General features: G+C 45.8%; 2 protein-coding genes across 3 annotated transcripts in view; one reads left to right on the top strand and one right to left on the bottom strand.

The window, feature by feature from the left end:
- Window positions 1–68,799: 68,799 nt before the first annotated feature.
- LOC120031925 (plexin-B2-like) lies at window positions 68,800–126,832 on the bottom strand. The gene is made up of 26 exons (XM_038977783.1): window positions 126,286–126,832; window positions 117,247–117,752; window positions 116,767–116,931; window positions 116,306–116,560; window positions 115,862–116,059; window positions 115,486–115,665; window positions 113,787–113,921; window positions 113,556–113,656; window positions 110,622–110,748; window positions 106,160–106,316; window positions 105,822–105,933; window positions 101,580–101,691; window positions 100,919–101,020; window positions 100,155–100,250; window positions 97,464–97,551; window positions 96,525–96,688; window positions 95,934–96,082; window positions 94,211–94,343; window positions 87,172–87,308; window positions 86,756–86,944; window positions 85,022–85,130; window positions 79,396–79,599; window positions 78,456–78,635; window positions 76,167–76,303; window positions 70,752–70,852; window positions 68,800–70,633 (listed from the first exon to the last, which is right to left on the bottom strand). The coding sequence occupies exons 2-26, from the start codon at window positions 117,748–117,750 to the stop codon at window positions 70,608–70,610; spliced, it is 3,861 nt and encodes a 1,286-aa protein (XP_038833711.1). The 5' UTR covers window positions 117,751–117,752; window positions 126,286–126,832; the 3' UTR covers window positions 68,800–70,607.
- An 11,944-nt stretch (window positions 126,833–138,776) lies between these two features.
- LOC120032290 (ATP-binding cassette sub-family C member 9-like) overlaps window positions 138,777–144,179 on the top strand; it is a 62,205-nt gene continuing 56,802 nt past the window's right edge. Inside the window, exons 1-2 of one of the 2 annotated variants that reach the window (XM_038978306.1) lie at window positions 138,777–138,904; window positions 140,040–140,214. In XM_038978306.1, the coding sequence (XP_038834234.1) occupies window positions 140,064–140,214 (151 nt within the window). In that variant the 5' untranslated portion in view covers window positions 138,777–138,904; window positions 140,040–140,063. The remainder of the gene's footprint in view (window positions 138,905–140,039; window positions 140,215–144,179) is intronic. The other variant, XM_038978305.1, reaches the window with a different exon arrangement.

The following is a 144,179-nucleotide window of genomic DNA, read 5'->3' as shown; positions in this document are numbered from 1 at the left end:
GTTTGTTTAGTAAGAGGATAAACAGTGTATCAACGGAGAACAAGATACAGATAGTATCATTATTAAATTATCACTATTTCTTTATGTAAGGAAAGCCTTTTAAAAATCAGCCCAGTAGATGTCCTGGCAAAACATTCACCTGGAAAATGTCTGATAGTTAACGGAGAAGAATAGAAACGTTCAGCAGGTACAGTAGTTAGCAGAGACTTCAACACTACAACAAATTAACAATTCAAAGATACGTTAAGGAAACGGACCAGGTCAACTACTGTAGACCTTGTAGAACAAGCTCCACCCTTCTCCAGGCATGTCATCTCCCTCTAGCCCCACCCCAAGAGGCATTAACATGTCATCTCCCTCTAGCCCCACCCCAAGAGACACATTAACAAACCGGGGTTTGTTGTTAACTGACTTGCCTAGTTTAAAAAGCTTACCGTAGCCCCACCCCAAGAGACATTAACAAACCGGGGTTTGTTGTTAACTGACTTGCCTAGTTTAAAAAGCTTACCGTAGCCCCACCCCAAGAGACATTATTCAGAGCCAGGAACAAACACGCCCACACAACTACAAGGTTTATTACACTTTATACTGGAATATAACCCAGAGAGGAACTGAAAGGAATGAGACAGGAAGTGGAGGACGTCGACTACAGCGATGATATTTATCTACATGGAGGAATCCTGTCAGTCCACTACACAGCTGCTGGGGGAGACGGCTCGAGCCAGCTGCTGCACGGAGACGGCTCGAGCCAGCTGCTGCACGGAGACGGCTCGAGCCAGCTGCTGCACGGAGACGGCTCGAGCCAGCTGGGGGGGGAGACGGCTCGAGCCAGCTGGGGGGGGAGACGGCTCGAGCCAGCTGGGGGGGGAGACGGCTCGAGCCAGCTGGGGGGGGAGACGGCTCGAGCCAGCTGGGGGGGGAGACGGCTCGAGCCAGCTGGGGGGGGAGACGGCTCGAGCCAGCTGGGGGGGGAGACGGCTCGAGCCAGCTGGGGGGGGAGACGGCTCGAGCCAGCTGGGGGGGGAGACGGCTCGAGCCAGCTGGGGGGGGAGACGGCTCGAGCCAGCTGGGGGGGAGACGGCTCGAGCCAGCTGGGGGGGGAGACGGCTCGAGCCAGCTGGGGGGGGAGACGGCTCGAGCCAGCTGGGGGGGGAGACGGCTCGAGCCAGCTGGGGGGGAGACGGCTCGAGCCAGCTGGGGGGGAGACAGCTCGAGCCAGCTGCTGCACGGAGACAGCTCGAGCCAGCTGCTGCACGGAGACAGCTCGAGCCAGCTGCGGGGAGACTGTCTGTCCCAAATAGAACCCTATTCAGTGCACTCTTTTTGAACCAGGGCCCAATTGGGACACAGGCAGTGAGAGTCAGTCTTAGGCGTGACCAATCAGGAGGCCAACACTGCTATACCAAGCTCCATAATAGACAGGCTTGGGAGGGAGACGGGGGATTGAGAGAGCTGGAGGGACTGAAGGAGACAGAGGGCCAGGGGAAAAAGGTGACCCAGTCAGTCACAGGTGTAGTCTAACAGGATACAGGACTGGAGCAGAGGAGCTCTGACACTCATTCATCTGACACACACAGTTAAACCCCCAGAGCCCCTGGCCAACCAATTAAATACAGTGAAGAGGGCCTCGTCTGACTTGCGACCCCCCCTCCTCCTCTGCAGCTCTAACTCCATACTGAGCAGGTCATTCACTGTTAAGGGCTTTTCCTCAGGAGAATAGGGACACACACGTCTGTATAATGTGTGTGGAAGCCGCCCAGACATGAGATTTCCCCACGGCGATCAAACACAATGTTGCAACACCACTGCAACCACACACACACACACACACACACACGTCACGGAAGTTAAGGAGACTTAATTACAGTAGAACTCCAAATGGATTCATGCATTATACAGAGAATAAACATCCGATTCAAATTCAGGGATTTTTATAGTTTCTTTTGAAGATTTCTGAAGCAGGGTTGGACACAATGAACTCACACAGCTGGTCTGTTTGTCATGTGTGGGTGGGTCCGGTGGTTGTGTGCACTCTTCCTATGTACTTCCATGTGTGTTCCTTTCTGTGAGTGGTGTTCCTATAAGAACAAACAGCTTCTCTTCATCACTTGTATACGTGTGTAAGTTTGTGTGTGTGTGTGTGTGTGTGCGCGCGCGCGTCAATGCCTGCTGTTCCGAGACCAACAGTTTGTTTTTCCCCTCGGTTGCCTCCTAGCGCGTGTGTGTGTGTGTGTGTGTGTGTGTCCGTCCTTCCGGACTGTGTGTCTTCCACCATGGCACATCCACACCATTAGGCAGAAATCAGGACACTGTGATAGATGCATGTGTTCACCGCGATAGGATGATTTAATGAACCGCGCGTGCATACACACACACACACACACACACACAGAACACAGAGACACAAGCCGAGGCCATCCATCCATCACCAGGCCAGTCCTCCATCCATCCATCACCAGGCCAGTCCTCCATCCATCCATCACCAGGCCAGTCCTCCATCCATCCATCACCAGGCCAGTCCTCCATCCATCCATCACCAGGCCAGTCCTCCATCCATCCATCACCAGGCCAGTCCTCCATCCATCCATCACCAGGCCAGTCCTCCATCCATCACCAGGCCAGTCCTCCATCCATCACCAGGCCAGTCCTCCATCCATCACCAGGCCAGTCCTCCATCCATCCATCACCAGGCCAGTCCTCAGCAGCCATTTAGAAAGGTCTCAGGCACAAAACAGACTAAGAGAACACAGCACACTGGCCAACACAGACTGGAACATTCCACTACCACTCTTCGTCTCTCTCCCCCTCTCAATCCTCAGACTAGTAAACTCCCTGTTGGCTTTTCAGACAGACAGTGAGTCAGAGAGATGTTGCTAATTTTGGCTATTGATTAACCCACTGGCTGAGCAGGAGGACAGTGATGAAAGAAAATCTCTCCCTTTAGTCTGTCTGCTCCTCTCGCTCGCTCTCCACCTCAGTCCCTACCCCTCCACCGTCAGCCCCTCCACCGTCAGCCCCTCCCCATCTCTCCTGTCCGTCTGAAGACAGACGGAGATGTGGAACCAGATAAAACAGAATTAAATTAAGCCAAGAGAGAGTTCTCAATGGCACTGCGCTGGTGGGAGCCATTGATTTCCAATGCCATAAGAAACCTCTTATGAGTTGTAACAGCTTGTTGGACAGAGACACGGAGATGCCTCTAACAGAGAGAAGAGAGAGATTATCTAGACAGAAGGTCGACATTGGATAGAATATAATACGTTACATCGAGGGGTTAAGAGTGTGGAGGTAGTATAGCGGGAGACTGAAAGAAAGCGAATGGAGCATTCTGGGAAACTCAGGTAGATTTCCTGCAAGTAATGAGGCAAATCTGGCAACCCCAGAAACTCAACTCAGGCCACAGACACTATAACAGCAGCCCTAGGAACAGTTGAGGGGTCTATTTAAGAGCAGCCCTAGGAACAGTTGAGGGGGTCTATTTAAGAGCAGCCCTAGGAACAGTTGAGGGGTCTATTTAAGAGCAGCCCTAGGAACAGTTGAGGGGACTATTTAAGAGCAAGCAGCCCTAGGAACAGTTGAGGGGTCTATTTAAGAGCAGCCCTAGGAACAGTTGAGAGGTCTATTTAAGAGCAGCCCTAGGAACAGTTGAGGGGTCTATTTAAGAGCAGCCCTAGGAACAGTTGAGGGGTCTATTTAAGAGCAAGCAGCCCTAGGAACAGTTGAGGGGTCTATTTAAGAGCAGCCCTAGGAACAGTTGAGGGGTCTATTTAAGAGCAGCCCTAGGAACAGTTGAGGGGACTATTTCTAGCCTGCTAAGTTCTACGGTTCCTGATGAAACACCAGAACTGAGACATTCAGCAGATTCCTGACAATGATACCCTTCACTAGAAGAGTCCAGTCAGATGGACTTCTACCATACAGGAGGAATAATCAGCTATGAAGAGAGCGAGAGCGTGAGACATTATTTCTCCCTGGATATAGTATTGCTTTAAAGTATTATTGTTATTCTCATTAATATTGTTGTTGTTGTTGCTGTTAAATGGTAATCCCATTTCCACTACTACTATTTCTGTTGGTCCCACCATTTTGTTATATGTATACTTTGACAATGTAATAAATTTAACTTGACCATGTCAATAAAGTCTATTGAATTGAGAGCCAGGGTGAAGAGATATGAATCTGTTCTGTATTAGAGCCCGCCTGTCATACCAGTGGTGTAAAGTACTGAAGTAAAAATACTTAAGTATTACTTAGTCGTTTTTTGGGGTGTCTGTCATTTACTATTTACATTTTTGACAACTTTTACTTCACTACATTCTTAAAGAAAATGTATTTTTTACCCCTTACATTTTCCCTGACACCTAAAAGTACTGGTTACATTTGGAATGCTTAACAGGACAGGGAAATTGTCTAATTCGCCCACTTATCAAGAGAACATCCCTGGTCATCCCTACTACCTCTGATCTGGCGGACTCACTAAACACACATGCTTCGTTTGTAAATTATGTCTGAGTGTTGAACTGTGACCCTGACTAGCCGTAAATACATTTTTTTTAAGAAAGAAAATTGTGTCTGGTTTGCTTAATATAAGACATTTGAAATGATTTACACTTTTACTTTTGATACATTTAAAACCAAATACGTTTACTCAAGTAGTATTTTACTGGGTGACTTCTGCTTGAGTCATTTTCTTTTAAGGTGTCTGTACTTCTACTCAAGTATGAAAATTGGGTACTTTATCCAACACGCAGTCATACCAGGGAACAGGAAGCCATGCATAGCAGACTTCCCAAGAGCACTGGGGCTTTCTCCTTTCCCTCCACTTCCTGGAAAGTAGGGGACTTTGGTCATACTTTAAATAACATGTCGATGTCTTTAAGCCCAGCAACAATGTGATCTAATCGTCCCACATTGAACCATACAAGGCACCTTTGTCAGCCCTGTGTCCATCGTGGAGTTGCTCTGACTGACCACATTATTTATAGTTCCAGCCCTGCATCATCACATAGGGGTGGTGTTGGGTAGACAAATCCAGCCCTGCATCATTACAGAGGGGTGGTGTTGGGTAGACAAATCCAGCCCTGCATCATTACAGAGGGGTGGTGTTGGGTAGACAAATCCAGCCCTGCATCATCACAGAGGGGTGGTGTTGGGTAGACAAATCCAGCCCTGCATCATCACAGAGGGGTGGTGTTGGGGAGACAAATCCAGCCCTGCATCATCACAGAGGGGTGGTGTTGGGTAGACAAATCCAGCCCTGCGTCATCACAGAGGGGTGTGTTGGGTAGACAAATCCAGCCCTGCATCATCACATAGGGGTGGTGTTGGGTAGACAAATCCAACCCTGCATCATCACAGAGGGGTGGTGTTGGGTCGTGCTACTGGGATGTAGACAAATCCAGCCCTGCATCATCACAGAGGGGTGGTGTTGGGGAGACAAATCCAGCACTGCATCATCACAGAGGGGTGGTATTGGGTCGTGCTACTGGGAAGTAGACAAATCCAGCCCTGCATCATTACAGAGGGGTGGTGTTGGGTCGTGCTACTGGGAAGTAGACAAATCCCTCCTGAGTCATTACACACAGAGAGACAGACAGAATATCTCCCTGTAGTTGAGTGGGTTGAGTTACTGACGTGATCTTCCTGTCTGGGTTGGCGCCCCCCCTTGGTTTGTGCTGTGGTGGAGACCTTTGTGGGCTATACTCGGCCTTGTCTCAGGATTGTAAGTTGGTGGTTGAGGATATCCCTCTAGTGGTGCGGGGGCTGTGCTTTGGCAAAGTGGGTGGGGTTATATCCTTCCTGTTTGGCCCTGTCCGGGGGTTTCTTCGGATGGGGCCACAGTGTCTCCTGACCGCTCCTGTCTCAGCCTCCAGTATTTATGCTGCAGTAGTTTATGTGTTGGGGGGCTAGGGTCAGTTGGTTATACCTGGAGTACTTCTCCTGTCTTATCCAGTGTCCTGTGTGAATTTAAGTATGCTCTCTCTAATTCTCTCGTTCTCTCTGAGAACCTGAGCCCTAGGACCATACGTCAGGACTACCGGGCATGCTGACACCTTGCTGTCCCCAGTCCGCCTGGCCTTGCTGCTATTCCAGTTTCAACTGTTCTGCCTGCGGTTACGAAACCCCTACCTGTCCCAGACCTGCTGTTTTCAACTCTTAATGATCGGCTATGAAAAGCCAACAGATTTATTCCTGATTTATTATTTGACCATGCTTGTCATTTATGAACATTTTGAAAATCTTGGCTCTCTCTAATTTTCTCCTTCTCTCTTTCTTTCTCTCGGAGGACCTGAGCCCTAGGACCATACGTCGGGACTACCGGCCGTGGTGACTCCTTGCTGTCCCCAGTCCGCCTGGCCTTGCTGCTATTCCAGTTTCAACTGTTCTGCCTGCGGTTACGAAACCCCTACCTGTCCCAGACCTGCTGTTTTCAACTCTTAATGATCGGCTATGAAAAGCCAACAGATTTATTCCTGATTTATTATTTGACCATGCTTGTCATTTATGAACATTTTGAAAATCTTGGCTCTCTCTAATTTTCTCCTTCTCTCTTTCTTTCTCTCGGAGGACCTGAGCCCTAGGACCATACGTCGGGACTACCGGCCGTGGTGACTCCTTGCTGTCCCCAGTCCGCCTGGCCTTGCTGCTATTCCAGTTTCAACTGTTCTGCCTGCGGTTATGGAACCCCTACCTGTCCCAGACCTGCTGTTTTCAACTCTTAATGATCGGCTATGAAAAGCCAACAGATTTATTCCTGATTATTATTTGACCATGCTTGTCATTTATGAACATTTTGAAAATCTTGGCTCTCTCTAATTTTCTCCTTCTCTCTTTCTTTCTCTCGGAGGACCTGGGCCCTAGGACCATGCGTCGGGACTGCCGCCCGTGGTGACTCCTTGCTGTCCCCAGTCCGCCTGGCCTTGCTGCTATTCCAGTTTCAGCTGTTCTGCCTGCGGTTATGGAACCGCCACCTGTCCCAGACCTGTTGTTTTTCAACTCTTAATGATCAGCTATGAAAAGCCAACTGAAAATTATTCATGATTATTATTTGACCATGCTTGTCACTTATGAACATTTTTGAACATCTTGGCATAGTTCTGTTATAATCTCCACCCGGCACAGCCAGAAGAGGACTGGCCACCCCTCATAGCCTGGTTCCTCTCTAGGTTTCTTCCTAGGTTTTGGCCTTTCTAGGGAGTTTTTCCTAGCCACCGTGCTTCTACACCTGCATTACTAGCTGTTTGGGGTTTTAGGCTGGGTTTCTGTACAGCACTTCGAGATATTAGCTGATGTACGAAGGGCTATATAAAATAAAATTGATTGATTGAATTGATAGTTCCCTGTGTTTGCTGACTCCAGGTGGGCGTTTCCCGCTGGACTCAGCAGTAGTCCAGTAGTCTACATTACAGTATCTCTGGGCTCAGAAGTAGTCCAGTAGTCTACATTACAGTATCTCTGGACTCAGCAGTAGTCTACATTACAGTATCTCTGGACTCAGCAGTAGTCTACATTACAGTATCTCTGGACTCAGCAGTAGTCTACATTACAGTATCTCTGGACTCAGCAGTAGTCTACATTACAGTATCTCTGGACTCAGCAGTAGTCTACATTACAGTATCTCTGGACTCAGCAGTAGTCTACATTACAGTATCTCTGGACTCAGCAGTAGTCTACATTACAGTATCTCTGGACTCAGCAGTAGTCTACATTACAGTATCTCTGGACTCAGCAGTAGTCTACATTACAGTATCTCTGGACTCAGCAGTAGTCTACATTACATTATCTCTGGACTCAGCAGTAGTCTACATTACAGTATCTCTGGACTCAGCAGTAGTCTACATTACAGTATCTCTGGGCTCAGCAGTAGTCTACATTACAGTATCTCTGGACTCAGCAGTAGTCCAGTAGTCTACATTACAGTATCTCTGGACTCAGCAGTAGTCTACATTACAGTATCTCTGGACTCAGCAGTAGTCCAGTAGTCTACATTACAGTATCTCTGGACTCAGCAGTAGTCTACATTACAGTATCTCTGGACTCAGCAGTAGTCTACATTACAGTATCTCTGGACTCAGCAGTAGTCTACATTACAGTATCTCTGGACTCAGCAGTAGTCTACATTACAGTATCTCTGGACTCAGCAGTAGTCTACATTACATTATCTCTGGACTCAGCAGTAGTCTACATTACAGTATCTCTGGACTCAGCAGTAGTCTACATTACAGTATCTCTGGGCTCAGCAGTAGTCTACATTACAGTATCTCTGGACTCAGCAGTAGTCCAGTAGTCTACATTACAGTATCTCTGGACTCTGCAGTAGTCTACATTACAGTATCTCTGGACTCAGCAGTAGTCCAGTAGTCTACATTACAGTATCTCTGGACTCAGCAGTAGTCTACATTACAGTATCTCTGGACTCAGCAGTAGTCTACATTACAGTATCTCTGGACTCAGCAGTAGTCTACATTACAGTATCTCTGGACTCAGCAGTAGTCTACATTACAGTATCTCTGGACTCAGCAGTAGTCTACATTACAGTATCTCTGGACTCAGCAGTAGTCTACATTACAGTATCTCTGGACTCAGCAGTAGTCTACATTACAGTATCTCTGGACTCAGCAGTAGTTGAGTGTCTACATTACAGTATCTCTGGACTCGGCAGTAGTCTACATTACAGTATCTCTGGACTCAGCAGTAGTCTACATTACATTATCTCTGGACTCAGCAGTAGTCTACATTACAGTATCTCTGGACTCAGCAGTAGTTAAGTGTCTACATTACAGTATCTCTGGACTCAGCAGTAGTCTACATTACAGTATCTCTGGGCTCAGCAGTAGTTGAGTGTCTACATTACAGTATCTCTGGACTCAGCAGTAGTCTACATTACATTATCTCTGGACTCAGCAGTAGTCTACATTACATTATCTCTGGACTCAGCAGTAGTCTACATTACAGTATCTCTGGGCTCAGCAGTAGTTGAGTGTCTACATTACAGTATCTCTGGACTCAGCAGTAGTTGAGTGTCTACATTACAGTATCTCTGGACTCAGCAGTAGTTAAGTGTCTACATTACAGTATCTCTGGACTCAGCAGTAGTCTACATTACAGTATCTCTGGACTCAGCAGTAGTTGAGTAGTCTACATTACAGTATCTCTGGACTCAGCAGTAGTTGAGCGTCTACATTACAGTATCTCTGGACTCAGCAGTAGTTGAGTGTCTACATTACAGTATCTCTGGACTCAGCAGTAGTCTACATTACAGTCTCTAAGCTCAGCAGTAGTTGAGTGTCTACATTACAGTATCTCTGGACTCAGCAGTAGTCTACATTACAGTATCTCTGGACTCAGCAGTAGTCTACATTAGAGTATCTCTGAGGAACTAATGTAACTCTGTTTCCACTCCTCCTGTCTCTTCTGTCTCTCCTCTACCTCTCCCGCTCTGTATCTCATCCCTTTCCACTCTCTTCCCTTTCCTCTCTTCTGTTCATTAAGCTATGCTAACTCAGTAATACAGGAATCTGTAACACAGACAGCCTGGGCCTGCCTCTCAGATATCAACACACACTAACCCTTCACATTGGCAACATCAGACAGCCTGGGCCTGCCTCTCAGATATCAACACACACTAACCCTTCCCATTGGCAACATCAGACAGCCTGAGCCTACCTCTCAGATATCAATACACACTAACCCTTCCCATTGGCAACATCAGACAGCCTGGGCCTGCCTCTCAGATATCAATACACACTAACCCTTCCCATTGGCAACATCAGACAGCCTGGGCCTGCCTCTCAGATATCAATACACACTAACCCTTCACATTGGCAACATCAGACAGCCTGGGCCTGCCTCTCAGATACCAATACACACTAACCCTTCCCATTGGCAACATCAGACAGCCTGGGCCTGCCTCTCAGATATCAACACACACTAACCCTTCCCATTGGCAACATCAGACAGCCTGGGCCTGCCTCTCAGATACCAATACACACTAACCTTTCCCATTGGCAACATCAGACAGCCTGGGCCTGCCTCTCAGATATCAACACACACTAACCCTTCCCATTGGCAACATCAGACAGCCTGGGCCTACCTCTCAGATATCAATACACACTAACCCTTCCCATTGGCAACATCAGACAGCCTGGGCCTGCCTCTCAGATATCAACACACACTAACCCTTCCCATTGGCAACATCAGACAGCCTGGGCCTGCCTCTCAGATATCAATACACACTAACCCTTCCCATTGGCAACATCAGACAGCCTGACTGGAGATGAATACAGTCTGGAGGTACAGGACTGAACACTGGGCGTTTCCATTCTACTGTGTAGTGATGCTGGAGCTAATGAGAGACTGTAGTGAAGGTAACTGGTTTTACACAACGACACAATCCTCCACGACACAGCCCTCCACGACACAGCCCTCCACGACACAAATACACAGCCCTCCACGACACAAATACACAGCCCTCCACGACACAAATACACAGCCCTCCACGACACAAATACACAGCCCTCCACGACACAAATACACAGCCCTCCACGACACAAATACACAGCCCTCCACGACACAATGACACAGGTCTACACACATATTCATTCCTTGTGAACACTTGTTGCATGGCAAAGTTCTGATTCCGATTCCACACACAAATGGAACACAATGGCTAATCTTTAACTTTTCATGGCATTGCGGAGTTGCATTGACACACACGTTTGACTAAACACACACATTCCTGAGAGGAGGCCTGTTCATAGTAGACACACATTATTATGGAGAAAACCCAGATAAGAGACGTGCTTGGCCACCACTGGCATCATGTGATTATGTGGGGGTAAGGCTATTGGCTCATACAGGGATATGGGGGAAGGGTTGTATCATACACTGGACACACAGTGGATTGGCAGTCTGACAACCTTGACAACAGATCACGTGTAAATGAGCTACTCAGGTACAACCAGGGATGAGAGTTTATCCTAGTCAGGTCACATGGTCAGGTGAAACTCCTAGTCCTAGTCATAACCAGTCTTAGTACTGACAACAGAAGGCCCTAGTCATAACCAGTCTTAGTACTGACAACAGAAGGTCCTAGTCATAACCAGAGTCTTAGTACTGACAACAGAAGGTCCTAGTCATAACCAGAGACTTAGTACTGACAACAGAAGGTCCTAGTCATAACCAGTCTTAGTACTGACAACAGAAGGTCCTAGTCATAACCAGTCTTAGTACTGACAACAGAAGGTCCTAGTCATAACCAGTCTTAGTACTGACAACAGAAGGTCCTAGTCATAACCAGTCTTAGTACTGACAACAGAAGGTCCTAGTCATAACCAGTCTTAGTACTGACAACAGAAGGTCCTAGTCATAACCAGAGTCTTAGTACTGACAGTGTCTGGAGTCAATATGGCCTCTCTTGTTAGATGACCTGGTCAGACTGGTGTACTGACACTATGTGGGAGTCTGGGTTAGTAAAGTGTTTGACCTGGTCTAAGCTTTATCATGTGACAAGTCTAACCTGGTAAGAGGTTGATAGGGGTCGTGAACCCAGCTCCTGCTGTGACAGATCCGCTCCAGGTCCCAAGATTAAGTGACTGAAGAGTCTGACTTGCATTGTGAGAAGCCACCATGTTGAAAGTGATCTGATGTTTCTGTCCAGTCAGACAGTCTAACAGCTACTGTGTGAAACATAAGGAAGATCAATTGCATACCCTGATTCCCCTCTCCTCATTTCCTTATCAAAACCCATTGGATGAGAAAGCCAGAGGTCCCTCCCTTCTGACCTTCTCCTCCAATGGGTTTTGAGGAGGTGGCGACACAGCTCACAAAAATCCAAAGTAGAAGAACAGAGAGTCAGCTGAAAACATACCAGATAACTCCCCTAGTCCAGAGGAGAGTCCCGCTCCCCTAGTCCAGAGGAGAGTCCCGCTCCCCTAGTCCAGAGGAGAGACCCGCTCCCCTAGTCCAGAGGAGAGACCCGCTCCCCTAGTCCAGAGGAGAGACCCGCTCCCCTAGTCCAGAGGAGAGACCCGCTCCCCTAGTCCAGAGGAGAGACCCGCTCCCCTAGTCCAGAGGAGAGACCCGCTCCCCTAGTCCAGAGGAGAGACCCACTCCCCTAGAGACCTACTGTACTCACACTGTTAGCCGTCAGCTCCTCTCACAGACCTAGACACAATAGCCAAGCCTTAGACTTGAGCTGTGGCTGTGTGTGAGGGGGTCAGAAACACAGCTCATTTCCATAATCAAGTTCAGGTGACTGATTCGATGATTTTGCCCTCTCCCCCTCTCATTGTTGAACTTATTAAAATCTTCACATTCCTGCTCGGGTCCACTGGCTGGCTGGCTAAAAACAAATGACTGAGTTATAGCCTGTTACAGTACAGAGCTCACAGACAGACAGGACTAGGACACAGCGCCTCTGTTGGGACCTGACAGAGAAACACTCCTCGGACACACTTGGCTGGTGATTAACAGCCAACTACTGTCCGTGGTCTTTCTCCTCCTCTGTCGTTCCCTCGTTCAGACACTGGTTTGTTTAGATGAACACCAATCCCTCGTTTCCACTGCCAGGCTCACTGACCCCAGAACTACCCGGCCGGTCCTTATAAGAGCCCTCAGCTGAGCCTGACCGCATATTTACACACACACTGAACATGGAACATCATGGTCACATGCTTGGACACACAAGCAGGAAGCCGGGTGGCAGTGTGGAACAGTGGAACCTAATCCTTCCTCACACATCATCAAGGAGAGAGAACCAGCACGTATCATCTCATTGTTACTGAGAGTAGAAGAGTTAGTCAGATAGCTTGAAGAGGAGGTTACTGTAGACCTGAGGAGGGCATGTATCATCTCATTGTTACTGAGAGTAGAAGAGTTAGTCAGATAGCTTGAAGAGGAGGTTACTGTAGACCTGAGGAGGGCATGTATCATCTCATTGTTACTGAGAGTAGAAGAGTTAGTCAGATAGCTTGAAGAGGAGGTTACTGTAGACCTGAGGAGGGCATGTATCATCTCATTGTTACTGAGAGTAGAAGAGTTAGTCATATAGCTTGATGAACGGTCTCTGTTGGGGAACGGGAAACTGTATCGCCCTGTAGAACCATAACATTCAGCTGGATTAACTGTCTCTGTTGGGGAATGGGAAACTGTATCGCCCTGTAAAACCATAACATTCAGCTAGCTTGATGAACGGTCTCTGTTGGGGAATGGGAAACTGTATCGCCCTGTAGAACCATAACATTCAGCTGGATTAACTGTCTCTGTTGTGGAATGGGAAACTGTACAGCCCTGTAAAACCATAACATTCAAGGACTACGTTTAACAATTTCACAGAACATTTTACAAAACCTATTGTGCTGTTGGTGGCGTCATTCTGTTACCAAACTGTGCATCTATACAGTGTTATTGTAAACCTCTCTCTCTCTCAGCCCTAGGACCATTTGGCCTGATGACTCCTTGCTGTCCCCAGTCCACCTGGTCGTGCTGCTGCTCCAGTTTCAACTGTTCTGCCTGCGGCTATGGAACCCTGACCTGTGCGCCGGACATGCTACCTGTCCCAGACCTGCTGTTTTCAACTCTCTAGAGACAGCAGGAGCCGTAGACATACTCTGAATGATCGGCTATGAAAAGCCAACTGACATTTACTCCTGAGGTGATGACCTGTTGCACCCTCGACACCCACTGTGATTATCATTATTTGACTCTGCTAGACATCTATGAACATTTGAACATCTTGGCCATGTTCTGTTATAATCTCCACCCGGCACAGCCAGAAGAGGACTGGCCTCCCCTCATAGCCTGGTTTCTTCCTAGGTTCCAGCCTTTCAGGGAATTCTTCCTAGCCACCGTGCATCTACAACACCATTGCTTGCTGTTTGGGGTTTTAGGCTGTGATTCTGTACAACACTTTGAGATATCAGCTGATGTACGAAGGGCTATATAAATACATTTGTTTGATTACATGAAGTTGTATGGTTTGTTAAACTTTTCAATCATTGGCTTTTGTTTAAGGCTAGGGGGCAGTATTCGGAAGTTTGGATGACTGAGGTGCCCAAAGTAAACTGCCTGTTACTCAGGCCCAAAAGCTAGGATATGCTAATGCATGGTAGTATTGGATAGAAAACACTCTAAAGTAAAATAAGGTCTGTGAGTATGACAGAACTGATTTGGCAGGCGAAACCCCGAGGACAATCCATCCAGGATTTTTTTATTTCTTTTTGAGGTCATTGAACTTTAATGCTTTTCTATGGGAAAGTCTAATAATTAGGACCCAGATTGCAGTTCATATGGCTTCCACTAGATGTCAACAGTCTTTAGAAATTGTCATGCTTGTTTTTTGAAAAATGAAGAATTATTCGTATTCTTTCGAAATATCGCTCAGAAGTACTCTAGTCTTTTGGCGCACGTGAATGAGTGCGTGCTCCTCGTTCTTTTTCTCCGGTATTGAACACATTTTATTCAGTCTAAAAATGTTATCGATTATTTGCATATTAGGGTACCTGAGGTTGGATTAGAAACATTGTTTGAATTGTTTGGACGAAGTTTACAGGTAACTTTTTAGATTCCTTTGAAGGCATGTTGGGCGAGTTGGAACAGGTGTATTTCTGAATCAAACACGCCAAATAAACTGACATTTTTGGGATATAAAGAAGGACTTTATCGAACAAAAACTACCATTCATTGTGTAACTGGGACCCTTTGGATTGCAAAAGGATGAAGATCTTCAAAAGGTAAGTGATTTATTTTATCGCTATTTTGAGTTTTGTGACACCTGTGCAGGTTATGAATTCATGTTAATGCAGGAAGTGGGTGAGGCGCTGTCCTCAGACGATCAAATGCTTACGCCGTAAAGCCCATTGTAAAATCGGACAAAGCGGTTCGATTACCAAGATTCTAAGCTAAAGAATGGTGTATAACACTTGTATTTTTATGAATGTTTAATATTACTACTTTTGTTTTTTGAATTTCGCGCTCTGCAATTTCACCGGATGTTGTCGAGGTGGGACGCTAGCGTCCCAATGATCCGCAAGAAGTTAACATACATCTTAAAGTGAAAAACCTGAGTTAACGTCACTGTTACCTTTGAATTGACCCTGATCAAATGAGTCAGTTAACCAGGTCCAGAGAGATCCCACAGACCGGCGTCGGTCCACGGACCTGAGACTGATTAACTCTACTCTAGAGTCTACATGTTTCAATTCCATTTCAGTTCAATCAATTCAGTTCATTTAAATCACACTTTCCAAATTCCAATTAATCCCCTAAATGAATTGCACTGACATGGAATTAACCCATGATCCTCTATTTAATGACAGTAGCCAGGCTCCAGCCAGCCAGAGGGCATGGGGCTGGCATTGGCCCTGCCCATAGACCTGTAATGCTATTGACATCCTGCCCAGTGTCCAGCCATCCACTATACAGGGGTACAAATGGCATGTGTATGTGCGTACTGGCACAGGCTGGCTGTGGTGCTGGCCATAGACTAAGTCCCTGGCACCAAACCCTGTGTCTGGGTGTCAGGTGGGGAATGTTTAATCCAGGTCAAATGCACATTAAAAACTCACAGCTGTAGCTGCATGGACACGGACACACACACTGTTCGGTTCTAAATAAAGAGTAAAAACTCACGGACGATCAGTAAAGCTCAAACCATGTTTATTCACCCAAAGGGTCAGACAGCTGAACAGACCAAGACATCTTCACACTGGTATTTAAGCCTTCCTCCTCTGCCCAGTCTCCTCCTTACACATCTGAACAGCCAATCCATCTCTGTTGCTAGGCAGAACTTTAGTGATATCTGTTCTTCCTCACATCATCTGACCTGAATTCAGCCCCAAATTCCTCCCTCTTCCCCACAGGATCCCTGACGTCTAACAATAACATATTCTGACAATGTAAACATTCTCCATTCCCCTGTCTCCCTCAGTGACATGAATAAGGATATTTCATATTTTCACGTTTTCACGTTTTGAAGTCAGAACCCATCAACACACAGACAATTCTCTTAACTACAGTACATGACCTTCATTTGACAAACATTATTTGAAAGAACAATCATGTGATGTGGACATGCGTGGATGACCACAACTGAAAAGGACATTGTCTATTTTAAAGTCACACATTAGTCATACTGTGTACTCAGGGGAAAAGCGTATTTTATACACAGACCGTGATCAGCCATACAGAAATGAGTTTACATAGACAGAAAAGCCCTGGATCACACAGAGAAGTTAACCACCATATTTGTAATTGATGCACCCTTCACTTATGGGGGTTTGAGTGGGTTCTGGGAAGATGAGATGTCAGTCAGTCACACACACCGCTGTGCAGCAATCAGGGACAATCATCACTTGACGAAGAGGACAGAGCCAACAAGACTCAGTCAGAAGACTCTTCAAATACAACCCAGAGAATGACAGCCCTCAGCATGGGGTCATGACAGAAACACAGTGTGTATGTGTGTGTGTGTGTGTGTGTGTCAGATAAATGTGTTCATTATTCCTGCTCAGAGGGGATGACAGAGACGGGTTGGATTATTGTCTGTCTGATGTCAGCAGATCTGGTTAAGGTAGGATGTGCTGCTTGCAAGCCTAACACTCTCTGTAATCTAGGGTAACAGGGACAAGCCTAACACTCTCTGTAATGTAGGGTAACAGGGACAAGCCTAACACTCTCTGTAATGTAGGGTAACAGGGACAAGTCTAACACTCTAATGTAGGGTAACAGGGGCAAGCCTAACACTCTCTGTAATGTAGGATAACAGGGACAAGCCTAACACTCTAATGTAGGGTAACAGGGACAAGCCTAACACTCTCTGTAATGTAGGGTAACAGGGACGAGCCTAACACTCTCTGTAATCTAGGGTAACAGGGACGAGCCTAACACTCTCTGTAATGTAGGGTAACAGGGACGAGCCTAACACTCTCTGTAATGTAAGGTAACAGGGGCGAGCCTAACACTCTCTGTAATGTAGGGTAACAGGGGCGAGCCTAACACTCTGTAATGTAGGGTAACAGGGACAAGCCTAACACTCTGTAATGTAGGGTAACAGGGACGAGCCTAACACTCTCTGTAATGTAGGGTAACAGGGGCGAGCCTAACACTCTGTAATGTAGGGTAACAGGGACAAGCCTAACACTCTGTAATGTAGGGTAACAGGGACGAGCCTAACACTCTCTGTAATCTAGGGTAACAGGGACAAGCCTAACACTCTCTGTAATGTAGGGTAACAGGGACAAGCCTAACACTCTCTGTAATGTAGGGTAACAGGGGCAAGCCTAACACTCTCTGTAATGTAGGGTAACAGGGACAAGCCTAACACTCTCTGTAATGTAGGGTAACAGGGACAAGCCTAACACTCTCTGTAATGTAGGGTAACAGGGACAAGCCTAACACTCTCTGTAATGTATGGTAACAGGGACAAGCCTAACACTCTCTGTAATGTAGGGTAACAGGGACAAGCCTAACACTCTCTGTAATGTAGGGTAACAGGGACAAGCCTAACACTCTCTGTAATGTAGGGTAACAGGGACAAGCCTAACTCTCTGTAATGTAGGGTAACAGGGACAAGCCTAACACTCTCTGTAATGTAGGGTAACAGGGACAAGCCTAACACTCTCTGTAATGTAGGGTAACAGGGACAAGCCTAACACTCTCTGTAATGTAGGGTAACAGGGACGAGCCTAACACTCTGTAATGTAGGGTAACAGGGGCGAGCCTAACACTCTCTAATGTAGGGTAACAGGGACGAGCCTAACACTCTCTGTAATCTAGGGTAACAGGGACGAGCCTAACACTCTCTGTAATGTAGGGTAACAGGGACAAGCCTAACACTCTCTGTAATGTAGGGTAACAGGGACAAGCCTAACACTCTCTGTAATGTAGGGTAACAGGGACAAGCCTAACACTAATGTAGGGTAACAGGGACAAGCCTAACACTCTCTGTAATGTAGGGTAACAGGGACAAGCCTAACACTCTCTGTAATGTAGGGTAACAGGGACAAGCCTAACACTCTCTGTAATGTAGGGTAACAGGGACAAGCCTAACACTCTCTGTAATGTAGGGTAACAGGGACAAGCCTAACACTCTCTGTAATGTAGGGTAACAGGGACAAGCCTAACACTCTCTGTAATGTAGGGTAACAGGGACAAGCCTAACACTCTCTGTAATGTAGGGTAACAGGGGACAAGCCTAACACTCTCTGTAATGTAGGGTAACAGGGCAAGCCTAACACTCTCTGTAATGTAGGGTAACAGGGACAAGCCTAACACTCTCTGTAATGTAGGGTAACAGGGACAAGCCTAACACTCTCTGTAATGTAGGGTAACAGGGACAAGCCTAACACTCTCTGTAATGTAGGGTAACAGGGACAAGCCTAACACTCTCTGTAATGTAGGGTAACAGGGACAAGCCTAACACTCTCTGTAATGTAGGGTAACAGGGACAAGCCTAACACTCTCTGTAATGTAGGGTAACAGGGACAAGCCTAACACTCTCTGTAATGTAGGGTAACAGGGGCAAGCCTAACACTCTCTGTAATGTAGGGTAACAGGGACAAGCCTAACACTCTCTGTAATGTAGGGTAACAGGGACAAGCCTAACACTCTCTGTAATGTAGGGTAACAGGGACAAGTCTAACACTCTCTGTAATGTAGGGTAACAGGGACAAGCCTAACACTCTCTGTAATGTAGGGTAACAGGGGCAAGCCTAACACTCTGTAATGTAGGGTAACAGGGGCAAGCCTAACACTCTCTGTAATTTAGGGTAACAGGGACAAGCCTAACACTCTCTGTAATGTAGGGTAACAGGGACAAGCCTAACACTCTCTGTAATGTAGGGTAACAGGGACGAGCCTAACACTCTCTGTAATGTAGGGTAACAGGGACAAGCCTAACACTCTCTGTAATGTAGGGTAACAGGGACAAGCCTAACACTCTGTAATGTAGGGTAACAGGGACAAGCCTAACTCTCTCTGTAATGTAGGGTAACAGGGACAAGCCTAACTCTCTCTGTAATGTAGGGTAACAGGGACAAGCCTAACTCTCTCTGTAATGTAGGGTAACAGGGACAAGCCTAACACTCTCTGTAATGTAGGGTAACAGGGACAAGCCTAACACTCTCTGTAATGTAGGGTAACAGGGACAAGCCTAACACTCTCTGTAATGTAGGGTAACAGGGACAAGCCTAACATACTGCTACTGAAGATCTGCTAGCACTAGTCTCTGGGTCATTCCATGTCATTTCAGCAAGCCATGTCAACCATCAGATTAGCATTTCTGAAAACATTATTTTGTTGAAATATAATTTGATCTTTGAGAAATTAAGATAATTGACTGCATCCAAATTGGCAATTTTAATTTATACAATTCATATAATCTTCAATAAATATAGTACCGAACATCTGATTTGGACCATAATTATTCCTAACAATGAGTAAAACATGAGGACTAAATGATCAATAGCCAACCAGACCCCCACACACCATGCCAATCCCAACCCGACAACAAGTATATAGTATCAGATCACAATGTCTGAATTTGTCAAAGTCCATTTATTTTTTATAATAAGCAAAAGCAACCCAAAGTCAAAGAAAATGTTGTGATCCATTTAATAAACACAAGAGACCAGCAACATGGATAAAAGGGTGTGGTGGCAGTAGCAGGAACAGCGGCATCTAGTGGGCAAAACTTGGTACTTTCACACTTTAATGGCTAATTTCTCTAAATGGGGAAAAAAAACAAAGATTTACTGGGAATAGGTTACAAAAGGTTGAAGAATCAATACTCAAACCAGCAGCTCCATACGAATTGTCAGACAGTGAACTGATACTATATACTGGTTGTTGGGGAGTGGGGGTCTTTGAGCGGCTATTGATCATTTTATTGGATTTCTCAGGTCTTAATCATTGTTAGGAAGAATTATGGTCCAAATCCGCTGTTAGGTACTATAGTTACTGAAGATGATATGAATCCTGTTTTTGTTTTGTTTTTATAAAATCACTAATTTGGGTGAACTCAATTAGAGATCAAATTACATTTCAACAAAATGTTTCTGTTCCTAACTACAGAAACGATTTCAGAACAATCTGAGATGGGTGTCGATAGTCTTGTGCTTTTTGAAGTGGAATGACTCCTCTCACACTAGGAGACCAATACAAGACCAGCACCACTCTAGCTAAGTACGGTTCAAATGAACATGCCCCCCTGAAGCTATTCATTAGAGCTTTCTTCTCCTCTAGAGGCATCTAACAGGACAAAACGGGAGGGAAAATGACACGTTAGGTGGTGAAATGCCACAGCACCACTCCCAGTCACTCACCACTCCCAGTCACTCAGCTGAAGAGCTCCTGAGGTAAATGAATGGAGGACTGGACGGTGTCGTGCTCACAGTCCCCCCCCCCCCCCGTCCATGAGAAAAGGCCAGGCTCGCAATTACTGGAGAAAGGCAGCCAATCTGAGGCCTCGCTGTGGACTGCATGGGATTGGGTACAAGGGCAAGGGGGTGGGGGGTTCTAGGGGCTAGAACCACAGAGTAGGGGTGTACCCTATGGGCCCTAGTCAAACGCAGTGCAATATATAGGGAATAGGGTGGCATTTGGAACAGCAGAGCAGAGAGTAGGTGTGTAGAGACTAGAGTGGATTGTTGAGAGCTACAGCCACTGTGATTATAATGATGTGTGTGGAGTGACTGGTGTCAGGTTCTCTCAGAGATACTAGTCCACAGCTTGGCATGTGGAGCCTGGTGTCAGGTTCTCTCAGAGATACTAGTCCACAGCTTGGCATGTGGAGCCTGGTGTCAGGTTCTCTCAGAGATACTAGTCCACAGCTTGGCATGTGGAGCCTGGTGTCAGGTTCTCTCAGAGATACTAGTCCACAGCTTGGCATGTGGAGCCTGGTGTCAGGTTCTCTCAGAGATACTAGTCCACAGCTTGGCATGTGGAGCCTGGTGCTCAATACCACGTTATGGGACAGACGGTACTGAGAGAGGAAGACTACGGTCACAGTATTCCATCAGTTTGAACAGCATATCCAGACAGATGTTCACTAGATGTGTGGCCTGTGATTAATACACTTCATCATTAGGTGAAGGACAGCCAAGCAGAAAACAGACCAGCAGGAACATGAGTCACCTCACTGACAGAGTCTTAATGACAGAGCAGTTAATTAACCCTCATTCCATCAGGCAACGTGCTGTCTCTCAGTGACACCACACACACCTTTCAGTGCCATGGCCCGTCGATAAAAACACCACGATGCCACAGCATAACTGACACCCTCAAGTTGCATAATTAATTCAAAGTCCTCATTGATTAGCAGCTTAGTCCATCCATCTAACAAACAGGGAGAGACGCAGATTCACACGCTGGTCTGCGACAAGCAATCCTTCACTCGTTTCCCAATTTTATGACAAACAAAATAGATTCCAATTAAGCACTAGGCCTTATCTGCCAATAGCACACACAGAGAGAGACAACAGAGAAAGAGAGAGCGACAGAGTAACAGGGAAGTATCCACTACTTTAATCTTCAGCCTCTAAGACTGTCACTCACTATTCTGCTTCTGCTAATTACCAACCAAAACAATCTTGGAACACCACAATATACACTCCCCGGACAGTTTATTAGGTACACCACCCCATTCACAAAAAATGATAGTTCCTACAGACTGTTTATGAAGCAGGCATACAGGCGTCGAGGCATTCAGTTACTGCTCGATTGAACGTTACATTGGGCAAAAACTAGTGACCTAAGCGTGGTAAGATCGTCGGCGCCAGGCGTGCCGGATCCAGTAGCTCAGAAACAGCTGCCCTTCTGAGCTTTTCACGCACGACGGTGTCTATGATTTACTGAGAATAGTGTGACCAACAAACCATCCAGTCAGCGGCAGTCCTGTGGGTGAAAACAGCTCGTTGATGAGAGAGGTCGAAGGAGAAGGGCTAGAATCACGCAACCAAACAGGCAGGCCAGACAGACACAGGCCAGACAGACACAGGCCAGACAGACAAATAACGTTGCAGTACAACAGTGGTGTGCAGAATGACATTTGGGAATGCACAACTCGTTGGTCCTCGTCCCGGCTGGGCTGTTGCAGCAGACGACCACACCAGGGTCCACTAACATCAGCTAAAAACAAGAAGAAGTGGCTCCTGTGGGCACAACATCAACACTGAACAATTGAGGAGTGGAAAACATTCCCCTGGACCGACGTATCCCGGTTCCTGTTGCATCATGCTGACGGCAGAGCCAGGATTTGGCGTAAACAGCAGGAGTCCATGGACCCATCCTGCCTGGTGTCAACGGTTCAGGCTGGTGGCGGTGGTGTACTGGTGTGGGGAATGTTTCCTGTCACATGTTAGGTACCTTGATACCAACTAAGCAACGGTTGAACGCCACATCGTATCTGAACATTGTTGCTGACCAAACCCAATAGAACATGTTTGGGATGAGATGGAACGGGCTGCTGGAGGCATGAATGTACCACCATCCAATCCGCTGCCACTGTGTGATGCCATCGCATCAGCATGGACCAACATTCCTCTGGAACACGCCACACCTTATAGAATCCATGCCCAGAAGAATTCAGTCAGTTCTGGAGGCAAACGGAGGTCGGACCTGGTACTAGTTGGATGTACCCAATAACCTGAGTGGATATTCAGTCAGGGACCAGATGGATGTACCTAATAACCTGAGTGTATATTCAGTCAGGGACCAGATGGATGTACCTAATAACCTGAGTGTATATTCAGTCAGGGACCAGATGGATGTACCTAATAACCTGAGTGTATATTCAGTCAGGGACCAGATGGATGTACCTAATAACCTGAGTGTATATTCAGTCAGGGACCAGATGGATGTACCTAATAACCTGAGTGTATATTCAGTCAGGGACCAGATGGATGTACCTAATAACCTGAGTGTATATTCAGTCAGGGACCAGATGGATGTACCTAATAACCTGAGTGTATATTCAGTCAGGGACCAGATGGATGTACCTAATAACCTGAGTGTATATTCAGTCAGGGACCAGATGGATGTACCTAATAACCTGAGTGTATATTCAGTCAGGGACCAGATGGATGTACCTAATAACCTGAGTGTATATTCAGTCAGGGACCAGATGGATGTACCTAATAACCTGAGTGTATATTCAGTCAGGGACCAGATGGATGTACCTAATAACCTGAGTGTATATTCAGTCAGGGACCAGATGGATGTACCTAATAACCTGAGTGTATATTCAGTCAGGGACCAGATGGATGTACCTAATAACCTGAGTGTATATTCAGTCAGGGACCAGATGGATGTACCTAATAACCTGAGTGTATATTCAGTCAGGGACCAGATGGATGTACCTAATAACCTGAGTGTATATTCAGTCAGGGACCAGATGGATGTACCTAATAACCTGAGTGTATATTCAGTCAGGGACCAGATGGATGTACCTAATAACCTGAGTGGATATTCAGTCAGGGACCAGATGGATGTACCTAATAACCTGAGTGTATATTCAGTCAGGGACCAGATGGATGTACCTAATAACCTGAGTGTATATTCAGTCAGGGACCAGATGGATGTACCTAATAACCTGAGTGTATATTCAGTCAGGGACCAGCCAGAGACAGTCAGTGTATCTTCCACAGTATAGTGATGATCAAATCTAACATGAAATGTCATTTCATTTTACTCTGCAACCTGTTGGCCACAGAGGAGAGGATCGGGAAAGGAGAGGAGGATTATGGGTAAATGTCAGATGAGGACAGTGCTTTAGAAAACACCAGCCGAGCAAGAGAAGAATCGACCCAACAGTCTGAAGATTCCAGGTGATGTCATAAGCTGTGCCCTGTTTTTGTGAGGATGGATGGATGGAGGGAGGAGAGGAGAGCGAGGACAGCGTGTTTAATGGAACCGACAGAGCACAGCTACCTCTGCAAATCACTCCTCCACCAGCCAGCAGGAACAGTCTGTCGCTCCTCTCCGATGACTACAGACAATGCACCCTCACATTCCTTTCCTCCTCCACTCAGGTAGGTCCACTCTCTCGTCTTTCCTCTCCTCCCTCTGATACAGGTCCACACTCTCTCTGATACAGGCCTGGGGCCCTCACTTACCGCCCTATTCTTCCTCTTTCCCAGATAAATCCAGAGGAACCTCCCAGTCAGAACAACTTAACCCCTCCGTCCCTTGAACAGCATTTCTATTCAGCCAGATGGAGTATAACTGGTAGACATAATGGGAGAGGTAGGAGGGGAAGCAAACCTTCCTCCTCGTCCTCTGTGTAACAGAGTTACAGTGGATTTGGTCTTGGATGAGATGAGACTGACAGAGGAGATGTGTTAACTAACATATGACTGTTGAGATGAGACTCCCAGAGGAGATGTGTTAACTAACATATGACTGTTGAGATGAGACTGCCAGAGGAGATGTGTTAACTAACATATGACTGTTGAGATGAGACTCCCAGAGGAGATCTGTTAACATATGACTGTTGAGATGAGACTGCCAGAGGAGATGTGTTAACTAACATATGACTGTTGAGATGAGACTCCCAGAGGAGATGTGTTAACTAACATATGACTGTTGAGATGAGACTCCCAGAGGAGATGTGTTAACTAACATATGACTGTTGAGATGAGACTACCAGAGGAGATGTGTTAACTAACATATGACTGTTGAGATGAGACTACCAGAGGAGATGTGTTAACTAACATATGACTGTTGAGATGAGACTACCAGAGGAGATGTGTTAACTAACATATGACTGTTGAGATGAGACTCCCAGAGGAGATGTGTTAACTAACATATGACTGTTGAGATGAGACTCCCAGAGGAGATGTGTTAACTAACATATGACTGTTGAGATGAGACTACCAGAGGAGATGTGTTAACTAACATATGACTGTTGAGATGAGACTACCAGAGGAGATGTGTTAACTAACATATGACTGTTGAGATGAGACTCCCAGAGGAGATGTGTTAACTAACATATGACTGTTGAGATGAGACTGCCAGAGGAGATCTGTTAACATATGACTGTTGAGATGAGACTGCCAGAGGAGATCTGTTAACATATGACTGTTGAGATGAGACTCCCAGAGGAGATGTGTTAACTAACATATGACTGTTGAGATGAGACTCCCAGAGGAGATGTGTTAACTAACATATGACTGTTGAGATGAGACTACCAGAGGAGATCTGTTAACTAACATATGACTGTTGAGATGAGACTGCCAGAGGAGATGTGTTAACTAACATATGACTGTTGAGATGAGACTGCCAGAGGAGATCTGTTAACATATGACTGTTGAGATGAGACTTCCAGAGGAGATGTGTTAACTAATATATGACTGTTGAGATGAGACTGCCAGAGGAGATCTGTTAACATATGACTGTTGAGATGAGACTCCCAGAGGAGATGTGTTAACTAACATATGACTGTTGAGATGAGACCTGTTAACTAACATATGACTGAGATGAGACTGCCAGAGGAGATGTGTTAACTAACATATGACTGTTGAGATGAGACTCCCAGAGGAGATGTGTTAACTAACATATGACTGTTGAGATGAGACTCCCAGAGGAGATGTGTTAACTAACATATGACTGTTGAGATGAGACCTGTTAACTAACATATGACTGTTGAGATGAGACTCCCAGAGGAGATGTGTTAACTAACATATGACTGTTGAGATGAGACTCCCAGAGGAGATGTGTTAACTAACATATGACTGTTGAGATGAGACCTGTTAACTAACATATGACTGTTGAGATGAGACTCCCAGAGGAGATGTGTTAACTAACATATGACTGTTGAGATGAGACTCCCAGAGGAGATGTGTTAACTAACATATGACTGTTGAGATGAGACTCCCAGAGGAGATGTGTTAACTAACATATGACTGTTGAGATGAGACTCCCAGAGGAGATGTGTTAACTAACATATGACTGTTGAGATGAGACTCCCAGAGGAGATGTGTTAACTAAGACATGACTGTTGAGATGAGACTACCAGAGGAGATGTGTTAACTAACATATGACTGTTGAGATGAGACTCCCAGAGGAGATGTGTTAACTAACATATGACTGTTGAGATGAGACTCCCAGAGGAGATGTGTTAACTAACATATGACTGTTGAGATGAGACCTGTTAACTAACATATGACTGAGATGAGACTGCCAGAGGAGATCTGTTAACTAACATATGACTGTTGAGATGAGACTCCCAGAGGAGATGTGTTAACTAACATATGACTGTTGAGATGAGACTCCCAGAGGAGATGTGTTAACTAACATATGACTGTTGAGATGAGACTACCAGAGGAGATGTGTTAACTAACATATGACTGTTGAGATGAGACTCCCAGAGGAGATGTGTTAACTAACATATGACTGTTGAGATGAGACTCCCAGAGGAGATGTGTTAACTAACATATGACTGTTGAGATGAGACTCCCAGAGGAGATGTGTTAACTAACATATGACTGTTGAGATGAGACTACCAGAGGAGATCTGTTAACTAACATATGACTGTTGAGATGAGACTGCCAGAGGAGATGTGTTAACTAACATATGACTGTTGAGATGAGACTTCCAGAGGAGATGTGTTAACTAATATATGACTGTTGAGATGAGACTGCCAGAGGAGATCTGTTAACATATGACTGTTGAGATGAGACTACCAGAGGAGATGTGTTAACTAACATATGACTGTTGAGATGAGACTCCCAGAGGAGATGTGTTAACTAACATATGACTGTTGAGATGAGACTGCCAGAGGAGATGTGTTAACTAACATATGACTGTTGAGATGAGACTCCCAGAGGAGATGTGTTAACTAACATATGACTGTTGAGATGAGACCTGTTAACTAACATATGACTGAGATGAGACTGCCAGAGGAGATCTGTTAACTAACATATGACTGTTGAGATGAGACTACCAGAGGAGATGTGTTAACTAACATATGACTGTTGAGATGAGACTACCAGAGGAGATGTGTTAACTAACATATGACTGTTGAGATGACTCCCAGAGGAGATGTGTTAACTAACATATGACTGTTGAGATGAGACTCCCAGAGGAGATGTGTTAACTAACATATGACTGTTGAGATGAGACTCCCAGAGGAGATGTGTTAACTAACATATGACTGTTGAGATGAGACTCCCAGAGGAGATGTGTTAACTAACATATGACTGAGATGAGACTGCCAGAGGAGATGTGTTAACTAACATATGACTGTTGAGATGAGACTCCCAGAGGAGATGTGTTAACTAACATATGACTGAGATGAGACTCCCAGAGGAGATGTGTTAACTAACATATGACTGTTGAGATGAGACTCCCAGAGGAGATGTGTTAACTAACATATGACTGTTGAGATGACTCCCAGAGGAGATGTGTTAACTAACATATGACTGTTGAGATGACTCCCAGAGGAGATGTGTTAACTAACATATGACTGTTGAGATGAGACTGCCAGAGGAGATGTGTTAACTAACATATGACTGTTGAGATGAGACTTCCAGAGGAGATCTGTTAACATATGACTGTTGAGATGAGACTCCCAGAGGAGATGTGTTAACTAACATATGACTGTTGAGATGAGACTCCCAGAGGAGATGTGTTAACTAACATATGACTGTTGAGATGACTCCCAGAGGAGATGTGTTAACTAACATATGACTGTTGAGATGAGACTCCCAGAGGAGATGTTAACTAACATATGACTGTTGAGATGAGACTCCCAGAGGAGATGTGTTAACTAACATATGACTGTTGAGATGACTCCCAGAGGAGATGTGTTAACTAACATATGACTGTTGAGATGAGACTCCCAGAGGAGATGTTAACTAACATATGACTGTTGAGATGAGACTCCCAGAGGAGATGTGTTAACTAACATATGACTGTTGAGATGAGACTCCCAGAGGAGATGTGTTAACTAACATATGACTGTTGAGATGAGACTCCCAGAGGAGATGTGTTAACTAACATATGACTGTTGAGATGAGACTGCCAGAGGAGATGTGTTAACTAACATATGACTGTTGAGATGAGACTCCCAGAGGAGATGTGTTAACTAACATATGACTGTTGAGATGAGACTGCCAGAGGAGATCTGTTAACATATGACTGTTGAGATGAGACTGCCAGAGGAGATGTGTTAACTAACATATGACTGTTGAGATGAGACTCCCAGAGGAGATCTGTTAACTAACATATGACTGTTGAGATGAGACTCCCAGAGGAGATGTGTTAACTAACATATGACTGTTGAGATGAGACTGCCAGAGGAGATGTTAACTAACATATGACTGTTGAGATGAGACTCCCAGAGGAGATGTGTTAACTAACATATGACTGTTGAGATGAGACTCCCAGAGGAGATGTGTTAACTAACATATGACTGTTGAGATGAGACTCCCAGAGGAGATGTGTTAACTAACATATGACTGTTGAGATGAGACTCCCAGAGGAGATGTGTTAACTAACATATGACTGTTGAGATGAGACTTCCAGAGGAGATGTTAACTAACATATGACTGTTGAGATGAGACTCCCAGAGGAGATGTGTTAACTAACATATGACTGTTGAGATGAGACTCCCAGAGGAGATGTGTTAACTAACATATGACTGTTGAGATGAGACTCCCAGAGGAGATGTGTTAACTAACATATGACTGTTGAGATGAGACTCCCAGAGGAGATGTGTTAACTAACATATGACTGTTGAGATGAGACTCCCAGAGGAGATGTGTTAACTAACATATGACTGTTGAGATGAGACTCCCAGAGGAGATGTGTTAACTAACATATGACTGTTGAGATGAGACTTCCAGAGGAGATGTTAACTAACATATGACTGTTGAGATGAGACTGCCAGAGGAGATCTGTTAACATATGACTGTTGAGATGAGACTGCCAGAGGAGATCTGTTAACATATGACTGTTGAGATGAGACTACCAGAGGAGATGTGTTAACTAACATATGACTGTTGAGATGAGACTCCCAGAGGAGATGTGTTAACTAACATATGACTGTTGAGATGAGACTCCCAGAGGAGATGTTAACTAACATATGACTGTTGAGATGAGACCTGTTAACTAACATATGACTGAGATGAGACTGCCAGAGGAGATCTGTTAACTAACATATGACTGTTGAGATGTAAATGAGAATGGATAACTGTAGACCGAGAGATGAATCACAGCTGTAGTGGAGTGTGAGGCTGCGTCCTTGGGAAGTGACCGTGAGCAGCACTGTCTGTGTGTGTGTGTGTGTGTGTGTGTGTGTGTGTGTGTGTGTGTGTGTGTGTGTATATATATATATATAAAGGGGGTCTGTACTCCTTAGTATCGTGGCTAGTAAATAAAACACCAAGCAGATTTAACTTCTTTAGGAAAACCGATCTAATGATTGAAAGAAACATTATGTTGTCATCCCGAACACACACACACCCCCACAGCTGAAACACACACACACCCCCACAGCTGAAACACACACACACCCCCACAGCTGAAACACACACACCCCCACAGCTGAAACACACACACCCCCACAGCTGAAAGACAGTGGCAGGCAGCAGGTCCTTGTTAGGAGGGACAGACAGGAGGGACAGACAGGAGGGACAGACAGGAGGGACAGCTGAGATTGGCTCCAACCATCACTCATCATGACCAGTATTACTTTATTGATCACCTGACAAATAGGGTTGTTATGGATGGCAGGCGCACGTGTGTGTGTGAGAGGGGAAGTGGATAGGCTATGTCAAAGTGAAATATTTACATAAACAAATAAGCAAGGCTGTCCAATGACAGGCCAACAACCTTCATAAACTCATTGCCCTCCGGCCCGCACACCTCAGTCCCCTCCCACGCACCTCAGTCCCCTCCCACGCACCTCAGTCCCCTCCCACGCACCTCAGTCCCCTCCCACGCACCTCAGACCCCTCCGTCCCCCGTCAGTCCACCTCCGTCCCCCGTCAGTCCACCTCCGTCCCCCGTCAGTCCACCTCCGTCCCCCGTCAGTCCACCTCCGTCCCCCGTCAGTCCACCTCCGTCCCCCGTCAGTCCACCTCCGTCCCCCGTCAGTCCACCTCCGTCCCCCGTCAGTCCACCTCCGTCCCCCGTCAGTCCACCTCCGTCCCCCGTCAGTCCACCTCCGTCAGTCCCCCTCCCTCACCCCTCTGTGCTGAACACACCTCAGCCCCTATCTCCCACTCCTTCCCACCCAGACAGACGGGGTGGTGGATGAGGAGTGACGGCTGGGCTGCTGGTCTTATCACAGTGGAATGATGCTGGTCGCTGTTCACAGTCTGATAAGACTAAATGGAACCGGGGTCATTTCAGCAGGCTGTGGTGAAATGACCAAACACTGACACAAGCCAGGGACGGAATGTACTGTAAGAGCGTGTGTGTGTGTGGGGGGGGGGGGGTATTTGTTCCAGCCTGGTAATATCCTGCCTCTGTTTGTCCGAGGTACGTACATCCCCAGGGCAGCAGTGTTAGCCTAAGCCACCTTCACCACAACCCACACAGAGGACATGCTGAGCTTCTGGTCATTGAAAATCAGTTCACCAAGCGTTCAGAGAGCTAGAACTATCCCTCTACCTGATTGACATACCACTTGTTTAATTCATTCATTTCTGGAGAGAGGCAGCATGTTTGTTGTCTTTAAGAGCAGAGAGGTGTGTGAGAGAGAGAGAGAGAGAGGGTTGGGAGAAAGAGAGAGAGAGAGAGAGAGAGAGAGAGAGAGAGGGTTGGGAGAAAGGGAGAGAGAGAGAGGGTTGGGAGAAAGGGAGAGAGAGAGAGGGTTGGGAGAAAGAGAGAGAGAGAGAGAGAGAGGGTGGGGAGAAAGAGAGAGAGAGAGAGAGAGAGAGAGAGAGGGTTGGGAGAAAGAGAGAGAGAGAGAGAGAGAGAGAGAGAGGGTTGGGAGAAAGAGAGAGAGAGAGAGAGAGAGAGAGAGAGGGTTGGGAGAAAGAGAGAGAGAGAGAGAGAGAGAGAGAGAGAGAGAGAGAGAGAGAGAGAGGGTTGGGAGAAAGAGAGAGAGAGAGAGAGAGAGAGAGAGAGAGAGGGTTGGGAGAAAGAGAGAGAGAGAGAGAGAGAGAGGGTTGGGAGGAGAAAGAGAGAGAGAGAGAAGAGAGAGAGAGGGTTGGGAGAAAGAGAGAGAGAGAGAGAGAGAGAGAGAGAGAGGGTTGGGAGAAAGAGAGAGAGAGAGAGAGAGAGAGAGAGGGGGGGGATGAGAGAGAGAGAGGAGAGAGAGAGAGAGAGAGAGAGAGAGAGAGAGAGAGGTTGGGAGAGAGAGAGAGAGAGAGAGAGAGAGAGAGAGAGAGAGGGTTGGGAGAAAGAGAGAGAGAGAGAGAGAGAGAGAGAGAGAGAGGGTTGGGAGAAAGAGAGAGAGAGAGAGAGAGAGAGAGAGAGAGAGGGTTGGGAGAAAGAGAGAGAGAGAGAGAGAGAGAGGGTGGGGAGAAAGAGAGAGAGAGAGAGAGAGAGAGAGAGGGTTGGGAGAAAGAGAGAGAGAGAGAGAGAGAGAGAGGGTTGGGAGAAAGAGAGAGAGAGAGAGAGAGAGAGGGTTGGGAGAAAGAGAGAGAGAGAGAGAGAGAGAGGGTTGGGAGAAAGAGAGAGAGAGAGAGAGAGAGAGAGGGTTGGGAGAAAGAGAGAGAGAGAGAGAGAGAGAGAGGGTTGGGAGAAAGAGAGAGAGAGAGAGAGAGAGAGGGTTGGGAGAAAGAGAGAGAGAGAGAGAGAGGGTTGGGAGAAAGAGAGAGAGAGAGAGAGAGAGAGAGGGTTGGGAGAAAGAGAGAGAGAGAGAGAGAGAGAGAGAGAGAGGGTTGGGAGAAAGAGAGAGAGAGAGAGAGAGAGAGAGAGAGGGATGGGAGAAAGAGAGAGAGAGAGAGAGAGAGAGAGAGAGGGTTGGGAGAAAGAGAGAGAGAGAGAGAGAGAGAGAGAGGGTTGGGAGAAAGAGAGAGAGAGAGAGAGAGAGAGAGAGAGGGTTGGGAGAAAGAGAGAGAGAGAGAGAGAGAGAGAGAGGGTTGGGAGAAAGAGAGAGAGAGAGAGAGAGAGAGAGAGAGAGAGAGAGAGGGTTGGGAGAAAGAGAGAGAGAGAGAGAGAGGGTTGGGAGAAAGAGAGAGAGAGAGAGAGAGGGTTGGGAGAAAGAGAGGAGAGAGAGAGAGAGAGAGAGAGGGTTGGGAGAGAGAGAGAGAGAGAGAGAGAGAGAGAGAGGGTTGGGAGAAAGAGAGAGAGAGAGAGAGAGAGGGTTGGGAGAAAGAGAGAGAGAGAGAGAGAGAGAGAGGGTTGGGAGAAAGAGAGAGAGAGAGAGAGAGAGAGAGAGGGTTGGGAGAAAGAGAGAGAGAGAGAGAGGGTTGGGAGAAAGAGAGAGAGAGAGAGAGAGAGAGAGGGTTGGGAGAAAGAGAGAGAGAGAGAGAGAGAGAGAGAGAGAGAGAGGGTTGGGAGAAAGAGAGAGAGAGAGAGAGAGAGAGAGAGAGAGAGAGAGGGTTGGGAGAAAGAGAGAGAGAGAGAGAGAGAGAGAGAGAGAGGGTTGGGAGAAAGAGAGAGAGAGAGAGAGAGAGAGGGAGGAGAAGAGAGAGAGAGAGAGAGAGGGTGGAGAAGAGAGAGAGAGAGAGAGAGAGAGAGGGTTGGGAGAAAGAGAGAGAGAGAGAGAGAGAGAGAGAGAGGGTTGGGAGAAAGAGAGAGAGAGAGAGAGAGAGAGAGAGAGGGTTGGGAGAAAGAGAGAGAGAGAGAGGGTTGGGAGAAAGGGAGAGAGAGGGTTGGGAGAAAGAAGGTTAGAGAGCAAGAGATTTAATTGAATAGAGATTGAAGTGTGAGTTTGGCTGAAAGCACAGAGTTTCCATTACTGTGGAAATAAACCAATTCCATGTGACTAACTGCCCTCATAATACATAATAGTGGCTGGAATTTACAATGAGGGCCGCGGGGCATCCACTACATACACACACTGCCATCGTCATGGAGAAAACAAATCGCTCCAATCATGGCAGGAAATAAAGGAGAAAAGAGGGGAACAAAAAAAGAGCGAGATGTGGAGAAAGAGAGAAATAAAGAGAGGGGTGGAGTAACATTCCTGACAACACACCTCCAGCTACACTGATCTCAGTTCACTGTAATGAGAGGAGAAAGGCAGCAGGCTCTGGGAGCAGGAAATACCAATCTGATCACAGAACAGTGTTGAGAGGAGAAAGGCAGCAGGCTCTGGGAGCAGGAAATACCAAACTGATCACAGAACAGTGTTGAGAGGAAAAAGGCAGCAGACTGGGAGCAGGAAATACCAAACTGATTATAGAACAGCACAGGGCTGGCTGCTGGAACAGTCTAGAAACAGACAGTAGAGCAGAGTGACTGTTCACACTACTCTGAGTAGGTAATGCTTAATCCATTGTTTATATATAGCTCCCTCACTGGCATGTATAATGGAGGTTTGGTAGGAATAATGATTAATGATTAATGGGCAGATCGCTACTTTATCTTAAAGCTGCAATATGTACCTTTTTAGGCAACCCAACCAAAATCCCATAGAAAAGTGTTTCATAGATCTGCCACTCTGAAAGAAAGTCTAAGAAGCTGTAGATCTATTCTATGTGCACTATTTCTATGCTAAGCATTTAAAAAATTCGATTTTTGTGTCTTTTACTTTCGGTTTTGTACACCAGCTTCAAACTGCTGAATTTTTTAAAAATTGGTTATGGAAAAATATTTCACAGCAGTTTAGATGGTACAATGTCTCGCTATACTATACTTGCTTGTTTTGTCCCAAACTGAAATTAGGCAAATTTTATTATACTTTTAGCAACCAGGAAATGGTGGAGCGATTTCTACATAATACAACTTTAATGCCTTATAAATAATATATAAGCAGATATGATAAAGCATTACCAACCAAGTGTTTGTTATCAGCTTTAGTACATAGTTCATTAATAAAGCAAGCCTAATTTCCCAGCGTCAGTGGACTAGCTAGAACCTCCTCCAGCACATAGCTGGAAAGAGAGCAGAGGGGGGAGGGAGGAGGTTTGAGAGGGGGAAGGGGGAGGGAGGAGGGTTGAGAGGGGGAGGGAGGAGGGTTGAGAGGGGGAAGGGGGAGGGAGGAGGTTTGAGAGGGGGAAGGGGGAGGGAGGAGGTTTGAGAGGGGGAAGGGGGAGGGAGGAGGGTTGAGAGGGGGAAGGGGGAGGGAGGAGGGTTGAGAGGGGGAAGGGGGAGGGAGGAGGGTTGAGAGGGGGAAGGGGGAGGGAGGAGGGTTGAGAGGGGGAAGGGGGAGGGAGGAGGGTTGAGAGGGGGAAGGGGGAGGGAGGAGGGTTGAGAGGGGGAAGGGGGAGGGAGGAGGTTTGAGAGGGGGAAGGGGGAGGGAGGAGGTTTGAGAGGGGGAAGGGGGAGGGAGGAGGGTTGAGAGGGGGAAGGGGGAGGGAGGAGGGTTGAGAGGGGGAAGGGGGAGGGAGGAGGGTTGAGAGGGGGAAGGGGGAGGGAGGAGGTTTGAGAGGGGGAAGGGGGAGGGAGGAGGTTTGAGAGGGGGAAGGGGGAGGGAGGAGGTTTGAGAGGGGGAAGGGGGAGGGAGGAGGGTTGAGAGGGGGAAGGGGGAGGGAGGAGGGTTGAGAGGGGGAAGGGAGGAGGGATGAGAGGGGGAAGGAGGAGGGATGAGAGGGGGAAGGAGGAGGGTTGAGAGGGGGAAGGGGGAGGGAGGAGGGTTGAGAGGGGGAAGGGGGAGGGAGGAGGGTTGAGAGGGGGAAGGGGGAGGGAGGAGGGTTGAGAGGGGGAAGGGGGAGGGAGGAGGGTTGAGAGGGGGAAGGGGGAGGGAGGAGGGTTGAGAGGGGGAAGGAGGAGGGGGAGGTTTGAGAGGGGGAAGGAGGAGGGAGGAGGGTTGAGAGGGGAAGGGGGAGGGAGGAGGGTTGAGAGGGGAAGGGGGAGGGAGGAGGGTTGAGAGGGGGAAGGGGGAAGGAGGAGGGTTGAGAGGGGGAAGGGGGAGGGAGGAGGGTTGAGAGGGGGAAGGGAGGAGGGTTGAGAGGGGGAAGGGAGGAGGGTTGAGAGGGGGAAGGGAGGAGGAAGGGAGGAGGGAGGAGGGTTGAGAGGGGGAAGGGGGAGGGAGGAGGGTTGAGAGGGGGAAGGGGGAGGGAGGAGGGTTGTGATCCAGTTTGGCTGAGTGTTTGCTGTAAACATGATAACTGTGGTGTAGGGTGTGTCAAGTCCAAGAGGACGCAGAGAGAGACACAGAGACAGAGAATAGAAGGAGAGAAACGCAGACAAAAAGACCAACCAAGAGAGTTTCTAGAACAAAGTTATTTAGTCTCTCCAGCTTCAACCACAGCCATTTTCCCTACCAGTCAGGCTCTGTAATTAAACTGCAGTAATGTTGTGATCATCTAAAGCGTAAACCAAGCCGGCATGTAAACAACCGTCTACCCATGCAAACTACACTGCCAATCCTGAAGCATGCATTCATAGATTAAAACGTGTGTGTGTGGTGCGGCGCCATCTCCTTGTGATTAGATTTACATTAACACACACACACACAGCAGTCTGTTAGTAGGAGTATGAAGAGCGTGGTAAGAGGCAGTCTGTTAGTAGGAGTATGAAGGGCGTGGTAAGAGGCAGTGTGTTAGTAGGAGTATGAAGAGCGTGGTAAGAGGCAGTCCGTTAGTAGGAGTATGAAGAGCGTGGTAAGAGGCAGTCCGTTAGTAGGAGTATGAAGAGCGTGGTAAGAGGCAGTCCGTTAGTAGGAGTATGAAGAGCGTGGTAAGAGGCAGTCCGTTAGTAGGAGTATGAAGAGCGTGGTAAGAGGCAGTCCGTTAGTAGGAGTATGAAGAGCGTGGTAAGAGGCAGTCCGTTAGTAGGAGTATGAAGAGCGTGGTAAGAGGCAGTCCGTTAGTAGGAGTATGAAGAGCGTGGTAAGAGGCAGTCCGTTAGTAGGAGTATGAAGAGCGTGGTAAGAGGCAGTCCGTTAGTAGGAGTATGAAGAGCGTGGTAAGAGGCAGTCCGTTAGTAGGAGTATGAAGAGCGTGGTAAGAGGCAGTCCGTTAGTAGGAGTATGAAGAGCGTGGTAAGAGGCAGTCCGTTAGTAGGAGTATGAAGAGCGTGGTAAGAGGCAGTCCGTTAGTAGGAGTATGAAGAGCGTGGTAAGAGGCAGTCCGTTAGTAGGAGTATGAAGAGCGTGGTAAGAGGCAGTCCGTTAGTAGGAGTATGAAGAGCGTGGTGAGAGGCAGTCCGTTAGTAGGAGTATGAAGAGCGTGGTGAGAGGCAGTCCGTTAGTAGGAGTATGAAGAGCGTGGTGAGAGGCAGTCCGTTAGTAGGAGTATGAAGAGCGTGGTGAGAGGCAGTCCGTTAGTAGGAGTATGAAGAGCGTGGTAAGAGGCAGTCCGTTAGTAGGAGTATGAAGAGCGTGGTGAGAGGCAGTCCGTTAGTAGGAGTATGAAGAGCGTGGTGAGAGGCAGTCCGTTAGTAGGAGTATGAAGAGCGTGGTGAGAGGCAGTCCGTTAGTAGGAGTATGAAGAGCGTGGTGAGAGGCAGTCCGTTAGTAGGAGTATGAAGAGCGTGGTGAGAGGCAGTCCGTTAGTAGGAGTATGAAGAGCGTGGTAAGAGGCAGTCTGTTAGTAGGAGTATGAAGAGCGTGGTGAGAGGCAGTGTGTTAGTAGGAGTATGAAGAGCGTGGTGAGAGGCAGTGTGTTAGTAGGAGTATGAAGAGCGTGGTAAGAGGCAGTGTGTTAGTAGGAGTATGAAGAGCGTGGTAAGAGGCAGTGTGTTAGTAGGAGTATGAAGAGCGTGGTAAGAGGCAGTCTGTTAGTAGGAGTATGAAGAGCGTGGTAAGAGGCAGTCTGTTAGTAGGAGTATGAAGAGCGTGGTAAGAGGCAGTCTGTTAGTAGGAGTATGAAGAGCGTGGTAAGAGGCAGTCTGTTAGTAGGAGTATGAAGAGCGTGGTAAGAGGCAGTCTGTTAGTAGGAGTATGAAGAGCGTGGTAAGAGGCAGTCTGTTAGTAGGAGTATGAAGAGCGTGGTAAGAGGCAGTCTGTTAGTAGGAGTATGAAGAGCGTGGTAAGAGGCAGTCTGTTAGTAGGAGTATGAAGAGCGTGGTAAGAGGCAGTCTGTTAGTAGGAGTATGAAGAGTGTGGTAAGAGGCAGTCTGTTAGTAGGAGTATGAAGAGCGTGGTAAGAGGCAGTCTGTTAGTAGGAGTATGAAGAGCGTGGTAAGAGGCAGTCTGTTAGTAGGAGTATGAAGAGCGTGGTAAGAGGCAGTCTGTTAGTAGGAGTATGAAGAGCGTGGTAAGAGGCAGTGTGTGAGGTCATACAGTTCCTTCAGAAAGTATTCACACCCTTTGACGTTTTCCACATTTTGTTGCGTTACAAGGTGTGATTAAAATTGATTTAATTGTAATTTCGCTCTCAACGATCTACACAAAATACTCTATTATATCAAAGTGGAAGAAACATTTGAACATTGGTGGGGGGGGGGGGATCATGACAAATAAAAATAAAAATATATCTTGATTACATCAATATTCAGCCCTGAGACAATACAAGTTATAAATCACCTTTGGCAGCAAATACAGCTGTGAGTCTTTCTGGGTAAGTCTAGAAGAGCTTTGCTCACCTGGATTGTACAATATTTACACATTATAATTTTTACAATGCTTCAAGCTCTGTCAAGTTGGTTGTTGATCCTTGCTAGACAGTCATTTTCAAGTCTTGCCATAGATTTTTCAAGACGATTTAAGTCAAAACTGTAACTAGGCCACTCACGAACATTCAATGTCGTCTTGGTAAGCAAATTCTGTGCATATTTGGCTTTGGGTTTTAGGTTATTGTCCTGCTGAAAGGCGAATTTGTATCTTAGTGTCTGATGGAAATCAAACAACCAGGTTTTCTAGGATGTTACCTTGCTTAGCTCTATTCCATTTATTTTCATCCTTAAACTCCCTAGTTCTTGCCAATGACAAGCATACCCATAACATGATACAGCCACTACCATGCTTGAAAATATGAAGAGTGGTACTCAGTGATGTGTTGTGTTTGTCCCAAATATAACGATTTGTATTTCAGGACAAAAAGTGAATTTCTTTACCACATTTTTTTTGGAGTATTACTTTAATGCCTTATTGCAAACAGGAAGCATGTTTTGGAATATTTTTATTCTGTACAGGCTTCCTTCTTTTCACTCTGTTAATTAGGTTAGTATTGTCAAATAACTGCAATGTTGTTCATCCATCCTCAGTTATCGCCTATCACAGCCATTAAACTCAAACTGTTTTAAAGTCACCATCAGCCTCATGGTGAATCCCTGAGTGGTTTCCTTCCTCTCTGGCAACTAAGTTAGGAAGGAAGCTTGTCTCTTTGTAGTGACTGGGTGTATTGATACACCACCCAAGGTGTAATTAATAACTTCGCCATGCTCAAAGCGATATTCAATGTCCGTTTAGTTTTTTTAACCCATCTACCAAAAGGTGCCCTTCTTTGCGAGGCATTGGTAAATCTCCCTGGTCTTTGTGGTTGAATCTGTGATTGAAATGCACTGTTCGCCTGAGGCAGTCATTCAAAAATCATGTTAAACTCTAATTTTGCACACATAGTGAGTCCATGCAACTTATGTGACCTGTTGAGCACATTTTGGCTCCTGAACTTATTTAGGCTTGCCATAACAAGTGGTTGAATACTTATTGACTCAAGACATTTCAGCTTTTCATTTGTAATTAATTTGTAAATATGACTAAAAAAAATTATTCCACTTTGATATTATGGGGTATTGTGTGTGTAGGCCAGTGACAAAATGTCAATGTAATCCATTTTAAATTCAGGCTGTAACATATAGAACAAGGGGGAGTTCTTCCTGAAGCCTCTGCAGCTAGACAGACATAGTTAAGAGAAGTGGCATGACATTTGGTTTTGTTTAAACTCAGCGTTCTGATTCAGAGGGCCCTCTGAACACTGGCTGGCTGGGCCGTTGTTAGGGAGTTCTGGGAAAGAGCTTTGGTTTGAGGAGAGGAGGCTGCCAATGTCATGCAGAGTGAAACCGGCGCTCGGCCAAACACAGGAACAGGAAACTAAGCACATGGACTGAGACGAGAGGGTCAGATATGCACACTGTGTGTAGCCTACAAACACACACAAATAGTTTACACACACACAGGGAGGAGTTGAATGCTGTGCCCTTCAATCAGGCCAGTGATTTCAGTAAACAGCAGCCCTGTAGGGTTTCTTTCCACATGAGGTCTGGATACAGACATGATTAATTATTACTGAGACTGTATGAGGCCCTGATGTAGAACACTCTGATATAGGTAGCATCCTAAATGGCAACCTATTCCCTATTTAATGCACTACTTTTGACAGGGGCCCATAGGGCTCTGGTCAACATTAGTGCACCATGTAGGGAATAGGGTACCATTTAGGATGCACACTATACCAGAGTGTCCTATACCAGAGTGTCCTATACCAGAGTGTCCTATACCAGGGCCTCACACAGCCTCCCACATGTTGGATGAGGTTTTAATGTAGACTGGTCTGAGAGCAGCCAGTAAAGTTTAGAAATACTCCATTAGCATGGATGAGACCCTAATGTAGATGGATGTATAAGTACAAACACATTAGATGAGTCAATATATGGACTGAACAGAGTACAGTGTGCGTGCTAGGGGATGGGCAGAGGTGTGTAACTGTTAATGGTGGTGGCTGATATTCTCTGCTCACAGGAATACAATCAGATGGAATGCTACCAACAGTGTGTGCATCTCTCCCATACCCATAGACTACCCCATTATCTACACCCCCTGGAACCTACCCATAGACTACTCCATTATCTACATCCCCGTGACCTACCCATAGACTACTCCATTATCTACACCCCCGTGACCTACCCATAGACTACTCCATTATCTACACCCCCGTGACCTACCCATGGACTACTCCATTATCTACACCCCCGTGACCTACCCATAAACTACTCCATTATCTACACCCCCGTGACCTACCCATAGACTACTCCATTATCTACACCCCCGTGACCTACCCATAAACTACTCCATTATCTACACCCCCGTGACCTACCCATAGACTACTCCATTATCTACACCCCCGTGACCTACCCATAGACTACTCCATTATCTACACCCCCGTGACCTACCCATAGACTACTCCATTATCTACACCCCCGTGACCTACCCATAGACTACTCCATTATCTACACCCCCTGGAACGTACCCATAGACTACTCCATTATCTACACCCCCTGGAACCTACCCATAGACTACTCCATTATCTACACCCCCGTGACCTACCCATAGACTACTCCATTATCTACACCCCCTGGAACCTACCCATAGACTACTCCATTATCTACACCCCCTGGAACCTACCCATAGACTACTCCATTATCTACACCCCCGTGACCTACCCATAGACTATTCCATTACCTACACCCCCTGGAACCTACCCATAGACTACTCCATTATCTACACCCCCTGGAACCTACCCATAGACTACTCCATTATCTACACCCCCTGGAACCTACCCATAGACTACTCCATTATCTACACCCCCGTGACCTACCCATGGACTACTCCATTATCTACACCCCCGTGACCTACCCATGGACTATTCCATTACCTACACCCCCTGGAACCTACCCATAGACTACTCCATTATCTACACCCCCGTGACCTACCCATGGACTATTCCATTACCTACACCCCCTGGAACCTACCCATAGACTACTCCATTATCTACACACCAGTGACCTACACAGACTACTCCATTATCTACACCCCCCTAGCACCTACCCATGGACTATTCCATCATCTAAACCCCCTTGGCACCTACCCGTGGACTAGTGCATCATCTACACCCCTCTGGTAACTACCCATGTACTATTCCATTATTTATACCCCCTCTGTAAACTACCCATGGACTATTCCATTTGCTACATATCACTGTGTTACCTACCTATGGGCAGCTACAATCTCTACATTGTTCTTACCTAGCCATGAACTTGTTATTTTTATCTAGTAGTGACATGACCTTTCACGCCTGCTGACCACTGACCCAAGCATCTCTTGTCCTGGGCAACGCAACACACACACACACACACACACGACTGTGTGAGAAAACACCACTGATGTGTGAAATAGAAACACCTTCTGGGTTACAGCTAGCTCCTCACTACACTATGTCTGCATCCCAAATGGCACGCTATTCCCTTTATAGAGCACTACTACCCATGAGGCCCAGGTCAAAAGTAGTACCTAACAAGGGAATAGGGTGGCATTTGAGACGCAACCTATGCTGCTGTGCTGTTGTGCGACACAGTGATATACTGCCAGTTAAATACCAGAGAGAGACAGACAGCGAGCGAGACAGACAGCGAGCGAGACAGACAGCGAGCGAGCGAGACAGACAGACAGCGAGCGAGACAGACAGACAGACAGCGAGACACAGACAGACAGACAGCGAGCGAGACAGACAGACAGCGAGCGAGACAGACAGACAGCGAGCGAGACAGACAGACAGCGAGCGAGACAGACAGACAGACAGACAGCGAGCGAGACAGACAGACAGCGAGCGAGACAGACAGACAGACAGACAGCGAGCGAGACAGACAGACAGAGACAGACAGCGAGCGAGACAGACAGAGACAGCGAGCGAGACAGACAGACAGAGACAGCGAGCGAGACAGACAGAGACAGCGAGCGAGACAGACAGAGACAGCGAGCGAGACAGACAGAGACAGCGAGCGAGACAGACAGAGACAGCGAGCGAGACAGACAGAGACAGCGAGCGAGACAGACAGAGACAGCGAGCGAGACAGACAGAGACAGCGAGCGAGACAGACAGACAGAGACAGCGAGCGAGACAGACAGACAGACAGCGAGCGAGACAGACAGACAGACAGACAGACAGACAGACAGACAGACAGACAGACACAGACAGCGAGCGAGACAGACAGACAGACAGCGAGACAGACAGACAGCGAGCCAGACAGACAGCGAGACAGACAGACAGACAGCGAGACAGACAGACAGACAGCGAGACAGACAGACAGACAGCGAGACAGACAGACAGACAGCGAGACAGACAGACAGACAGCGAGACAGACAGACAGACAGCGAGACAGACAGACAGCGAGCGAGACAGACAGACAGCGAGACAGACAGACAGACAGCGAGACAGACAGACAGACAGCGAGACAGACAGCGAGACAGACAGCGAGAGAGACAGACAGCGAGAGAGACAGACAGCGAGAGAGACAGACAGCGAGAGAGACAGACAGCGAGAGAGACAGACAGCGAGAGAGACAGACAGCGAGAGAGACAGACAGCGAGAGAGACAGACAGCGAGAGAGACAGACAGCGAGAGAGACAGACAGCGAGAGAGACAGACAGCGAGAGAGACAGACAGCGAGAGAGACAGACAGCGAGAGAGACAGACAGCGAGAGAGACAGACAGCGAGAGAGACAGACAGCGAGAGAGACAGACAGCGAGAGAGACAGACAGCGAGAGAGACAGACAGCGAGAGAGACAGACAGCGAGAGAGACAGACAGCGAGAGAGACAGACAGCGAGAGAGACAGACAGCGAGAGAGACAGACAGCGAGAGAGACAGACAGCGAGGTCTCAGCAGGTAACAGCTTTAAACAGCAGCAATCAGCATCCACCACCTTGGAGAGTGTTTGTCCCTCAGTCCAACATCAGCACATCGTATCCAACTAATCATCAAGATGATTCATATAAATGTGTTGTTAGTGCTGGGCTGGAACAAAGCCTGCACCTCTTGCAGCTCTCCAGGATTGGGTGTGAGTCTCTTCTAGAGCCTCAAAGCCTGTAAGCAAGCAGCAGAGACAGGCAAGAGGTACTCCCACAGCTGAACAGATGATCACAGCAGGTTTACAGTCTGTTAGGGGATGTCACAGACAGAATAGATAATGGCAGACACACACAGTGTGTAAAGAAGTCACTCAGCAAGTTGAGTTCACTTCATAAAAGCCAGCTACCACACCTACTGGCCTAGTCTACACTGTGTTAAAACAGGAGCTATGCTAGTCTAACAGACTTTAGGTCAATAGGAAACCCTGTTTAACAGGTAGAACAACTGGAGCTATGATAGCCTGTTTAACAGTTAGAACAACAGTAGCTAACTGTTAAACAGGCTATCATAGCTCCAGTTGTTCTAACTGTTAAACAGGCTATCATAGCTCCAGTTGATCTAACTGTTAAACAGGCTATCATAGCTCCAGTTGTTCTAACTGTTAAACAGGCTATCATAGCTCCAGTTGATCTAACTGTTAAACAGGCTATCATAGCTCCAGTTGATCTAACTGTTAAACAGGCTATCATAGCTCCAGTTGATCTAACTGTTAAACAGGCTATCATAGCTCCAGTTGATCTAACTGTTAAACAGGCTATCATAGCTCCAGTTGATCTAACTGTTAAACAGGCTATCATAGCTCCAGTTGATCTAACTGTTAAACAGGCTATCATAGCTCCAGTTGATCTAACTGTAATTAAACAGGCTATCATAGCTCCAGTTGATCTAACTGTTAAACAGGCTATCATAGCTCCAGTTGATCTAACTGTTAAACAGGCTATCATAGCTCCAGTTGATCTAACTGTTAAACAGGCTATCATAGCTCCAGTTGATCTAACTGTTAAACAGGCTATCATAGCTCCAGTTGATCTAACTGTTAAACAGGCTATCATAGCTCCAGTTGATCTAACTGTTAAACAGGCTATCATAGCTCCAGTTGATCTAACTGTTAAACAGGCTATCATAGCTCCAGTTGATCTAACTGTTAAACAGGCTATCATAGCTCCAGTTGATCTAACTGTTAAACAGGCTATCATAGCTCCAGTTGATCTACCTGTTAAACAGGCTATCATAGCTCCAGTTGATCTACCTGTTAAACAGGCTATCATAGCTCCAGTTGATCTACCTGTTAAACAGGCTATCATAGCTCCAGTTGATCTACCTGTTAAACAGGCTATCATAGCTCCAGTTGATCTAACTGTTAAACAGGCTATCATAGCTCCAGTTGATCTAACTGTTAAACAGGCTATCATAGCTCCAGTTGTTCTAACTGTTAAACAGGGTTTCCTATTGGCCTAAAGTCTGTTATTACAACTGGAGCTACGCTAGTCTCCTGTTAAACAGGTTTTCCTGGAGCTTTCACACACACAAACCTGCATGCCTACTTTATGATGAATGTTACACTAAAAACAGAAATGTTACCCTGTACCCTGTCTAACCGTGTGTTACCCTGTACCCTGTCTAACCGTGTGGTACCCTGTACCCTGTCTAACCGTGTGGTACCCTGTCTAACCGTGTGTTACCCTGTCTAACCGTGTGTTACCCTGTCTAACCGTGTGTTACCCTGTCTAACCGTGTGTTACCCTGTCTAACCGTGTGTTACCCTGTCTAACCGTGTGTTACCCTGTCTAACCGTGTGTTACCCTGTCTAACCGTGTGTTACCCTGTCTAACCGTGTGTTACCCTGCACCCTGTCTAACCGTGTGTTACCCTGCACCCTGTCTAACCGTGTGTTACCCTGCACCCTGTCTAACCGTGTGTTACCCTGCACCCTGTCTAACCGTGTGTTACCCTGTACCCTGTCTAACCGTGTGTTACCCTGTACCCTGTCTAACCGTGTGTTACCCTGTACCCTGTCTAACCGTGTGTTACCCTGTACCCTGTCTAACCGTGTGTTACCCTGTACCCTGTCTAACCGTGTGTTACCCTGTACCCTGTCTAACCGTGTGTTACCCTGTACCCTGTCTAACCGTGTGTTACCCTGTACCCTGTCTAACCGTGTGTTACCCTGTACCCTGTCTAACCGTGTGTTACCCTGTACCCTGTCTAACCGTGTGTTACCCTGTACCCTTTCTAACCGTGTGTTACCCTGTACCCTTTCTAACCGTGTGTTACCCTGTGCCCTTTCTAACCGTGTGTTACCCTGTGCCCTTTCTAAACGTGTGTTAAACTGTACTCTAACAGCTAAAGGCTATTGGCACGCAGCAGCAGGGACCTCGGCGTTACCACTACTTTAGTGCTCATAATTAAAACAAGCCCCGCGTGAGGAATGTTTGAGGATTAACGAGCGCATTACATGGTGTTCAGGGGGAGAGAGAGACAGATGAAATTCCAGCACCAACAGAATGCAGGAGGATTATAACAGTGGTGAGCTCTTGGTCAATATCACCAACACAGACAACACACAAAAGGTCCCCAGCAGGTAGGCTAAGCTGCTTTTGTCAGTCACTCCCTCTAAAACCTGGACACTGTGGTGAGCGGCTGACAAAGTAATAAACACACACACACACACACTTGGCGGCTGTCATATATCAGCCATCTGTCAGTGTGTGTGTGGTGTGTCTGTGTACCTGTATTTCTCCACTGCATATTTAAACACAAAGCAAAGCTTTGATTTTGTCTTTTGATTCTCCCCTCCCGGAGACTTGATCTAGCTCAGAGTATAAACAAACTCTTCCGCTCCTCCTTCACTCTGCGGGATGACAGAGTGTTGTTCTACCCTGCTCTTATCTTCCTGTTCATCACCAGCACCACCCAACCCTCTCTCTGCTGCTCCCTTCTACCAGCACCACCCAACCCTCTCTCTGCTGCTTCCTTCTACCAGCACCACCCAACCCTCTCTCTGCTGCTCCCTTCTACCAGGGCCAACCAATCGCCTCCCTTCTACCAGGGCCAACCAATCGCCTCCCTTCTACCAGGGCCAACCAATCGCCTCTCTTCTACCAGGGCCAACCAATCACCTCTCTTCTACCAGGGCCAACCAATCACCTCTCTTCTACCAGGGCCAACCAATCACCTCTCTTCTACCAGGGCCAACCAATCACCTCTCTTCTACCAGGGCCAACCAATCACCTCTCTTCTACCAGGGCCAACCAATCACCTCTCTTCTACCAGGGCCAACCAATCACCTCTCTTCTACCAGGGCCAACCAATCACCTCTCTTCTACCAGGGCCAACCAATCACCTCTCTTCTACCAGGGCCAACCAATCACCTCTCTTCTACCAGGGCCAACCAATCACCTCTCTTCTACCAGGGCCAACCAATCACCTCTCTTCTACCAGGGCCAACCAATCACCTCTCTTCTACCAGGGCCAACCAATCACCTCTCTTCTACCAGGGCCAACCAATCACCTCTCTTCTACCAGGGCCAACCAGCCACCTCTCTTCTACCAGGGCCAACCAGCCACCTCTCTTCTACCAGGGCCAACCAGCCACCTCTCTTCTACCAGGGCCAACCAATCACCTCTCTTCTACCAGGGCCAACCAGCCACCTCTCTTCTACCAGGGCCAACCAATCACCTCTCTTCTACCAGGGCTGGGGAACCAGAGCAGAACATGCAGCACAGCTTTGAAGATGTCAGATGGGAAGCACTTGACTAACATTACCAGAGTGTTAAATAGAAAACGTCCCAACCTCTGCTCTGCCTCTCATACTTCCAGACCACAGGGAGATTTAATACGCCATGTTTTCTGCTCCAAACATCCGGACAAACACAAATAAGCAGGGAAGGGAACCTTGAAAAACTTGCCGTGGACGTTAGCTAGTCAACACAACTCTGTGCATATTGATACAGAAGAGAAGGACCAGAGAACTCTACTCTCCATATGGATATAGAAGACAGAACAGAGAGGGGACCAGAGAACTCTACTCTCCATATGGATATAGAAGACAGAACAGACGGACCAGAGAACTCTACTCTCCATATGGATATAGAAGAGACGGACCAGAGAACTCTACTCTCCATATGGATATAGAAGACAGAACAGAGAGGGACCAGAGAACTCTACTCTCCATGTGGATATAGAAGACAGAGCAGACAGGGGACCAGAGAACTCTACTCTCCATATGGATATAGAAGACAGAACAGACGGACCAGAGAACTCTACTCTCCATATGGATATAGAAGAGACGGACCAGAGAACTCTACTCTCCATATGGATATAGAAGACAGAACAGAGAGGGACCAGAGAACTCTACTCTCCATGTGGATATAGAAGACAGAGCAGACAGGGGACCAGAGAACTCTACTCTCCATATGGATATAGAAGACAGGGGACCAGAGAACTCTACTCTCCATATGGATATAGAAGACAGAACAGAGAGGGACCAGAGAACTCTACTCTCCATATGGATATAGAAGACAGAACAGACAGGGGACCAGAGAACTCTACTCTCCATGTGGATATAGAAGACAGAGCAGACAGGGGACCAGAGAACTCTACTCTCCATATGGATATAGAAGACAGGGGACCAGAGAACTCTACTCTCCATATGGATATAGAAGACAGAAGACAGGGGACCAGAGAACTCTACTCTCCATATGGATATAGAAGACAGAACAGACAGGGGACCAGAGAACTCTACTCTCCATATGGATATACAAGACAGACAGGGGACCAGAGAACTCTACTCTCCATATGGATATAGAAGACAGAACAGACAGGGGACCAGAGAACTCTACTCTCCATATGGATATAGAAGACAGAACAGACAGGGGACCAGAGAACTCTACTCTCCATATGGATATAGAAGACAGAACAGACAGGGGACCAGAGAACTCTACTCTCCATATGGATATAGAAGACAGAACAGACAGGGGACCAGAGAACTCTACTCTCCATATGGATATAGAAGACAGAGCAGACAGGGGACCAGAGAACTCTACTCTCCATATGGATATAGAAGAGAACAGACAGGGGACCAGAGAACTCTACTCTCCATATGGATATAGAAGACAGGGGACCAGAGAACTCTACTCTCCATATGGATATAGAAGACAGAACAGACAGGGGACCAGAGAACTCTACTCTCCATATGGATATAGAAGACAGAACAGACAGGGGACCAGAGAACTCTACTCTCCATATGGATATAGAAGACAGAACAGACAGGGGACCAGAGAACTCTACTCTCCATATGGATATAGAAGACAGGGACCAGAGAACACCCGTCTCCAAGAAGTCCGCTGTCTGGAGAGGCCTACGACCTCCCGTCTCTAAAAGGTGTCTGCATACTAGGTCCAGTTTGCTCCTATCAGAACTCGGTGAAGTGAGCGTCTGTGCCTCGCGTACTCCCTTAAAAATACCTTCGCTTGAGAAACGCCTTAGCAAGTAGGCACATCCTCTAAAATAGTCCGAATGAATCAAAGAGAACAGGAAATCTGTCATTAATGTTGATGTTTTTGCCAAGTAGATCTTAGTCACACAATTGTACATCTAACAGATGTTTGGTGAATTATTTCTCAAGTGAAAAAATTTGCATAAAAACGAGTCATCTATCATTGAATAACAACACTTCATTGAAGAATCCCTACTATTGACCAATCACAGACGAAGGGCGTAGACTTCGGCTACTGAACGTCAGCTTGCTTCGAGAAAAAAAAGTGTGTGCAGGAACAGCCGAAAATCCTTGACCACCAAAAATGGACCCCTTAAGTCTTCTGTCTGGAGAGGCCTACAACACACTGTCTCTATATGTGTGTGTTGGGGGGGGGGGGTTGACACCAGCAGGCGAGAGAACCCCCAGTGTGCTGCAGCAGCTGTCCCCCTACAGGTGTGAGAGGGGGTGTGATCTCACCTCAGACGCAATGTTGACACACACCTACACAAACCCCAGGCCAGTGAGGTCACACCACCACCCCCTCAGGGGAGGTCCCAGTACGCGTGTGTGTCCAGTAACATAATTTATGTGAGGTCACTACACAGACAGGGCACCAATATACTGAGTCACTTCTCAAATCTGCCACCAAGCCATAGCGTGACATTGTGGTATGTGACAACATACCACAGCTTGGTCACCAAGGGAAAGAGTCCATACACAGACACACCACACAGGACAGTAGTGAACATGGAACAAGTCCACCGACCTCTAACCACAAACAGTGAGTCGCAGTGCAGTGACTGTAGCATGGCAACATAACTAACTGCCCCATATAAAAGGTGAAACATGAGACAAATAACACCAAGTAGCCTACTTCATGAATGTTTTTATTTAACTAGGCAAGTCAGTTAAGAACAAATTCTTATTTACAATGACAGCCTAACTCTAACCCGGACGACGCTGGGCCAATTATGCGCCGCCCTACGGTACTCACAATCACGGCCGGTTGTGATACAGCCTGGAATCGAACCAGGGTCTGTAATGATGCCTCTAGCACTGAGATGCAGTGCCCTAGACCGCTGCGCCACTCAGGAGCCCAAAACATATGAACATGTAAGGACAAGGGTAGCATTTACAGTAACCCTCCACACACTGAAAGAAGTCAATGAGTCACCATCAATTTACCGTCTTCCATGGCAGAGCTTAGACTGTCCTGGAATTTAGGAATTTCCAGGACTGACAGTAAATGTAGGACAGAAAATGGAAACTGAAATGTTCAGGTGGGGATATTCCCAAGTCTACTGGTAGAGAACTGAGGAACTAAATGATTCACCATACTGTCAATCTAATCGTATTCAGCACATGCTCCATATACAACTGGTGTCTCCTGACCGCTCCTGTCTCAGCCTCCAGTATTTATGCTGCAGTAGTTTGTGTCGGGGGGCTAGGGTCAGTTGGTTATATCTGGAGTACTTCTCCTGTCTTATCCAGTGTCCTGTGTGAATTTAAGTATGCTCTCTCTAATTCTCTCGTTCTCTCTTTCTTTCTCTCTCTCTGAGAACCTGAGCCCTAGGACCATACGGCAGGACTACCGGGCATGACGACTCCTTGCTGTCCCCAGTCCGCCTGGCCTTGCTGCTATTCCAGTTTCAACTGTTCTGCCTGCGGTTACGGAACCCCTACCTGTCCCAGACCTGCTGTTTTCAACTCTTAATGATCGGCTATGAAAAGCCAACAGATTTATTCCTGATTATTATTTGACCATGCTTGTCATTTATGAACATTTTGAAAATCTTGGCTCTCTCTAATTTTCTCCTTCTCTCTTTCTTTCTCTCGGAGGACCTGAGCCCTAGGACCATACGTCGGGACTACCGGGCGTGGTGACTCCTTGCTGTCCCCAGTCCGCCTGGCCTTGCTGCTATTCCAGTTTCAACTGTTCTGCCTGCGGTTATGGAACCGCCACCTGTCCCAGACCTGCTGTTTTCAACTCTTAATGATCGGCTATGAAAAGCCAACTGAAAATTATTCATGATTATTATTTGACCATGCTTGTCACTTATGAACATTTTTGAACATCTTGGCATAGTTCTGTTATAATCTCCACCCGGCACAGCCAGAAGAGGACTGGCCACCCCTCATAGCCTGGTTCCTCTCTAGGTTTCTTCCTAGGTTTTGGCCTTTCTAGGGAGTTTTTCCTAGCCACCGTGCTTCTACACCTGCATTACTAGCTGTTTGGGGTTTTAGGCTGGGTTTCTGTACAGCACTTCGAGATATTAGCTGATGTACGAAGGGCTATATAAAATAAACTTGATTGATTGATTGTGTAGACTTTACTGTGAAATGACTGCTGATGAGCCCTTCCCAACAATGCAGAGTTTAAAATAAGAAGATTGACAAATGAGTAACACAGGAGGAATAAACTCTACTTAGCAACAGCAGAACATGAAGCACCTGGTGTCATCCAGGAGGACTGACAGTAATAACGAATCTGCTGTCATCCAGGAGGACTGACAGTAACAAAAAATCTGCTGTCATCCAGGAGGATTGACAGTAATAAAGAATCTGGTGTCATCCAGGAGGACTGACAGAAATAAAAAATCTGGTGTTATCCAGGAGGACTGACAGTAATAACGAATCTGCTGTCATCCAGGAGGACTGACAGTAATAAACCATGATGCATCTGGTGTTACCCAGGATGCATCTGGTGTTACCCAGGAGGACTGACAGTATTAAACCATGATGCATCTGCTGTCATCCAGGAGGACTGACAGTAATAAAGAATCTGGTGTTACCCAGGAGGACTGACAGTAATAAAACATGATGCATCTGGTGTTACCCAGGAGGACTGACAGTAATAAAACATGATGCATCTGGTGTTACTCAGGAGGACGGACAGTAATAAAACATGATGCATCTGGTGTTACCCAGGAGGACTGACAGTAATAAACCATGATGCATCTGCTGTCATCCAGGAGGACTGACAGTAATAAACCATGATGCATCTGGTGTTACCCAGGAGGACTGACAGTAATAAACCATGATGCATCTGGTGTTACCCAGGAGGACTGACAGTAATAAACCATGATGCATCTGGTGTTACCCAGGAGGACTGACAGTAAGTACAGGACTTTATAGGAAATGGAAAGTGCAACAGTCAGGTGGGAGACTACGGACCTTCCCAGGTTGACTTGGTGAGCAAACAGACTGGAATGAACATGTTCAGTGGTCTGATGAGTCAAGTACAAACACATGCATGCAGACACGGCCCTGTGTTTCCACAGCAAACAACCTTTGGACTCTAGCTTCTGGAGCCCAAGTACAGATGAAACACACTGCCAGTCACTAATGGACAAAAAGCTGATGCTTCATTACACACACGGGATGTACAAGCGGCACTAAACAAACCTCTAAACATTTACCTTTCAGACCCCTACTGTTCAAGAATGACTAGACGCTGCCATGTGGGGAATCCTAAGTGGCTTATTTCATCTTCTTGATACCATGGCTTGTTTTGTGGTGTTTTGACAGATTTCATGTCAATCTAGCTAACCAACAACTTTAACAATGTATATGAGAGACAACAAGCGCTCATTCACCAAATGCATTTGTTTTCAATAAACACTGGAGCTGAAATATAGTTAACATGTTGTCAACAATCTAATCCAACCCGTCTGTTTTGCCCCATAGTTGTGCACTGGTCGGTTGTGTTGCTAAACAACCAACCCCTCTATAGGAATCTAAATCTGGGGTTGTTTTCATCGTGTTTCCTTCTCTCCCACACCTTCTTAAGCAGAAAGACACTGGTCTTTGTTCCACAAATAATCATTCTGAATTGTCTACCAAGCGGTGCTCTAAAGATGAGACATGACCCCAAATGAACCCTCGTGGAGAGCTATTAGTCTGCCTGAGCATTAGGAGCGATGACCATGTTCACGATTGACAGGGAGTTTCTGAAGAGGGAACGGTGTTGCAGTGATTTGAGCCCACAGGCAAGGAAAATCAACACACGACATGTTGTCCACTTTCAGTATGTGTGTGTGAGACTCAGATAATGATGCATGGACGTGGTGGAAGGAAACAGCACCTGGCTCTGTGTGGGTGTCCAGTAAGCAGATGGTTGTGTTTGGGGAGACCATCCAAGATTCCCCACACACACACACCAAAATCTGGCTCTTCAATAATGGAAATGGTCATTTAACGTTAATCCCGATGAAGGGGGTGAAACAAACTTATACAGTCTCTTATGACAGAGATGACTATGGGGGATGGAGGAGAGAGGAGGAGGGATGGAGGAGAGATGGAGAGAGGAGAGATGGAGGAGAGAGGAGGGATGGAGGAGTTGGGAGAGATGGAGGAGAGAGGAGGGATGGAGGAGAGAGGAGGGATGGAGGAGAGAGGAGGGATGGAGGAGAGAGGAGGGATGGAGGAGAGAGGGAGAGATAGAACACATACAATGTTGAGTCTCAACAAGGCAGGTCCAGTGACTACAGAAGGGGGGGGGGGGGGGGGGCTGTTCCGTTCTAGGGACAGAGGGTTACGGACAACGTGACAGTGCGCACACACACACACTTGGGTTTGAGCAGGAAACATGAATCAATAGCATCAGTGTATACTGTGTCCATGTTCTGCATGAAAGACAAACAAACAGGCCCATTACTCATGGTCAGTCTCAGACACACACACAGAGAGAGAGAGAGTCCCAGAGAGAGGAGGGGAAAATGCTCCCTCTGTTTTTGGCCCTCTCCTTTTGACCTTGAGGGGGTAGGGGCTCTTCCTGTTCTGGGTCTGAACCACTACAGCATGTGGTGACTGACTCTGCTTTCTCTACATGGGGTTCAAAGCCTATAAGCTGAACTGCATTCAGCATTAGATGGGATATGGGAATGAGATGGGACAGTGCTCTTACAAGTCACCTACTTGTTGGAATGGCTATACAAGTAGCCAATGTATGTCCATTGACAACGGCATGCAGGCTTCAATTGCAGCCTTTATTATACCTAAATGCATGTGTTCAGTTGACAGACGCAATGGTGGAAGTGATGCCTAGAACATTGGGAAATCCAGATCAGTCCAAACCAGGCACAGAGACCAGGTAACACATTAGCCTACAGCCAACACGGCTGAATACATACATGTTGCCTAGAGAATAGTTTCTCCTGAAGTCTGCTTGTAGGATGAGATGCTGTAGGTTGGTATTTTATTAGGATCCCCATTAGGTAGGCTATGGAGTAAAAGCCTTGTCGTTTCACAAATCTGTTGAGCACAACTCCTAAAGAGTGAAATGCAAATTGTTGGCCTGTTTTGAAGAGATCCCAAACACCGAGGTCAATGTTTGAAAATCATGCAGTCGTTTTCATGATAATATCCCACTGCAATACACATAGCAAACGCATCTAACGTTACTAAGCTACTTTCACCTACAAACCGTGCAACAGTAGCCTACTGTGTCATTGCCACGCAACATTGTAGCCGCGTGACTGGTTAACGAGGAACTCTGAGATTTGTTCCATTGATTAAGACCGGAACACACGCTAGATTTATTACAAAATTAACACTATAGACTTCTATGCTCTTTTCTTGACTCGCTCCTTAGCTATAATCCCGTTGTTATCCCAATGTCATAGAACCAGACCAACAATCTGTGTCGATTCCTTCACATCATTCTTAACTCAGCCGCTGAGAAGTTCAAATACACAGCCATGACCGGTCGCTTACCTCAGGAATTGGTAGTTGAACACGAACTCGCTGTCCTAATCGGTTCGTCTCCTCTCTTTTGACAACCAAACCCCAAACGAAGTCCTATTGTCTACGTTGTCACCGTCCGTAAAAAGTTCAGATCTTCCCCGGGAGAGAAAACATTGTGAGATGCCGAAGGGAGCGAGCGAGCAACGACGCTCTAAATCCCGGGAAATATGACACGGTTTGGAAGTTTGGCACTTTCCCCACGACAAGAGATTTTTCTTCACGCCCAAAAAACGTAAACACAGAATGAATTCAGATGTGTTTCAGATTCAAAGACGAACACACCTTTGGTTTAAGTCCGCCCTGATGAATTGGCAAGAAACTGCACGTTGAACTGTAACGCCCGCGGTACAGCAGCCAAGAAAAAGAGGGATGGAGTATCTTCTCTCACTCCTCCCCCTCTCTCTCTCCCAAGAAAATACACAGAGCCTGTACGTATCAGTTTACACACAAGACGGGGAGAGAGTCTACAAACTATCGTTGAAGCCGGAGAAAAACAACTGAGCCCTACACCCTCTTCTTTTCAGTGGCAGCGCCCAATAAAAAGAGGGATGGAGTATTTTCTCTCTCTCCTCCCCCACAATACAATAGACCGAGCCCGTACGGATCCATTTACTCACAAAACGGGGAGAGACTCTGCAAACTGTCGTGAAAGTCTGAAAAAAAATGTTAGCCCCCCACCCTCTTCTTTTCACCGGAGAGAAGAAATAACCACTGGAAGCCCCGCGAGCAGCTTTGTTCAAAGTTCGAAATGAAAGCGCAGCTGACTGTAGAATGCTGAACTATTCCAGAATAAACTGGAACATTGTAGGCTAGCGCTAGGCTACATTGTAATCTGTTCTAGTTTTATGTCAAATGAGATTATTATGCTATATGAAAATCCAACCTGGATGTAGGACCGACTGTCCCCATTTCTATCAGCTACATTTCTGAAAATGGTTTGAGGCCACGGTGGGGTCAAATCCTACTTGACCGTGCAGTCGCCTATAATGCACGGCTCGTGGAGACAATAGTTCCATTGTTTCCTATGTTTGGTTAGGGGGCAGTGTGGAGGTATTAGGTAAATAACATGCCTCGCAGGAATGTTACAGTAGGCCTAATGTCATTATTGCTTTATCAATTATAAGTGATGCAGGCTAATACACGATGCATATACATGCTTCAACACGCCCATAACATCTGTCACGATGTAATAGATCATTGTTTGTGTGTGTTTTCTACTCATTCATTCATTTGTACTCAGTTCTCAACTGGACCACACAGTTGTTGTGAAAATATCAAAGAAGTCATTGAAGTCAGCCAGTGTTTGGAGGGAAACAGATTAAGCCTGGCTATGCTAGACTAGGTCCAGTAAAAACCACCAGGCTGGACCAGGGCTGCTGGACACACTTAGGACAACATTGGGTCTGCGTCCCAAATGGCACCATGTTCCCTTTATAGTGCACTACTTTTCTCCAGTGCTCATAGGGCCTGGTCAAAAGCAGTGCACTGTAAAGGGAATAGGTTTGATTTGGGATGCACATAGGGTCTGAAAGGTCAACAATAAAGCCACCTGCTCCTTTTCAATGCCTGATGTCAGCCATTGGCTTTTGACCCCACTGTGACCTTTCTACATGCCAGGCTTTAATATCACTTGTGCATGTGTAATCCTCCATGTTGTTGTTTCTAGTCTATTGAGGTGTGTGTCAGCTCTTATTCATGTTCAGTGACCTTACTACACACAACTAAACCTAGCCTGTTCTCTCATTCCACTCAAGTGCCTCTTAGAGCCACGATAAGCCTGGCCAGCGACATTAATGCTTTTTACTGCCAGGTATTATGGTGGTGACTGACTGAATGGTGACTGGTGACTGACTGAATGGTGATGCTTCTGTATAAGGCTGCTCCTCTTACTCAACCACACCTTGACAACCGCAACCCTTTCCGTTCACACACAGCAGCGCTGGGGCTGTGGTGTGTGTATGAGTGTGTGTATGTGTACTGGGTGTCAGCGGTGAATGATTTATGAGTATGCAAATGAGGCTGTCAGAGGACAGTGTGGAGTCTGCCCTGAAGGCCTGTAGGGGACAGAAACACACACATACATATTCACACACACACACACACACACATACTGACATATCAAAGCAGAGAGTGACAGACAGAGGGAAAGAATGACTGAATGAAAAAACGGAGAGAGAGAGCGACAGAATGAGACACAGACAGAGGGAGAGAGAGAGAGCGACAGAATGAGACACAGGCAGAGGGAGAGAGAAAGAGTGACAGAATGAGACACAGGCAGAGGGAGAGAGAGAGAGCGACAGAATGAGACACAGGCAGAGGGAGAGAGAGAGCAACAGAATGAGACACAGACAGAGGGAGAGAGAGAGAGACAGAATGAGGCACAGAGGGAGAGAGAGAGTGACAGAATGAGGCACAGGCAGAGGGAGAGAGAAAGAGCGACAGAATGAGACACAGGCAGAGGGAGAGAGAGAGAGTAATGACAGAATGAGACACAGGCAGAGGGAGAAAAAGAGCAACAGAATGATACACAGGCAGAGGGAGAGAGAGTAATGACAGAATGAGACACATGCAGAGGGAGAGAGAGTAATGACAGAATGATACACAGGCAGAGGGAGAGAGAGTAATGACAGAATGATACACAGGCAGAGGGAGAGAGAGAGAGACAGAATGATACACAGGCAGAGGGAGAGAGAGTAATGACAGAATGATACACAGGCAGAGGGAGAGAGAGTAATGACAGAATGATACACAGGCAGAGGGAGAGAGAGTAATGACAGAATGATACACAGGCAGAGGGAGAGAGAGTAATGACAGAATGATACACAGGCAGAGGGAGAGAGAGAGAGACAGAATGATACACAGGCAGAGGGAGAGAGAGAGAGACAGAATGATACACAGGCAGAGGGAGAGAGAGTAATGACAGAATGATACACAGGCAGAGGGAGAGAGAGTAATGACAGAATGATACACAGGCAGAGGGAGAGAGAGTAATGACAGAATGATACACAGGCAGAGGGAGAGAGAGTAATGACAGAATGAGACACAGGCAGAGGGAGAGAGAGTAATGACAGGCAGAGGGAGAGAGAGTAATGACAGGCAGAGGGAGAGAGAGTAATGACAGAATGATACACAGGCAGAGGGAGAGAGAGTAATGACAGAATGATACACAGGCAGAGGGAGAGAGAGTAATGACAGAATGATACACAGGCAGAGGGAGAGAGAGTAATGACAGAATGATACACAGGCAGAGGGAGAGAGAGTAATGACAGCCCGACAGAAAATTAAATGAAATTGTGACTGACCATGGAACACTCCACTCCGCTATTTACAGTTATCTGTTGTGGTTCTCAGTAATGAACCAATTGTCTGCTCTCAATGGAACTGTCACAGAGTTGTTTACCAGAGCCATGACAAAGAACCGAGGGTGCCGCAGCAAAAACCATTAAGACAAAGAGGAATTGATGAGGGGAAGGAGGGAGAATGCTGAGGCTCGCACTGTCACAAATCTCAACATTAGTTTTTACTTGTTTTTCTGCAGTTTAACAAATAATGAATATTGATCATGTAATCATGGTATTTTCTTTGCAATCATGTGGAACTGCAAATTGAGTGATTATTCATAGAAAATTACTGTGACAATGACTTCTTCTCATCACAATAGAGGTGTACTAGACAGGTACTATAGGTGAACAGGCCTCCATTCACTAATGTTACAATGACAGTGCCCTCTACTGGTTGGAAATGGTGGTGCATCAAAACAACAACAGTCAAACGCTTGCTGAACAGTCGGAAAGACAAGCAAAATATTTTAGTTTTTTGCTAATCTAGACGCTTATTCTCAAAATTGTGTTTACAGTAATCTGGCTTCCAACCACTTTGTCTTCTTCACCCTCATAGATCTTGGAATGTGGAGCCCAGGCATGTTCATGAGAGACTGCTGGTGGAATAGGGAGAGGGGAGGACTGTCGGTGGAATAGGGAGAGGGGAGGACTGTCGATGGATGGGGAGAGGGGAGGACTGTCGATGGAATAGGGAGAGAGGAGGACTGTCGATAGAATAGGGAGAGGGGGAGGACTGTCGATGGAATAAGGAGAGGGGGAGGACTGTCGATGGAATAAGGAGAGGGGGAGGACTGTCGGTGGAATAGGGAGAGGGGAGGACTGTCGATAGAATAGGGAGAGGGGGAAGACTGTCGATAGAATAGGGAGAGGGGGAGGACTGTCGATAGAATAGGGAGAGGGGAGGACTGTCGATAGAATAGGGAGAGGGGGAGGACTGTCGGTGGAATAGGGAGAGGGGAGGACTGTCGGTGGAATAGGGAGAGGGGAGGACTGTCGGTGGAATAGGGAGAGGGAGAGGACTGTCGGTGGAATAGGGAGAGGGGGAGGACTGTCGGTGGAATAGGGAGAGGGGAGGACTGTCGGTGGAATAGGGAGAGGGGAGGACTGTCGGTGGAATAGGGAGAGGGGAGGACTGTCGATGGAATAGGGAGAGGGGAGGACTGTCGATGGAATAGGGAGAGGGGAGGACTGTCGATGGAATAGGGAGAGGGGAGGACTGTCGGTGGAATAGGGAGAGGGGAGGACTGTCGGTGGAATAGGGAGAGGGGAGGACTGTCAATGGAATAGGGAGAGGGGAGGACTGTCGATGGAATAGGGAGAGGGGAGGACTGTCGGTGGAATAGGGATAGGGGAGGACTGTCAATGGAATAAGGAGAGGGGGAGGACTGTCGATGGAATAGGGAGAGGGGGAGGACTGTCGATGGAATAGGGTGAGGGGAGGACTGTCGGTGGAATAGGGAGAGGGGAGGACTGTCGGTGGAATAGGGTGAGGGGAGGACTGTCGGTGGAATAGGGAGAGGGGAGGACTGTCGGTGGAATAGGGAGAGGGGAGGACTGTCGGTGGAATAGGGAGAGGGGAGGACTGTCGGTGGAATAGGGAGAGGGGAGGACTGTCGATGGAATAAGGAGAGGGGAGGACTGTCGATGGAATAGGGAGAGGGGAGGACTGTCGGTGGAATAGGGAGAGGGGGAGGACTGTCGGTGGAATAGGGAGAGGGGAGGACTGTCGGTGGAATAGGGAGAGGGGGAGGACTGTCTGTGGAATAGGGAGAGGGGAGGACTGTCGGTGGAATAGGGAGAGGGGAGGACTGTCGGTGGAATAGGGAGAGGGGAGGACTGTCGGTGGAATAGGGAGAGGGGAGGACTGTCGATGGAATAAGGAGAGGGGAGGACTGTCGATGGAATAGGGAGAGGGGAGGACTGTCGGTGGAATAGGGAGAGGGGAGGACTGTCGATGGAATAGGGAGAGGGGGAGGACTGTCGGTGGAATAGGGAGAGGGGAGGACTGTCGATGGAATAAGGAGAGGGGGAGGACTGTCGATGGAATAGGGAGAGGGGGAGGACTGTCGATGGAATAGGGAGAGGGGAGGACTGTCGATGGAATAGGGAGAGGGGGAGGACTGTCGATAGAATAGGGAGAGGGGAGGACTGTCGATGGAATAAGGAGAGGGGGAAGACTGTCGGTGGAATAGGGAGAGGGGGAGGACTGTCGATAGAATAGGGAGAGGGGGAGGACTGTCGATGGAATAGGGAGAGGTGGAATAAGTGGAGTGGAGATATTGAAAGTGAAAATGGGAGAAAAAATAGAGTTTATTTTAAACCCAAAGAGAGAGAGAGTCAGTCTGTGACGGGCCTCAGCTCAGTGGTTCTTGTCACTGTGATTTATTACAGTCAAATATCACAATACTGAGATTACGGAAAGAAAGTGTACGCACACACACACACTGTACAGACACAGACAAACACACACACACACATACACACACGCATACACACACTGTACATTCACAAACGAGAAACCGATCAAGAAGCAGGGAGAAACCAGAAACAGGGTTCTCAATCACTGAGGCTGAAAATTCAGCCAATCGTCAAATTGACCCTTAAACTGGCGACTTCCCAGTAAATAACATTGTCTTTAAAGAGCTCCATTCCACACTTATTTCCACTGCCTCACCCAGCAACAGAGATAGAGATTGTGACGGGTTCCCAAATGAAGACAAAGCATTTGTTCATTCTCAGAACTCTGGAGTTTAATCAGCGTGTCGGTACGGAACAGTCAATCAGGATCCGTCAACCCTTAAGAGCATTCCCATCAGTCACTGCTCTCTGAGGACAAGATATTCACACCACAGGGATATGACAGCCTTGAGGGGGTGTGTGTTTGTGTGTGTCAGATTCTGGAACCATCCCATTAGGTGTGTGATAATTCTGTTTAGGTAAACTAATTGTGAGGAGTTTCTTTGACCCACAACGCACCGCTTCAGTCACGCCACCTCATTTTCACTAAGCCACTGCATCTGTTTGTTGTAATGATTAAAGCTGAACACATTTTCTTAATCTCTTGAAATCATAATGTCCCTTAGAATCACTCCATTACTTCATTTTCTGGCTGGTTGGCATCCAATAAGAGGCTTTGCCGAGCAGAACAATCCAATAAAAAGTTATGAATGTTTAATCAGCGTTTATGCCGCCTTTCACATAACCTTCATGTGCCAAAAAAAGAACTAATTTTTCATCAAGACTAGCAATATTACTAACTTTCAGAATGACAAATGGGCTTCATCAAATACTTTCCAATGCATTAAAGTTCCCATTTGATATACAGTGCCAAAGATATCACATGTAATAACTTCAGATTTAACGCCCATTGCCTAGTATTGACGTACTGCTGAACTAAGAAAAGTTCAACTTTGTGTACTGTATGTGTGTGTGTTTGTGTGTGTGTAGGCTACTGTACATGTGTGTGTTTGTGTGTGTGTAGGCTACTGTACGTGTGTGTGTTTGTGTGTGTGTAGGCTACTGTACGTGTGTGTGTTTGTAGGCTACTGTGTGTGTGTGTGTTTGTGTGTGTGTAGGCTACTGTGTGTGTGTGTTTGTGTGTGTGTAGACTACTGTGTGTGTGTGTGTTTGTGTGTGTGTAGGCTACTGTGTGTGTGTGTGTGTGTGTGTGTGTGTGTGTGTGTGTGTGTGTGTGTGTGTGTGTGTGTGTGTGTGTGTGTGTGTGTGTGTGTGTGTGTGTGTTTGTGTGTGTGTGTGTGTTTGTGTGTGTGTAGGCTACTGTGCGTGTGTTGTGTGTGCGAGCGTGCGTGCATGTGTGTGTCCATAAGATGACTCAGTCTGTTTGCTCACCAAGCCAACAGGGGAAGGTCCCTAGTCCACCAAGCCAAACGGGGAAGGTCCCTAGTCCACCAAGCCAACCGGGGAAGGTCCCTAGTCCACCAAGCCAACCGGGGAAGGTCCCTAGTCCACCAAGCCAAACGGGGAACGTGTGTGTTTTCCCTCTTCCCTCTTCCCTCTTCCCTCTATCCCTCAGGATATTACTGAACAGGGTTCCCCAACTGGCTTCCCTCAGGATATTACTGAACAGGGTTCCCCAACTGGCTTCCCTCAGGATATTACTGAACAGGGTTCCCCAACTGGCTTCCCTCAGGATATTACTGAACAGGGTTCCCCAACTGGCTTCCCTCAGGATATTACTGAAGAAGGTTCCCCAACTGGCTTCCCTCAGGATATTACTGAACAGGGTTCCCCAACTGGCTTCCCTCAGGATATTACTGAACAGGGTTCCCCAACTGGCTTCCCTCAGGATATTACTGATCAGGGTTCCCCAACTGGCGTCCCTCAGGATATTACTGAACAGGGTTCCCCAACTGGCTTCCCTCAGGATATTACTGAACAGGGTTCCCCAACTGGCTTCCCTCAGGATATTACTGAACAGGGTTCCCCAACTGGCTTCCCTCAGGATATTACTGAACAGGGTTCCCCAACTGGCTTCCCTCAGGATATTACTGAACAGGGTTCCCCAACTGGCTTCCCTCAGGAGATTACTGAAGGACGTTCCCCAACTGGCTTCCCTCAGGATATTACTGAACAGGGTTCCCCAACTGGCTTCCCTCAGGATATTACTGAACAGGGTTCCCCAACTGGCTTCCCTCAGGATATTAATGCTATGGCTTGGTAGTTTGGCACTGACTCCATGTTCTTTTCCATTTGTGTGTGTGTTTGTGTGTGAGTGTGTGTGTCACTGTTAGAGTTGACCAGTAGGTGACAGTAAAAGCTTGTTTTAAAAGTTCTCACTCTAAATTAAAGGGACAATCAGTGTGTGGTTGCAGTAACTGTATGACTTGTGATTGTTTTTACAGTCCAGTATGTAACTCTCTTCATAGTGCAGTAAACCACACTTGACAACAGCAGCCCTCTTCCTGAGGACAGAGCTAGCCTGGATGCCATAGACATCACAGCAGGTTGGTGGCACCTTAATTGGGGAGAACGGGCTCGTGGTAATGACTGGAGTGGAATCAGTGGAATGGCATCATTATTATAAGCCGTCCTCCCCTCAGCAGGCTACTGTGGTAGACATGTCCTCATCAGGAGGGCCATGGTCCACTGTCCCAGCCGTCCTCCCCTCAGCAGGCTACTGTGGTAGACATGTCCTCATCAGGAGGGCCATGGTCCACTGTCTCAGCCGTCCTCCCCTCAGCAGGCTACTGTGGTAGACATGTCCTCATCAGGAGGGCCATGGTCCACTGTCCCAGCCGTCCTCCCCTCAGCAGGCTGCTGTGGTGGACATGTCCTCATCAGGAGGGCCATGGTCCACTGTCCCAGCCGTCCTCCCCTCAGCAGGCTGCTGTGGTAGACATGTCCTCATCAGGAGGGCCATGGTCCACTGTCCCAGCCGTCCTCCCCTCAGCAGGCTGCTGTGGTAGACATGTCCTCATCAGGAGGGCCATGGTCCACTGTCCCAACCGTCCTCCCCTCAGCAGGCTACTGTGGTAGACATGTCCTCATCAGGAGGGCCATGGTCCACTGTCCCAACCGTCCTCCCCTCAGCAGGCTACTGTGGTAGACATGTCCTCATCAGGAGGGCCATGGTCCACTGTCCCAGCCGTCCTCCCCACAGCAGGCTGCTGTGGTAGACATGTCCTCATCAGGAGGACCATGGTCCACTGTCCCAGCCGTCCTCCCCTCAGCAGGCTACTGTGGTAGACATGTCCTCATCAGGAGGGCCATGGTCCATTGTCCCAACCGTCCTCCCCTCAACAGGCTACTGTGGTCGACATGTCCTCATCAGGAGGGCCAGTTCCACATATGCCAGCTATAGCACATTGCATACAATTTGTTTCAAACGCCTTGCTCATCGGTGTCATCTAATATACACACATCCACACCTCCACATAGACTACACAGGCATGCCTGCACTAACTGGGAAACATCTTTAACCTCCAGGTGACCTTCTATTCTCTATAATAAATAGGAATCCACAGAAATACTATAGTAGTAGTAGTGGGTAGTGTTAAATAGAGCTGTGTTTGGATAACATCGGGTTAATGTGGCGTCTGTGTGTTTATGCAAGGACATCTGTGTGTTTATGTAAGGACATCTGTGAGATGATTTCTGAATGTCACTGCTGAAGTTACCACAGGGAGAGATGTGTGTGTGACTCCAGTCATATCATTGAAAGGTAAACAGACTCTCTCTGTTCCTCTGGGTCTGCTGTTGGAGCTGGACTAGGGAGATAATCTACTGGCCACACTGGAGGAGGGGGGAAGGGAGGAAGTGAGGAAGGAAGGGAGGAAGGAAGGAAGGAAGGGGGAGGGGAGGGAGGGATAAAGATATAGAGAGAGAAACAGAGGGAGAGAGAGAGGGCTCTCAGAGAGATAGAAAATGGAGAGAGAAGGGATAAGGATCTGGTGAAAAAAACATGAAAAATAAAGATAGAAAGAGAGATACCAGCTCTCTCCAAATCATGATAGCATGCATCCATGTTATAACAGACAGGATTATGGGGGGTGTACATTTGTTGTACGGTACGGGGGAGTGGAACACTGGAAGTAGAATGGTCCTGGGGTCTCACTTCCTGCTCTGGAGCACCACAGACGCCCCTACGGCCCCCAGCTCAACTTTCTCACGCTGGGAGCCAGAGAACACCAGAGAACACCACCACAGACCCTCCTCTTTCCCAGAGATCCCCCTCTGCCCCTATGCCATGCAGCATCACCATGGAAACCTGTAATGCACATCACTGTTTTCTGATTTCACACAGATATGGGCGAGACAAAGGTGAACTCAGGTGAACTAGAGTTTGATATGTGATCGTTCTAGATGTGTGTGTAGGTGGTACCTGCCATAACTTACCCTTAGCAGATGATTCATATCATGTCCTTCATACCACAACACTATCAGACAACAATGTTTATGCATCATCGCATTACTTAAGGATGATTTGTTTGTCTTTGGAGTGAGAGAGAGAAAAAGAGAGAGAGAGAGCGGGAGAGAAGGAGAGAAAGAGAGAGAGAAAGACAGAGAAATAGAGAGCGAGACAAAGAGAGAGTGAGAGAGAGAGAGCGAGAGAGAATCTGGGGCTCTGTTCCAGGGTCAGTTTATAAATCTGCATGTAATCTATGGGTCGACATGCACTGCATACGCCTTCCCCTAGATGTCAGCAAGCAGTGAGAATTGAAATGGAGTTGCTAGGTATATCTGAGGCAGTATAAAGGCTCTTGGAACGGGTGGTGCACTCTTTTCAACGTTCGTCATGGCGCAAAGCAGACCTCAGGATGGCATTCTGAAAAGCTCTCGTTATAGCCCTTAGATATATCCGGCTGTGATTTTATTCGATATAGGTGTTAAAAACATCACAATGTAGTTATTTTAAACCGAGTTATATCAGTTTATATCAGTATATTGCGATTTTCTGAATTTTATTTGTTCTGCCTTATGGTGAGTTGGACACGTCTTCGCCACATGGCTAATGTTTGCTGCTAATTCCTAAGTTGAAGACGACAATCTACAACCGAGCAACGATGATTCTGGACAAAGGACAACTTGCACAAGATTCTGATGGAAGCTCAGCAAATAGTAAGAACTATTTATGATGTTAATTCGTTGTTCTGTTGAAAAATGTGAAACTATTATTCCGCCATTAATTTCGGTGCGGTCTCGCTTTAACGCACGCTGTATGTCGTAGTAACGTTAATTTTAAAAATCTAACACAGCGGTTGCATTAAGAACTAATGTATCTTTCATTTGCTGTCCAACCTGTATTTTTTAGTCAAGTTTATGATTAGTTATTGATTAGATTAGGTGCCTCTCCCAAGATTTCTCCCGACATTTTGTTTGTTGTTTGGCTACTATTCATATTGTATAACCACGATTGGTGCCGCTAAATATGCACATTTTCGAACAAACCATATATGTATTGTGTAATTTGATGTTATAGGACTGTCATCTGAAGAAGTTTGAGAAGGTTAGTGAAAATTAATATCTTTTGCTGGTTTATTCGTTATCGCTACTGTTGGCTTGAATCAATGCTGTTGTGTGGTTGGCTATTGTAGTAAGCTAATATAATGCTATATTGTGTTTTCGCTGTAAAACACTTAAAAAATCTGAAATATTGGCTGGATTCACAAGATCTTTGTCTTTCATTTGCTGTACACTGTGTATTTTTCATAAATGTTTTATGATGAGTATTTAGGTAATTCACGTTGCTCTCTGTAGTTATTCTAGTTGCTTTGGTGAGAGTTGTGATGGTGGCTGCAATGTAAAACTATGATTTATACCTGAAATATGCACATTTTTCGAACAATACATATGCTATACAATAAATATATTATCAGACTATCATCTGATGAAGTTGTTTCTTGGTTAGTGACTATTTATGTCTTTATTTGGTCGAATTTGTGATAGCTACCTGTGCAGTAAAAAAAATGGTGGGAAAAAAAAGTTGGCTCTTTTGCTATCGTGGTTAGCTAATAGAAATACATATTGTGTCTTCCCTGTAAAACATTTTTAAAATCAGAAATGATGGCTGGATTCACAAGATGTGTATCTTTCATCTGGTGTCTTGGACTTGTGATTTCATGATATTTAGATGCTAGTATTTACTTGTGGCGCTATGCTAGGCTATGCTAGTCAGCTTTTTTACTGATGAGGGTGCTCCCGGATCCGGGATTGTGACCAAGTAGAAGTTAACTCTTTGTCTGGGGTTTAAAGAGGGATGCTACATCTAATCTGTCTGGGGGTTAAAGATTCCCTAAGATTCCCTAATACCCGACATTTCCCCGCTGTGAGCTTCATAGAAGTGAAAGTATGGCTTGGCCTCTGGCTGATGATATGTTCTCTGGGAGAGGGTGGGGCTTTACAGGAGTGCTGATTGGTCTGAGCTGTCTTGTTGTGTCTTGTTGTGGGAGCAATATTCCTTAATACACCAAGACCCATCCGAGGAGGCTAAAGAGGGTAATCTGACTTATAGTGTAGACAATGAGAATTTAATATTACCAAAGCATTTCAAACGGTCACTGAAACTGAGTAGTATGCTAAGCATGAGAGTAGAGTTAGGGGAGGATATCTCAGTTGAGTTCTATGTAGACCAACTGGGGTCCTTCACTCCTTGGCAGTCCAGAACTATGGGCCTTTTGGGAAGGTATTTGTGTAGATCTCCATGTAATGCGTGGAATCAGGTCATAGCACACACTGAGAGGGGTGGCTACGTAAACCCACATACCCAATACGGGAACAGATGGAGTATGGTAAAGGTGAGGGTTTTTGAATGCCATCCGGAGCAGGGGAAGTATTATATAAAGGTACGACTTACCATCAAGAATGTAAACACTGAGGATCTTGGGTTGTGGTATATTGGCTTTGACCAGGTTTTGACCGATACTATGGTGCAATTCGAGGTAGCAGAGGTAAGAGTCGGTGTGGATGCCAGGGCAAGTCAGAATCCAATCAGTCTCCCTAACAAAACTAATATTCCTTATATAGTCATGCAGGGACAAGGGCAGGTACGAATAGTCCAGACAAAAGACCTTAAGGAAGTGATTGAGTTGGAGACTGGGTTTGGGGATTCTAATCTATGGTTAGAATGGATTCAATATACGGCCAGATCAGTAGCTAAAGAAGAATGTTATGCCTGTGCCACAGCTTAACCTAAGTTGACTACCATCCCTTTTCCACTCAATGGAATTAATTCACCTAGGGTAATGGCCTGTATGGTACAGCTGTTTATGAAAGCAGGAATGCCAGATTATGACAGTTGTACTGATCTGCACTATTTGTATCCACATGAACCCCTTAAATCTAGGCTCCCTCCCTTCACAGTGACTGAAGGAAACTATTACTGTTTGGCCCGATACAACAGGAATGGGAAAGATGTAGGGGAAGTGAATACTTGCAACAGCACGGAGAATATTACAGCAGATGAGACCATGAGAGATCTGGCAGGCTGGTTGTGCTCTGGGGATTTCAGTAAGATAAGGAGGCCAAGGGCTGACATCTGGTGGTTGTGGGGGGGAATGACGTTATGGACGAGTTCAAAGCTAGAAATCAGATACTAGCAGGATTGGGATCAAGCATCTTCTGGTGATAACAGCTGCAACTAGGTGGATGGGATGTCAGAATAGAATAGCCTTGGATATGTTACTGATTGTAAAGGGTGGGGGAGGTGTATGAGGTTTTCATCCCCGATAACACAGCTCTAGACGGATCAGTGACCAAGGCCCTGGCAGAGAACTCTGGGGTAGATAATGCTCTTACAAATTGATTTGACAGTATGTTTGGGACATGGAAAATTGTCATAATCACTGTGTTGTGGGCCACTTTCACCTGTATGAGTGTTTTGGTTCTGTGTGAATGCTGTTTTATTCGTGCGTGAAAGGTCTCATTTCTAAGATTCTGGAGAAATCGATGACACAACAGATGGTGAAATACAGACTGATCCCAAGTTCTGACCAGTGGAATGAATGATGAATACATGTTCCCAGACAGAGGATGGATCCGGCTCCTTCACATACGCAGAGCCTATGTGGTATGAAACCATTTTTAAATGTTTAGGTCTCTTCTTGTTTTTATGTTTAGACTGTTTGTTTTAATGAAGATTATAACGAAAATTCTGACAAAAAGAGTTATGATTCTGATGTAGGCCTGGAACAGTCAATGTAAATACATATATTGTTTTTTTTGTGTGGTTGATTTTGAGTATAATGGATAAATCAAATGTAAATACATGTATTGTTTTGGTATATTCTTGTATAAAATTAATGTTTACATATAGTGTTTGATATAATGACCCTTATTTAGTCATTAAGGGTGGATTGTTAGGATATTTTATAAAGGTTTAATATAAATGATTAAATAATTCTACCCAGAAACTTAACCATTAGGATTATTTGTTAGGTAGCATGTAGGGGGGTAGAAAGGAATGTCTGTGTGTGTGCCTAAAGAAAACTAAATGGATCATTAACCTATGTTTGAACCGACTAAGCTATAACTCTGTGGAGATAAGGGAAGACAGCTCAAGCCCCTACAGGTTTTCCGTATCTGGGGGGGGGGACTGGAACTGTCAGCTAAGTGGTAATAAGCTGTGGTAAAAGGCTTCAGGAGATAATCCAGATTAGTGTGTATGTATGTGCGTTACAAATAGAAGGGATAAAAAGAACGGTTTTGTATATGCACGTCAGAGATCTCTCAAGAATAAACGCTATTGATTAATTTGGACACGGGTCTATGTCTATTTTATGCAAATAAGGATCTTACAAATTCTTAGAAACGGACAGAGTGTTTGCTTTGTATAATTAAATTGTTTAATGAACATATAGGAAACAAATTTCCTCATCAGGGTTAAGGAGGGATATTACATGTAATCTGTCTGGGGTTAAAGAGGGATACCATCGAATCTGTCTGGGGGTTAAAGAGAGAAACTACATTTAATCTGTCAGGGGGTTAAAGAGAGATACTACATCTAATCTGTCTGGGGGTTAAAGAGGGGTACTACATCTAATCTGTCTGGGGTTAAAGAGATACTACATCTAATCTGTCTGGGGGTTAAAGAGGGATACTACATCTAATCTGTCTAGGGGTTAAAGAGGGATGCTACATCTAATCTGTCTAGGGGTTAAAGAGGGATGCTACATCTAATCTGTCTGGGGGTTAAAGAGGGATACTACATCTAATCTGTCTGGGGGTTAAAGAGGGATGCTACATCTAATCTGTCTGGGGGTTAAAGAGGGATGCTACATCTAATCTGTCTGGGGGTTAAAGAGGGATACTACATCTAATCTGTCTGGGGGTTAAGGAGGGATACTACATCTAATCTGTCTGGGGGTTAAAGAGGGATACTACATCTAATCTGTCTGGGGGTTAAGGAGGAATACTACATCTAGTCTGTCTGGGGGTTAAAGAGGGATACTACATCTAATCTGTCTGGGTGTTAAGGAGGAATACTACATCTAATCTGTTTGGGGTTAAAGAGGGATAATACATCTAATCTGTCTGGGGGTTAAGGAGGAATACTACATCTAATCTGTTTGGGGTTAAAGAGGGATAATAAATCTAATCTGTCTGGGGGTTAAGGAGGGGTACTACATCTAATCTGCCTGGGGGTTTAAGAGGGATACTACATCTAATCTGTCTGGGGTTAAGGAGGGATACTACATCTAATCTGTCTGGGGTTAAAGAGAGGGATACTACATCTAATCTGTCTGGGGTTAAGGAGAGGGATACTACATCTAATCTGTCTGGGGTTAAAGAGAGATACTACATCTAATCTGTCTGGGGTTAAGGAGAGGGATACTACATCTAATCTGTCTGGGGTTAAAGAGAGATACTACATCTAATCTGTCTGGGGGTTAAAGAGGGATACTACATCTAATCTGTCTGGGGGTTAAGGAGGGATACTACATCTAATCTGTCTCGGGGTTAAGGAGGAATACTACATCTAATCTGTCTGGGGGTTAAAGAGGGATACTACATCTAATCTGTCTGGGGGTTAAAGAGGGATACTACATCTAATCTGTCTGGGTGTTAAGGAGGAATACTACATCTAATCTGTTTGGGGTTAAAGAGAGGGATACTACATCTAATCTGTCTGGGGGTTAAAGAGGGATACTACATCTAATCTGTCTGGGGGTTAAAGAGGGGTACTACATCTAATCTGTCTGGGGGTTAAAGAGGGATACTACATCTAATCTGTCTGGGGGTTAAAGAGGGATACTACATCTAATCTGTCTGGGGGTTAAAGAGGGATACTACATCTAATCTGTCTGGGGGTTAAAGAGGGATACTACATCTAATCTGTCTGGGGGTTAAAGAGGGATACTACATCTAATCTGTCTCGGGGTTAAGGAGGAATACTACATCTAATCTGTCTGGGGGTTAAAGAGAGATACTACATCTAATCTGTCTGGGGGTTAAAGAGAGATACTACATGTAATCTGTCTGGGGTTAAGGAGGAATACTACATCTAATCTGTCTGGGGGTTAAGGAGGGATACTACATGTAATCTGTCTGGGGGTTAAAGAGGGGTACTACATCTAATCTGTCTCGGGGTTAAAGAGGGCTACTACATCTAATCTTAGCAGTTGGCTCTTGGAGGATGACTCTTGGGGTTGTGAGATAAGACAACATTAAAATAGTTTCAGGTATCTGTTATTTTTTCTCAGCACAGTTTATCTCTGTCTGTCTGGCTACATTACAAATCAAAGCTGCATTGCATCCCTTCCTCTTTGTTTGTGTAATTCAACACACAATCAAATGTAATGTCTGTGTGCGTGCGTCTGTGTGTGTGTTCTTCATGCAGCATCGTGTCCACGCCATCCTGGAAGCTGACCTGGTGATCGTGATAAAGCGAGGGAACATCTTGGAGATCGACAAACCAGAGACCCTTCTGGAGAACGAAGACGGCATGTTCGCTTCCTTCGTCAGGGCTGACATGTAGGCTCACACACTGTCAGCAAGCACACCATCAGTCATTAACACATAGGAACATTCCACATTACCAGTGTGTGTGTAATGTTATAGTAGTGTATGTGGTGTGTGTGTGAACTACCTATACCGGAACATACCTGTGAGTTCCACCTTCCAGCGGTCTCGCACGCTCTCCTGCAGATTCTCCAACTTGATTTTTACTTTCTCATACTCTCTCTCTGCCCGCTGGCGCTTCCTCCTGTCATCAACATGTAGGAACAGTCCATTAGACTACTAACACACAGGAACAGTCCATTAGAGTGGGGTGGCAGGGTACCCTAGTGGTTAGAGCGTTGGACTAGTAACCGAAGGCTGCAAGTTCAAATCCCCGAGTTGACAAGGAACAAATCTGTCATTCTACCACTGAACAAGGCAGTTAACCCACTGTTCCTAGGCCATCATTGAAAATAAGAATTTGTTATTAACTGACTTGCCTAGTTAAATAAAGGTAAAATAAATAAATAAAATAAAAAGACTACTAACACATAGGAACAGTCCATTAGACTACTAACACACAGGAACAGTCCATTAGACTACTAACACACAGGAACAGTCCATTAGACTACTAACACACAGGGACAGTCCATTAGACTACTAACACACAGGAACAGTCCATTAGACTACTAACACACAGGAACAGTCCATTAGACTACTAACACACAGGAACAGTCCATTAGACTACTAACACATAGGAACAGTCCATTAGACTACTACATTTACATTTAAGTCATTTTAGCAGACGCTCTTATCCAGAGCGACTTACAAATTGGAAAGTTCATACATATTCATCCTGGTCCCCCCGTGGGAATTGAACCCACAACCCTGGCATTGCAAGCGCCATGCTCTACCAACTGAGCCACACGGGACCACACACAGGAACAGTCCATTAGACTACTAACACATAGGAACAGTCCATTAGACTACTAACACATAGGAACAGTCCATTAGACTACTAACACACAGGAACAGTCCATTAGACTACTAACACACAGGAACAGTCCATTAGACTACTAACACACAGGAACAGTCCATTAGACTACTAACACACAGGAACAGTCCATTAGACTACTAACACACAGGAACAGTCCATTAGACTACTAACACACAGGAACAGTCCATTAGACTACTAACACACAGGAACAGTCCATTGGACTACTAACACATAGGAACAGTCCATTAGACTACTAACACACAGGAACAGTCCATTAGACTACTAACACACAGGGACAGTCCATTAGACTACTAACACACAGGAGCAGTCCATTAGACTACTAACACATAGGAACAGGAGTGACATTTGTCACAGAGTAGGCCAGAAGGCTAAACTGGAAAACCTAACCTCTATCAAAATAAAAAGATGGCGGAGCCGCAAAAGTTCTTCTGTGCAAGGGTGTTTATTTATATAGTGATTCCGGAACAAAAACAACAGTACTGCCATCAAACATATACCATATGTGCCAGCTAAAAACAATGCTGCCCCATCCACAGCTCAATCCAAAATTCCTCTCCATGAACTGAAAGAGAGGCTCCTTTTGTAGGGGTAGCCCCTCCCCTCAGAACAATTAACATTAATTAATTAAGCAATTAACTATTCAAACCTACATTTTCCATTCAAATAAACATACTAAAGTATATACATTGCAACACGTTTTTTATGAAACAATATCCCAATATAACATTTACAAAATTACATCACTACTGACATAGTGTCTTTCAATATGTACATTTACATTAACGAGCCATTCGGGTCAGGCACTACAAAGTCAGCCCAATTCCCTTAGCTTGGGTCCTTACCCAGCATACCTGGAAAATACAGAGATGGAGAGAGAAAGGAACAGAACAAACAAACAAACAAACAAAGCACTCATCCATAACATCGATAAGTATAATAAATATTGCCTATATTAAATATGAACACTTGTTTATTTCTTTATACCATAACCGGTTACTGACGTAAGTGTGAAATGTATGTACTAAGATAGAGAAGTTAACTTGTGTGTCAACCCACATTGTTAACTTATCTGATAACGGAGCAGGGAGGAGTGATGAATGTGTGTGTGCGTTAAAGTACCAAATGCTGCCCGCGGCCAGTGACGGACTTCTACGTCACATTACCTTCCTCCTCTCCTGAAGCGACTAGGTTCGGGAGCCTTGATAGGTAGTCCGCCGTGACGTTTTCTTTTCCTGCCTTGTGACGGACACAGAACCTGAAGGGCTGGAGCTCCAGATACCACCTGGTCACACGAGAATTCCGGTCCTTCATGGTCTGGATCCAGGTCAGTGCTCTGTGGTCCGTGTGCAGGTCAAATTCCCTCCCAAGAAGGTAGTAACAGAGGCTATCTAGGGCCCACTTTATAGCCAGGCACTTCTTCTCGAATACCTTTTCCCTGGGCAACAGCTTCTGGCTCAGGTACAGCACAGGAAGCTCTTCTCCTGGCTCTCCTTGGGCCAGTACAGCTCCAATTCCCACAGCCGAAGCGTCCACCTGCACGAGAAACCTCTTCTGAAAATCAGGGGTCTGGAGAACAGGGAATGAGCACAGTCGTTTTTTCAGCATCATGAAGGCTTCCTCACACTCCTCAGTCCACTTCACAGGGTTGCTGGCCACCTTTGAAGTGAGGTTGGTCAGAGGGACAGCGATGGTTGAAAACTGCGGGATGAATCTCCGGTACAACCCTGCCAGACCTAGGAAGGACTTCACCTGTGTCTTGGTTCTGGGTTGAGGGCTGTTCTTGATGGACTCCACTTTGTCCACCTGAGGCCGAACTTCACCCATACCCAGCTGGTAACCCAGGTACTTTGTCTCCTGTTTCGCCCACTCACACTTCAGGAGGTTAACTTCTCTAGGGTAGGGGGCAGCATTCGGAATTTTGGATGAAATGCATGCCCAAATTAAACTGCCTGCATCTCGGGCCCAGAATATATTATATGCATATAACTGGTAGATTTGGATAGAAAACACTCTAAAGTTTCCAGAACTGTTAAAATAGTGTCTGTGAGTATAACAGAACTAATTTGTCAGGCAAAAACCTGAGAAAAATCCATTCAGGAAGTATTTATTTTGTTGGTTTTGTAGTTTTCTATTCAATGCCAATACAGTATCCATTGACTTAGGACTCAAAATGCAGTTTCTATGCCTTCCACTAGATGTCAACAGTATTCAGAAATTGTTTCAGGCTTGTATTCTGAAAAATGAAGAAGTAAGAGCAGTCTGAATGAGTGGACCCTGCAGTGTCACAGAGCTTTGTCCTGCGCAAGACCGAGACAGTGCGTTTCTTGTTTACCTTTTAAATTGACAACGTTATTGTCCGGTTGAACTTTTATCGATTATTTAGGCTAAAAACAACCTGAGGTATGCTTTCACCGTAAAGCATTTTTTAAATCTGACACCGTGGTTGGATTCACAAGCAGTTAATCTTTAAAGCTATGTAAAATATGTTTTGTTTTCTGAATTTTTATAATGAGTATTTCTGTATCTGAATTTGGCGCCCAGCAGTTTCACTGGCTGTTGAAGAGGTGGGACGCTACCGTCTCACGTGCCCAAGAGAGGTTAAGCGTGAGGTCTGCATCATGGATCTGCCCCAGGACTCTGCTAAGATGCTGTATGTGCTCCTCCCAGGAGTGGCTGTAGATCACCATGTCGTCCAAGTAAGCAGCACAGTAATCGTCACAGTCCTGGAGGACCTTGTCCATCAGCCTCTGGAAAGTTGCAGGGGCCCCATGAAGGCCAACCGGCATGACCTTGAACTGGAACAGGCCCATCGGTGTCCGGAACGCAGTGTAGGCCTTGGATTGTTCGTCCAGGGGCACCTGCCAGTACCCTTTGCAGAGATCCAATGTGGTGATGTAATGAGCTCTACCTATTCTCTCCAGCAAGTCGTCAATGCGGGGCATGGGGTAGGCATCAAACTGGGAGATGGCATTCACCTTACAGAAGTTCATGCAGACGCGCAAAGAGCCATCCTTCTTTGGTACAATGACAATAGGGCTGCTCCATTCACTTGAAGGATGGCTCGACAACATCCATTTCTATCATGGTGTGGCTCTTCCTTGAGGGCTACCACCAGCCTCTCAGGCACACGGTAAGGATGCTGGCGGACAGGGTTCTGGCCATGCTTCAAACGAATGACGTGTTCTAGGACTTCGGTTCTTCCTGGCCTCTGACTGAAGAGGTCCGGATACTTGCCAAACAGCTGCTTCAGCTCATCTTGCTCATTTTCTTCTAGGTGAGCCAGTATGACCTCTGCTCGTCCTTTCCATGCCTCTGTGACCCCATTCGACTCATCCTCTTCTTCTATTCTGCGGACCAGAAAGGACTTTCCCTTGGAGAGTTCCTCTTTCTCCTCCCAGGCCTTGAGGAGGTTCACATGGTAGGTTTGCTTCTCCTTACCCTTGTCCGGGTGCAGCACCTCGTAGGTCACCGGGCCCATCTTCCTCCCGATTAGGTACTGCCCTTGCCACTGCGCAAGGAGCTTGCTGGTAGACGAGGGAGGAAGGAGCAGGACTTTCTGTCCTGGCTCAAACTCTGTGGCGAGCGTGCTGGTCATACCCTCTCTTCTGGGCCTGCTGAAGGTTTGCCCTAGCTTCCTCTCGGTACCGCTCCAGCCTGTCTCGCATCTGGAGGACATACTGGACAATCCCCTGTCCTGAGGTAGCTACCAGGGAACCTTCCCAGCACTTCTTCAGCAGGTCCAGTGGTCCCTGCACTGGCCATCCATAGAGGAGTTCGAATGGCGAGAAACCTGTCGATGCCTGAGGCACCTCCCTGTAAGCAAAAAGCAGCAAGGGTAATGCCCAGCTGTCGGTGGAGTTGAACCATCAGTCGCGAGGTGAAGTTTGTCCCTTGGTCCGTCGGGATTCCTACACGAGAGAAGAGCTGAACAAGAGCACTGATTATTTTTGGAGTGGTTATGGAACGGAGTGGGAAGGCTTCTGGGAACCGGGTGGCATAGTCACAGATCACCAATATATACTTGTAACCTGCGCTACTCTTCTCCAAGGGTCCAACAATGTCCTTTGCAATTCTCTTGAATGGGGTAGAGATAACTGGCAGTGAACATAGAGGAGCCCGGTCAGACCTACGGACAGCACTGGTTTTCTGGCACGTGGGGCATGTTTTGTAGTTTGTTTGTACATCAGTATACATGGAGGGCCAAAAGAAACGGGAGCCTAGCCTAAGATAGGTCTTATGTTGCCCTAGATGACCTGCCCATGGAACTGTATGTGCAAGGTTGAGAACAAGTGGTCTACAGGTAGATGGCACCACCAACTTCCTGCTATCTGCCTCTGGCCCAAGGTAGAGTATGTGGTTGACTACCGTGTAAATCCCCCCACATGAAGATTGACTGTCCCCAGCTTGTCAAATAAACCTTTCAAGGTCGCTGGCGTCTTTTGAGATTATTTCATTGGTCCTAGAGTGTAAAGTCCAGACACCCATTTCACCGGGTGAACTAAAAACAACTCCCCCATCACAACTACATGAGTGGTGCTTGATGGGAAGTGTAGTTGTGTACCTGTAGCAGTAGACGGACACAGCTAGGAAGAGTAGCATAGGGACGATGATAGCTGGGATGATGATAGCCAAAGGAACCTCATACTTCCTCTCATAGTTCACTGAGCCCACCACCCACTCGCCATTACCAAACTTTATCTGTTAGGGAGGGGGAGAGAGAGAGAGAGAGAGAGAGAGAGATGGACAGAAAGAGAGATGGACAGAAAGAGAGAGAGAGAGATGGACAGAAAGAGAGAGAGAGAGAGAGATGGACAGAAAGAGAGAGAGAGAGAGAGATGGACAAAAAGAGAGAGAGAGAGAGAGATGGACAGAAAGAGAGAGAGAGAGAGAGAGAGAGAGAGAGAAAGAGAGAGATGGACAGAAAGAGAGAGAGAGAGATGGACAGAAAGAGAGAGAGAGAGATGGACAGAAAGAGAGAGAGAGAGATGGACAGAAAGAGAGAGAGAGAGATGGACAGAAAGAGAGAGAGAGAGATGGACAGAAAGAGAGAGAGAGAGATGGACAGAGAGAGAGAGATGGACAGAAAGAGAGAGAGAGATGGACAGAAAGAGAGAGAGAGAGATGGAAAGAGAGAGAGAGATGGACAGAGAGAGAGAGAGACAGATGGACAGAGAGAGAGAGACAGAGAGAGAGATGGACAGAAAGAGAGAGATGGACATAAAGAGAGAGATGGACAGAAAGAGAGAGATGGACAGAGAGAGAGAGAGAGAGAGAGAGAGAGAGATGGACAGAAAGAGAGAGATGGACAGAAAGAGAGAGATGGACAGAGAGAGAGAGATGGACAGAGAGAGAGAGAGAGAGATGGACAGAAAGAGAGAGATGGACAGAGAGAGAGAGAGAGATGGACAGAAAGAGAGAGATGGACATAAAGAGAGAGATGGACAGAAAGAGAGAGATGGACAGAAAGAGAGAGAGAGAGATGGACAGAAAGAGAGAGATGGACAGAAAGAGAGAGAGAGAGATGGACAGAAAGAGAGAGATGGACAGAAAGAGAGAGATGGACAGAGAGAGAGAGAGAGAGATGGACAGAAAGAGAGAGATGGACAGAAAGAGAGAGATGGACAGAGAGAGAGAGATGGACAGAGAGAGAGAGAGAGATGGACAGAAAGAGAGAGATGGACAGAGAGAGAGAGAGAGAGATGGACAGAAAGAGAGAGATGGACAGAAAGAGAGAGAGAGAGATGGACAGAAAGAGAGAGATGGACAGAAAGAGAGAGATGGACAGAAAGAGAGAGATGGACAGAAAGAGAGAGATGGACAGAGAGAGAGAGATGGACAGAAAGAGAGAGATGGACAGAAAGAGAGAGATGGACAGAAAGAGAGAGAGAGAGAGAGAGAGAGAGAGAGATGGACAGAAAGAGAGAGATGGACAGAGAGAGAGAGATGGACAGAAAGAGAGAGATGGACAGAAAGAGAGAGATGGACAGAAAGAGAGAGAGAGAGAGAGAGAGAGAGAGATGGACAGAGAGAGAGAGAGAGAGAGAGAGAGAGAGAGAGAGAGAGAGAGAGAGAGAGAGAGAGAGAGAGAGAGAGAGAGAGAGAGAGAGAGATGGACAGAAAGAGAGAGATAGAGAGATGGACAGAAAGAGAGAGAGAGAGAGCGAGAGATGGACAGAAAGAGAGAGAGAGAGATGGACAGAAAGAGAGAGATGGACAGACAGAGAGACAGAGAGAGAGAGATGGACAGAAAGAGAGACAGAGAGAGAGATGGACAGAAAGAGAGATGGACAGAGAGAGAGAGACAGAGATGGACAGAAAGAGAGAGACAGACAAAGAGAGAGACAGAAAGAGAGAGACAGAAAGAGAGAGAGATGGACAGAAAGAGAGACAGAGGTGGACAGAAAGAGAGAGAGAGACAGAGATGGACAGAAAGAGAGAGACAGAGAGAGATGGACATAAAGAGAGAGAGATGGACAGAAAGAGAGTTCAAGTCAGTTAAAGGCAAATGGAAGAAAGCTAATGAGCTACAAGACGTGTATAATTGTGGAGAGGCAGATATACATCAAGGTGTTGATACTGTTATGTCTCTGTCAGGACTGAGTGGTCCCGGTCACAAGTCTAGGATTATTGTATGGCTCAATCAGGTGGTTTAATGCCTTGACTGAAGTGAATGTCTGCAACAGGACATTGGATTAAGTTTGGACACCACTGATTTAGATAGAACTGTACTGGAACACTAGCATCTATCTGAAACATGTTGAGAGCCAGAGAGACATCAGCTTGTCCAGTGCTAATGCCTGAAGCCTCTCTCTCTGTGCCTTGGGTTTAGACAGAAGGCCAGTGTCGTCACCGTTAGGTCCAGAGGGTCGGAGCTGGTGTCTCTGCGCTGGCGTTTGGAGCGGGCTCTGGGCTGGGTGGACGGAGCTTCCAGGAACAGCTTGTCATCCTGCAGGATGGTCACCTTACAGGAGGCATCTCCTACGAACGCCTGGGCTTCTTCAGCTGTCATGGCCTTGCTGAACCCACGACCCTGGAGAGAAAGAGAGAGGTGGCTGGCTGTTAATCTCTGGACTGCAGGGATATGCAGTCATTTGTAAAAGCAGATATGATTACCTCAATATTGATATGAATTATATCAATGCACTATACTTGTCTTTTCTCTCTGGGGGGACATCATAGTCACAAAGCAGAATACATTTGTTTGTTTGTTTGTTACCCCTTTTTCTCTCCAATTTCGTGGTGTCCAATTGGTAGTTACAGTCTTGTCTCATCGCTGCAACTCCCGTACGGACTTGGCAGAGGCGAAGGTCGAGAGCCGTGCGTCCTCTGAAACACAACCCAACCAAGCCGCACTACTTCTTACCCACTTAACCTGGAAGCCAGTCGTACCAATGTGTCGGAGGAAACACTGTACACCTGGCGACCGTGTCAGCGTGCACAGCGCCCGATCCGCCACAGAAGTCACTAGTGCGTGATGAGACAAGGACATCCCTGCCGGCCCAAACCCTCCCCTAACCTGGACGATGCTGGGCCAGTTGTGCACCGCCTCATGGGCCTCCCGGTCGCGGCCAGCTGCGACAGAGCCTGGACTCGAACCCAGAATCTCTAGTGGCACAGCTACTACAGCTACAGACCACTGCGCCACACGGGAGGCCGAAGCAGAATAACATTTAAGCCACATTGGCCCACGAAGAACGATAAGCGAGTATTACCAGAAATAACAAAAAAACTCAAACAGTAACCATGACAACACAACCCCATTACCCAAGAGTAGTGTTACTGTTCTTTACCGTGACGAGGATGATTTCAGTGATGATGTTCTTGGTCAGTTCATTGAAGAACGGGTCGGCGTGGTACTCAAAGAAATTCAGTTCCTCTACCACGTTGTCTAGCTGGAGGAAGGTCCTGAAGGACTGGGTCTCAGAGGACCTGTTCACCGCTGGACTGTCAAACAGCAGCACTGTGTCGTTCTTATGTACGGCAGACTGGATGAACTGGAGGGGGGATGGAGAGGGGGGCAGAGAGAGAGAAGAGAGAGAAAGATATTTCATTCCTGGCAGGACACTGTGTGTTTAGTCTCACAGAGAAGTCTGTAGTCACAGACAAAAACATAAAACTCACTGAGTCACTGTTGACATGCTAGCTACCTGCCATGGATAATACCACAGCTAGAGTACTGTACACTAGGACATGCTAGCTACCTGCCATGGATAATACCACAGCTAGAGTACTGTACACTAGGACATGCTAGCTACCTGCCACGGATAATACCACAGCAAGAGTACTGTACACTAGGACATGCTAGCTACCTGCCATGGATAATACCACAGCTAGAGTACTGTACACTAGGACATGCTAGCTACCTGCCATAGATAATACCACAGCTAGAGTACTGTACACTAGGACATGCTAGCTACCTGCTATAGATAATACCACAGCTAGAGTACTGTACACTAGGACATGCTAGCTACCTGCCATGGATAATACCACAGCTAGAGTACTGTACACTAGGACATGCTAGCTACCTGCCATGAATAATACCACAGCTAGAGTACTGTACACTAGGACATGCTAGCTACCTGCCATGGATAATACCACAGCAACAGTACTGTACACTAGGACATGCTAGCTACCTGCCACGGATAATACCACAGCTAGAGTAGTGTACACTAGAGGGATTAAAATACACTACTGGCAGGAAACAGAACTTGTGGAATGGTATACTAACCTCAATGGGAGGGGACTCTAGAATGATAACATGTAGTGTATTGTATAATAGGAGTGGACTCTAGAATGAAAACATGTAGTGTATTGTATAATAGGAGTGGACTCTAGAATGATGACATGTAGTGTATTGTATAATAGGAGTGGACTCTAGAATGATAACATGTAGTGTATAATAGGAGTGGACTCTAGAATGATGACATGTAGTGTATTGTATAATAGGAGTGGACTCTAGAATGATAACATGGAGTGTATTGTATAATAGGAGTGGACTCTAGAATGATGACATGTAGTGTATTGTATAATAGGAGTGGACCGTAGAATGATGACATGTAGTGTATTGTATAATAGGAGTGGACCCTCGAATGATAACATGTATTGTATAATTGGAGTGGACTCTAGAATGATAACATGGAGTGTATTGTATAATAGAAGTGGACTCTAGAATGATAACATGGAGTGTATTGTATAATAGGAGTGGACTCTAGAATGATAACATGTAGTGTATTGTATAATAGGAGGGGACTCTAGAATGATAACATGTAGTGTATTGTATAATATGAGTGGACTCTAGAATGGATAACATGTATTGTATAATAGGAGTGGACTCTAGAATGATAACATGTAGTGTATTGTATAATAGGAGTGGACTCTAGAATGGATAACATGTATTGTATAATAGGAGTGGACTCTAGAATGGATAACATGTATTGTATAATAGGAGTGGACTCTAGAATGATTACATATAGTGTATAATAGGAGTGGACTCTAGAATGATAACATGTAGTGTATTGTATAATAGAAGTGGACTGTAGAATGATAACATGTAGTGTATTGTAAAATAGGAGTGGACTCTAGAATGGATAACATGTATTGTATAATAGGAGTGGACTCTAGAATGATAACATATAGTGTATAATAGGAGTGGACTCTAGAATGATAACATGTAGTGTATTGTATAATAGGAGTGGACTCTAGAATGGATAACATGTATTGTATAATAGGAGTGGACTCTAGAATGATAACATATAGTGTATAATAGGAGTGGACTCTAGAATGATAACATGTAGTGTATTGTAAAATAGGAGTGGACTCTAGAATGGATAACATGTATTGTATAATAGGAGTGGACTCTAGAATAATAACATATAGTGTATAATAGGAGTGGACTCTAGAATGATAACATGTAGTGTATTGTATAATAGGAGTGGACTCTAGAATGATAACATGTAGTGTATTGTATAATAGAAGTGGACTCTAGAATGATAACATGTATTGTATAATAGGAGTGGACTCTAGAATGATAACATGTAGTTTATTGTATAATAGGAGTGGACTCTAGAATGGATAACATGTAGTGTATAATAGGAGTGGACTCTAGAATGATAACATGTATTGTATAATAGGAGTGGACTCTAGAATGATAACATGTAGTTTATTGTATAATAGGAGTGGACTCTAGAATGATAACATATAGTGTATAATAGGAGGGGACTCTAGAATGATAACATGTATTGTATAATAGGAGTGGAGTCTAGAATGGATAACATGTATTGTATAATAGGAGTGGACTCTAGAATGATAACATGTATTGTATAATAGGAGTGGACTAGAATGATAACATGTAGTGTATTGTATAATAGGAGTGGACTCTAGAATGACAACATGTATTGTATAATAGGAGTGGACTCTAGAATGACAACATGTAGTGTATAATAGGAGTTGACTCTAGAATGATAACATGTATTGTATAATAGGAGTGGACTCTAGAATGATAACATGTATTGTATAATAGGAGTGGACTCTAGAATGATAACATATAGTGTATAATAGGAGTGGACTCTAGAATGGATAGCATGTATTGTATAATAGGAGTGGACTCTAGAATGATAACATGTAGTGTATTGTATAATAGGAGGGGACTCTAGAATGGATACCATGGAGTGTATTGTATAATAGGAGTGGACTCTAGAATGATGACATGTAGTGTATTGTATAATAGAAGTGGACTCTAGAATGATAACATGTAGTGTATTGTATAATAGGAGGGGACTCTAGAATGATAACATGTATTGTATAATAGGAGTGGACTCTAGAATGATAACATGTATTGTATAATAGGAGTGGACTCTAGAATGGATAACATGTATTGTATAATAGGAGTGGACTCTAGAATGATAACATGTAGTGTATTTTTTTAATAGGAGGGGACTCTAGAATGGATAACATGGAGTGTATTGTATAATAGGAGTGGACTCTAGAATGATAACATGTAGTGTATTGTATAATAGAAGTGGACTCTAGAATGATAACATGTAGTGTATTGTATAATAGGAGTGGACTCTAGAATGATAACATGTAGTGTATTGTATAATAGGAGTGGTCTCTAGAATGATAACATGTAGTGTATTGTAAAATAGGAGTGGACTCTAGAATGATAACATGTAGTGTATAATAGGAGGGGACTCTAGAATGGATAACATGGAGTGTATTGTATAATAGGAGTGGACTCTAGAATGATGACATGTAGTGTATTGTATAATAGAAGTGGACTCTAGAATGATAACATGGAGTGTATTGTATAATAGAAGTGGACTCTAGAATGATAACATGTAGTGTATTGTATAATAGGAGTGGACTCTAGAATGATAACATGGAGTGTATTGTATAATAGGAGGGGACTCTAGAATGGATAACATGGAGTGTATTGTATAATAGGAGTGGACTCTAGAATGATGACATGTAGTGTATTGTATAATAGAAGTGGGCTCTAGAATGATAACATGTAGTGTATTGTATAATAGGAGTGGACTCTAGAATGATAACATGTAGTGTATTGTATAATAGGAGTGGACTCTAGAATTATGAAATGTAGTGTATTGTATAATAGAAGTGGACTCTAGAATGATAACATGTAGTGTATTGTATAATAGGAGTGGACTCTAGAATGGATAACATGGAGTGTATTGTATAATAGGAGTGGACTCTAGAATGGATAACATGGAGTGTATTGTATAATAGTAGTGGACTCTAGAATGATAACATGTATTGTATAATAGGAGTGGACTCTAGAATGATAACATGTATTGTATAATAGGAGTGGACTCTAGAATGATAACATGGAGTGTATTGTATAATAGGAGTGGACTCTAGAATGATAACATGTAGTGTATTGTATAATAGGAGTGGACTGTAGAATGATAACATGTATTGTATAATAGGAGTGGACTCTAGAATGGATAACATGTATTGTATAATAGGAGTGGACTCTAGAATGATAACATGTAGTATATTGTATAATAGGAGTGGACTCTAGAATGATAACATGTATTGTATAATAGGAGTGGACTCTAGAATTATAACATGTAGTGTATTGTATAATAGGAGTGGACTGTAGAATGATAACATGTATTGTATAATATGAGTGGACTCTAGAATGATAACATATAGTGTATTGTATAATAGGAGGGGACTCTAGAATGGATAACATGTAGTGTATTGTATAATAGAAGTGGACTCTAGAATGATAACATGTAGTGTATTGTATAATAGGAGTGGACTCTAGAATGATAACATGGAGTGTATTGTATAATAGGAGTGGACTCTAGAATGATGACATGTAGTGTATTGTATAATAGAAGTGTACTCTAGAATGATAACATGGAGTGTATTGTATAATAGGAGGGGACTCTAGAATGGATAACATGTAGTGTATTGTATAATAGGAGGGGACTCTAGAATGGATAACATGTAGTGTATTGTATAATAGAAGTGGACTCTAGAATGATAACATGTAGTGTATTGTATAATAGGAGTGGACTCTAGAATGATAACATGTAGTGTATTGTATAATAGGAGTGGACTCTAGAATGGATAATATGGAGTGTATTGTATAATAGGAGTGGACTCTAGAATGGATAACATGGAGTGTATTGTATAATAGGAGTGGACTCTAGAATGATGACATGTAGTGTATTGTATAATAGAAGTGGACTCTAGAATGGATAACATGGAGTGTATTGTATAATAGGAGTGGACTCTAGAATGGATAACATGGAGTGTAGTGTATAATAGGAGTGGACTCTAGAATGGATAACATGTATTGTATAATAGGAGTGGACTCTAGAATGATAACATGTAGTGTATAATAGGAGTGGACTCTAGAATGATAACATGTAGTGTATTGTATAATAGGAGTGGACTCTAGAATGATAACATGGAGTGTATTGTATAAAAGGAGTGGACTCTCGAATGATAAGATGTAGTGTATTGTATAAAAGGAGTGGACTCTCGAATGATAAGATGTAGTGTATTGTATAAGTAGTGAGTAGTGTGTACTAACCTCAATGGGAGGGGACTCTAGAATGATAACATTAGGTGTATTGTATTAGTAGTGAGTAGTGTGTACTAACCTCAATGGGAGGGGACTCTAGAATGATAACATTAGGTGTATTGTATTAGTAGTGAGTAGTGTGTACTAACCTCAATGGGAGGGGACTCTAGAATGATAACATTAGGTGTATTGTATTAGTAGTGAGTAATGTGTACTAACCTCAATGGGAGGGGACTCTAGAATGATAACATTAGGTGTATTGTATTAGTAGTGAGTAGTGTGTACTAACCTCAATGGGAGGGGACTCTAGAATGATAACATTAGGTGTATTGTATTAGTAGTGAGTAGTGTGTACTAACCTCAATGGGAGGGGACTGAGAGACGTCATCAGTAGAGGGCAGCACCTTCATGGTGGCTCTCTGGATGAGGTCAAAACCACTGCCCACACACACGATCCTCCTGCCTCCACTGAAACACCAGACAACACACACATCAGCTCTCAATACAACACACACAATCCTCCTGCCTCCAATGAAACACCAGACAACACACACGTCAGCTCTCAATACAACACACACGATCCTCCTGCCTCCACTGAAACACCAGATAACACACACGTCAGCTCTCAATACAACACACACGATCCTCCTGCCTCCACTGAAACACCAGACAACACACACGTCAGCTCTCAATACAACACACATAATCCTCCTGCCTCCACTGAAACACCAGACAACACACACGTCAGCTCTCAATACAACACACATAATCCTCCTGCCTCCACTGAAACACCAGACAACACACACGTCAGCTCTCAATACAACACACAATCCTCCTGCCTCCACTGAAACACCAGACAACACACACATCATCTCTCAATACAACAGAACACACAATCCTACTGCAACTCTCTGTTGGCTGGGCTCCCTGCTTGTGCCATCAAACCTGTGCAACTCAGCAGAACGCTGCAGCCCCCCTGATGTTCAACCTTCCTAACTTTTCCCATGTCAGCCCGCTCCTCCACACACTCCACTGGCTTCCAGTCAAAGCTTGAATCCACTACAATACCATGGTACTTACCTACGGAGCAGCAAGAGGACCGGCCCCTCCCTACCTTCAGGCTATGTTCAAACCCTACACCCCAACCAGAGTACTCTGTTCTGACACCTCTGGTCTCTTGGTCCTCCCTACCTTCAGGCTATGTTCAAACCCTACACCCCAGCCAGAGTACTCCATCCTGACACCTCTGGTCTCTTGGTCCTCCCTACCTTCAGGCTATGTTCAAACCCTACACCCCAACCAGAGTACTCCGTCCTGCCACCTCTGGTCTCTTGGCTCTCCCACCCCTACGGGAGGGCAGCTCCCGCTCAGCCCCGTCCAAGCTCTTCTCTGTCCTACACCCCAATGGTGGAACCAGCTTCCCCCTGAAGCTAGGACAACAGAGTCCCTGTCCGTCTTCTGAAAACATATTTTGTGAACCAACACTCGCACTTGACTCTTTTCTCTCTTACTAGCTGTGACTTTGAAGATATAGACAGAGGAAACATGTACTTCCAGTACTATGACTGCTTTATTTATTTAACTAGGCAAGTCAGTTAAGAACAAATTCTCATTTTCAATGACGGCCTAGGAACAGTGGGTTAACTGCCTTGTTCAGGGGCAGAACGACAGATTTTTACCTTGTCAGATCGGGGATTCAATCTTGCAACCTCCCGGTACTAGTCCAACGCTCTAACCACTAGTCTACCTGTCGCCCCATGTGGTTGTCCCACCTAGCTATCTTAAGGTGACGGCACTAACTACGTGGCTCTGGATAAGGACGTCTGCTAAATGACTCAAACGTAATCCTCCTGCCTCCACTGAAACACTAGACGAAAACACCATATATCAGGGTCATGTTAGGAAGCACAAAACAGGAGAAACCTTTTGAAATGTTTTGAAAGAGGGAGACACTACCTGAATGTGTCCAATAACAAACTGTCATTTCATTACCCGCTTCAAACTGATTTGCGTTCAACTCCAGCTTCGCTTAAAGAAAAAGAGGAGCTTTGATTTCAACCCTCTGTGGAGAATTGTGCCTGGACTCTACTCACCATACGAAGCTTGTCTTGGGGCTGTAGTCCGTGAGTTTGGGGTTCTCAGAGTACTGGAAGTTGAAGGAGTCAGGGACGTCCTTGGTGGTGTTCTTCCCATACTTCACTGAGACTCTCAGGAGCTCCGATGGAACCTTTTGTCCCTTGTATACACCTGTCTCACAGGTGATCTCACTGCCAAACGACAACCTGAAGGAGAAACAGGGACAGAGAGCATCATGGGAAAGGTCAAACAGGGGTCGTAGTATTGAGGGGAGAGAAGGTAATCTCAAAGGAACAAGTCAACCACAATTACTGTATGGCTAATATATTTCAGAGGTCGGCCTTGAGAGAACAATTGAATAGGACATGACTCAGGCAACCTGTCCAGACAGCAAACTGCAGGGGTTGGAAGACTCAAGTGTGATCATCCTTACACTTTACAGGGCGTTCCGCCCACGGTGACAATGACATCATCCTTGTTTGCCGTATCCAGGTGTTTCCCAGAGATAGTGATGACTGTTCCACCAGCCGCAGGGCCCTTCAGGGGGGAAACTGTCTCAGGGATGGGGTCCTGGGGGGGATAAGAGATGAGACATCAGTGATAAGGGAACATACTTAGGTCCTGGAGGGGATAAGAGATGAGACATCAGTGATAAGGGAACATACTTAGGTCCTGGAGGGGATAAGAGACGAGACATCAGTGATAAGGGAACATACTTAGGTCCTGGAGGGGATAAGAGATGAGACATCAGTGATAAGGGAACATACTTAGGTCCTGGAGGGGATAAGAGACGAGACATCAGTGATAAGGGAACATACTTAGGTCCTGGAGGGGATAAGAGACGAGACATCAGTGATAAGGGAACATACTTAGGTCCTGGAGGGGATAAGAGACGAGACATCAGTGATAAGGGAACATACTTAGGTCCTGGAGGGGATAAGAGATGAGACATCAGTGATAAGGGAACATACTTAGGTCCTGGAGGGATAAGAGACGAGACATCAGTGATAAGGGAACATACTTAGGTCCTGGAGGGGATAAGAGATGAGACATCAGTGATAAGGGAACATACTTTGGTCCTGGAGGGGATAAGAGACGAGACATCAGTGATAAGGGAACATACTTAGGTCCTGGAGGGGATAAGAGACGAGACATCAGTTATGAGGGAACATACTTAGGTCCTGGAGGGGATAAGAGACGAGACATCAGTTATGAGGGAACAAACTTAGGTCCTGGAGGGGATAAGAGATGAGACATCAGTGATAAGGGAACATACTTAGGTCCTGGAGGGGATAAGAGACGAGACATCAGTGATAAGGTAACATACTTAGGTCCTGGAGGGGATAAGAGACGAGACATCAGTGATAAGGGAACATACTTAGGTCCTGGAGGGGATAAGAGACGAGACATCAGTGATAAGGTAACATACTTAGGTCCTGGAGGGGATAAGAGACGAGACATCAGTGATAAGGGAACATACTTAGGTCCTGGAGGGGATAAGAGATGAGACATCAGTGATAAGGTAACATACTTAGGTCCTGGAGGGGATAAGAGACGAGACATCAGTGATAAGGGAACATACTTAGGTCCTGGAGGGGATAAGAGACGAGACATCAGTGATAAGGGAACATACTTAGGTCCTGGAGGGGATAAGAGACGAGACATCAGTGATAAGGTAACATACTTAGGTCCTGGAGGGGATAAGAGACGAGACATCAGTGATAAGGGAACATACTTAGGTCCTGGAGGGGATAAGAGATGAGACATCAGTGATAAGGGAACATACTTTGGTCCTGGAGGGGATAAGAGACGAGACATCAGTGATAAGGGAACATACTTAGGTCCTGGAGGGGATAAGAGACGAGACATCAGTTATGAGGGAACATACTTAGGTCCTGGAGGGGATAAGAGACGAGACATCAGTTATGAGGGAACATACTTAGGTCCTGGAGGGGATAAGAGATGAGACATCAGTGATAAGGGAACATACTTAGGTCCTGGAGGGGATAAGAGACGAGACATCAGTGATAAGGGAACATACTTAGGTCCTGGAGGGGATAAGAGACGAGACATCAGTGATAAGGGAACATACTTAGGTCCTGGAGGGGATAAGAGACGAGACATCAGTGATAAGGTAACATACTTAGGTCCTGGAGGGGATAAGAGACGAGACATCAGTGATAAGGGAACATACTTAGGTCCTGGAGGGGATAAGAGACGAGACATCAGTTATGAGGGAACATACTTAGGTCCTGGAGGGGATAAGAGACGAGACATCAGTTATGAGGGAACATACTTAGGTCCTGGAGGGGATAAGAGATGAGACATCAGTGATAAGGGAACATACTTAGGTCCTGGAGGGGATAAGAGACGAGACATCAGTGATAAGGTAACATACTTAGGTCCTGGAGGGGATAAGAGACGAGACATCAGTGATAAGGGAACATACTTAGGTCCTGGAGGGGATAAGAGACGAGACATCAGTGATAAGGGAACATACTTAGGTCCTGGAGGGGATAAGAGATGAGACATCAGTGATAAGGTAACATACTTAGGTCCTGGAGGGGATAAGAGACGAGACATCAGTGATAAGGGAACATACTTAGGTCCTGGAGGGGATAAGAGACGAGACATCAGTTATGAGGGAACATACTTAGTTCCTGGAGGGGATAAGAGACGAGACATCAGTTATGAGGGAACATACTTAGGTCCTGGAGGGGATAAGAGACGAGACATCAGTGATAAGGGAACATACTTAGGTCCTGGAGGGGATAAGAGATGAGACATCAGTGATAAGGGAACATACTTAGGTCCTGGAGGGGATAAGAGATGAGACATCAGTGATAAGGGAACATACTTAGGTCCTGGAGGGGATAAGAGACGAGACATCAGTGATAAGGGAACATACTTTGGTCCTGGAGGTTTTCCTGACTGCATGACCTGACAAGGAAAAACTCCTGTCCTGACCTTTTAACATTCTATATGGTTATTATTATTATAGACCCTGTCCTGACCTTTTAACATTCTATATGGTTATTATTATTATAGACCCTGTCCTGACCTTTTAACATTCTATATGGTTATTATTATTATAGACCCTGTCCTGACCTTTTAACATTCTATATGGTTATTATTATTATAGACCACTGAGCCACCCGGGAAGCCTCTATATGGTTATTATTATTATAGACCACTGTGCCACCCGGGAGGCCTCTATATGGTTATTATTATTATAGACCACTGTGCCACCCGGGAGGCCTCTATATGGTTATTATTATTATAGACCACTGTGTTAACATTCTATATGGTTATTATTATTATTATTATAGACCACTGTGCCACCCGGGAGGCCTCTATATGGTTATTATTATTATTATTATAGACCACTGTGCCACCCGGGAGGCCTCTATATGGTTATTATTATTATAGACCACTGTGCCACCCGGGAGGCTCTATATGGTTATTATTATTATAGACCACTGTGCCACCCGGGAGGCCTCTATATGGTTATTATTATTATTATTATTATTATTATAGACCACTGCGCCACCCGGGAGGCCTCTATATGGTTATTATTATTATAGACCACTGTGCCACCCGGGAGCCTCTATATGGTTATTATTATTATTATAGACCACTGCGCCACCCGGGAGGCCTCTATATGGTTATTATTATTATTATAGACCACTGTGCCACCCGGGAGCCTCTATATGGTTATTATTATTATTATTGTAGACCACTGCGCCACCCGGGAGGCCTCTATATGGTTATTATTATTATAGACCACTGCGCCACCCGGGAGGCCTCTATATGGTTATTATTATTATAGACCACTGTGTTAACATTCTATATGGTTATTATTATTATAGACCACTGTGTTAACATTCTATATGGTTATTATTATTATAGACCACTGCGCCACCCGGGAGGCCTCTATATGGTTATTATTATTATTATAGACCACTGTGTTAACATTCTATATGGTTATTATTATTATTATTATTATAGACCACTGCGCCACCCGGGAGGCCTCTATATGGTTATTATTATTATAGACCACTGTGCCACCCGGGAGGCCTCTATATGGTTATTATTATTATAGACCACTGTGTTAACATTCTATATGGTTATTTAGCAGATGTTTTCATCCAAAGTGTTTTACAGTTAACACACTGTATGTATACATGTACTGTACAATATACTGCATCTGTCCCGTTACAAACTCTGGTGTTACAAACACCACCGTCTACCGACCCAGGGCGCACCGTCTACCGACCCAGGGCCCACCGTCAAACCGCCCAGGGCCCACCGTCAAACCGCCCAGGGCCCACCGTCAAACCGCCCAGGGCCAACTGTCTAACAACCCAGGGCCCACTGTCTAACCGCCCAGGGCCAACTGTCTAACAACCCAGGGCCCACTGTCTAACCGCCCAGGGCCCACTGTCTAACCGCCCAGGGCCCACTGTCTAACCGCCCAGGGCCCACCGTCTAACCACCGAGAGCCCACTGGGACCACCAGTTAGACCTCATGTCACATCCCATTCCCCTTCACTGGTTTATCATCACAACAGCAGCAGCCCAGCTACTGAACACCACTTAGTACTTTATCACCACAACACAGCTACTGAACACCACTTAGTACTTTATCACCACAACACAACTACTGAACACCACTTAGTACTTTATCATCACAACACAGCTACTGAACACCACTTAGTACTTTATCACCACAACACAGCTACTGAACACCACTTAGTACTTTATCATCACAACACAGCTACTGAACACCACTTAGTACTTTATCACCACAACACAGCTACTGAAGACCACAACACAGCTACTGAGCAACACTTAGTACTTTATCACCACAACACAGCTACTGAACACCACTTAGTACTTTATCATCACAACACAGCTACTGAACACCACTTAGTACTTTATCACCACAACACAGCTACTGAACACCACTTAGTACTTTATCATCACAACACAGCTACTGAACACCACTTAGTACTTTATCATCACAACACAGCTACTGAACACCACTTAGTACTTTATCACCACAACACAGCTACTGAACACCACAACACAGCTACTGAGCAACACTTAGTACTTTATCATCACAACACAGCTACTGAACACCACTTAGTACTTTATCATCACAACACAACTACTGAACACCACTTAGTACTTTATCACCACAACACAGCTACTGAACACCACTTAGTAGTTTATCATCACAACACAGCTACGGAACAACACTTAGTAGTTTGCTGAGAAAATATTGGGAGCAGACCAGCTTAAAACATCAGGGAGAGCGAGAGAGAGCAAATGAGAGCGAGAGAGCAAACGAGAGCGAGAGAGAGCAAACGAGAGCGAGAGAGAGCAAACGAGAGCGAGAGAGAGCAAACGAGAGAGCAAACGAGAGCGAGCAAACGAGAGCGAGAGCGCAAACGAGAGCGAGAGCGCAAACGAGAGCGAGAGCGCAAACGAGAGCGAGAGCGAAAACGAGAGCGCAAACGAGAGCGAGAGCGCAAACGAGAGCGAGAGCGCAAACAAGAGCGAGAGCGCAAACGAGAGCGCAAACGAGAGAGCAAACGAGAGCGAGAGAGCAAACGAGAGCGAGAGAGCAAACGAGAGCGAGAGAGCAAACGAGAGCGAGAGAGCAAACGAGAGCGAGAGAGCAAACGAGAGCGAGAGAGAGCAAACGAGAGCGAGAGAGAGCAAACGAGAGCGAGAGAGCAAACGAGAGAGCGAGAGAGAGCAAACAAGAGCGAGAGAGCAAACGAGAGAGCGAGAGAGCAAACGAGAGAGCGAGAGAGCAAACGAGAGAGCGAGAGAGCGCAAACGAGAGAGCGAGAGAGCGCAAACGAGAGAGCGAGAGAGCGCAAACGAGAGAGCGAGAGAGCGCAAACGAGAGAGCGAGAGAGCGCAAACGAGAGCGAGAGAGAGCAAACGAGAGCGAGAGAGAGCAAACGAGAGCGAGAGAGAGCAAACGAGAGCGAGAGAGCAAACGAGAGCGAGAGAGCAAACGAGAGCGAGAGAGCAAACGAGAGCGAGAGAGCAAACGAGAGCGAGAGAGAGCAAACGAGAGTGAGAGAGCAAACGAGAGAGCGAGAGAGCAAACGAGAGAGCGAGAGAGCAAACGAGAGAGCGAGAGAGCAAACGAGAGAGCGAGAGAGCAAACGAGAGAGCGAGAGAGCAAACGAGAGAGCGAGAGAGCAAACGAGAGAGCGAGAGAGCAAACGAGAGAGCGAGAGAGCAAACGAGAGAGCGAGAGAGCAAACGAGAGAGCGAGAGATTAAACGAGAGAGCGAGAGAGCAAACGAGAGCGAGAGAGCAAACGAGAGCGAGAGAGAGCAAACGAGAGCGAGAGAGAGCAAACGAGAGCGAGAGAGCAAACGAGAGCGAGAGAGCAAACGAGAGCGAGAGAGCAAACGAGAGCGAGAGAGCAAACGAGAGAGCGAGAGAGCAAACGAGAGAGCGAGAGAGCAAACGAGAGAGCGAGAGAGCAAACGAGAGAGCGAGAAAGCAAACGAGAGAGCGAGAGAGCAAACGAGAGAGCGAGAGAGCAAACGAGAGAGCGAGAGAGCAAACGAGAGAGCGAGAGAGCAAACGAGAGAGCGAGAGAGCAAACGAGAGAGCGAGAGAGCAAACGAGAGCGAGAGAGAGCAAACGAGAGCGAGAGAGAGCGAGAGAGAGCAAACGAGAGCGAGAGAGCAAACGAGAGCGAGAGAGCAAACGAGAGCGAGAGAGCAAACGAGAGCGAGAGAGAGCAAACGAGAGCGAGAGAGAGCAAACGAGAGCGAGAGAGCAAACGAGAGCGAGAGAGCAAACGAGAGCGAGAGAGCGCACGAGAGCGAGAGAGCGCACGAGAGCGAGAGAGCGCACGAGAGCGAGAGAGCGCAAACGAGAGCGAGAGAGAGCAAACGAGAGCGAGAGAGCAAACGAGAGCGATAGAGCAAACGAGAGCGAGAGAGCAAAATAATGTTATGTTCCCTAGAAAATCTGAACCTTTGATCAAATCTATAATAAAGAAAAATAGCTTTTCAAGCTCAGTACATTCTCATGGGGACATTGTTATTTTGGCAGAAACAAACAAACAAGAAAATATGAACCCCAAAATAAATGAGTGTAAATATTTACCATGAAGTAAAATAGGCTCACAGTATAGATGTGTTTTTGAGTAAATCCTGTTCTTGAGTAAATCCCCGTTAAATTCTGTTTCCTTTCAACAGATGCTATTCTGAATTCTAAGAGCATCTTCTAAGAACATTGATGAACGTGAAGATGTAAAACCAGCAGAGAGAGACTAACATAGTGGGTGTATGAGCACTGAGCAGAGCTTTAACACACTAAGAGCCATGTACAGTATGAAACGTCAGATCACTCCTCCAGTGTGGGGTCGACTCTTACAACAGTTAGGATTCATGTTGGGGTAAAGAATGGCCCTGTAACTGTATGAAACCTACCCTATAGGTGAAGAGGACCTCTGAACGTCCTCTCCTGCCCCCCTCCACCTCCACCTCCACTACCCCCTGCTTGATGGGACCTGGGAGGTCCACTGAAGCAGGAGGCCGGACCGGACCGATCTCACACACAACACTGGAGAAGACACAGAACAGCTGGGGTAAGATAAAGGCCCGGTTACTCCACCACACACACAAGCAGACATACTGTACATCGAAATGTTGTGTTTAATGAAATATGTTATTCACTGGACATAAAAGTACATTACAGGCAGGGCCGGTCCTTGCCGTTCTAGCGAGACCAAAAAATGCCACCCCCCCCTTCACAAACCTAGAATAGTCCCAAGTAAGCAAAATGATGTTGAAAATAAGTATTTTCTAGACTTTGAAATCAGGTAAATTTTCGGTTGTGAATTAAAGTTGATAACACGTACAGTAGCAGTCAATAGTTTGGACACCTACTGCACTCATTCAAGGGTTTTATTTGTATTGTTTTCTTCATTGTAGAATAATAGTGAAGACAACACCATCAAATAACACATATGGAATCATGTAGTAACCAAAAAATGTGAAACAAATCAAAATATATTTTATATATTTGAGATTCTTAAAAAGTAGCCACCCTTTGCCTTGATGACAGCTTTGCACGATCTTGTCAAAAATTGACGGATACAAACTTGAAACCACTGATCATGACAATGGGATGAAACTCCTGGACAACAGCTGGGATTGTCCATTTTACTTTCTCTTTGTCCATTCCATATTGTCCATTTTACTTTGACCTGTCTTGTTTTTAGGATATGTTGTTTGTTAACATCACAGCTGATTTTTTATTTGATTGGTTTCCATTTAGGTTAGGCTATTTGATTGGAGAAACCTGCATGATGGAAAAAGTGTCCGTCTCATTACATTGTCATTGTCACGACTTCCACCGAAGGTGGCTCCTCTCCCTGTTCGGGTGGCGCTCGCCGGTCGGCGTCACCGATCCCTTTTTCCTTTTCTGTTTGTTTTGTCTTTGGTTCTTTCACACCTGGTTTCATTTGCGTTCATTTCTGTGTGTATAATGGTAGCCTGTTGCCTGCCTAGGTTTGTGCGGGATTAGTCTTTTATTGTGAGGTGCTCGGTTCGGTATTACCGTTATTTGTTTTCACGGGTTCTGAAGTATATGAGTGTCGGTACTTTGTTTGTTCCTCCGTGCGTTTTGCACGGGTTCTCTGTGGTCGAGTGCGTTGTACCTTTTGATTGTGCCATTCCTGTGTTGGTGGACTTTCTTATTAAATATACACGCTTCTCAGACATCCCTGCTCTCCTGCACCTGACTCCTACACCTACCACCTAGACGCTGTCACAGTCATACATTTTATCTCCAGCCTGAAGGCTACAAAAAAGGCCATATACTCTTTCTACCATATCCTATATCTGCTAAATGATTTATGTTAGATTCATTTTCTAACTGAACGTTGGTGGAGCTTCAGAGATATGCATCTCTCCAACAGCACTCTGGAGAGGCCGGTGGGAATGGACAAGATAAATATTTTGCGAACCTGGCTTTGACAAAGTGGGGTGAGGTTTTATGTGTTGTTGTTGGAGGTGGGTCTTGGGCAATTTAGAACAGAAAATGCCGTCCTCATCAATCTGCCGCCATAGGCAGACGCCTAATCCTGCCTAATGAGCAGACCGGCAGTGATTACAGGGATGTGACTCTGCCCCCCCACTATCACTATACCTGGTGGAGACAGAATATCTGTCCCCCTGGTGAACACAGTCCACTCCAGCCACCGTCACCTTCTTAATGTCCTCCTCCTTTATGCCCAGGTTAGACCCTTTAATGGTCACCATTATCCCACCGTTCAGAGGCCCAAAACTAGGGATGATCTGGGGGGAAGAGAGAGAGGGGGAGGGATGAGAGAGAGGGGGAGGGATGAGAGAGAGGGATGAGAGAGAGGGATGAGAGAGGGATGAGAGAGAGGGATGAGAGAGAGGCGGGAGAGAGAGAGAGGCGGGAGAGAGAGAGAGGGGGGAGAGAGAGAGAGGTGGGAGAGAGAGAGAGGTGGGAGAGAGAGAGAGGCGGGAGAGAGAGAGAGGCGGGAGAGAGAGGGGAGAGAGAGAAGGGGGAGAGAGAGAGAGAAGGGGAGAGAGAAGGGGAGAGAAGGGAGAGGAGAGAGAAAGTTGAGGAGGACAGCATGTGTAAGAGAAGAGTAGGACAGTGACAGCTAAAGGGAAGAAGACAGGAAGGAAGAGTGCACCAGACCATACAGTTGTGACCAGACAGAGGAGAACACCTCTAGTGATAATCAGAGAGAGAGACTGTTCTCACGTCAGTGATCTTGGGGTCGGGGCACTGCGCTGGTTCCTGGGACCCGCACAATTCTCTGTACACACAGGACCTCATGTTGGCACACCACACACAGCTGTATTTGGGGTCGGCGTTCTTACACAGGCTGCAGTCCTCACGACCCAGAGAACAGTTATACAGCACCACTAAGAGATGGAGGGGGAGGAGGGAGAGTAGAGGAAGGGGAGGAAGGGAGAGAGGAGAGGGTAGAATGGAAGAGAGAGGAGGAGGAGGGGGAGAGGAGGGTAGAATGGAAGAGAGAGGAGGAGGAGGGGGAGAGGAGGATAGAGTGAGAGGAGAGGGTAGAATGGGAGAGAGGAGGAGGAGGTAGAATGGAGAGAGGAGGAGGGGGAGAGAGGAGGAGGGGGAGAGGAGGATAGAGTGAGAGGAGAGGGTAGAATGGGAGAGAGGAGGAGGAGGTAGAATGGAGAGAGGAGGAGGGGGAGAGCGGAGAGGGTAGAAAGGGAGAGAGGAGGAGGGGGAGAGAGGAGGGTAGAATGGGACAGAGGAGGAGGGGGAGAGAGGAGGGTAGAATGGGACAGAGGAGGATAGAGTCAGAGAAGAAGGTAGAATGGAGAGAGGAGGAGGCGGAGAGTGGGAGGGGAGAGAAGCAGGGGGGGCAAGGAGGGGAAAGAGATCAAACAACAACTCCATACCAATAACCCACCAGTCTGTACAGGGTTCACATCTTATTCAAATAAGCTTGACCTTTGTCCCAAAAACTGATTGAATAATAATAATGGCTGAATATTAAACATGTCCAATACTCGGGTTATCCAACGCAGGTCCATTAAGGTGAAAGAGTTGAAATGGATCAACAGTGTGAGCAGAATAATCCTGGTTGTATTCAGACAGTTGTTAGAACAGTGCATTGAACAGCAGTGCTGCATCAACTCCAGTGTGTCAGACGGTCTGACTCACCAGTCAGAGTGCTGTCAATCTTCTTCTCTGAGTCTCTGTCTTTGATGTGGAAGGACACATTGACCTCCTGCTCCTTGTCGTAGGCAAACTAACACACAGGATATACACAACAGAGAAAACTGACATCTGAGTTACTGAGGGCCAGAGACATGTCAAAACACACTTGCTGGCTCTTTCTTTCGCTCACACAGGACCCCCCCCACACACACACACATACACACACACACCAGGGTTTCTGATAGCTGGTGATAGCTGGCTTTTGGACGATTTAAAAAAAAGGAAAAGCGATGAATAAAACTGTCCGGGAGAAGAAGTGTTTTCCCACTAACTGCATTATGGGACGAACCACCTCACCTAGCCTACTGGGAAGAAAAACATTATGGGACGAACCACCTCACCTAGCCTACTGGGAAGAAAAACCTGTTTCTCAACATCACAAGTTCAACATTCTGATCTGTTAGATCAGACTCATTGCTTTTAAAATACACTGCTCAAAAAAATAAAGGGAACACTAAAATAACACATCCTAGATCTGAATGAATGAAATATTCTGATTAAATACTTTTTTCTTTACATAGTTGAATGTGCTGACAACAAAATCACACAAAAATGATCAATGGAAATCAAATGTATCAACCCATGGAGGTCTGGATTTGGAGTCACACTCAAAATTAAAGTGGAAAACAACACTACAGGCTGATCCAACTTTGATGTAATGTCCTTAAAACAAGTCAAAATGAGGCTCAGTAGTGTGTGTGGCCTCCACGTGCCTGTATGACCTCCCTACAACGCCTGGGCATGCTCCTGATGAGGTGGCGGATGGTCTCCTGAGGGATCTCCTCCCAGACCTGGACTAAAGCATCCGCCAACTCCTGGACAGTCTGTGGTGCAACGTGGCGTTGGTGGATGGAGCGAGACATGATGTCCCAGATGTGCTCAATTGGATTCAGGTCTGGGGAACGGGCGGGCCAGTGGCGGGCCAGTAGGAGGAACCCAGGGCCAACCGCACCAGCATATGGTCTCACAAGGGGTCTGAGGATCTCATCTCGGTACCTAATGGCAGCCAGGCTACCTCTGGCGAGCACATGGAGGGCTGTGCGGCCCCCCAAAGAAATGCCACCCACACCATGACTGACCCACCGCCAAACCGGTCATGCTGGAGGATGTTGCAGGCAGCAGAACGTTCTCCACGGCGTCTCCAGACTCTGTCACGTCTGTCACATGTGCTCAGTGTGAACAGGCTTTCATCTGTGAAGAGCACAGGGCGCCAGTGGCGAATTTGCCAATCTTGGTGTTCTCTGGCAAATGCCAAATGTCCTGCACGGTGTTGGGCTGTAAGCACAACCCCCACCTGTGGACGTCGGGCCCTCATACCACCCTCATGGAGTCTGTTTCTGACCGTTTGAGCAGACACATGCACATTTGTGGCCTGCTGGAGGTCATTTTGCAGGGCTCTGGCAGTGCTCCTTCTGCTCCTCCTTGCACAAAGGCGGAGGTAGCGGTCCTGCTGCTGGGTTGTTGCCCTCCTACGGCCTCCTCCACGTCTCCTGATGTACTGGCCTGTCTCCTGGTAGCGCCTCCATGCTCTGGACACTACGCTGACAGACACAGCAAACCTTCTTGCCACAGCTCGCATTGATGTGCCATCCTGGATGAGCTGCACTACCTGAGCCACTTGTGTGGGTTGTAGACTCTGTCTCATGCTACCACTAGAGTGAAAGCACCGCCAGCATTCAAAGTGACCAAAACATCAGCCAGGAAGCATAGGAACTGAGAAGTGGTCTGTGGTCACCACCTGCAGAACCACTCCTTTATTGGGGGTGTCTTGCTAATTGCCTATAATTTCCACCTGTTGTCTATTCCATTTGCACAACAGCATGTGCAATTTATTGTCAATCAGTGTTGCTTCCTAAGTGGACAGTTTGATTTCACAGAAGTGTGATTGACTTGGAGTTACATTGTGTTGTTTAAGTGTTCCCTTTATTTTTTTGAGCAGTGTATATATTTCTATGTAATCTAGGACTCCTGGTTGTATGAATTGGGGATCTATCGTCCCACAACTGTCCCAGAGTCTGTTTGGAACAGGCTGTTTCTTTCTCCCACAGAATCACAAGCTGACCAATAGGTCAACTGTTCTATTATGGGGGATATTAGATTGACAGGCTGGTGATTCTGCTGTTCTTAACTCGTCTTGTTGGCTGAGGAAAAGTCAGTGTGGACAGTTATTCTATCATCTCCACGTGAGCATCGTTGCATGCTTGAGTTGCATGTTCTGTTAAGATGAATTACCATAATGTAAATGTTATTTCTGTCATTCTGAGCACCGTGGGTGGACGCCCTAATCAGGTTACCACCCAATGCATATGGGCCCGGGAAATTTCTCAAACGTCTTAAATTATAATACTTCCTGTCAAATATCCGGCACCACATTTTCCTAAGGAAAACACTGACATGCACACATGCACACACAATCCAACACGCACACAACATAGCTTTTAACTCCATATTGGCAGCCTCTCCAACTCAGTATGAAAACAGATGGGTGGAGAGACAGAGACAGAAAGAGTTGGAGTACTGGCTGGAGGCTGGAGGTGAATGTCTTTGGGACTGAGGGAAAAGACTTGTACTGCTCATGTGGGGCGCTGGGATGTAAAACCTGTGTTGTCTCAACTAGAGGTGGATATTACTGACCTCATAACCCTTGAAGTTGAACTTTAACCCCTCATTAAAGGTGAACTCTTCCTCCGTGTGTTTCATGAGCTCCGTACCAATCTTAAACATGTGATCCTGGAGAAATACGGACAAAACAGACAGACACAGGACAAGAGAGACATACAGAGACACACAGGACAAGAGCAAGAGACAGAGACACAGGACAAGAGAGAGTCAGGACGAGACAAAGAGACACAGGACGAGAGAGACATACAGAGACACACAGTACAAGAGCGAGAAACAGAGACACAGGACAAGAGAGAGTCAGGATGAGACACAGAGAGAGACACACAGGACAGACAGACAGAGAGAGACACACAGGACAGACAGAGAGAGACACACAGGACAGACAGAGACACACAGGACAGACAGAGAGAGACACACGGGACAGACAGAGACACACAGGACAGACAGAGACACACAGGACAAGAGAGCATGTATATTAGAATGCGTAGGAGTCAGTCAGGCAAAACCACAACAGCTGTAATGGAACCCTATTCCCTACAGTGAACCCAAATGGCACCCTATTCCCTAAGTAGTGCACTGAGGTAATAGGGTGTAATTTGGGATGCAAGCCTAAGAGCTGTGTCTACAGTGGTTCTTCCTTTAAAAGTTGCGTCATACTGCAGCACAGCTTGCGGGAATCCACAGAATTCTATGGCACCATCTATGCCACCATCTACCACTAACGGACTCGTGGCATAAGCTCAAAACTTTTAAAAGGAAGAACCACTGTATCTCACCTTGTAAATGTCCAGGTTCTTCCCTTGGAAGCTGATGGGGATGCGGTAGCCTACAGGGATGAGATGAGGGTCTGGGTTTTCAAACTGAGGACAGCTATCAGCCTGGAGGGAACAGAAGGTAGCTGGTTTAATCAGACAGACATATAGGCAGACAGACAGACAGGCAGGCAGACATACAGGCAGGCAGACATATAGGCAGGCAGACATACAGGCAGGCAGACATACAGGCAGGCAGACATATAGGCAGACAGACATACAGGCAGGCAGACATACAGGCAGGCAGACATACAGGCAGGCAGACATACAGGCAGGCAGACATACAGGCAGACATACAGGCAGGCAGACATACAGGCAGACAGACAGACAGGCAGACAGACATACAGGCAGACAGACAGACAGGCAGACAGACAGACAGGCAGAGCTTGCCAGTTGCCACCTATAAGGCAGAAAGTCGGTAACAGATACAAGCTGGCTCAGAGACAATAGCTCTTTATCAATTCATCTTCCTTCACTTCCTCACATCCTCTCTTCTGGCCTGCTTCTCAAAAAGTATTGGACCTTCTTCTTGAGGAGGCGGGGAGAGAGGACACAAGGAATTGTGGAAAGACAAAAGGAGATTGAGCCAAACTGTGTAGTTCACTGAGACAGGGCTTCCTCCTACGTGTTGGGCTTTGACGATGTGAGCTCCGTCTACAGCATCATCTATGTCACTGCAGGTGTGGTCCTGGGCATTCCACTGGCACTGCCACTCACTGGTCACACATGCTATACACCTGGGGACAAACAACCAATAGGAGATAAGGAATCAGAGTTTATATAGCCAATGAGCACAGAGATCCTCAAAGGTGTTCAGTGTAAAATGAGTGAACAGAGCACTGAGAATAACTGTCAGAAAAGCGTCATTAACGGGTAGTCTCCATAAAGCAGATCACCTACGGGTCCATCTTCAAGGCATTCCTAGTCGATCATCAAACATTTCTGTAAAGCCAACGATAAAGCCTTCCACTCCTATTTATTTTATTCGTCTTACACTTGATTCAGAAGTCCTGCACGCCGGGTAGGCAAAGTATTCCAACCATTTCATTTGTCTGAACGGAACTCTGCCTCCCCATTGGACCAGGAAAGCTAAATCAAGTGCGGCTACTGTGCTGGCCAATCGAATAGCTCAAAATCACACCCCTACAGCTTCCACAACCCCACAGCAAAGTTTAATACTAGCCTAGGTGAGATTTGATACCTTAGAAAACCCAGACCAGAGAAAGACCGTCAAAAAATACAGCAAACAGCTGCTGTTTTTATGAGTGAGTTCATGTTTAAGTTTTTATCTAGTACTGTCAACACTGTTTTAATCCAGTACTGTCAACAATGTTTTTATCCAGTACTGTCAACACTGTTTTAATCCAGTACTGTCAACAATGTTTTAATCCAGTACTGTCAACACTGTTTTAATCCAGTACTGTCAACACTGTTTTAATCCAGTACTGTCAACACTGTTTTAATCCAGTACTGTCAACACTGTTTTAATCCAGTACTGTCAACAATGTTTTTATCCAGTACTGTCAACACTGTTTTAATCCAGTACTGTTGTCACGATCGTCGTAATGAGGCAGAAGAGTGGACCAAGGCGCAGCGTGAGAGAAATACATCTTCTTTTATTTTCAGAAGACGAAACACGAAAACAAACACTTTTACAAAACAACAAACGACCGTGAAGCTACAAACGTTAGTGCATACACAATCTACAAACGTTAAACATAGACAATTACCCACAACAGCCCAATGCCTATGGCTGCCTTAAATATGGCTCCCAATCAGAGACAATGAATGACAGCTGTCTCTGATTGAGAACCATTCAGGCAACCATAGACATACCTAGACACCTACACTCAACACAAACCCATACACTCTAACAAAACACCCTAGACACTACAACCACCCAAGACAAGACAAAAACACAAACATCCCCCCTGTCACACCCTGACCTAACCAAAATATTACAGAAAATAAATAACTAAGGCCAGGGCGTGACAGTACCCCCCCCCCCCCCCAAAGGTGCGGACTCCGGCCGCAAAACCTGACACAGAAGGGGAGGGTCCGGGTGGGCCTTCCTACGGCGGCGGCTCGGGTGCGGGACGTGGCCCCCACTCCACCATAGTTAATACCCGCTTTGGTGGCTCTGGCAGATCCTGGCTGACTGGCGGCTCTGGCAGATCCTGGCTGATTGGCGGCTCTGGCAGATCCTGGCTGACTGGCGGCTCTGGCAGATCCTGGCTGACTGGCGGCTCTGGCAGATCCTGGCTGACTGGCGGCTCTGGCAGATCCTGGCTGATTGGCGGCTCTGGCTGATCCTGTCTGGCGGACGGCTCTGGCTGATCTTGTCTGGCGGACGGCTCTGGCTGATCCTGTCTGGCGGACGGCTCTGGCTGATCCTGTCTGGCGGACGGCTCTGGCTGCTACTGTCTGGCGGACGGCTCTGGCTGCTCCTGTCTGGCGGACGGCTCTGGCTGCTCCTGTCTGGCGGACGGCTCTGGCTGCTCCTGTCTGGCGGACGGCTCTGGCTGCTCCTGTCTGGCGGACGGCTCTGGCTGCTCCTGACTGGCGGACGGCTCTAGCGGCTCGGGACAGACGGGCAGCTCTGACGGCTCGGGACAGACGGGCAGCTCTGACGGCTCGGGACAGACGGGCAGCTCTGACGGCTCGGGAAAGACGGGCAGCTCTGACGGCTCGGGACAGACAGTGCGCCTCAGCCGGCCAGAGTCTGCCGTCTGCCCAGCGGCGCCTGAACTGCCCGTCTGTACTGAGCCTTCAAAGCCGCCCGTCTGTACTGAGCCTGCAAAGCCGCCCGTCTGTACTGAGCCTTCAAAGCCGCCCGTCTGTCCTGAGCCTTCAGAGCCATCTGCCAGACAGGAGCCGCTAGAGCCGTCCGCCAGACAGGAGCCGCTAGAGCCTTCCGCCAGACAGGAGCCACTAGAGCCTTCCGCCAGACAGGAGCCGCTAGAGACTTCCGCCAGACAGGAGCAGCCAGAGCCTTCCGCCAGACAGGAGCAGCCAGAGCCTTCCGCCAGCCATGAGCAGCCAGAGCCGTCAGCCAGCCATGAGCAGCCAGAGCCGTCAGCCAGCCATGAGCAGCCAGAGCCGTCAGCCAGCCATGAGCAGCCAGAGCCGTCAGCCAGCCATGAGCAGCCAGAACCGTCAGCCAGCCATGACCAGCCAGAGCCGTCAGCCAGCCATGAGCAGCCAGAGCCGTCAGCCAGCCTTGATCAGCCAGAGCCGTCAGCCAGCCATGAGCTACCCCTCAGTCCGGAGCTGCCCCTCAGTCCGGAGCTGCCCCTCAGTCCGGAGCTGCCCCTCATTCCGGTGTTGCCCCTCATTCCGGTGTTGCCCCTTAGTCCGGTGCTGCCCCTTAATCCAGTGGGGTTAATTTGTAGGGTGGCCATTTGGAGGAGGCTACGGAAGCGGGGTTTGACTATGGTGGGGTGGGGACCACGTCCGGAGCCGTAGCCGCCACCGTGGACAGATGCCCACCCAGACCCTCCCCTAGACTTTAGGTGGTGCGCCCGGAGTTCGCACCTTGAGGGGGGGGTTCTGTCACGTTCCTGACCTGTTTTCCTTGTTTTTGTATGGGTTTAGTTGGTCAGGGCGTGAGTTGGGGTGGGCATTCTATGTTATGTGTTTCTATGTTGGGTTAAATGTGTTGCCTGATATGGTTCTCAATTAGAGGCAGGTGTTTGACGTTTCCTCTGATTGAGAACCATATTAAGGTAGGCTGTTCTCACTGTTTGTTTGTGGGTGATTGTTCCTGTGTCTGTGTCTGTTGCACCACACGGGACTGTTTCGTTTGTTCGTTCGTTTGGCTAGTCTTTCCTGTTCGTGCGTTCTTCGTGTCTATGTAAGTTCTCAAGTTCAGGTCTGTCTACGTCGTTTATTGTTTTGTAGTTTGTTTAAGAGTTTTTCGTGTTCGTCTTGTCTTTAATAAATATCAATTATGTCTGCATACAACGCTGCGTTTTGGTCCGACCCTTACTCCTTCTCCTCATCCGAGGAGGAAGAATTAGACAGCCGTTACAACTGTCAACACTGTTTTAATCCAGTACGGTCAACACTGTTTTAATCCAGTACTGTCAACAATGTTTTAATCCAGTACTGTCAACACTGTTTTAATCCAGTACTGTCAACACTGTTTTAATCCAGTACTGTCAACACTGTTTTAATCCAGTACTGTCCAACATTGTTTTTATTCAACACTTTTACAAAACATAAATGTGCTTCTCCCTACTTCCACTCGTGCTGAGTAGCCGTGCTTCAACAGGCCTGTTGTTTTATTATCAGCAGCTCGTCAGGTCTATTTTAATATCCAGGAATATTTCACTTTTCTGGTCATAGGAACAACATGAATTGGAGCATGAGGCAGAAATAATGTGATGCGACTCGAGTTTGGCCATCAGGTGGAAGACGGTGTCCCCTCTCTCTGGTCAGTCTCACCGGAGGAAAGAAGAAAGCAGGGACTATGAGAGGTGGACCCTCTGCTGCGCTCTCCCTCCGCTGAGACTGACCATCAGTCCAGTAAAATAAAAAATATAATTATTTCAATTTATGCTCAGCTGAGCCTTGCAAATGATACAACTGATCTATTTTGTCATCAAAGCTCGAGTTTTGAAATATAATATGGTCTGAAAAGAACAATATTGTCAGGAAGGCATAAAGCCAATATGTTGTGATAATGTATTAGGCCTACTGCACAAACCTAATTCCTACACAACAGTTTTATTAGGTTACTGTTGCATAGGCTTACATTATTAAGTCCTGTTTTTAAAGAATATCTGAGTGGTAGATCTCGGCTTGGAAAGTGATCTTGTCTCAGAAAAGGTTGGTGACCATAAAGGGTTTTACTGGCGCCACTTACGGCGTGTTCTCTGACTTCCTGACAGTGGCAGCACAGTTGTAGAACTTGTATTCACTGGACGTCACCTCGATGCCGTGGTTGACCAGGATCTTCACCTGCATCGTCACAAAGTCTGAACACAATATGACAAAACAGTCCATTAATCTGAGAGGAAATGTTAGCCTGGTCACCTGACTGGTTCTGTACTGAATAAAACACAATGTTGCCTTGTTTGGCAAGACAAAGACTAGTTAGTTAAAGAAACAGACTGATATCCAGGCTTAAAAACAGTATAGAGACCCATCTACCACCCAAGGAGCTAAGGACCGGGGTTAGGACCAGTATTCAGGAGGACTCACCCTGCTTGTCATGTGTAGAGGGGATGTTCACAGGGTCAGGGAGGGCACAGGTGACCTTCTGGTCCATCACCTCAGCTTCACTAGTGTCCGAACCAAACCTGCACTCGATAATGTCAGAAGGGCCGATCTTGGGGAGGGAGGGGATGTCGATTTCAACCTGGACAGGAGAAAAACAGGTTTTTGAGAACAACAAAAAAAGAACAAAAAAAGAATGATGAAAAAAAAAAGTAAAATAAAGAGAGCGAGAGAGCGAGAGAGAGAGAGAGCTATACAAATTGATGGAAAGTGGTGTTGGGGGTAAAACATACGACATTATAAAATCCATGTACACAAACAACAAGTGTGCGGTTAAAATAGGCAAAAAACACACACATTTCTTCCCACAGGGCCGTGGGGTGAGACAGGGATGCACCTTAAGCCCCACCCTCTTCAACATATATATCAACGAATTGGCGCGGGCACTAGAAAAGTCTGCAGCACCCGGCCTCACCCTACTAGAATCTGAAGTCAAATGTCTACTGTTTGCTGATGATCTGGTGCTTCTGTCACCAACCAAGGAGGGCCTACAGCAGCACCTAGATATTCTGCACAGATTCTGCCAGACCTGGGCCCTGACAGTAAATCTCAGTAAGACAAAAATAATGGTGTTCCAAAAAAGGTCAAGTCGCCAGGACCACAAATACAAATTCCATCTAGACACTATTGCCCTAGAGCACACAAAAAACTATACATACCTTGGCCTAAACATCAGCGCCACAGGTAACTTCCACAAAGCTGTGAACTATCTGAGAGACAAGGCAAGAAGGGCATTCTATGCCATCAAAAGGAACATAAAATTCAACATACTAATCTGGCTAAAAATATCTGGCTAAGGATCTGGCTAAAAATATTTGAATCAATCATAGAACCCATTGCCCTTCATGGTTGTGAGGTCTGGGGTCCGCTCACCAACCAAGATTTCACAAAATGGGACAAACACCCAAAATTCTGCATGCAGAATTCTGCAAAAATATCCTTCGCGTACAACGTAGAACACCAAATAATGCATGCAGAGCAGAATTAGGCCGATACCCACTAATTATCAAAATCCAGAAAAGAGCCGTTAAATTCTACAACCACCTAAAAGAAAGTGATTACCAAACCTTTCATAACAAAGCCATCACCTACAGAGAGATGAACCTGGAGTCCCCTAAGCAAGCTGGTCCTGGCTCTGTTCACAAACAGACCCCACAGAGCCCCAGGACAGCAACACAATTAGACCCAACCAAATCATGAGAAAACAAAAAGATAATTACTTGACACATTGGAAAGAATTAACAAAAAAAACAGAGCAAACTAGAATGCTATTTGGCCCTAAACAGAGAGTACACAGTGGCAGAATACCTGACCACGGTGACTCACCCAAACTTAACGAAAGCTTTGACTATGTACAGACTCAGTGAGCATAGCCTTGCTATTGAGAAAGGCCGCCGTAGGCAGACATGGCTCTCAAGATAAGACAGGCTATGTGAACACTGCCCACAAAATGAGGTGGAAACTGAGCTGCACGTCCTAACCTCCTGCCCAATGTATGACCATATTAGAGACACATATTTCCCTCAGATTACACAGATCCACAAAGAATTCGAAAACAAACCCAATTTTGATAAACTCCCATATCTACTGGGTGAAATTCCACAGTGTGCCATCACAGTAGCAAGATGTGTGACCTGTTGCCACAAGAAAAGGGCAACCAGTGAAGAACAAACACCATTGTAAATACAACCCATATTTATGCTTATTTATTTTCCCTTGTGTACTTTAACTTTTTATGGCTGCAGGGGCAGTATTGAGTAGCTCCGATTAAAGGTGCCCATTTCAAACGGCCTCGTACTCAATTCTTGCTCGTACAATATGCATATTATTATTACTATTGGATAGAAAACACTCTCTAGTTTCTAAAACCGTTTGAATTATATCTGTGAGTCAAACAGAACTCATTTGGCACAAACTTCCTGACCAGGAAGTGGAAATTCTGAAATCGAGGCTCTGTTCTTCTTCCTGCCTATAAATGGGCATGATACATAAGAGTCTACGTGCACTTCATAGACCTTCCCCTGGATGTCAAGAGGCTGTGAGAGAAGAAATTTCGTGTTTATCTTGGTCTGAAGTGGAATACAGGCTCTTTGTATGACGTGTCCCTCATTTCCGGTACTCTGGGGAGCGCGAGGTGGACAGTGGGATTGCCTTCTGTTTAGCTGCCGTTATGGACGACTACTATCTCCGGCTTGGATTTTATTTGATACATGTGACCATATCATCGTAAAGTATGTTTTTTCAATATAGTTTAATCAGATTATTGACATTTTTTCGGGAGTTTTGCCGTGTTCCGTTCTCTGACTTTGTTGACGATGGAGAGATCCGTGCCACTTGGCTAGTGCGCGTGCTAAATCAAGAGGGAAAGTTGCCGTTCTAAATCCAAATAACGATTGTTCTGGACAAAGGACACCTTGTCCAACATTCTGATGAAAGATCAGCAAAAGTAAGAAACATTTTATGATGCTATTTCATATATCTGTCGAACATGTGAACTAGTCGTGGGCGCCCAACGTTTGGGTACTCTAGCTATACCGAAGCTGCATATCGTAATGAAGTTATTTTTAGAATTCTAACACTGCGATTTCATTAAGAACTAATGGATCTATCATTTCCTATGCAACATGTATTTTTTAGTTATGTTTATGAATAGCTATTTGGTCAGAATATGTGTGTCAGAAAAAGTGTCAGGAAAAATCCGGACGTAGTGGGAAAAAGTAGCTAAGTTAGCACAATGTGTAACCATTGGTTTCAGCTCTAAATATGCACATTTTCGAACAAAACATAAGTGTATGTATAACCTGATGTTATAGGACTGTCATCTGAGGAAGAAAATCAAGGTTAGTCAAAAATTATATATCTTTTGCTTGTTTGTTACGATCGCTTACTTTTGCTAATGGGAAATTGCTTGTGTTTTTGGCTATTGTGGTAAGCTAATATAACGCTATATTGTGTTTTCGCTGTAAAACACTTGATAAATCGGAAATATTGTCTGGAATCACAAGATGCCTGTCTTTCAATTGCTGTACACTATGTATTTTTCAGAAATGTTTTATGATGAGTATTTAGTTATTTGGCGTTGGTGTCTGTAATTATTCTGTCTGCTTTCGGTGCAATTTCTGATTGTAGCTGCAATGTAAACTATGATTTATACCTGAAATATGCACATTTTTCGAACAAAACATAGATTTATTGAATAACATGTTATAAGACTGTCATCTGATGAAGTTGTTTGTTGGTTAGTTTGGTTGGTTCTTGGTTAGTTAGGTTGGCTTTGTGCATGCTACCTGTGCTGTGAAAAATGTCTGTCCTTTTTTGTATTTGGTGGTGAGCTAACATAAATATACGTGGTGTTTTCGCTGTAAAACATTTTAAAAATTGGACATGTTGGCTGGATTCACAAGATGTGTACCTTTCATATGCTGTATTGGACTTGTTAATGTGTGAAAGTTAAATATTTAAAAAAATATATATTTTGAATTTCGCGCCCTGCACTTGAGCTGGCTGTTGTCATAAGTGTACCGACGTCGGGCTTGCAGCCATAAGACGTTTTTAACCATTTGTACATTGTTACAACACTGTAAATAGACATAATATGACATTTGTAATGTCTTTATTCTTTTGAAACTTCTGTATGTGTAATGTTTACTGTTAATTTATATTGTTTATTACACTTTTGTATATTATCTACCTCACTTGCTTTGGCAATGTTAACACATGCCAATAAAGCCCCTTCAATTGAATTGAATTGAAAAGAGAGAGAGAGAGAGAGAGAGAGAGAGAGAGAGAGTGTGTGTGAGACAGAGAAACAAGAGAAAAAACTTCCTCTTGAATACAAAGAGGTCCATTGAGGAAATCCTCTCAATGCAATTATTTTTCAAATCACAGGACTGGTTATGTGACAAAAACTCAAGTTCCTGGAGAGAATTGAGATGAAATGGAGTGAAGTGACTGATATCTGGTTTAAAAATGTACACAGTTCATTAATCCAGAACTGACCCAGAAAGCTCATTTCAGAGAGAGAGGTTAGAGAGTGTGTGTGTGTGTGTGTGTGTGTGTGTGTGAGTGAGAGTGAGTGAGAGTGAGTGAGAGTGAGTGAGAGTGAGTGAGTGAGTGAGTGAGTGAGTGAGTGAGTGAGTGAGTGAGTGAGTGAGTGAGTGAGTGAGTGAGTGAGTGAGTGAGTGAGTGAGTGAGTGAGTGAGTGAGTGAGTGAGTGCGAGAGAAATGCACTGAAAAGGAGCAGAGCTTAATGGAATTGACTAGAGTTAAACTCAGAATGAATGAATTCAGAATGAAGCAAACCCAGCACAACAGATGATCTTTCACACTGGAGAGGACAGCTGCCAATGACAGGGAAAGTAGACATGTACACTCAACCACTCAGTACCTGCTTGGTCTTCCTACAGCTGAAGCTGGGTGGGTTAAAGGCCTGGATCTGAACACACTGCTGGTTGGGGCTCCACAGCCACGTGTTGTCATCCTCAGCCCTGGGACAGTCTCCCTTCCTGGTACACCTGGAGGAGAACAGACCAGTCACACCCTGGACCACAGCTAACCCTGGACCCCAGCTAACCCTGGACCCCAGCTAACCCTGGACCACAGCTAACCCTGGACCACAGCTAACCCTGGACTACAGCTAACCCTGGACCACAGCTAACCCTGGACCACAGCTAACCCTGGACTACAGCTAACCCTGGACCACAGCTAACCCTGGACCCAAGCTAACCCTGGACCACAGCTAACCCTGGACTACAGCTAACCCTGGACCACAGCTAACCCTGGACGACAGCTAACCCTGGACCACAGCTAACCCTGGACCACAGCTAACCCTGGACCACAGCTAACCAGGAGTCTAGACTACAGCTAACCAGGAGTCTGGACCACAGCTAACCCTGGACTACAGCTAACCAGGAGTCTGGACTACAGCTAACCAGGAGTCTGGACTACAGCTAACCAGGAGCCTGGACTACAGCTAACCAGGAGTCTGGACTACAGCTAACCAGGAGTCTGGACTACAGCTAACAGGAGTCTGGACTACAGCTAACCAGGAGTCTGGACTACAGCAAACCAGGAGTCTGGACTACAGCTAACCAGGAGTCTGCTACCTGTATCCAGGCCCAGTTCATCACTGATAGGAGCTAAAGAGAGAAAATAGTCCTGGACCATCTATAACAGGAGAAAGACATTTATAAGTTAGATTGTATTATTCATTGAAAATATCAATGAACAGCAGGAAATATTGCAGCTATAACCAATGTTCCCCTAAAAAATTGTCACTGAGCAAATTTCAAGTCTGCTGAGCGCAAATTTGAACATTGTCAAAATTCTGTGCAACTTCTAGCGCACGTTTACTGTGAACACTGAGGCTGTACCCACTTTAAGTTACAGTTTTACTGTGAACACTGAGGCTGTACCCGCTTTAAGTTACAGTTTTACTGTGAACACTGAGGCTGTTCCCTCTTTAAGTTACAGTTTTACTGTGAACACTGAGGCTGTACCCGCTTTAAGTTACAGTTTTACTGTGAACACTGAGGCTATACCCGCTTTAAGTTACAGTTTTACTGTGAACACTGAGGCTGTACCCGCTTTAAGTTACAGTTCTAACAGTGGTCAAGTAGGCTACTGTGGCTATTTGTTCATAATGTCTGTAGACCTACCAGAGTGGCCTACCATCAAAAACAATGCAGAAAATGCATCCCATAACATTTTAATGGAAATATCTGTTCTATCATTCCGCCTACAGTAGCAGCCAATGTGTGGTGTTCAATGTGTGGTGTACATTCCATGAGACTTTTTGAATAAAACATGCAGGGCTTAATATGAACCTGTTTATCCACTTGTCCTTCAGACAAGGAGGTGACGGAAAATGTTGTGTTGATGCAAGAAACCACTTTTCTAAATATAATGTATTATTATTCCCATACCATTATTACAGAGTATCAGACAAATGATGCTTCCCTCTGTCTAATGGCCACATAGCTTATTCAAGCCTGTCTCAAAATACAACACTGCCCCTTTAAGACAAAAAAAATCTCTTCACCTGACTCGCTTTTCAAAGATGACTAGAAATGTACACATTTTGTGCTCTTGTAGGAAGCAATCCCTCCCCTATTGCTGACTACAAATGATCTATAACTGGGATAATAACTCACTAACTAGCAAAGGACATGAACAAACGTGCACATGTGGCTACATGCATCTCTGATTGGTTAAGGCGCAGCGGTCTGTGTGATTGAGCTCAGTCGTGCCTGTCAATGCAATAGAATCCAACTTCTGCCTACAACAAAAAATCTTGCATAGTTTGTTTTGTTTCGGTATGTTGCATTGAAAGCGTGGATTCAATCACAATTCCAACAGTAAAGGGAAGCGTTGATAGTGTTAACTAAGGGGGAAAACTCTAGAAAGTTGAGTGAAGTTGAATCTCGTGCTTCTCTGCGCAGGCTGGTATTTCTTCTGCGAGGCAGTCTGAGGAGCTGCAGACAGCTTAGAGGGACTGTCCGGGAGTATCTGTCCGGGGGTATCATCAGATGGGGCCACAGTGTCTCCTGACCCCTCCTGTCTCAGCCTCCAGTATTTATGCTGCAGTAGTTTATGTGTCGGGGGGCTAGGGTCAGTTTGTTATATCTGGAGTACTTCTCCTGTCTTATCCGGTGTCCTGTGTGAATTTAAGTATGCTCTCTCTAATTCTCTCTTTCTCTCTTTCTTTCTCTCTCTCGGAGGACCTGAGCCCTAGGACCATGCCTCAGGACTACCTGGCATGATGACTCCTTGCTGTCCCCAGTCCACCTGGCCGTGCTGCTGCTCCAGTTTCAACTGTTCTGCCTGCGGCTATGGAACCCTGACCTGTTCACCGGACGTGCTACCTGTCCCAGACCTGCTGTTTTCAACTCTCTAGAGACAGCAGGAGCGGTAGAGATACTCTTAATGATCAGCTATGAAAAACCAACTGACATTTACTCCTGAGGTGCTGACTTGCTGCACCCTCGACAACTACTGTGATTATTATTATTTGACCATGCTGGTCATTTATGAACATTTGAACATCTTGGCCATGTTCTGTTATAATCTCCACCCGGCACAGCCAGAAGAGGACTGGTTACCCCTCATAGCCTGGTTCCTCTCTATGTTTCTTCCCTGGTTTTGGCCTTTCTAGGGAGTTTTTCCTAGCCACCGTGCTTCTACACCTGCATTGCTTGCTGTTTGGGGTTTTAGGCTGGGTTTCTGTACAGCACTTTGAGATATCAGCTGATGTAAGAAGGGCTACATAAATACATTTGATTTGATTTGGGGGAACATTGGCTATAACTGGTACTGTACTCACTTGCCCTGCAGCACACACCAGCCACAGTAGGGGTCTTTCTGTGCCACGCAGGACTGGCAGTCTGTCTTCAGGTGGCACGCCTGCACTGGCACCTTGGTGATCTATGAGCAAAACAAAAACGGCTGATTCAAACATTGCTTGGATATCGTACTAACCAAAATGCATGGAATGCCTCACACTGATGAAAATCTACGCTCTGGAATAAAGTTCCACGTTAAGTTCCCGGCTCACCTTCTTCTCTGTGGTGATGTAGAGGTGTGTGAGGCTGGTGTCAAACAGCAGGTTCTTGTTGACCTTGTCCCCGGTGTTCTCCCCAGGGGCGCGGCCGTACACCTCTGGACTGGTCGACAGGTGCAGCTTCAACACCTACGTTACATTAGCAGAAAGAAGACAGAAAAGGCGGCTGGGTCGATGCAGAAGACGTTAGTCAACTATTAAGGAAAATACATACAAGTCAGAGCAGCCTATAGAATAACATTCCAGCAGGACGTGTTTCTGTTTAGCAGACACTCTTATGCAGAGCAACTTGTAGTCAGTGCATTTAGCTAAGGTAGGTAAGACCAACTACATATCACAGTCATTGCTTTCCTCAAGTAAAACTTTCTTCAAAGAAGCAGCGATTAACAAAACCAGTTACAGTGCTAGTGGAAGACAGACAAGTGTGAGTGGAAGAAAGGCAAGTGTTAGTGTTGGCGTGAGAAAGACCAGTGTTGGCGTTAGTGTTAGAAAGACAATATTGCAATAGTAAGGTGGTAGCTAGCAGTGACAGGTCAACAGTAAGGTGTTAGCTAGCAGTGACAGGTCAACTGTAAGGTTGTAGCTAGCAGTGACAGGTCAACAGTAAGGTGTTAGCTAGCAGTGACAGGTCAACTGTAAGGTGTTAGCTAGCAGTGACAGGTCAACTGTAAGGTTGTAGCTAGCAGTGCCAGTTCAACAGTAAGGTGTTAGCTAGCAGTGACAGGTCAACTGTAAGGTTGTAGCTAGCAGTGACAGGTCAACTGTAAGGTTGTAGCTAGCAGTGACAGGTCAACTGTAAGGTTGTAGCTAGCAGTGCCAGTTCAACAGTAAGGTGTTAGCTAGCAGTGACAGGTCAACTGTAAGGTTGTAGCTAGCAGTGACAGGTCAACTGTAAGGTTGTAGCTAGCAGTGACAGGTCAACTGTAAGGTTGTAGCTAGCAGTGACAGGTCAACTGTAAGGTTGTAGCTAGCAGTGACAGGTCAACAGTAAGGTGTTAGCTAGCAGTGACAGGTCAACAGTAAGGTGGTAGCTAGCAGTGACAGGTCAACAGTAAGGTGTTAGCTAGCAGTGACAGGTCAACTGTAAGGTTGTAGCTAGCAGTGACAGGTCAACTGTAAGGTTGTAGCTAGCAGTGACAGGTCAACTGTAAGGTTGTAGCTAGCAGTGACAGGTCAACTGTAAGGTTGTAGCTAGCAGTGACAGGTCAACTGTAAGGTTGTAGCTAGCAGTGACAGGTCAACAGTAAGGTGGTAGCTAGCAGTGACAGGTCGTCCGCGAAACAACGGCTCTTTTTGGGGGAACGTCGAGAACTGAATCTCATCTGTGAAAGAGCTGTTCCATTTGTCTCCCTGATTGGCTCGCTGCGACTGCTGCGGTTTGAGCTCCAGACAACCATTATCTGGAGTTCAGTCAGAGAAACATTCTCTGAAGATGGTAACTCAACCATTATCTGGAGTTAGGGTCAGCTGTAGTCTCTGAAAACCTTATTGTGGTCCATGCAGGCGGAAGAAAAATGTCACGTAAACCATTTAATTGAACTCGTGTCACAATTTGACATAAAGGTAGGCAACCCCTTATATTTTTCATGGTTTTTCATCCATTTGTAAGAACTAATGAACAAAGATCTGTTTGGGAGCCAAAAGACCCAGCTCAACGAAAAGACTTGGAATGTCCATCACTGTTAGCTAGTACCTCTCCTAAAGTGGTCCCCAGGAAGGCAACGGCGTGCTCCGTTTCCACAGCGACGGCCACAGCGGTCATCAGGCCCTTCTTGGTGAAAACGGGGTCGGTTGCCAGGGCGAACTCTGCCCTGCTGGCCAGCGGGGAGGGCAGGAGCTCAGCACCACACTTTTGATTGGTCACCATGCCCATCTGAAGAGGGGAGGAATCAATGTCAGATACATTATCTCACTAGTAGGTAGAAGTGATAATGTAGCAGTTATTACATTATATTTACATCCTCTTGTACATTTCATTGTAGAAGAGCAACGACCATAACTTCAAGGTAAACTACAAAACCATCAATTGTTCAAAACCCTTGACTGGAGGGGCTGGTCAGGCTACAAACCTCATTTTCAATTTTACACAGCTCGTCTGACTTGGAGGAGTACGGGGAGTAGACGGCAGACGTCTTGTTTATTTTTCCCTTGGTGCTGTAGCAGGCTCCTATGATCTCCACCAGTCTCTGGTTGATGGCCCTCAGTGGGTACATACATACTGCCGAGCTGGAGCTGTCGTCGTCTGAGCTGAACACCACAAACACAACCTGACAGGAATACACAAGTCTCTGTTGTTAACTCACTGTTCTTACGGTTCAGACTTGCCTGCTTAAGTAAAGGTGAAATGCCCGCTTTATCTGTCCAAACTCATTTGTGGGATTCAATCTAATTCAAACAACTATCTGTCCCCTTAGGGCAATTCTATTAGGGGTTATATAATTGAATTGGGGTATAGAATTGAACTGGTTAGTGGATTAAGTTTAAATTGTTAGAGGGGGAAAATAAATACATACTTTATCCTGGGCTCCAACCGGTCCGTACCGGCCAGAGGAGCTCATATTCCTGGCCAGGGCTTCTCCTGGGAGGGCCACGTAGGCTGCCTGGACCTTGTTGTACTTGTTCCCCGCACTGCAGTTCAGCTGGAGCTCTGTGTACGAGTAGTAGTTGTGGTCGTTCTCACACATCCTGGAGATAAAGGTGAAGTTCTTGGTTCCTGAATCCTGGGCACCCAGGGTTCTGGAGAACAGGAAGTAGACAAAGCCCTCGTCCTGGAAGAAGAGACACATAAAAAAAGAGAGAGGGGGAAATAGAGAAAGTGGGGAAAAAAGGAGAGAAAAAGAGTGAGATAGAACAGAATGAGTTCCATGAATCAGTATTTGTCTTTCAGTCTTGTTGTACCGTTGTAATCACAGACAGGCTCCGAGGGGATGTTTGACACTGCTGTGTGTGTAAAAGGGGTTTCTCCGTCTCTTACCTTGAAGACGTGTCTGAAGTCATGGAGGTAGCGCAGTGTGAAGGGGTTGGACTGGACGGCCGAGGCCTCGATGATGCTGTCGAACAACACCCAGTCATGATGGACCTGGAGGATACGGGTGCTGATCAGCTTGGTGCTGTCATGGCTGCCGTAGCCCTTAGCCACCTGAAGAGAACAGAGAGTTACCATGGTGACCAGGAAGTAAATACAACATGGTTCAGCTTGGTGCATTCGTGGCTGACATAACCTTTACACACCTAGGATGAGACCGAGGGAACAGAACATGGGAAATTCACTTATCTAGTACCTTTACAATTTTAAATCCCAATACAACATCAGCATTGCGATTGCAAAGCCAGGATAGTGGGTTCGATTCCTGGGACCACCCAATACGTAAAACATTTATACAAGTCGCTTTGAATAAAAGTGTCTGCTAAATGACATTACTGTGATATATCACGGAGCGGTTAGTCCACCTACCAGGAAGACGGTGAAGTTCTCCCTGTCCTTGCTGAAGTAATAAGACATGACCCCTACTACTGACACACTCTCCTCAGCACTGGCCACGTACGACTTCTCTCCGTTACTATCGCTGAAGTACAGCAGCTGCTCTACATTAGACAGGTTCCTCAGAGAACAGATTCCTCTGTACAGACTCCCACACACTATCAAGGTGTCTTTGGATGGATGGATGAGGAGCAGTTTGTTATGGTTGTCTGTCTCCACTGCTTCCTCGCAGGAAGTCACGGGCGGGGGACACTGGCGGTTGTCCAATTCGGGTCCTGTTCTGGTGTGTGCCTCGGGGTGCAGGGATTGGTCCAGTTGGTAGAGGGCGTTGACCGTGCCCACATACAGCCGGCTGGTGATTGGGTCCTGGACTACGTTGTTGATGAGGGTGTCAGAGGTGAACTCGTTGTAGGCGGAGCCGAGGAGGGAGAGAGACGACATCGCCAAGATGGCAGCCAGGACCCACCGCCACGCCATCTCTGGTGGAGAGGAAGGGAAAAATAATTATGTTAAGCTTTGTCTCTTTGTAACTTGGTAGAGAAAGAGAGGGAGAGAGAGGTAGGAGGGAGAAAGAAGAAGAGGAAGGAAGGAGTGAGAGGGGGAGAAGAGAGGGAAGAGAGTGAAGGGAGGGAGGGAGGAGGTAGGAGAGAGAGACTGAGGAGATCGAGGAGAAAGGGGGAGATTAGGAACTAATCTTAATCATTCCATCCTATTAGTCTTTCTGTGACTTTGTAACTTAGTAACCACAGACAGGCCTGAGGGGACGTTTCAACAGCTAATAAAAAAAGACATGAAGGATTACAATGTTTAATAACATTCCTTCTATAAAATGTTTTTTTTAGCAGTAAGTTATTCAGTTCTACTTCAGCGTTCCTACCTGTCCACTCTCATTATTATTCATTCTCATCCTTCCCTTCCCACTAAACATAAAGGAGGGAAAATCAATTCACTCGCTCCCCTAACTCCCCTCAGATGTTGATCAGTGAATTTGACACGGACGATAAAATAAAAGAGAGGATCAGGAAAGGATCAGGAGAGGAAAGGATCAGGAGAGGAGAGGATCAGGAGAGGAGAGGATCAGGTGAGGAGAGGACCAGGAAAGGATCAGGAGAGGAGACGATCAGGAGAGGAGAGGACCAGGAGAGGAGAGGATCAGGAGAGGAGAGGATCAGGAAAGGATCAGGAGAGGAGAGGGCCAGGAGAGGAGAGGATCAGGAGAGGAGACGATCAGGAGAGGAAAGGATCAGGAGAGGAGAGGGCCAGGAGAGGAGAGGATCCGGTGAGGAGATGACCAGGAAAGGATCAGGAGAGGAGACGATCAGGAGAGGAGAGGACCAGGAGAGGAGAGGATCATTGCACAGGTCTTATTTTCACGATTTGGACATTAATTCGCTTTCCAAAGCTAATAAACATGTGGAAATGTGAGCAGCATTTTGTATTCCAAGTTGAATTAGTTAGGGAGCGTAAACATAGTACAAACTTTCTTTACATTCAAATTTCAATAGTTCCTTGGTCATGTGACCTAATGACTTCAAAAAAGGTTCAGTATGTCCACTGACTACCCTTCTATATTGCACACCATTTAGTTTGTCCATTTTCATCTCATATGGTTTTACATTAAAAAAAAATAATGTAGAATTTCAATAGCTCCTTGGTCATGTGACCTGGTGACTTCCAACACGGTTCAGAATGTACACTCAGTGGGCCTACACATTGCACACCCTTTGGTTTGTCCATTTTCATCTCACAAGATTTTAAAATAATTTTTCAAAATGTAGAATTTCAATAGCTCCTTGGTCATGTGACCTGGTGACTTCAAACACGGTTCAGAATGTCCACTCAGTAAGCCTACACATTGCACACCCTTTGGTTTGTACATCTTTATATCACATGGTTTTACATACATTTTTCTAAATGTACAATTTCAATAACTCCTTGGTCATGTGACCTAATGTCCGCTGACTACCCTTCTATATTGCGCACTCTTGTTTGTGTACTGTAAAATCACGCGGTGTAACGTACATTTTTCATAGTTTAAAATTTGCAATAGCTCCTTGGTCATGTCTGTCACGTTCCTGACCTGTTTTCCCTTGTTTTTGTATTTGTTTAGTATGGTCAGGGCGTGAGTTGGGGTGGGCATTCTATGTTGTGTGTCTAGTTCGTCTGTTTCTGTGTTCAGCCTAATATGGTTCTCAATCAGAGACAGCTGTCAATCGTTGTCCCTGATTGAGAATCATATATAGGTGGCTTGTTTTGTGTTGGGGATTGTGGGTGGTTGTTTCCTGTCTCTGTGTTTGTGTTCTGCACCAGATAGGACTGTCTCGGCTTTCACGTTTGTTATTTTGGTATTTGTTAATGTTCATCGTTTATCGTCTTATTAAACATGTTGAACAATAACCGCGCTGCATTTTGGTTCTCTCCTTCATCCCAGGAAGAAAGCCGTTACAATGTAATTTACACACCTAAGAAGCATGCAGTGGATATACACCCATATAGCATAACTAATTGTTTGTTGTTCTGTTTCATTTGTTCCCAGGGGGGAAGGAGAAGGCACTTTGGGAGTGCTTAGGCAAGAGGCCCGCGGGCATACATATACCTGTAATATATTCAATGTCTAGGCACACTAGGTAAGACCTGGGCGGACCACCCCCTGTATTTTGGTTAGGGCACCAGGTGGTGCTAAGTTAGGTAAGTAGTGGGTAGGCAGGTTAGATAGGAGAGGGGGAAGCTTTGATATTTACTTTCTTTGCTTTGGTTCCGTCCAGCCCCTTTTCCCCATATTACCGTTTAAGGAAATAAATCCTAGTAAACGGTAAATTCTGCCTTTGTCGTCATTTCTCGCACCTACAGTTCATACCTCTTTTGCTTCACGGGGAGTTGATTTGCAGCAAGGTGTTGCGTTCCCTCTTCATAGAGGCGTGCGTAACACTCTAGTCAGGTATCTTCTATATTGTTGCACATTAATAATATTAGTTTGACAATTAGGGGGTTCAGTCCAGTTTTGTGTTTACCCTTTTCTTTAATATTTATCTATAATAATTGGTAGTTCTAAGTACCTATTTTCCCTGTTTTTTATTTTTCCACAGTATTTAACAGCGGTACACAATAGGAGAGAGACAGATAATATCTCCTTTCATTGTTAATATCAACCATAAAGGAAAAGGGCAAAGTACGAGAGCCATGCTATTAATTGTCCAAAGCAGGGATGGAGAGTGAGCTGGTAGGTAGGCTGCAGTGGGTTTGCTGGTCAATACATATACTGAACATGTAACCACAATAATGGTGGCCAGTAAATCAATAAAAATGTGATATTGACAAATTAAGCAGAAATTGTAGACCTTTAATCTTTTCCAACATGTCAACAGAAACTTAACTTCAATTAAATATGAAACATTTCACAGTGTTAACTTTCTTATCCCTGGTTGATGTACATTTCAGAGCCTCTTCAGTGTGGATGGGGTATAGCATACATTTTCAACAACAAAGACTGCACTTCCAGTTTGTGTTCTTTACTCTGTTGAACTCTTTTGTCTTCATTCCTAGTTACAGCACATGGAACCACCGTTGGCATGCAAAACATTCAATCAAAACAAAACGTAACACGTTATAAATAATATCAAATATCAATGCAGTATGACGAATTAGCCATCCATTGTGCTATATCATAAATTGTCTTACATGCCGTCACTGTTGTCAAAAGATTATAAACATGTTAAATAAAGTTACTAACTCAGTCAGTCTTTGGACCACATCCAGGTTCTTTATCAGTGACACACATGAAGCAGTTGTTGGCTTTGTTGAACTCTGAAATCATAGGCATGAACTGAACATATGGCTGTCCCACACAACTACATAAAAAGAAAGAATTTTTCATTTACTTTGAATTAAATGTCATTACATAACAGACATTTTTAGTATATCCTCAGACATTTCATTTTGCAGTTGCTCCATGTGTTTTTGAAGGTTCCATATCAATTTGGGATGTTGGGGAAGTTCTGCGCAACTTCCTTGGCCATCTACACCAAAACATAAAATAGAGTTTTTGACCTAATTTTCACATTATTGAAAATATAACTATCAAACCTGCATTACAAAGACCCCACAGTTGAAGGTGTCCTGCTGCATGGTGGGAGTTATTTCCCCTCTTTTCCACTTTATGTCCGCCCAGTCGTCTTTTCCATGGCAGGGTCTTCTCATTTTGAAGTACTCTCTTTTTTATGTAAACATAATGGAATTCTGATTAGTTATAGGCAAATGAATACACAGGCCAAATGTGTATGCTGTTTTCCTTATCACTATAATCTAGTAGTAATTTAGTAGTAGAGGTAATTTCCTTTATGCCCCATTCTACACACAGCCTAAATTATAGCCACTGAACCATTTACAGGACAATAATAAAAGTAGCATATAGGATCCAACCCTATCACAGTGTGAATACATGTAGAGCGTTTATAGACTTTAAGAAAAAAATATAAAGTGACAGTTTCATCAGTACGTGCTTAAAGAAAGTCATATCACAAAGATCACAGATGACAGTGCCCACCAAATCTATGACCAATAGAGAATGAATTGTAAGCACCAAAGTGTGTTTGTCAAAATTATATCTGAAAATGTCAGTTGTTGAACATAATACTTCTATTTGCAATAGCAATTTATGATATATGCAGTTGAGGAAGATTCCATGTACCAACACTACATGTAGGACGGACATAAGACATTCCCACATACAGTATTTTTAAAATTTTTAAATTTCACCTTTAATCAACCAGGTAAGCCAGTTGAGAACAAGTTCTCATTTACAACTGCGACCTGGCCAAGATAAAGCAAAGCAGTGTGACACAAACAGCAACACAGAGTTACACATGGAATAAACAAACGTACAGTCAATACCACAATACAAAAGTCTATATACAGTGTGTGCAAATGAAGTAAGATTAGGGAGGTAAGGCAATAAATAGGCCGTAGTGGGGAAATAATTACAATTTCGCAAATAAACACTGGAGTGATAGATGTGCAGAAGATGAATGTGCAAGTAGAGATACTGGGGTGCAAAGAAAAAAATATATATAAATAACAATATGGGGATGAGGTAGTTGGATGGGCTATTTACAGATGGGCTATGTACAGGTGCAATGATCTGTAAGCGGCTCTGATAGCTGATGCTAAAAGATAGTGAGGGAGATATGAGTCTACTGCTTCAGTGATCTTTGCAATTTGTTCCAGTCATTGGCAGATGCGGGCAGTCATTGGCAGATGCGGGCAGCGATCGGTTGAAGAGCATGCATTTAGTTTTACTTGCATTTAAGAGCAGTTGGAGGCCACAGAAGGAGAGTTGTATGGCATTGAAGCTCGTCTGGAGGTTAGTTAACACAGTGTCCAAAAAAGGGCCAGATGTATATAGAATGGTGTCGTCTGCGTAGAGGTGGATCAGAGAATCACCAGCCGCAAAAGCGACATCATTGATGTATACAGAGAAAAGAGTCGGCCCGAGAATTAAACCCTGTGGCATAGAGACTGGCAGAGGTCCAGACAACAGGCCCTCCGATTTGACACACTGAACTCTATCTGAGAAGTAGTTGGTGAACCAGGCGAGGCAGTAATTTGAGAAACCAAGGCTGTTGAGTCTGCCGATAAGAATGCGGTGATTGACAGAGTCGAAAGCCTTGGCCAGGTCGATGGATACGGCTGCACAGTATTGTCTTTTGTCGATGGCGGTTATGATATCGTTTAGGACCTTGAGTGTGGCTGAGGTGCACCCATGACCAGCTCGGAAACCAGATTGCAAAGCGGAGAAGGTACGGTGGGATTCAAAATGGTCGGTGATCTGTTTGTTAACTTGGCTTTCGAAGACCTTAGAAAGGCAGGGTAAGATAGATATAGGTCTGAAACAGTTTGGGTCTAGAGTGTCTCCCCCTTTGAAGAGGGGGATGACCGCGGCAGCTTTCCAATCTTTGGGGATCTCAGACGATAAGAAAGAGAGGTTGAACAGGCTAGTAATAGTGGTTGCAACTATTGCGGCGGATAATTTTAGAAAGAGAGGGTCCAGATTGTCTAGCCCAGCTGATTTGTAGGGGTCCAGATTTGGCACCTCTTTCAGAACATCAGCTATCTGGATTTGGGTGAAGGAGTAATGGGGAGGCTTGGGCAAGTTGCTGTGAGGGGTGCAGAGCTGTTGACTGTGACTGACAAATCACTGCCTATTACTGTGATTAAAAAGAGCATATGAAACATTGTTTTTCATGAGGCCTACCTGTGTACCTTCCTTTAAGCACCTCTGTTTGAACACCTCTCCTGTCCTTGATCCATTCCACATACAGCCATTTGCGGATCTTTTTAGTGTCCATGTGAAAGATAGTTATTGCGAGGATGGAACATTTGTTGATTTAAAAAAATAATAGCTAACACCCATGTAATATGAAGGCCTGCAAATATGAAGGCCTCTAATCGCATGAGATGAAAGTACACAAACAAGAGTGTGCAATATAGAAGGGTAGTCAGCGGACATTAGGTCACATGACCAAGGAGCAATTGAAATTCTGGACAAACCAAAGGGTGTGCAATGTGTAGGCTTACTGAATGGACATTCTGAACCTTGTTTGAAGTCACTAGGTCACATGACCAAGGAGCTACTGAAATTCTACATTTTGAAAAATGTATGTAAAACCATGAGATGAAAATGGACAAACTAAAGGGTGTGCAATGTGTAGGCCCACTGAATGGACATTCTGAACCTTGTTTGAAGTCACCAGGTCACATGACCAAGGAGCTATTGAAATTTTACATTTTGAAAAATTCATGTAAAATTATGTGAGATGAAAATGGACAAACTAAAGGGTGTGCAATGTGTGTCTATACCATCGGGTTAGCTACAACTAGTTTTGAAAGTATTTGGAGTATTTGGTTAACCTGTCTGGCTCTGGCGTTCCGCTAGCAGAACTCCTCCCACATTCCACTGAAAAGGCAGAGCGCGAAATTCAAAAGATATTTTTTAGAAATATTTAACTTTCACACATTAACAAGTCCAATACAGCAAATGAAAGATATACATCTTGTGAATCCAGTCAACATGTCCGATTTTTAAAATGTTTTACAGTGAAAACACCACATATATTTATGTTAGCTCACCACCAAATACAAAAAAGGACAGACATTTTTCACAGCACAGGTAGCATGCACAAAGCCAACCTAACTAACCAAGAACCAACCAAACTAACCAAGAAACAACTTCATCAGATGACAGTCTTATAACATGTTATACAATGTTTTGCTATGTTTTGTTCTAAAAATGTGCATATTTGAGGTATAAATCAGTTTTACATTGCAGCTACCATCACAGCTACCGTCAGAAATAGAACCGAAGCAGCCAGAGTAATTACAGACACCAACGTCAAATACCTAAATACTCATCATTAAACATTTCTGAAAAATCGATGGTGTACAGCAAATTAAAGACAAACATCTTGTGAATCCAGCCAATATTTCCGATTTTTTAAGTGTTTTACAGCGAAAACACAATATAGCATTATATTAGCTTACTACAATAGCCTACCACACTACCGCATTCATTCATCAAGGCACGTTAGCGATAGCAATAGGCACGTTAGCGATAGGGAATAAAACAGCAAAACATATTAATTTTCACTAACCTTCATAAACCTTCATCAGATGACAGTCCTATAACATCAGGTTACACATACACTTATGTTTTGTTCGAAAATGTGCATATTTAGAGCTGAAATCAGTGGTTATACATTGTGCTAACGTAGCATCTTTTTCCCAGAATGTGCAGATATTTTTATGACACTCCAACTATTCTGACCAAATAACTATTCATAAACGTTACTAGAAAATACATGTTGTATAGGAAACGATAGATACACTAGTTCTTAATGCAATCTCCGTGTTAGAATTCTAAAAATAACTTCATTACGACATCCAGCTTAGGTATAGCGAGAGAGTGCCCAAACTCAGGGCGCAAACTACTAGTTCACATGTTCGACAGATATATGAAATAGCATCATAAAATGGGTCCTACTTTTGATGATCTTTCATCAGAATGTTGTACAAGGGGTCCTTTGTCGGGAACAATCGTTGTTTGGATTTAGAATGTCCTCTTCTCCAGTCAATTAGCACGGAAAGCTAGCAAAGTGGCGCTAAGCTCTCCTTCCTGAACAAAGGCACACAACGCAACACGCCTAACGTCCCGAATAAATTTCAATAATCTAATAAAACTATATTGAAAAAACATACTTTACGATGATATTGTCACATGTATCAAATAAAATCAAAGCCGGAGATATTAGTCGTCCATAACGACAGCTTTACAGAAGGCAATACCAGGTCCCTTCACGCGCTCTCCAGAAAACAGGAAACTGGTGACACGTCATGCCGAGAGCTATTATTCGACCCCAGATCAAGTTACACACTCAATTTCTTCTCTCACTGCTTGTCGACATCTAGTGGAAGACGTATGAAGTGCATGTATTCTAATAAATATCAAGGACATTAATAGGCAGGCCCTAGAACAGTGCATCGATTTCAGATTTTCCACTTCCTGTCAGGAAGTTTGCTGCAAAAGGAGTTCTGTTTTACTCACAGATATAATTCAAACGGTTTTAGAAACTAGAGAGTGTTTTCTATCCAATAGTAATAATAATATGCATATTGTACGAGCAAGAATTGAGTACGAGGCCGTTTAAATTGGGCACGATTTTCCCCCAAAGTGAAAACAGCGCCCTCTGTCCTCAACAGGTTTTAAAGAGCTATTGAAATTTTAAATGTTTGATTTGTCACTATGTTGACGGTCCCTAACTGCTTTTGGTAGACGTAAGGAAAACTACGGGCGAATATCCGTTGTAAGGACACAAGACGTTTCTACCAAGCATCTGGTGGCTCGTTGTTATCCCAATGTCATAGAACCAGACCAACAATCTGTGTCGATTCCTTCACATCATTCTTAACCAAACTCAGCCGCTGAGAAGTTCAAATACACAGCCATGACCGGTCGCTTACCTCAGGAATTGGTAGTTGAACACGAACTCGCTGTCCTAATCGGTTCGTCTCCTCTCTTTTGACAACCAAACCCCAAACGAAGTCCTATTGTCTACGTTGTCACCGTCCGTAAAAAGTTCAGATCTTCCCCGGGAGAGAAAACATTGTGAGATGCCGAAGGGAGCGAGCGAGCAACGACGCTCTAAATCCCGGGAAATATGACACGGTTTGGAAGTTTGGCACTTTCCCCACGACGAGATTTTTCTTCACGCCCAAAAAACGTAAACACAGAATGAATTCAGATGCGTTTCAGATTCAAAGACGAACACACCTTTGGTTTAAGTCCGCCCTGATGACTTGGCAAGAAACTGCACGTTGAACTGTAACGCCCGCGGTACAGCAGCCAAGAAAAATAGGGATGGAGTATCTTCTCTCACTCCTCCCCCTCTCTCTCTCCCAAGAAAATACACAGAGCCTGTACGGATCAGTTTACACACAAGACGGGAAGAGAGTCTGCAAACTATCGTTGAAGCTGGAGAAAAACAACTGAGCCCTACACCCTCTTCTTTTCAGTGGCAGCGCCCAAGAAAAAGAGGGATGGAGTATCTTCTCTCACTCCTCCCCCTCTCTTTCCCAAGAAAATACACTGAGCCTGTACGTATCAGTTTACACACAAGACGGGGAATAAGGAGAGGGGAGGACTGTCGATAGAATAGGGAGAGGGGGAGACTGTCGATAGAATAGGGAGAGGGGAGGACTGTCGACAGAATAGGGAGAGGGGGAGGACTGTCGATGGACTAGGGAGAGGGGAAGACTGTCGATGGACTAGGGAGAGGGGAAGACTGTCGATGGAATAGGGAGGGGGAAGACTGTCGATGAACTCGGGAGAGGGGGCAGACTGACGATGGACTAGGGAGAGGGGGAAGACTGTCGATGGAATAGGGAGAGGGGGAGGACTGACGATGGACTAGGGAGAGGGGGAAGACTGTCGATGGAATAGGGAGGGGGAGAACTGTCGATGGAATAAGGAGGGGGGAGACTCGATGGAATAGGGAGAGGGGGAGGACTGTCAATGGAATAGGGAGAGTGGGAGGACTGTCGATGGAATAGGGTGAGGGGAGGACTGTCGATGGAATAGGGAGAGAGCAGGACTGTCTATGGAATAGGGAGAGGGGAGGACTGTCGATGGAATATGGAGAGGGGAGGACTGTCAATGGAATAGGGAGAGTGGGAGGACTGTCGATGGAATAGGGAGAGAGGAGGACTGTCGATGGAATAGGGAGAGGGGAGGACTGTCGATGGAATAGGGAGAGAACAGGACTGTCGATGGAATAGGGAGAGGGGGAGGACTGTCGATGGAATAGGGAGAGGGGAGGACTGTTGATGGAATAGGGAGAGGGGAGGACTGTGGATGGAATAGGGAGAGGACTATCGATGGAATAAGGAGAGGGGAGGACTGTTGATGGAATAGGGAGAGGGGAGGACTGTGGATGGAATAGGGAGAGGGAAGGACTGTCGATGGAATAGGGAGAGGGGAGGACTGTCGATGGAATAGGGAGAGGGGAGGACTGTGGATGGAATAGGGAGAGGGGAGGACTGTCGGTGGAATAGGGAGAGGGGAGGACTGTGGATGGAATAGGGAGAGGGGAGGACTGTCGGTGGAATAGGGAGAGGGGAGGACTGTTGATGGAATAGGGAGAGGGGAGGACTGTGGATGGAATAGGGAGAGGGGAGGACTGTGGATGGAATAGGGAGAGGGAAGGACTGTCGATGGTCCCTAGTCCACCAAGCTAACAGGGGAAGGTCCCTAGTCCACCAAGCCAACAGGGGAAGGTCCCTAGTCCACCAAGCCAACCGGGGAAGGTCCCTAGTCCCCCAAACAGACCATTTTCACTTTCTATTTCCTAACAACTCCAGCTATTACTGACAATCCTGGAAACTGCCAGATGCTTGTCAGGCTCTGCTTAAGAAAAGTCAACTGAAGGTGAATCACTGAGTTGCTCAGTGCACTTCCAGTAAACCATGGAAATCCTCCACCTGACCATTTGCAGTTTCAATTTCCTATCAGTCCTGGATATTACTGAACAGGGTTCCCCAACTGGCTTCCCTCACAATATTACTGAACAGGGTTCCCCAACTGGCGTCCCTCGGGATATTACTGAACAGGGATCCCCAACTGGCTTCCCTCAGGATATTACTGAACAGGGTTCCCCAACTGGCTTCCCTCAGGAGATTACTGAACAGGGTTCCCCAACTGGCTTCCCTCAGAATATTACTGAACAGGGCTCCCCAACTGGCTTCCCTCAGGATATTACTGAACAGGGCTCCCCAACTGGCTTCCCTCAGGATATTACTGAACAGGGCTCCCCAACTGGCTTCCCTCAGGATATTACTGAACAGGGTTCCCCAACTGGCTTCCCTCAGAATATTACTGAACAAGGTTCCCCAACTGGCTTCCCTCAGGATATTACTGAACAGGGATCCCCAACTGGCTTCCCTCAGAACATTACTGAACAGGGTTCCCCAACTGGCTTCCCTCAGGATATTACTGTACAGGGTTCCCCAACTGGCGGCCCTCAGGATATTACTGAACAGGGTTCCCCAACTGGCAGCCCTCAGGATATTACTGAATAGGGTTCCCCAACTGGCGTTCCTCAGGATATTACTGAACAAGGTTCCCCAACTGGCGGCCCTCAGGATATTACTGAACAGGGTTCCCCAACTGGCTTCCCTCAGGATATTACTGAACAGGGTTCCCCAACTGGCTTCCCTCAGGATATTACTGAACAGGGTTCCCCAACTGGCGGCCCTCAGGATATTACTGAACAGGGTTCCGCAACTGGCGTCCCTCAGGATATTACTGAACAGGGTTCCCCAACTGGCGGCCCTCAGGATATTACTGAACAGGTTTCCCCAACTGGCTTCCCTCAGGATATTACTGAACAGGGTTCCCCAACTGGCGGCCCTCAGGATATTACTGAACAGGGTTCCCCAACTGGCTTCCCTCAGGATATTACTGAACAGGGTTCCCCAACTGGCTTCCCTCACGATATTACTGAACAAGGTTCCCCAACTGGCGCCCCCCAGGATATTACTGAACAGGGTTCCCCAACTGGCTTCCCTCAGGATAATACTGAACAGGGTTCCCCAACTGGCTTCCCTCAGGATATTACTGAACAGGGCTCCCCAACTGGCTTCCCTCAGGATATTACTGAACAGGGTTACTCAACTGGCGTCCCTCAGGATATTACTGAACAGGGCTCCCCAACTGGCTTCCCTCAGGATATTACTGAACAGGGCTCCCCAACTGGCTTCCCTCAGGATATTACTGAACAGGGTTACTCAACTGGCGTCCCTCAGGATATTACTGAACAGGGCTCCCCAACTGGCTTCCCTCAGGATATTACTGAACAGGGTTCCCCAACTGGCTTCCCTCAGGATATTACTGAACAGGGCTCCCCAACTGGCTTCCCTCAGGATATTACTGAACAGGGTTCCCCAACTGGCTTCCCTCAGGATATTACTGAACAGGGATCCCCAACTGGCTTCCCTCAGGATATTACTGAACAGGGTTCCCCAACTGGCTTCCCTCAGGATATTACTGAACAGGGCTCCCCAACTGGCGTCCCTCAGGATATTACTGAACAGGGTTCCCCAACTGGCTTCCCTCAGGATATTAATGAACAGGGTTCTCCAACTGGCTTCCCTCAGGATATTACTGAACAGGGTTCCCCAACTGGCTTCCCTCAGGATATTACTGAACAGGGTTCCCCAACTGGCTTCCCTCAGGATATTACTGAACAGGGTTCCCCAACTGGCTTCCCTCAGGATATTACTGAACAGGGTTCCCCAACTGGCAGCCCTCGGGATATTACTGAACAGGGTTCCCCAACTGGCAGCCCTCGGGATATTACTGAACAGGGTTCCCCAACTGGCGTCCCTCAGGATATTACTGAACAGGGTTCCCCAACTGGCAGCCCTCGGGATATTACTGAACAGGGTTCCCCAACTGGCGTCCCTCGGGATATTACTGAACAGGGTTCCCCAACTGGCTTCCCTCAGGATATTACTGAACAAGGTTCCCCAACTGGCGGCCCCCAGGATATTACTGAACAAGGTTCCCCAACTGGCTTCCCTCAGGATATTACTGAACAGGGTTCCCCAACTGGCTTCCCTCAGGATATTACTGAACAAGGTTCCCCAACTGGCGTCCCTCAGGATATTACTGAACAGGGTTCCCCAACTGGCTTCCCTCACGATATTACTGAAAAGGGTTCCCCAACTGGCTTCCCTCAGGATATTACTGAACAGGCTTCCCCAATTGACTTCCCTCAGGATATTACTGAACAGGGTTCCCCAACTGGCGTCCCTCAGGATATTACTGAACAGGGTTTCCCAACTGGCGTCCCTCAGAATATTACTGAACAGGGTTCCCCAACTGGCTTCCCTCAGGATATTACTGAAGGACGTTCCCCAACTGGCTTCCCTCAGGAGATTACTGAAGGACGTTCCCCAACTGGCGGCCTGCAGGATATTACTGCTATGGCTTGGTAGTTTGGCACTGACTCCATGTTCTTTTCCATTTGTGTGTGTGTTTGTGTGTGAGAGTGACCAGTAGGTGGCAGTAAAAGCTTGTTTTAAAAGTTCTCACTCTAAATTAAAGGGACAATCAGTGTGTGGTTGCAGTAACTGTATGACTTGTGATTATTTTACAGTCCAGTATGTAACTCTCTTCATAGTGCAGTAAACCACACTTGACAACAGCAGCCCTCTTCCTGAGGACAGTGCTAGCCTGGATGCCATAGACATCACAGCAGGTTGGTGGCACCTTAATTGGGGAGAACGGGCTCGTGGTAATGACTGGAGTGGAATCAGTGGAAGGGCATCATTATTTTAAGCCATCCTCCCCTCAGCAGGCTACTGTGGTAGACATGTCCTCATCAGGAGGGCCATGGTCCACTGTCTCAGCCGTCCTCCCCTCAGCAGGCTACTGTGGTAGACATGTCCTCATCAGGAGGGCCATGGTCCACTGTCTCAGCCGTCCTCCCCTCAGCAGGCTGCTGTGGTAGACATGTCCTCATCAGCAGGGCCATGGTCCACTGTCTCAGCCGTCCTCCCCTCAGCAGGCTGCTGTGGTAGACATGTCCTCATCAGGAGGGCCATGGTCCACTGTCTCAGCCGTCCTCCCCTCAGCAGGCTGCTGTGGTAGACATGTCCTCATCAGGAGGGCCATGGTCCACTGTCTCAGCCGTCCTCCCCTCAGCAGGCTGCTGTGGTAGACATGTCCTCATCAGGAGGGCCATGGTCCACTGTCTCAGCCGTCCTCCCCTCAGCAGGCTGCTGTGGTAGACATGTCCTCATCAGGAGGGCCATGGTCCACTGTCTCAGCCGTCCTCCCCTCAGCAGGCTGCTGTGGTAGACATGTCCTCATCAGGAGGGCCATGGTCCACTGTCTCAGCCGTCAGCCCCTCAGCAGGCTGCTGTGGTAGACATGTCCTCATCAGGAGGGCCAGTTCCACATATGCCAGCTATAGCACATTGCATACAATTTGTTTCAAACGCCTTGCTCATCTGTGTCATGTAATATACACACATCCACAACTCCACATAGACTACACAGGCATGCCTGCACTAACTGGGAAACATCTTTAACCTCCAGGTGACCTTCTATTCTCTATAATAAATAGGAATCTACAGAAAGACTATAGTAGTGGTAGTGGGTAGTGTTAAATAGAGCTGTGTTTGGATAACATCGGGTTAATGTGGCGTCTGTGTGTTTATGCAAGGACATCTGTGTGTTTATGCAAGGACATCTGTGAGATGATTTCTGAATGTCACTGCTGAAGTTACCACAGGGGGAGAGATGTGTGTGTGACTCCAGTCATACCATTGAAAGGTAAACAGACTCTCTCTGTTCCTCTGGGTCTGCTGTTGGAGCTGGACTAGGGAGATAATCTACTGGCAACACTGGAGGAGGGAGGAAGGGAGGAAGCGAAGAAGGAAGGGAGGAAGGAAGGAAGGAAGGGAGAAAGATATAGAGAGAGAAAAAGAGAGAGAGAGAGAGAGAGAGAGGTCTCTCAGAGAGATAGAAAATGGAGAGAGAAGGGATAAGGATCTGGTGGAAAAAACATGAAAAATAAAGATAGAGAGATACCAACTCTCTCCAAATCATGATAGCATGCATCCATGTTATAACAGACAGGATTATGGGGGGTGTACTTTTGTTGTACGGTACGGGGGAGTGGAACACTGGAAGTAGAATGGTCCTGGGGTCTCACTTCCTGCTCTGGAGCACCACAGACGCCCCTACGGCCCCCAGCTCAACTTTCTCACGCTGGGAGCCAGAGAACACCAGAGAAGAACACCACCACAGACCCTACTCTATCCCAAAAAATCCCCCTCTGCCCCTATGCCATGCAGCATCGCCATGGAAACCTGTAATGCACATCACTGTTTTCTGATTTCACACAGATATGGGCGAGACAAAGGTGAACTCAGGTGAACTAGAGTTTGATATGTGATCGTTCTAGATGTGTGTGTAGGTGGTACGTGCCTTAACTTACCCTTAGCAGATGATTCATATCATGTCCTTCATACCACAACACTATGAGACAACAATGTTTATGCATCATCGCATTACTTAAGGATGATTTGTTTGTCTTTGGAGCGAGAGAGAGAAAAAGAGAGAGAGAGAGAGCGGGAGAGAAGGAGAGAAAGAGAGAGAGAAAGACAGAGAAATAGAGAGCGAGACAAAGAGAGAGTGAGAGAGAGAGAGAGAGAGAGAGAGAGAGAGAGAGAGAGAGAGAGAGAGAGAGAGAGAGAGAGAGAGAGAGAGAGAAAGGGTGAGAAAGGCTGAGAGAGAGAAAGAGAGAGAGAGAGAGAGAGAGAGAGAGAGAGAGAGAGAGAGAGAGAGAGAGAGAGAGAGAGAGAGAGAGAGAGAGAAAGGGTGAGAAAGGCTGAGAGAGAGAGAGAGAGAGAGAGAAAGGGTGAGAAAGGCTGAGAGAGAGAGAGAGAGAGAGAGAGAGAGAGAGAGAGAGAGAGAGAGAGAGAGAGAGAGAGAGAGAGAGAGAAAGGGTGAGAAAGGCTGAGAGAGCAAGAGAGAGAGAGAGAGCGGGAGGATGTGGGCTTTCACAGCTTCACAGCTTCCTTAAGTGTCCTGTGGATGACGCACTCACCACCGTAGCAGCATACGTGTTGGGAGCATCAATTCCCAACACAGCCCTCCGGCAATGAGAATCTGGAAGTTTCTCAAATAACTCAAACTGACCTCATTACCCCTCTTCCACCACTCCACACCTCCTCCAATCCCTGTCCCCATCACCTCATCCCAGCCTCTATGTGTCTCACACACACACAGTGTCTAACTGCATTACTTCCTCTGACGGGTTAGGGGTCAAGGGTCAGAGATCCCCTTCAACTGTCTCCAGGGAAACGCAGGGAGATGTGAACCTCCATCCGACTCTGAACGCTGTCCCTCGACGCTGTCACACACTCCCCGTGCCGCCCCCAACCCACCCCTGAGGCCTCACAATACACTCCCACACACCCTCTCTTCCTCCTCACACACACTGACACACACGCCCCCGGCACAGTTCTCATGGTGCTGGGCCACCCTCCACCCTGTCCTCTGACCTGGCTGTCCCCCAGGGATGTGTTCTTTATCTCAGATACGCAACAACTCCAGTCCCAGGCCCAGGCCCAGGTCCAGGCCCAGGCACCAGACAGGCCATGTGCTGCTGCCGCTCTACAACAGGGAGGTCTTCATTTACTGTCTTTCTTCAGAGCCTGTGTATGGTTGTTTCCATTCTGGTCTTTAATCAATAGTGAATTCATCAGATTCTCAACAATAACATGAATTAATCAATTGAGTGCCAAGGAAAGACAGAGAGCAGTCGATGCAGAGTGCAGATGAAGTCACACAGGCCCAGAGAAGACTAGAGTACCACTGCTGCACAAACCCAACTGTGTGAGCAGATATTACAATGACCAGACAAACCTACAGGTAACTGACAAAATAAAGGAAACACCAACAAAAAACGTCTTAATAGGGTGTTGGGCCGCCAGAACAGCTTCAGTGCACCTTGATTCTACAATTCTTCCACGAGAAATTCCATCATTTGATATTTTGTTTATGGTGGTGTATGAGGAACCACTCCAGAATCTGGGTTGAGATCAATTGGGTTCAATTGGGTTGAGATCTGGTGACTGACACACACACACACACACACACACACACACACACACACACACACACACACACACACACACACACACACACACACACACACACTCTTTAACCTCTTATAAGGATCTCTACAGATCGGTGTCCCACCCACTGGACGGTTGAGCTAACATAGGCTAATGCGATTAGCATGAGGTTGTAAGTAACAAGAAAATTCCCCAGGACATAGACATATCTGATATTGGCAGAAAGCTTAAATTCTTGTTAATCTAACTGTACTGTCCAATTTACAGTAGCTATTACAGTGAAAGAATACCATGCTATTGTTTGAGGAGAGTGCACAGTTTTGAACTTGAAAAGTTATTAATTAACCAATTAGGCACATTTGGGCAGTCTTGATACAACCTTTTGAACAGATATGCAATGGTTCATTGGATCAGTATAAACTTTGCACATACACTGCTGCCATCTAGTGGCCCAAATCTAAATTGCACCTGGAATAATACATTATGGCCTTTCTCTTGTATTTCAAAGATGATGGTACAAAAAAAAATGCAACAAAACTGTTTTTTGTTTCTTTGTATTATCTTTTACCAGATCTAATGTGTTATATTCTCCTACATTCCTTTCACATTTCCACAACCTTCAAAGTGTTTCCTTTCAAATGGTATCAAGAATATGCATATCCTTGCTTCAGGGCCTGAGCTACAGGCACTTAGAATTGGGTATGTCATTTTAGGTGAAAACTGAAAAAAAGGGGCGGACCCCCTATGCTCCTTTGAGACCCCTCTTTCAAAATCACTGAGATGTATAAAAAATACATAACCCTAGGCATGATGGGATGTTAATTGAATCATTAAATCAGGAACCACACCTGTGTGGAAGCACCTGCTTTCAATATATGTTGTATCCCACATTTACTGTGTTTAGAGTTTCCTTTATTTTGGCAGTTACCTGTATATTTATGCATACAGTGTACTGTAGGTGGAGAATAATATTGAGGCACACACACACACACACACACACACACACACACACACACACACACACACACACACACACACACACACACACACACACACACACACACAGAGAGAGAGAGATGCCCAGACACACACACCAGAGGCGGCAGGTAGGAGGAGCTATAGGAGGATGGGCTCATTGTAATGACTGGAATGGAGTCATGGAACGGAGTCAAACATTGTTTTCCATGTGGTTGATGTGTTTGGTACCATTCCATTCATTCCATTCCAGCTATTACAATGAGCCTGTCTTCATATAGCTCCTCCCACCAGCCTCCTCTGACACACACACACACACACACACACACACACACACACACACACACACACACACACACACACACACACACACACACACACACACACACACACACACACACACACACACACACACACACAGTAAGAAAATGAGAAATGACCCATCGAACTCTTTCCGGGTTGTTGAGATGAGTATAATTGATTTGTGGGCGTTCCTAATGACTTTTTCTCTTGGTTATTCTCATTGAATTGGACCACCACAGAGATCAGTAATTACAATCCAGCCTGTGTGTGCTGCTGTGCATGCTAAAGCATTATAACCAGCAGGTAGGAAACCACTGATGAAGGTATTCCCCACCAGAGATCAAAGCAAAATCAGAGATGAATCACCTGGTGCATCCCAAACGGCAGCCAGCGCCCATCCGATGAATCTCCTGCACTTAGCCGACCTTTTAAAAGCTTTATGAAAAGACCACCTATTGAGAGTGAGAGGACCTTTCTAATAACGGCCTAATACTCCACCAGGGGTTTCTACCTGATCCAGACAGAGTGATACTGACACACCATCAAAACAAAGCAGAACGAGCACATCCTCAAAGATCCTCCATCCTTCTATTAATATGGATAACGGACTATAATCTCTCTGGGGGAAATGTAGAATATATTTCTTTGAAATCAGATAAAAAGCTTTCCAAGATACAGCAGACGTGTATCTCTTAATCCTCCTTAAAAACCAGAGGAGCTTTCATTCAAACAAACAGGGGTAGAGGGTCACACACACACACACACACACACACACACACACACACACACACACACACACACACACACACACACACACACACACACACACACACACACACACACACACATACACACACACACACACACACACACACACACACACACACACACACACACACACACACACACACACGCACACACACTACGGGTATGGAGGCTAAGAGGAGGAGTTAAAATTAGACATGTTCCCAGTGTGTGAGTTTAATGGAGTTCTCAGGCTACTGAAGTGGTGTGTGTGTGTGTGTGTGTGTGTGTGGGGGGGGGGGGGGGGGGGTGTTTGTGTGAGAGAAAGAGGGAACAGTGTTTTCTTGGCTGAGGCCAGCAGGATGGTTGGTACTGATTCAGTCATGAGGGTACAGAGAGGGTCAGTAGCCTACATGAGGGTAAAGGGAGTTATGGTGTGTGTGTGTATGTGTGTGTAACAGGGTTGATTATGCTTCCACTTGTCACTTCAGAAATATGTATTGAATATTTATGTACAATAGTACTTTTTGGTTCAGTCAGATGTCAATAAGGTGTTATGTCATTGGCTACAGGTGCAGATAGGGGGAGATCCATAGATACTCTAATGAAATCCTTCCTTGGTCTACCACTGGAGAAACCAACATCTTGACCGTTAGACCAAGATGAAATTTGCTTGGGCCGACACTGATTTTGAAATCGCAGGACTACATCATCACGTGACCATGAGCAACCATGACCGACTCATATCAGCTACGTGTGTTTGTGTCAGAATCAGGTTTCCGTTTAATTAGGGTAGCAGTCATAACACATTGCTGTCAGTGCCCAGGGTAAGACATGGTCATCTATGATCATTTAATAACACTGTTATAATGAAGCATTATGGAAAGGCCGATCATGGCAACTGGCATAATAATGAATAGCCATGAACCAGAGGCCTATGTAGGAGACAGCGAGCAAGTGTTGTCTGCAAACAATAGTCTGCTCAATCAGTGATCTTAATCAGGAGAAATCAATCATTCATTGATAAGGAAACATGGTCACTGTGTAGCCTAGTGTATGTAGGCTATTACATCATTCCACACTGTAGCTTACATCTGCATATTGTCACATGCAACGACCTAAATTAATATTTGCTGCTGTTGGTTGCTTTATGTCTGTCGGCGTAATGGGAACGTGATCCATCCATAATTTATTACCAATATACGTTTTATTTGACCTTATTAACGAGAACAGAACTGTCTGAAACGTTTACCTACATCATTTGTGGAAAACGGCGGAATAAAACAACCGTTAAGTGATCGCTCCCGTTTTTTTTAGGTGACCTAAATAACGTGATATTGTTTTTATGCACTCATCTGTCTGGGTGATATTTCTGCAGAAAGCCACGTCTGTCCACCGTGTAGGAGTGGACGCAAAAATCAGACGATGCTGCTACTGATGATGCGAGCGCAGTTCTAATGGAAGGAATGAATTCGCTTCAGAACGGCAGCGTTCTCCATTGGATCATTTCACAAATCTCACCAGGAGAAAATCAATGACCGGACAACACAAGACATCCCATAACAGGACGCGTCTAAAAAACTGACTGAACACAGCGGAGCCGTAGATAGGGGTAAGTAATGCGGAGAGGTCTCAGAAAGCCTAATATTTATTTAATTTGACTCGGTCTGGTGATAATATTCACGCATTGTCATGTCACATGATTGTGTCATCTGTAAACCGCGCACCTCGAGATATGAAACGGTTACAAATGATACAATGATTAGTATAGGACACCAAGTTTTTTTGCCAACAATAATTGCACATTCCTAAGATCAATGACAAGTGCTTACTTCACATATAGGTCTGATTCGTCGTTGTACCTGCTGGCCGCTTACATCAGTAGGCTACTGGTTCATTGCGCCTAACAATAGAATTGTAGCCTAGAGGTCAGTTGTAGACTTGCCTATCCAAGGTCCTCCCATGTCCTTGTAGGAGACATGTCAATTCCAAGTATTAACTATATGGACAATGCGTATATATATATTCAGTCACAGAATACAGTTTGTGTGTTCATAAAAAAATATGCGAATATTTACTGAAGCCTTTGCCTATAAAATGTAACCCTCTTAAAAATATGAATCTGTTTTATAAAACCGCACCCTTACGTTGTAGCCTGCTACATACAGTATGCCTACCATTCCTACACATGTACCTTACCCCACCACATGATTGGTGCTGGAACCTAGCGGCAAGGGAAGTTTGCCTCACCAGACTTGGTCAAGTTTTGAAATCCGATAGGGGAGAGCAGTATGGCCAGCCGACGCGCTAAAAGGCTAAAAATAACCACCTCCAATATATGCTGTGTGGTTACTGTCTCCAAAACCCAGGCGACCGAATGAAACCGCGTCAATAAGGACACTTCTCTGAGGTAAGCTACATTGATCTCTATTATTATTGTGTTATGGCCGTGTCTGCTATATTGTGCCATGTGTTCAGCTACAGGGTCATATAACTCATAGGAGAGGTCTGAAAACGACTTTCTTGTGAGAGGTGTTGAGTTCTTATCAGAATAACTGTCGGGAAACTACTTTCCAGCTTCAATTGGACAACTACCTGTATAATATGCAGTTTGTATAAAATCCCTATATAAATATTAAACCTATGAATTTTAACATGGTTTGGCAACATTTCTTTAATTATTTCCTGTGATTGGCTCCATTATGTTGAGAGCCAACAGGACTTTTAGATTGGGCAGGAATAAGATGAGCAGCTCTTGGATGTCAGTAATGCTTCTCTAGACTAAACCGCAACCTTCTCTATCATCAGACCAGATCATTCCTTATCAAGGTGTACCATCATTTCATGTCTTGAAAAACAGAATAAAGCAGAGGTATATTTGTGCAGTAAGATATTCCAGTTTGACTTGTGGTGCCAGTGTTGTGCCTTGAAGAATTGGTGTAGGCAGGTGAATAACAGTGCACTGCTGTTACTGTCAGTGTTGTCAACCATGTCAACAGAAGTTAGTGAGGTCTCTGTTGTCAAGGAAAGGCATTAACACAAATTACATTAGAAAAAGTCAAGTCTTGGGAAATAGTATGGTGCATTCCTCCCTTTAATGATTATTGATCCATGTAAACTCTCTAAGCATTGTTTATTTTTTATTTAACCTTTATTTAACTAGGCAAGCCAGTTAAGAACAAATTATTATTTACAATGACGGCACACCAAAAGGCCTCCTGCGGGGACGGGGGCTGGGATTTAAAAAAAAATATATATATATAAAACAAAATAGGACAAAACACACATCAGACAAGAGAGACGCCACAACACTACATAAAGAGTCTCTATATTGAAAGCACCATATCCGTTGGCTAATGTTATTTGAATCATGAAAAGCACTTTAGTCTTACTAATGTATCCTGTGTTTTTTAAAAGCTGATTCACCTTTAAAAGAGCATTACGGCTAGACCACTTTCATTGTTTACTTCTCCATTGTCCAGCCACTAGACTAGCTGGTGCTCTTGACTTGACTGACAGTTTTGTGGCTTGGATCCTCCCCCCAGGCTTCTCTGGACCAATAAGGTGGCATGGCTGGCTTGTCGTTCTGTGGCAACAATGTGACCAAGAATGCCTACAATGTGGATACGGGGATGTTGAACAATGGCTGCTTCGTGGACGCCCTCAACCTGGTCCCTCACGTCTTCCTGCTCTTCATCACCTTCCCCATCCTCTTCATTGGTACGTGGACCATGCAACGTCCTTTACCTTCATGATGTGTGTGTGTGTGTGTGTGTGTGTGTGTGTGTGTGACCACCTTTAATCCTAGAGATCACACAGAACACTGATCTCTAAAGGTTTAACAGAAACAGGGACAGAATAGGACCAGAGGGGAACACAACGGGATCAGAAGGGGACAGAACAGGCTCAGAAGGGGGCACAATGGGTCAGAAAGGGATAGAATTGCTTTAGCTCTGATGGTCTGTGTTTGTGTTTGTGTGGGTGATAATGTGGGTGTGTGCGTGACAATCCCAAAGCAACATGATTCAAGGATGCCTTTGGTAACAGTCCTTTCATCCCCCACACATGCTTCACCAACAGAAAGCAGTATTAAGATGCTGCACTGTATTCAAGCTACTGTCATCCCCCACATGCTTCACCAACAGAAAGCAGTATTAAGATGCTGCACTATATTCAAGCTACTGTCATCCCCCACACATGCTTCACCAACAGAAAGCAGTATCAAGATGCTGCACTATATTCAAGCTACTGTCATCCCCACACATGCTTCACCAACAGAAAGCAGTATTAAGATGCTGCACTGTATTCAAGCTACTGTCATCCCCCACACATGCTTCACCAACAGAAAGCAGTATCAAGATGCTGCACTATATTCAAGCTACTGTCATCCCCCACACATGCTTCACCAACAGAAAGCAGTATTAAGATGCTGCACTGTATACAAGCTACTTTTCATTCTTTCTAAGCTTTCAGTCTCACCGTTCAGATAAAGCCTTGAAGCAAGCATAACGCCTACTGACCACAGACTGGGTTTAATCAATCCCACTGTTACAGACTCACAGTCCTGTGTAGAAGATAGGAAACTCTGTGTAAAGCCCTATGATTGATCTTGTGTCAGACATTCAGCACTGGTCTGTATGTGGGGCGGCAGGTAGCCTGGTGGTTAGAGCGTTGGACTAGTAACCGAAAAGCTGCTATATCGATTCCCCCGAGCTGACAAGGTAAAAATCTGTCGTTCTGTCCCTGAACAAGGCAGTTAACCCACTGTTCCTAGGCCGTCATTGAAAATAAGAATTTGTTCTTAACTGACTTGACTAGTCAAATAAAAAAAAATGTTTTTCATTGATCTGCTGGCTGTCAGTCTCATTTTCACCAGTCAACATAAAGCAGCTTTCCCCAGACCACAGAACAGCTGGTTAGACTCCTGGCTCTGGCCCAGACTTTATCTAACTGATTAGGAGGACTGTGGGACTGTGGGATTGTGGTCTCTAAATTGTTGTGGGACTGTGAGAAAACATAGAAAACACATTTTCTTGAAGAACAGGTCAGATGCAAAATTTGGTAACAGAATGACGGCACCGACAACACAAGCCATTATTCTGTTACCAAACTTTGCATCTGCCCTGTTGTAAATGGGTTCTTGTAAAATGTTCAGTGGAAGTTGTTAAAAGTAGTCCTTGTGCATATAAGGGTATGGTTTGTTCAACTTGGCAATCATTGTTTTTTGTTTGACATACATTTTAAAGTGAAAAATCTGACTCTCAGCATCACTCTCTTATCGTGTAATTTCCCCAATCACATCAATTTGGCTAGCTAACAGCTAACAGCTAACTTTACGTGGATAAATTAGCTAGGTAATTATCTCTGAATATTGTTTGATTTGCTTGCCAGATGTAGCGATGAGTGTCAGACAGATAACTTCACCAGGACGATTTTAGACTCAAAATATAGGCTACTTGCCGATTTCAAGCTCTTTCCAAAAGCCTTCTCTGATGAAGCAAGCTAAAACACACGTCGTTTCCTTAGCTAGTTAGCTACATGCCGAATCGATATGCTACCCTCACGTACTGTAGCCTATCTGAAATGACATCAGCTATGTTTACTGATGGTGAGAAGCATTCAGTTACTGGCTGTGTAACTATAATATGGAGCTAAATGTGCACATTTTCTTTGCATGGAATAATCTAAAATTAATAGGTGATCCTATTACAACCAAATTTAGTTGGTAACATTTAGTTGGCAAATCCTTGAAAATGGCACGCAGTTGTCAATGTTTTTAGCGGAGTGGGGGCCTCCCTGCCCCCCAGCAGACAAATCCAACGTTCTGCACCTTAACGCAACGTTTATTGATAACAATCTATTGTTGTGTTGTTCTAGAAGGCCTACTCTGGGGAAACTGACTGGGTGTGTCTGTTGCTCATCTGCTTAATGGGAATGGCTCTGACTAGCAGCCCAGTCCCTGAGGAAAACATTAACTGATGCTTCCTGGTCAAATCTTTGTGTGTGTGTTTTTCATTTCAAATCAAATCAAATTTTATTGGTCACATACACATGGTTAGCAGATGTTAATGCGAGTGTAGTGAAATGCTTGTGCTTCTAGTTCAGACCGTGCAGTAATATCTAACAAGTAACATAACAATTTAACAACAACTACCTTATACACACAAGTGTAAAGGAATGAATAAGAATATGTACATATAAATATATGGATGAGCGATAGCCGAACGGCATAGGCTAGATGCAGTAGATGGTATAGAGTAGAGTATATACATATGAGATGAGTAATGTAGGGTATGTAAACATTATATAAAGTGGCACTGTTTAAAGTGACTAGTGATACATTTATTATATCCAATTTTTTATTATTAAAGTGGCTAGAGATGAGTCAGTATGTTGGCAGCAGTCACTCAATGTTAGTGATGTCTGTGTAACAGTCTGATGGCCTTGAGATAGAAGCTGTTTTTCAGTTTCTCGGTCCCTGCTTTGATGCACCTGTACTGACCTCGCCTTCTGGATGATAGCGGGGTGAACAGGCAGTGGCTCGGGTGGTTGTTGTCCTTGATGATCTTTTTGGCCTTCCTGTGACATCGGGGGGTGTAAGTGTCCTGGAGGGCAGGTAGTTTGCCCCCGGTGATGCGTTGTGCAGACCTCACTACCCTCTGGAGAGCCCTACGGTTGTGGGCGGAGCAGTTGCCGTACCAGGCGGTGATACAGCCCGACAGGATGCTCTCAATTATGCATCTGTAAAAGTTTGTGAGTGTTTTAGGTGACAAGCCAAATTTCTTCAGCCTCCTGAGGTTGAAGAGGCGCTGTTTCTCTGTTACTGTATGTTCTGAGTGTTTGCTTTGACCATTATATTTAAAGATGTACAAACAGTTAACGTTGACCATTAGACTTAAAGGTTTACAAACAGTTAAAGTTGACCATTAGTCTTAAAGGTTTACAAACAGTTAACGTTGACCATTAGATTTAAAGATGTACAAACAGTTAACGTTGACCATTAGTCTTAAAGGTTTACAAACAGTTAAAGTTGACCATTAGACTTAAAGGTTTACAAACAGTTAAAGTTGACCATTAGACTTAAAGGTTTACAAACAGTTAAAGTTGACCATTAGACTTAAAGGTTTACAAACAGTTAACGTTGACCATTAGTCTTAAAGATGTACAAACAGTTAACGTTGACCATTAGACTTAAAGGAATACAAACAGTTGACCATTGAGGGCACTTGCCAAAGTTGCCTGCATTATCCAAGAGTCACCCAGAACATCCATGACTTTCATCGTTTGTCAGGAAAACCTTAATAATGCAGAGTGCTTTAGAATGAACTGCTGTGTTTATCTGTTGACGTCATCTGTTACTGATCACAGATTGCATGACAAATACAGTTATCATTAATGTAATCCTTTGGATTACTCAAAATGAGTAACGTCATTACTTGGATTACTTGTGGATTACGTTACTGCCCAACCCTGTGTGTTTGCATGTTCGTGCATGCGTTCTTACGCTTGTGTGCTTATGTTCCTGCTTATCTGAGTGTGTGTGTTCTCCTAGGCTGGGGCAGTCAGAGCTCTACGGTTCAGATCTACCATAACACCTGGCCCCACTTCCCTCCCCCTAGGCTGGGGCAGTCAGAGCTCTACGGTTCAGATCTACCATAACACCTGGCTCCACTTCCCTCCCCCTA

The sequence above is a fragment of the Salvelinus namaycush genome, chromosome 38 (assembly GCF_016432855.1).
Source record: "Salvelinus namaycush isolate Seneca chromosome 38, SaNama_1.0, whole genome shotgun sequence".
Taxonomy (NCBI): domain Eukaryota; kingdom Metazoa; phylum Chordata; class Actinopteri; order Salmoniformes; family Salmonidae; genus Salvelinus; species Salvelinus namaycush.
The sequence above is the reverse complement of the archived record's forward strand: the minus strand, read 5'-3'. Positions and strand labels throughout refer to the sequence as shown.

Excerpts from the sequence above, each read along its gene's own strand:
- LOC120031925 (XM_038977783.1), bottom strand. The coding sequence starts at position 117,750 with ATGGCGTGGCGGTGGGTCCTGGCTGCCATCTTGGCGATGTCGTCTCTC. Across the intron at positions 101,692-105,821 it reads AGGAAGTCAGAGAACACGCC|GTGTATAGCATGTGTGACCA; the intron begins GTAAGTGGCGCC and ends GTTTGTCCCCAG. Across the intron at positions 94,344-95,933 it reads AGATATTCTGTCTCCACCAG|TGTTGTGTGTGAGATCGGTC; the intron begins GTATAGTGATAG and ends TGTCTTCTCCAG.